Raw genomic sequence first — 137,128 nt, forward strand, 5'->3', positions numbered from 1 at the left:
AAAGTACCAAATAGTGCCAGAATTTACCACATAAAATACATACCTTTCAGAAATTTTACAAGCGAATGCCCGAAACAATCCAACTCCGATACCCGTTTCGGTCTCGCAGTCCGAAATCGCCTCTATATGCCAAACGGCTATTCAAATCTAGCTATCCCATTGAACTAACGTCGAACGGGTCGAGCTACGAAGGTACCCGAGTGGGAGACAGAAACCGAGATTTGATAGCTTAAAGCAAATGTACATAATGCCTCGACGGTCCCACAGACCGAATGCGAGTACTGGAGGGTTAAAGTTGAATCATCATAGATCAGGTAAGAACGGGTGGTTACAGATTACGTTATATTTTTTCTGAAATTTGATTTTTCCACAATCTGAGAGCTATACATGTGTTGCACTTAGGTTATTTAAATCAGTTTTTCCATTAGTAGAATAATCATTCTGAGCAATATACAGGGTGTTTCTAAATTCATGCGACATTAAATAAAGACTTTTCTCTTTCCCTTGATAGATGGTGATTGAAATTGAATTTTAAATTTTTTTTTCTAAAATTCCACTAAAGCTTTAAACTGTAATTTCACTGCAAAAGTGAAGAACTAACTACGGGTATTCTTTCAATATTCCAGTTACATTATAAGGGTGAAATTAGCAGCCCTTACTCTCAAGCATTTATGTTTAATCATTTTAAATATTACATATTCACTGCCTTCCACTCAATTTATTGAGAAAACAATACATTATTTTGATTATTTTTTATCTGTACTTCTGGATTTGGGAAAAGAATTCAATGATAAAAAAATGCTTAATAAAACAAGAATGTTAAGTTATAATTTTATTTCATAAAACTTCATCTTGAAAAAAATTTTTGTTATTAAATAAAGTGATAGTTGCTAATTTCACCTATGTATAATTAATATTGAAAAAATATCCGCAGCTAGTCCTAGTTAATCAAATTAACAAACTATGTAGGTATTTATACTAAATTCTTTTGTTTACCAAAAGTTCATGAATCTAAATTATCAGCTAGACCAATTGTAGCATCATTAAACAGTCCAATTGTACCTCTTACTATTTGAATTACTCTTCACAAAATCCTATAATTGTATAATAATAATTATCATATCAAAGTCTTTTTTAAAATGTATTCCACTTTTGATGTTTATGTTCTTCTTTGTTCCTTATTCGATTATATTATTTTTCATCCTTCTTATGGAATGTATTACTAATCATTTTCACATTTAATGCCGCTTCTGCTTTTTTAATAGCATCCAAATACAGGATCTGATAGTTGGATAGCTCTATCAACCAAACTGATGATTATTGATCTCTTCTTTGACATCGGCTGACATGAAATAAAGCTCAATACTTTGAGGATCAAGTTGGTTTTGTACATCATTCTGTTTTTATGTTATTGTTGATTTTATGTAATGTGACATAAAGAATATTAATAGCATTATTTCAATCTCGAATGCGAATTGAAGTTTTTTATGATTACAGTTGAATTTTTTCTTATATTTCTAATTCATTTACATAATATGGAGGCTACCATAGCACAACCATCAATTTGCTCATATAATTCATTCTCAAATTTGAAGTATGTTGTTCTTAAGTGTTAGTTCTACAGCCTCGATAAATTCGTTTTGCTGTATGTCTGTGTATTTTTTAAATTAGTCACATTTTCTCAAATCTTCCGTATCTGCAATAGTAATATTTGTATATAAAGAAACTACATTCAACGAAATACATACATATTCATCAAGAGTTTTAAAATTTTCAACTTATTCTTGGAATCTCATTCAATCTCGATACTTTAGTATGAAAGTTTCTAAAAAATCTTTTGCAAATAATGATGTGAGAAGAATTTGAATACTTGATACAATTGGTCGCAAAGGTATCACGTTTGTGCAGTTTTGGTCGACCATATATTTTAGAGGGTATGGAATTACGAACTTTTTCTTCCCATTATTGAATTAGATCATTATTTTGTTGTTGATAGTAATCGGTAGGATCCTGTTCACTTTTTTGTTAGTTGTTTTATTATTTTTTTATTATTTAATATATATATATACATATATATATATATATATATATATATATATATATTATATATATATATATATATATAATTTAATAATAATAATTAATAAATCATTTTATTATTATAATCTTCTGATTTCATAATAATAGTTTTATTAGATTTAACTGCTCTAAAAGTTTGATAAAAAATGTATATATTCAAATTGAAACGAAGTCTTTGCCAATATATATTTCTCACATTTTTGTTATTTGCTAGTTACTTACGTAATACATGAAAATTATCAATAATGTTACCAGGAACCTATTATTGTATGTAATGAGTGTACGGAAATAATATAATTTTTGCAAACTTATTTGTTCATTTATATGGTAGATTATATTAAATGACAAATAATTGCTTCTTTCCAAGGATGCAGTTTTTTTAAACTATTTTTGTTAACACTCCTCTATATTATCACTGCATGATTCATGCAATGTAGATCAACATTTGCTAAAATGTGAATTGAACTGAACAAAAATGTAATGATCAACATATAAAGGCTGAGAAGTACGTGCTAATCATGGAAGTATATTTTTTCTAAAAAATAAGTTTCACTTTGAAATGATAAGCTTGTAAAACGTAAAAAGGATATAAACAAGATGTATAATTTTTCTCATAATCAAAACAAATATCATTTTCATTTCTCATTATTTTCCTGACTAAGAAATAGAGGAGTTAATCTGATTAACGAATACAAGAAAGAAAGAGTGATAGATATGCCGATAATTAGTTAACTCCAATAATAGCTTAAATGTGAAACTTATTCTTTGTTTGAGTGGTTACTCTAATTGGAAGGAATTATCAAACTGTAAGACTCAGTATTCGTACATAGATATGGTGTGAACCCAAATGTTGCATTTCTGAATGCAATTACAGTATGCGAAAAATTCCTGAATATTGTATCAGATGAATAAGTGATGAAAGTTGTGGCCGTATCACTCATTGTTGGCAGTTGATAAAGGCATTAATCACATCTTTCAACGAAGCTTGAGAATCCTTGAAGTATGATCACGGTTATCCTTGTTAAGTGTAATTGTGAGTGTAGTGGTAGTGTACACAGTGTGTTCAGTACCTTATTCTTGTGGTTCAGATTTATGAGAAATCATTTTTGCATGAACAAAGCAATGGAAAAACTTATTTAAAAGCAAAGCTCGCTCTCATTGTGACTTCTATCTGGAAAAAATTCAGAAAACGAAAAATAAGAAGATATATGTTTTATAAAACCCACGTCATGGAAGTGATTACATTTGAAAATCTTTTTTATTGAAATTGAATTATAAATGATTCTGATAGATAAAAGTGTTCATAATGCATTCTGTTAAAATTTTAGTTATAATAAAGGCAAATGTCGTGAATATATCATCTTAAGTCAAAGATAAGCTTCACTTGGTTCAGAGTCCATGACGAAAGCTGGTAGAATGTTAGGTGTCCCACATAATATCCCAGATCTCAGATCAATTCAATATAATTCACTTCGCACTAATTGAGTTGATAGAATAGGAAGGTGTCAGAATGCCTCCCGTATGAGACAATCAAGGCATTGGAGAGGTAAAAAAAAGATAAATGAAGTACAGAAATTGAATATTAATATACAAGAAGTGGAAATCTATATTTATATATTTTCTTTTCTCATCGTTCTTCAACAGATTTCACAATTTTTCTTCACAGATAGTGACTTTGTATTTTTGCGCTCTCCAATATCCTAATATCCTTCAAAACTTCATCCAACCATTTTTCTCTCCCCCTGCTTCTTGTACCTTCAATTATTCTTCTTGCATTCTGCTAATATGCCCAACGATCTTACTCCTTGGGCTTTTATGTATCTTGTTAATGATGGCTATTTATACAAATCTTCCAATACTTCGTTAGTAGTACTTTCCTCAACATCTTCCCTTCCCATATAACCAGATTTGTCTCCTTTGTTAGAACCTATGTTTTACTCATGTAACTGTGGGTCGTATTGTTCTAGATAACTCCTTTGATTTCATCAATTTACTCAACAATCCCACGGCTTTATTTCCTTTGGCTATTATTTTTTATTTCTGCCCGTTTTTTATTTTTAATAGACAGTGCTGCTATGTGTTTGGACATAGAACGATAAGGAACTGGGGAACCCAAAAACAAATTCTTGACTCAATTCATATTCAAGCTCAGGAAGAGAAAGATTATACTTTTTCCAATGAAGATCGGTCCAATATATGATGTTTTTAAACTTGTAATGGATAGTATCAACGATAAAATTTACGAAATAAAAATATTGCACTGAAAAAAAATTCTTAAATGACAGAATATTTGTAAGAAGAAGGGAACAAAACAGACAATTTACTGGAAATGGGAACCAACAAATAAATTAATATAGAAATAAGAAGAGAATAGATCAAATATATTATGAAGACAAAAACGTTGAACAACACCAATTATGAAAATAGAAAAGCTTCAGATATTAATTGAAAATATAATGATTTGATACAAAATATCCTGAATCACTGAATCTCTTCAACTAAATAGCTATATCAGAAAATGTACAATTCAATTGGAAAGGAAGTATCTCAACATAAATTTTTAAAAAATGAGGTAGTAAATTGAAGAAACTATGGGTGCTAATCTTCTGTTCCCTACAAAACTGTGAGAAATTAGGAAAACAATAAATGGTAATCTTTGTTTGTCAATAACAGAAAGGATTTGAAAAACATCAGTTCGATAACAGATGCCATTTCTTTCCTCCGTAGAATAACCACTTCAGAAATAAAAATATAACTCTATGCTGATGATGTAGTAATATCAGACAAGACAAAAATAACCCGCTAATGCTTCTATAAGAGTCCCAATGGAAAATTTCAATGAAAATATTTGTAATTATCTAGCTATCTTACTTTAATTTTAGTGATAAATTTCAATCAGAAGCTAAACAAAAGATCCAATTTAAAGGTTCTTCACTGCAGAAGAAAAAAAATAAGAAAAGTGCCTGTATAAAAGAATTTTTACAGTAGCGTGATTGTTTTTAGGAAACAGGAAACACTCGATTTCAGGAACTAGAATTAAGATAGCGTGAATAGAGCATATTTTATTCGGAAATAGTTTTGGAAGTGTCAATAATTATAGGGATAAAAAATCTACTTTGTGTCTCAAATTGATCCCAGAAGAATAACACATATTTTTAGAGATGCAGAATAGAATACCTAACTACTACTAATGAATATTTTGAAAGACGTATATTCTCGTCTCATTTCTAACATATCCTTAAAATTGTAAATCCAAGTTAAATCAAGAAAATTTCCAGGAGAACCGAATTCTGTTGAATATCTCAATTAACTTCTGCAGAAAACTATATAACCAATTTGGCATAAAAAATTTGAGTTATTATGATACAAGCCTTCAATAGCTTTCCATCAATCATTAAAACAGTATTGCTTGCCTGTAAAATGCGGCTTAATTTAATTGGAACGAGCTCAATAAAAACAAAATTGTGGAAATACATCCATTCATTTGAAAACTTGAGTTTAATTTATGCGATCTCATAAGGTTTATTCATTAATATTAACGGTTTATGCTTCAAATATGTAAGGATGAAGTTAAATGTGAAATTTCGTCCCCATTAACATCAAAAGTTAAAGTAAAAAAGCATTCAAAATATATGAGTGTATGGAAAATTATTCATAAATATTAATTTTAAATGTAATCAGCCCTTTTTTTAATTGGAAAAATACGAATCTTCCATTAAATTACGGTGCCCATTTATAACATTTTCATTCAATTAGCGACTGTGTGAATGAGATGAATGATCTGAAAATAAGTTTTGATGTAAACTTCAAGGGATGGAATTATTAATGAAAAAACTCAAACTTTGGATAAATATACTCGTAAATTTTCACTCAATTTGTAATTGGTAATTGAAGGTATCTTTGTAATGGGTAGAATAAAACGAATAATGTTTCAATTGGAGCACTGACGCTTCAATATACATATATTGTTAAATTTGGTAGTTGAGAAGTTGATGCCTAGGAATAATTAGTTCACGTTAGTCAAATTGTTACTATTGACATTTTTGATAATGTGGAAAAAGAACAAACATATATAGTGTGATAGGAGCTACATTGAAAACTCTAACCTAAAAATTGAATATTTAGGAGTAGAAGATATAAGTTTGATAGATACTTTTTGAAGTTTCTGAATAAAATTCGTTACTAACCAGAATCATTTTTAGTCTTTCTATTATTTCTCTCTTATTATAGGACGTTTCCAGCTGGTACTTTTCCAATTCTCTTTTTAGTTCCGTCATTTCCAGGACACTTAGTCTCTTAGCCTTTACGTAACTATTTATCAATATAATCCCACTTCTGACACCAATGTAATGTTCTTATTTATTGTAAACAGTTTGGTTAATTATAAAACAGTGGCGTGAATTTATACACGGTGTATCGTACTCATATAATTTATCCATATATTAACACTAGATACACTAAACTATTCACTATCACTAAACTGTCCAATAACACTTTCTTATTCGAATATAGAGTTTGGCTCACTTTTCCCTATCCCGATTGTTCACTATGATATCAAATCGTTCACTGATTACTACGACTACTAGCGCTTCATTCAAATAATATTTTCACATCACAGAATTTTAAATGAAGTAGAAATAAAACATAATGTAAATAGGCAGACCTTCTAAAAAATACAAAAGAGAGTACCTGGTGCATCCGTTAAATTTTAGTTTATTTTAATATAAGAGGAAAGGACCATCTTCACGGTATGTATCAATGAGCGAGTTCATAGCATTACAAAGATATATCTCTTAAAAAAATTTAAAGTGAGAATTATCCCCACAACACCCAATTTTATGAACTAATAGTTCTATTTTCGAGTGAATTTTTTATGAAATATTGAACTAAAAATTATTCCCATACAATTACGACATATTTTGAATAATCTTCTATATGTACCTAGTGTGTAGTAACTGATTGAAATCAAATGTCTACAAACAGCTTGCTAGGACATTGAAAATTAATGCAGACATATTAGTATCATATCTGAGGTATCAGATTGTAAACTACGGACATGTATTCCTCATTAACTTGTAATCAGTTATCAAATGCAAAAAACGATCTGGAATATTTACTGTGCCCATAAAATAAACAAAAGTTATAACTGGGGCGAAAGAAGTATCTCGTATATGGTAGAAATGGGTGGAGAAAATGAAAAAAAAAGTTGGAAGATCACTGCCTCGTCTGACTCCAAAGTTGTTCATTGTTTTTTCAGTATCTACGGCCTTATTAAAGCACTGGTTTTCAGTGTGAGGTCGGGCTGGATTTGTTGGTTTTGCACCGCAACAACGTGCATTTGGCACTTATTGTGCAAGTGTTTTTAACAAAAAGCGCATTCTAACAATGTCGCGCTCACTCTATAGCATGATATATCCCTTGCAATTTTTTTCTCATTTTCGAATGTACTCCAAATCATAGCTCAGAAACAAGTGAACAAAAATCTTTAAATGTTTGTGTCATGTTAAAAGTGGATCCACATTTGTGAAGCAGAAAAATTACAAATTTTAGAAACCAAACAGTAACTGCGATTACAGCGGATGCTCAAAATGTTGTTCATTTACTTCAATACAACAAGTCATGCGATTTCTAAGACTTTGCAATACATTTTCCAACATCCCTAACTTCTCAATTCTTCTTAACTCTGTGGTAATCCTTGCTTTATAAACGATGTTTTTTAAGTGATCCCACGGGAAATAGTTTGAAGGATTCATGTAGGATGATCGTGAGAACCATTCGATAAAACCACGCCTTTCAAAAACACATTAGTAAGGTATTGTCTCACCACACACGCATAGTGAGGTGGGGCACCATCTTGTTGTAGCCAAATGTAGTTGAAAATATTAACTAGGATTTGAAAATATCCAAGCTAACCTAGGTATATTACTATTTTCCAATAAATCTAAATACGCCGGACCATTCAAGTTACCCTTAAGAAAAAGGGACCAACTATTTTGTCGCCTATTATCGCAGCCCATACATTCAGTCTTTCAGGATCTTGGGTGAGCGTTCACTCATCCAACGAGGATTGTTACGTGACCAGTATCTACAATTATGCCGATTTACCTTTTAATTAATACAAAAAGTAGCCTCATCGTCAAACATAACATTACTTAAAAAATTTGGATCTTTTTGATTGTAACATTTTTCCATCATTAGGAAACTTTTCCATCTTTTCCCCTTTCTAGTCTCAGATAAGAATACATGAAAATATAGAACTTGGCACTTTCCAGCCAATCTAGAGTCCTATTTATTGTTTCCTCATATGCTCTAAGTCTTCACACTATGCATCAAAATAGTAAGTCGAGTTTTTTATCGCGACAGACGAATCCTACTAAGACTACGCCAATCAAGGATTTTACTCCGGAAAAACTGTTTTCAAAATTCCATTCACATCATCAAACACATTAGAATTTTACAAATATTGAGTGAATTTAATTATTCTCTTTGATTTAATTAACAAAACTCATTGAACGTTGTCTGGATTTTTCTAGAGGTAACTAGCGAGTATGTAGATAAATAACTAAAATTACATAATGCTATGTCAATAAAAACATCATAATAGAAAATTGACAAGGTACCGCCAGACGGACAAAGTATTTTGAATATTGTTCAAAGACGAGTTGCAAAACGAGGGACATAAGAGTAAAGGACTAGGAGTAAGCGCTCGTCAAACAATAGCACTTGAAACAGAGCAGGCAAGGAATATAACATCAAGATACACTTAAAATATTCCTCTAACTTAATTCGTATCGGTACAATTTGAAAATGGAGAAGAATGTAGAAGTAGAAAACACATCAGTTCATATATGTTTCTTCGAAATGAGACAATGATTTGATGCGCAATCTAAACTTATGTAGAATATGGTTCATATTGAATCAATTTAGTCAACAAAGTTTCTACACAAAATACCTTTGCTTCATTGGTCTGTGGAATTGTACTAGTCCAAATTAGGACCTTACCTTGAAATGTCAGTGAAGCCATCGTAATAAAGTAGATGAGTATCAAGTAATACTGTCTAAATAAGCTTTCCTCTATAGATTTCTAGATAACTTATTAAACCTTGGTGAGGGAGATCCAGAATTAATGGAGGAGAAGTATCAGAGTAGTAAGTTATTCATATTTTGAACACAAATATTTTGATACATGAATGGAAGACAACTACCACCTGATAAAGGTAATCCTCTAGTTATCAATGAATTTCTACAATACGAGCTGCAATATTATGCAGTATCAGTACAATCTTCACCTGATATTCTTCTGCCTTCCTAGATCAAGAGTCATAAAGAATTTATCAACTGATTTTGATGTCTCACTATGTTTCACAATGTCTATTATTTTGATGAGGATAAAAAAATGAATGGTGATCACTTTCAACCCAATTTATGTATCATTGATTATTGTACAGACTGAAAAACTAAAAGCTGATGTTCTTTGTTACTAACACCCAAAAATAAAGAATTTTAAACGCGCTACACATTACACTTTCTGATTTATATTTTCAGGAGTAGTTATTAGCCATAGTAGTTTGGGTAGGCAAGTTAATAATTTAATAGTTTCTTAAACATGATGTACAGAAAATCTCCTAGCAAACTTATATTACAAATACTGATATCCATAATTCACCTCTAGCAAGTTTCAACTGAGTGAATACATCTCGAAAAACTGCTACCTACAAGTACATAGTGTACATATACAAATATTGTGAAATTGAAACAATATTTTTTTGAATGATTAAAAAATGTCGACACGTGGAAAACATATTTTTTATCGAAATCATGTAATTCATGAAGTTATCACGAACAAAATGCTCTTACCTCTACGTTATTATCTATATATGTGCTTATCAATAATTACTTTCCAGGTTTGTGATTTGAGATATTTCACTAAACTACGTACTTAGAATTTGGGTATCATTTTCCATACTTCGAGTTTCATAAGCACAACTCTTTTTTTCCAAATTTCGTGTTAATACGTTAATACAAAGTAACAGAAAAAATCTGGTATAACCCAAATTTGCAGAAATAATGACAATAATATTTATATACCTCTCAGAGTTATTCCCAAAGTCCAAATCAATGAAACCAAAACCAATAAATTATGTTATGCGGTTTAAAAGCATCATCAACCATGGTGGGGAACAGTTGTTCTGGTACGATCTTTCTACCATGAGGTAGGTCGCTGGTATCGTGTAGACCAGTTGCGTAAAGTATAGAATACCCGCGCTGTCTGTGAACTTTGGTAGTGATAAGTTTTGTAAACAGTGTATGAATAGAGTTTAAAAGAATTCAGATTTCTTAGATTAAAGTTAAATAGGGTGGAAAATTTTAACAAACAGACAGGTACCATTATTGTTTTCTATTTTTATTCGAACTAAGTGTATAAATCAATACAAAATATAATTTACTCATCAGAATCGGTTCACAGTTTTCCGATGTTTTGTTATTTCAACAGAAGAAAGAAATCTAATTTTTTCAAGAAAAATCATTCTTTTATTTCAATGTAGCGTCAATGTGGTTATGATATTAAGCTGTAATTATTTGTTCAAAGTTAAATATCTAATAATTTATTTTCTCATTGTGCATGCACACCAGTATTCAATGATTGTTATCGTCTGCGTTCTCGTAACCACAAAATTCTGTCTTTATGCATTAGTAGCGTTAAAAACTCAATTAGCACGGTCATTAAACAAACACACAAGATCTAAGAATAATCCATAAATATTTTTGAAATCAAATATACCTTGGAGAATTCTCTTGACTTGGAAGTATTCAATATATAAACAATATATACAAATATAATGTTCGATGAATTTAATTAATCTTACTTCTCAAACTAAAAAATGAGCACACAACAAACCTTCATATCAGCTGAATCGAAATGCTTCTTTTAAAAAATTATAGTCAATTTATCACAACCAATTTGAGAAGTACAGGATGATTAATAAGTACTCGTAATAACTAAGATCATGTTATTCGGTCTGTAATCTGGTGGATGAAAATAATGCAATGAGCAGATACCGGTCGTAACTTTTTTTGTTTATTTTCACTTACAATTCTTGTTGAAAATGACAATGTAATATGTTATTTTATGAAATGCTTCATGTTTTATTACGCGGTACAACATGCATGTTTCTTTATGATTAAGTGTCATTTTATTTGACTTTTTCGTAATACTTGTATGTTCACTTTAACTTGATAATTAATACTGGCTAAGCAAGGAAAGAGATGAAAAAGTTTTAATAGGCAATAAAGTTAAATTGGAATCAATTTGATACTATAAAGCAACTTTCAATGCTGTACCTAGTTTCGTTCGACTCTGACTCCGCATTTTCCAATTGTTATAATAAATCGATTAGCTCTAATCTGTTCCTGATTGACTTAGCACCATGATACATTTATCATACATTAAATAAGGACGTGCTACTGACCGCTGACTAGTTTCAGCAACATCAGATATATGTTTAATAAAAATTACGATTCACTAGTAGTATTTTTGTTATTCTTACCAAGGACAGTTTGGCGATTAGTTCTTGCTTTTCTCATATGCCTATATGACTCATAGTACTTACTTTGTGATATGCCTGACAAGTCGAGATATATTTTCCTTTTATGCTCGTACTCTATTTACATATCCAGTCATTTATTAATCTGAAATATTGTGTATTGCAGTTGAATAAACTATATAGAACTTAGTCCACGAAAAACTGATTTTGCGAATAATCGATATTTTCATACCACGAAATATTTAATGACTTCTTGAAAATCAAAACAATTCCATATTTTTATTGATATCAAGACATCTTATCTTATTTAAATCGCGATGGGAAATGATAATGAACGGGCCTGATCATCAAAAGAAATTGATATTATCTCTTATTAATGAAATCATCACATAGGATTTGTTTGTTAGTGAATGTTTACAGTTTAAGATATAGTTAACCTTCAATTGCTTCGACTAACAGTCTCCTTTAAAAAATGTACCGAATATACTCGTAGCTTGTTGATTTTTCACGAATTCTTCGCAAATTTGTACAACAAATTATGATAGGATTCCAAATTTTCACATATGACAGGAATCACCTGTTTATTTACAATGAATATTAGATAAAACTTGACGTTTCCCAAATTTTTATGAATAATAATTATTTTCATCCCGATTCTCGATTACTGAGAAAAAATAAAAATAATTACCTCGTTGCGTTTGACCTCCATAGATATTCAAATGGTTGGAGAAAACAGAAAAAACAAAACTCTATTGAAAAAGTATCATATTAATATGTTTTTAATGAAAGATATTCTATACTTCCATTTTTGCACCACGTTTCCGAGCTAGTCGTGAGTCACTACAATAAAAAACAGATATTTATAATTCGATATGGCTTAAGTTTTCCAAAATAGTCTCCATTGTATGCGATTGAACCAATTGTCGAAGAAGTTTTTCTATTTTGATTAGGGTACCTCCAAAACATGTGATTTGCAGGTATCAACCACTTCTTCAGGTGAGAAAAACGTTGATCATCTCTCAATTTATTTTTAATATGTGGGAATAAGAAGAAAATATAGGGTGTCACAAGAACTGTATGGTGAATGACATATCAATTCGATATTTGGAGTGTTTAAAAACTTGTTTTGTTTGCAATGATTTGTGAGAGCTCGCATTGGCATGGTGGAGAATGATCCGTCTTCTGCGATTAGTTACCCCGAATGGTGCTTAAAAGTGCTTCGTGAGCAAACACCTTTTGTTAGATATGGCTCGCCTTGGAAGTCCCATACAGTCGATTGTTGTTTATTGTTGGGTTCTTCTACATAGATCAATGATTCGTCGTCTGTCACGATCTTATAGTTCTTATATTCAAGTACCCTGATTGAGTTTATTCAGCATTTCTTTGCACCAATCGACATGAGCTTTTTTGAGCGATTTTCAAATTATGCGGTATCCAACAGCAGCAAATCTTTTCATTGTCATATGTTCATGCATTATTAAATGTATACGATTGAAATTAATATCCAATAAGAGGCATATATCTAATGGTATATCACATAAATATCTCACATAATTTTACACACAGCATCGATGTTTTCTGGCACAATAGCTGATTTTGAACGACCTTCACGAAATTTATCCTGTAATGGATTGCGACCACGATTGAATTCGTAAAACCAGCGAAATACGTTTTCTCGAGATAGTGCTTCATCACCAAAAGTCTAAGCGAGTAATTCGGCACACTACTGTTGGTTTAATCCAAATCGAAAGTCTTAGAAAAATCTTCGCACGAAATTGTTCGCGAATGAATTCCATGAATATTTCAAGTATGTCTGATTAACTCAAGTAGCATTTGTAGAACAGCACGTTCTGAGTAGGTTCACCATCAAAGTTCTCAAACTTTATGAGGGCAATGTCAGATTTGAGATATTTACATCAAGTTGTCACATCTCAAAACTTAAGTAGCAGCCCTCGTAGTTACATGTTAGCTTTAAAGGTATCAATTGATAACAGCATGGCACCACAGGAAATAATCGAAATATATCAAATCACTTGGCTATGAAGGCCAAAGGCCAAAGTTCATTCATTTCAAAATTTCGATTTCTGACGACCTCATTGTCTTCTTACAAGGGAAAAAACTAACTCTGTTCACTCGTTGCGTCCGTTAACTCATCTACTGAAATATTTTGGAAAAATTGATAGAACTTGTATAAACTGGTGTGGAAAGACATTTATAATTAAAATTAATTGGGATCCATTGGCAAAAATTGAATGCAACGAAAGGTGCTCCAATTTTACATAAAATTTATAATAAGTTGCAAGACAAAATCAAAATCATAAACTAATTAGATACCTAATAACTAATCTAGTACTAGAATTCAATAATTATTTGTTATTTTTCCAAGTAGTGGATTAAACCCTGCTCTGCAAATCAAGTACTGGTGCAGTGCAATCAAGCTTCCCTCCTTTCTAATTTTTCACTATGACCGAAGGAAACATAAGATTATGATAATAATGAAATACAAAAATTAAAAAAAAAAAATTGAGGATTGACTGCTATTACCTCACTAATTTTTCTTCTAACTTGAAAATGGATAGTCTTCCAGCTCTCACAACTACAATATAACGAACTTAATTTGAATTATCTGGCTTGGAAATGAATATTGGTTCATATAGTCTCAACAAAAAATGTAAATAATTTCTCGTATGATAATTATTCCGACCAAATCTTAAGAATGTTAATAATGTCTATCACTTTCAATCAGTATCGTTTTCTCTCTTTCGAACGTATATTTAATATTGAGCAATTATTAATATAATTAACGTCTTGTTACCTTGAACTGCCTTCAGTTTTTAATTTAGTTTATGTTAGAAATTGGTTTATATTAAATTCACATATAATGACGATATATATGCGTACCAAGAGACTTAAATTTTCTATTATTTCAGATAATAATAATTGATATAGTATAAAATAGTATAAAAATATTTAGAAGCCTAATAAATTTATTAGCGAATCCCTTAATATTCTCATTGAATATTTACCGGGATCCTTTTTGAAACAAAAGCTTGCTTTCGTTTTAAAACCAAAAACATCATGAAGTGTGAATGTCAACGAAAATAACATGATTTGAATTAAAAACGAACAAACATTTATAGTTTTTAAGTTTATTTCATGTAGAATCCATGTAAGCCGTAAAACATGTTAATAGGTTTCTTGTATCTGCGACGTTATGACATATTTGACAAATGGATTCCACAGATTATGTTTGACAAACTTGATGTCTTCTATGATAACCCCACAGAAATAGTCCAAGTGAATTGGATCAAGTGATAGAGAGGGTGAGCTACAGGCACATAGGCACTAATACATCCTATAGAGATTTGATCAAAATGCTTTTCAGCAATGTTTAAATCATTAGATGGAGCGTGTGGTTCAACATAATAAAAATCTAATAATTCATTCCACATATTTGTAACTCAAATGTATATAACTTTTGTTTAATGCTTCATCCACTATATAATACATTTAGAGATATTGCATATTTATGGTTATTTGTTATTAGATTTTTCTGCACATCACTGGAGATTTTGCGTTTTACATGAAATTCTGTGCAGTATACGATAATATGCTCAATGGTCACTATTATAGTGCACTCTCTGAATTTGGGATGGTTTTCTTTGGAAATTCTGTGAAGATGAGTCTGTTTTACATGATTATTTCTTTGATGAAATTGTCGATTTCTTGGTAAATATATATTGAGATCTTTCGATATCTAGTAGTTGCTTCGTGGGCAACTTTACCAGCTAACTGTTGCCTTCAATTCCTAGATTTTAGGAAACACAGATTTCACAAATTCAACGTCAATCGTGGTGTTATTTGATAAAAAAGGCTGCGATGTATTTTTATATGAAAAAACTGCAAACTTTGAGACACAATCGCACCATGATTTAAGGGCGATTAAGTCACTAGATATGGTCCTAAGAAGTACCGTGAGATCAGGGTTGCTCCAACAGAAGAAACAAAATAAGGCCTAGTACTGAGCTTTGGGGTACTCCACATTCTATTGGCTTGTAAGATAAGAAGACATCATTGTATCAATTGTTACAAGCTCACTTGGAAAGATATGAATTAATCCATGCGAGAGGTGTTCCCCTGAAACCGTAAGACTGCAATTTGTTGATTATAATATTATGATTACCACAATCGAAACCCTTAGAAAAATCACAAAAAGTTGTTGCAGTGCAGTGATGGCTGTTTAGGCTCGAGTGGACGTTATTTATAAACGAGAATATTAAATCATTTGTGCATGTGTTACTTAAAAACCCAAATTTATGGCTAGTAAGTATTTTGTATTTGAACAGAAATGATAGAAAAGAGCAATAATTCGGTGCTTGATTTTTATCTTCTTCTTTATGCAGATGTATAATTGCAGCAGTCTTAAGGAAATTGGGGAAAGTGCCATTTTGAAAGGAAACGTTAATTAAAGTGGTAAAATTCGAAAACAGATTAGTATTTATTTTTGATTTCATTAATTGTACTGCGAAGTTTTATTTCTTAGATTATTCACAATGGACCATGTTTCCTTAGAAACATTACAAGATTTGGCGAGTCTCCTATTATAATAAATATCTTTGATAGCTTTTATTTTCTTATGATGAATTTTTCTGTATAATTTCTCGAATATCTCGTTTAGTGAATACTCTATCCGAAAATCTCCTCAGGTGAGATAAAGATCGCATGTTCTTTGTAGATTTACGTAAACCTTTAGTGGACCAGGGTTTATTTTGCTTATTTTTATTACGCCTGAGAGGGAAAGAATTGGATGCCGGACTAGTTTATGTTTAATTGTTTCTAATTTTTCACGCATGATTCGAACTTTTGTTATAAATCTAAGTTGTTTCACAGATGGTTGTGAAAATATATGGAGCAAAATCATAGATTTGCACAAGGATGAACGAGAATCATTATTTAGTGATTTCACATATTGATTTATGTCCCTGTATGACTTTCGGTTAGCACATTCGTTATTTTATCAATGTTGTCTTCAATGAGATTAATTTATGGCCGATTTTTTTTATATGACTAGTGAAATTCAAATCAGCCTAGTTTGCTAATCTCAAATTCCACCTCCTCTAAATGTTAATTGATCGTTCCTATTATTTTCTGAGTGGAATGTTTATAAGAAGATGATCGCGTTCATATAAATGCTATTGGGTCCACCACACTTAGATTTAGTGAGATTTGATCATCATAATTAGTTGAATAAATAGATGACAATTCCCCTGTTAATGATTATATAATCTCTTGGCCACTCGTTTTATGAATACACATGCTCAGCATAAAATAATTTTTAAATCCTCTCACATTTGTTGGTGCTGAAGATACATTAGTAACGACTACTCTTATCTATACTTTATACAAATATGACTAATTTTCATACTATTCATACACTTACTCTAAGATATTATAGCAAATACTACCTTGAATTAAGGTGACAGAGGGTGTAATTTTAATTTAAAGTAACAGAGGATGTGATTTTAATTCTAGTTAATACTTTGTGATTTTACCTTCTGCAATACTGGATCTAATCTTATAACCTCAAAATGTTTGGGGAGGAATTTATCAACCATACAAAAGGTATAGACAGTTTTATACCTGCTAGAATCCCATATGTTAGCATTAACATAAACTTTTCTCGAAAGGCAATAGAATAATGTCAGCATTATACTGGATTAAACAATTGTTTTTAGCAGATAGATTGTATGGCAGTTCGTTTGTACCTTGTTCGAATTTATAATGAAAAAATGTTGATATGATAAAACTCCAGTCAACGAAATTCTATAAAATTGAATAATTACTCAATATATTATTTGGAACAAACATCAATTATACCTTTTTACTACGTATCAATTTTAAGAGAGCTAAATTAACATTTAATAGTTATTTATAAAAGGGTTATGATGCTAATAATTATTTATAGAAAGTATTATTATGAAATGTATAAATAATAATAATAATAAATAAACTATTATTTTTCAGCATTTGGAGTCGAACACTTCATGTAAAGTAACTGGACGTTGATCAGGGTAAAACATTTGAATAAATAATTACAAAATATTATGATTAACTTACTTTTAAATTTTAATTTCAAGATTTATATTCAAACAGTGACCATCGAAATAAGCTTCAATTTATTAATTATACTGAATTTTAATTAGAATATTTACAATCTCCTCAAGTTTGGTTGATTTGGTGAAGAATATGGTTTGAAAATAAGGATTATTGGGATAATGATAATATTACTTTAATTTAAATGTAGCAATTGAACTTTAGCTATAGTTCAATTTATTGCATCATCTGCTTTGATTTACCCCCTCCCACGATAGAATATTCTATTTCTATTTCTACCACAACTAATCTCATCAGTAAGGTGCAACTTGTTTTTGCTTGCATCCAAATACTTTTGGATCTAGCGGCGAAACTAATCTAATTCAATCTAATCTAATCTAAAACGATACTCTATCAAAAGTATGAATTCATTGAATATCTTTAAGAATAATGTAAAACTCAATTCAATGTTTCCGCGCCTGGATTTACAACAAATAGTCTATTTTTTTGAAATGTTGAGTTGGTTTCCTATTATAACACAACCAATGATTTCAAATGAGAGGTTATACCCAGCTTCATTGTATACTAAATAGCTGAGATTTATTTTTTTGAATGGAAATTTATGTTGATGATTCTCACTTATCTATTAATACTATTTGTAATGGTACCACGACTACATTTTCTAAAAAAACAAAAATGATGAAGATCGAAGAAACTGTAGTCAAACTTTGAGAATATATACCAAGTATATTCGAAAACAAACATCATAATACCTGGCATTCCATAAATATTTCCTATTTCAAACTAATCAAAAATTAACTCTTCGGCATTGTCGATAAGAAATTGTCGATGCGTATTTATATGAATTAATAGGTAAGGAGATTAGAACGCAAGAAATATATTCAACAATTCACAATGTATTTTACTGTAATACTAATAATCAAGTTCTTATATAAATACTCGGTTGTTCCTCATATTATTTAGTAATAATAGAGCTATTTAATGTAATTGTGATGAATAATAGTATTCCCTTCAAATCACTTTCGTATGAAATTCTCGAAATCTATTTTTGAACATTTTCCAAATATGTGGCAGATCAATTTTCTCCAATATTTGAAGGAAAGGTAGAAAAACCTATATAAAATAAAGACAATCCATTTAGTCTAACATATTGAAGTTATAGATACATAATCAATAACCCTTTATACCTTAAAGTATTGATCTGTAATAATTTATTCTTGTATCATTTTTTCTCATTATATCATGTTTTATATCATATTTTTAACTTTCTTCATACCTCACTTTTTATATTCTGGTTTTTTAATACGATATAAGACTTCTTTAGTATCCTTATCATTTTTTTAATATGATTTTGTTACCTTTTTCTTTTTATCAGTTTGTTGTTCTTATCTTTCATATGTAGTCAAATTATTCACGGACTCTTACGGCTGCTAGAGCCTCAATTGAGTAGTATTATCACATTTCAGAATTTTTTGTTACTGGAAATCTCTAGTTTGCCACAAAGAAACGGAAAAGGTGTTTTTAGAAATTGTCTATATGAAAACGGTCACAACATAATGTAAACAGGTTACAAAAACAATACTATGAAATAACCGCTTCATGAAAAAACATAATGTGAATAAGTAAAAAATAAGGACATTAGCCAAACTTTAGCATCGAGAAACATAATAGAACAGGACCGACTTCACGGTATATATTAGATACATGCTTGCTTATCCATCAATTAATTTCAATTTGATTTATTTTCGGTAATAACTTTTATTTCATTTATTTTCCACATACGACCTATTTATTATCAAAACTACTCAACCGCTTTATTTCAAGCACACTTCCTCTAGCTTATTTTGTTTGTCTGTCTGTCTCATATTTCTAATAAAATTTCTAATCACAAGGTGTTAGCTACTGACAAAATTACGATGAAAATCAACTTTAATAATGCCTCGAGTTGAATTTTTATTTACTCTTGAATATATGGATAATATTGTTTAACAATTTTAAACGTTAAAATGCTTTAACGGTCGTGTGATTAGGTTATCATATGTATAGGTAGGTATGTATAGGCAAAAATGTAATTGAAATAAGTCATATGGGAACTGATAATTTCTAATTAGCTGAAAAATCCAACAATGAGTTAAGTTAATAGTAATTTCCATATATATTAAGTGAAATATTCGAAAAATGGTTGAAATGTGGAGAAAAACTTGAAGACTAAATAAATATAGTAATATTATCTATTGTGGGGAGCATAAACTCTTCGAAAGGTCACTGTATACATCAAATTCCCACACTTTATGTTAATACTGTGTTCATCCACTATCTAACAGTTTTTCAAGCATTGCAATTATTTTTAATGGTAACTTCATCACATCATAGGTTATTATTAATTGATGAATGAATGAATATCAACTTAGCGGATTTTTCAGCAAATGTTTTATTTTTACTTCTTTAGTGCATTACATTGAAAAATTAGTTTTTTTTTATTTTGTAATTGCTCACATGAAGACGCCGAAATTGTAAATTTGTTTATATTTCAATTTGGTTTATTATAAACAACCACGTTTTATTTTGATGATACAATTTGCTCATTCACAACAACAGAAAATATTATGAATATCTCTAGTTTTTATAAAGCAGTTTATCAAACTGATAATAGCTACAATAACCTCCCATTAGTATGCGGTAGTGCTAATGAAGACGTAACAGTTAGTAATATAATGATTATTCGATTCCTGAAAGTTTCACTTCAATGTTTATAATTAAGGACACTCATCATTTTTTAACCGGTTGTAGAAAAACATCCTCAAGGCAAAAGCTATTTCTGATTAAAATCCTCATTTGTTCACATTTAATTGTAATAACAATTCAGAGTGTGAATTATTATAAATAACAACCATGTAAATACTCATCTCCTTTTAAAATAATTGACAATACAATACAATAATAACATACACGAGTTTTGGAAGTAGCATATCACTATGATCGGAACTATTCCAAGCATTGCATGATTTTGAGATGTATCTGCTCTTGTATATCTACTGTTCAAAATTTTTATAATTCGAAAATAACTACTTGTTGTATTGTTGTTGTGTATCATCAAAGGGGCTCAATATTAAAAGATTTTCCGGAAAATATAACCCAGATTCACGTACATCAACTATCAGATGATTGCGGGTCCTCCAGATATACAAGAACTTTCAATTTTCATCACATTTTTTATATAATTCTTCCATGACGTTCATTCAGTTATTTAATATAGATTGTATATATTTAATAATTGGTATCGAGCAGTTATCAACGATTTATCCGCCTTTACACGGATTTGCTTCAATATTCAATACTAATAAGCTATTTTTATGCCGAAAATTGTAAAAACCGTAAAACTCGCTAAGCTATCAATGACGCTATAGTTGCCGAAAAGTCCTTCTGTTGCTCAGAATCTCTAGAACAAACTGAATACATACCAGCCAGCTCTAGTATTTGGAATGTGACATTTTACATTGTCTAGCTGTTGTGTGACGCATAAATTATTAATAATTTTTACTCTCTTTGATTTTTTAAATTGGTTAATCTCATTTTAAACGTTTCATTATTTTTATAAGGATAAACTCTGGTTAACATATTATGAGTAAGAAATGCGATAAAAACGACATTTGATGGTTGCATAAAATCATGCTTGACAATAGTTTGATATTGTGAGATCCGTAAAAAAAAATTAAAAAATTGATATGCATTACAAAGCTCAATGCTAGTGTCGTAACTGAATAGGTTACAACTTCCAGTTTTTATTTTTCATAATTTTTGGCGTTGATGTAAACATGCAACTTCATAAACCGTAAATTCCACAAACCACAATTCTTCTTCTTCCTGCTGTGTATAGGCATCATTGCCTGTTTTTCTTCACGTCATTACCTCTGCTCAGTCACCTGGGAGGTTGTCAATCCATCTTTTCCTAGGTCTTCCAATGCTTCTTTGTCCTGCTGGTGATTTGTCCCTTGATATTTTCACAATTCGTTCTTCCGTCATGCGGTCAATGTGCTCATTCCATTTTATCTTTCTATCCAGTACCCAGTCATTGATATTATCTATCCCGCATGTTCGTCTTATGTTTTCACTCCTTTCTCTATCCAGTAGTGTTCTTCCCGCTATTCTTCGAACTATTTTCATTTCTGTAGTCTCCAATATCCGTTTCGTTTTAGAGGTCTCAGGTCGGGTCTCTGCTGCATAGGATAATATAGGTCTGATTGCGGTCTTGTAAATGCGGGCTTTTGCTTCAGTTCGAATGTATTTATTTCGCCAGATTGTGTCATTTAGGTATGCTGCTGCTCTTGAGGCTCTTGTAGCTTGGTTTCTTACTTCCGTCTCCACGTCCCCGTGTCCAGATATTTCGATTCCCAGATATTTAAATTTCATTTCCTGGTGTATTATTTTGTTATCCACCACAAGCTTACATCTGATCGGTGTCTTGGAAGTAACCATTGATTTTGTCTTTGCCGCTGATATTATCATATTGAATTTTTTTGCTGTTTTGTTAAATTGGTACAGTAGCCTTTGCATATCGTCCTCGTTCTCCGCCAACAGTACCGCATCGTCTGCATAGCACAGGATTTTGACTTCTTTATTTCCCATTTTGTATCCTCTTAGTTTGCGTACTTGTTTTATGATTTCATCCATCACTATGTTAAATAGGAGCGGACTGAGAGAGTCCCCTTGCCTAATGCCCCTATTTGCAGGTATCTGTTCAGTTAGGTCATCATTTGTTTTTGCTTGGATTGTATTTTTTGAGTATATATTTTCGATTATTTTAATGACATTATATGGTATCTGTCTATCATAAAGATGGTGTATTATGTCTTTTAATTGTATTCGATCGAACCACAATTCATTCTGGTAAAGTACTTTTTATCTGAATGGAAATATGATGACGTGTAAGTATAGTGAATATTTTGTCATGTATAGTGGGAAACCATATCGGTAGACATATTTTCATAAATACTTATTAAACTCATTCAAATGCTGCAAAGTGTAACGAATCCATATTTTCTAGAATAAAAGGGATGAATTATGTAAGACTGTGCTTATTCACATTATCACCGTACCAAAAGACGGCATTTGGATGAAAAATATCGTAGTAGATGCATTAAATGCCTATTTTTGAGGTAATGGTTAGCAACTGACTGTTGCGCCTCAGACAGTGTAATTGTGAGTGTTGGTTTATGAATATCACTCATGGAGTCAACTATGATAACACAAATGTATATAATGCTAAAGAAATGGCTGATAGTTTTCACCAACTTAATAATAATGACTTATGTTTTCCGAAACCCTTGAATTTACAAAACTCTTCATTAATGAGATCTAAACTAGCGAAAACAAAATTCAAATTAATACCAAACAATATTTTTTTGGCAGAAAAATTGTGCACACTTGTTAAAAAAAAATTCATTATCAATGTTGAGATGAAAATTGATAAAAAACGGTTTATCTTGATTTCCGGCAAAATTGCGAAAAAATTTGTAACGATCAAATTGTAGTTAGTAAAAAGATCTACAGTTTTTGTACTTTTTTCACATAATCTCGAAATTAGTATGAAAAGTTACAAAACGGTTTTTCACACTTCAAATGCAAACTGGTATAATTTGATTATCATTTCATTTTAATATCAAATATATGTGGATGTTATGGATGTCCGAAACAATACATTACTGTCATGGTTTTGTTTTTATTCTGAATTCTATGTTATTATATCGTAAATGATAGTGTCAGAAACAGACTAGAATTAAAGCCAAAAATCTGATCATAACTTCATTCCGAAATATTTTTGATTGTGTATTATTATGTGGAATAATAATTTTTTCACTTCAAAAAAAATCTTTTGCGCTAAATATTGATGAGAGAATGATTATATAACTTCAATATAAATTTCCACAGTATTTTCAAACATAATTTGTTTTGATTAAATATAAGCTTGAATCACGTCGTTAAAATCCTTTGTAAAAAATATAATTACAGGTCCAATGAATAACATTTTGTGGCTACATGTTTATATGTTCATTATATTAATCATAAAGTAAACTTAAACACATGTTTAAAAAAATTAAACACAATTATCAGAGATAGAAGATTATTATATGTTATTATGATTCAAGTCTTCTGATTTTTGCAAGCAGTTTTTATATTATTGGTTTGATTAAAGCTAACAAATACATAATACGTCTATAAAATGTTCGAAAGGTTAGTGTGAAACTTCGACGTGCTCAAAATTTCTCAATAAGCTTATAAACCAACTCTTATTGATACAGACGGGAAAAAAGATAGCTAATATCAGTATAACACTGAAAGAGAAAATATTATCTCTAATAGTACTGGTACCTCAAAGTTCAATGAGTGTCCCTTCGATATTTTGACAATTAGTCAATTATAAAGAAGTATTTGGATTAGATTAAACCTAGACTTCATTGAGAAAGTACTCATTGACTTCTGCTCCATGTTATAAAAATGATAAGTGAAATATATTATCCCATAGAAAGTTTGATAATTATTGATATTATTGAATGTATGGATATAATTAACATTTGTCGATGTTTAGAAATATCTTTATCGGAACACAACCTCAGGTGGCTTATATATGCAGTTCTGTAACGAAAAGGGGTAAGGTGACATTGGGGGTCTGGAGTCATTGAAGTATATCAATTAGAACATCATCTAATCGGAGCTACGATATTTGAGGTTTTAGCGGAGAGGCTAAAATATGTAATGGCTGTCAAGATGCTCTAATATTTTTAAAAATATTAACTACAGTTTATTATTAGAATTTGAACAATTAGTTTTCATTATATGAATCATATTTCTTTTCCGATAACTAATGAATTATTTTTTTGATGTTTGTTGCTTCCATTTGACATAATCTGAAACAGAAATAAAAACTTAAGTTTTTCGGTTACTTGGATAAGTTTCCCATGTTTAATCGAAAAATTTTTCTTAGAAATTGATGGGTTTCAGCATTTAATTCTTAATGTCATTGAAAACCAAAACATTTAATAATATATCAAGGTATTTGTGACAATACTGTCTCTAGCTCAAGAGCACACTCCAAGAATCTATGATTAGAAAGGGAATTAACAGTTTTTTAAATGTTTATGTAAAGAAAGATATAATACTATGATTCATTAAAAACAAAACAGATTCTAAATGTCAAAATGTAAGGCAATTTTCCTTACAGTATGTACATATGTACAAAAAGAACAATTTTCAAGCAATTTAATATTAGAATAAGTCATGGAGGGCATAATACATTATCAAAATATTTCATAAAACTAAAATTCCGATCACTAAAAATTGAATCAAGTGTTACTATATATGATATTTATACTTAATATTGTATAGGTATTTAATTACATAGGACAGACATCTCTGTATATAGAAAATAAATTCAAAATCCACCAATAAAAAAATAAAACTGCACCAACAAACCATTAAATATCACAGAAACATACATGTATAGATATCATTGATACAAGAAAGAAAAGATTTTTAGAAATGGTTAACTTACAAAAAAAAAGTAAGCTATAATTGAGCAATTTCAAACTTTATAATTAAACCTAATAACTTTCAATGTAAAAATCAATAATTTGAAGGGACGGTTGATTCTATTTTCTGTTAACTGAGGATTAACATTTTAAAAATATTATTCTAATATTTATGGTGATCTAGTGATATATTCTTTTATATCCGCATAAAAGTTGTTGATATTAGATTATATTTTGATGAAGACCAAAATTATTAAGTCAAAATTTCCGATTGATAGTAGTGTCTATGAAAGTTGCTTAAGTTTCTCCAGTTTGTGGCATTTCTGTATATTACATTATGATCCAAATCTCTACTTAAAAAGTCTTCCAACATAGCTGAATCAGTAATTTGTTTGGTCAATGTATAAAGCTCTAAAATATATGAATAAGCAATTATGAATATTCAGGCTGAGGAAAAAGTAGTTATCGATTTGTTGAATATTTCTATATAGATAGATATGCAAGCAATCTTTTGTATATATTGGACTTTTAATATTTTGTTTGTCAAACAGTATTTTTAGGAAGGGATTTAGTCAATAATGATTGATAAATAGTTTAAGTGTACGGAATGAACGAGATATTTCTGAGAATAATACTTCATGTGCACAAATCATCATCTTCTACCACAAATCACTATTTTTTTTACTACTATACTCTTCAATCCGATATAATTTTTGGCTCTCTTCCTTTTTGTAAAACAAAAATCTCGTAATGCTTCTATTATGTTTGTCACATTTTATGTAGTTTTTGATGTCAGCACTGCTTCCAATAGTATATCTGATTAAATTATCTTTTCGAAGATAACCTATAGATCATTAAGCTGTGGATTTGAACAGAATCATTTGGAATGCATAAGCGCTGTGCAGTCAGGAACACCCAACCAGAATGTATAATTCGAGAAATAATTATGTTTGAAGCAATAGGGAACATTTTTAAAATATAAGGCAATACCGCTCATTAGATCGTAGTGTATCTGATCTTCTCCTAAGGAAAAACGAAAATAGACACAAGAACAAACTAGGCACTGTTTCATACCGTGTGGAAAGCATTGGTTACTGTTAATGTATCTAGCAGATGAACACTTTTCTATACGATTTCAAGGTTTTTAGGGCTTTTAGTGTTTAAACGATAATTCCATACGTTAGCAGTGATCTGACAACTGTTGAGAGCAGTGACTTCCTTCTTTGCTTGAGTAGCTCAGCATCAGGCTTCAGCCGTGAAGTGTAGGTCCTTAGCGACCTATGCAAAATTGAATGGGTATGATATTGATTTTCGAAAAAAGACATTATTTTCAGAGATAGAACAATGAATAAGTATACAAGAAAAATATAGAGAATTCCTGGAATGATTGTTGGCTTCATCCTGTTATTTCCGAAATTTATCATAATGTATATGGTTTTTTGTTTGAATAATAGAATTGAATTTGTACCCAATTGGAATTGTCTACGTAATCTTAGTACGTATATTTAAAGGATATGATCAATGGAATCATACAGGTATACTTTATTTATGGATTCTCATTTGAAAGTTGCAGCTTGTAAGAAATGTAAATAGTTCAAATTATAATAAATATGAAAAATAATTGATAACTATACACACGTTCCCTTATTTACGAAACAAATTGCTTTCACTATTTATTACATAATTTCAATGTCACCGCAAAACAAATTATTTGAATAACAAAATACACGATAATAAAAACACATTGAGATTATTTTCACATAAAAGTGATAATATCCGAACCAATGCTATTACTATTTTTCAAGTATGCTGGCTCCAGATGGAATTAGATAAAAATTATTATCCGTGGATTATTGGAAGTAAAACTATAATCTCTTTCCATATATGTTTCAAATAGTAACTTCTGAATCAATCATTGATTAATGTGTTCAAATAATTCCTAGATATAGAATAAGAAAAATTGTGTTTGTATCGAGCTAAGAATGAAGTGTGATGAAATAAGAGCAGATTTCTTTAGAATTCAAATCATCCAAATAAAACATAGCAACAGATTTGAATACAATAAGTAGAGAGAGATAAACGCGTTATTGTCAGAAAGTTGTTTACAATTTGTAGACAAAAGCTTGTAAAAAACTAAGAAACAAACATACAATTAACTAAATCAAAACACAAAACATAAAATCTAAATACCTATAAAGTATACACAATAAAACTATATTTAACATATTGACACTGACAATATCATATTTTGATAAAGGCTTAGAAACAATTAGGAATATATATATATATATATATATATATATATATATATATATATATATATATATATATATATATATATATATATATATATATATATATATATATATATATATATACATTTATTAAATAGAAGAAAACCTAGTAGAGTATCATTGAGAACATAGTATTGAAATCAATGTATTCACTTTAAAATTTCAACACAACGATGTTGTACGAGGTAGATTGAAATACACTTAATCAATTCATAGTAAATTTGACTTACGTTTCTGGTTGCGAGAAAATTTTGCCGATGTTTAGTTTAACTTACTTGTTAGGAAAAAAATTGCAGTTAATTTACTAACTCGCTTGCTATTTTGCTGCTATTAGCTAGTAATTTCGACCTATATAATTTAGTCTTGATATAAGCTAACAGCAAATTTCAGATTTCAAACTGCTTCTCAGTATAATGCGAAAGAAAGATAAAAATATCGAATCAAAAAGACGAAGCAAAATAGGCAAAATCTGCTAAAAAAAACAGCAGCAATAATATGGAAGTTCCTACTGATGTAGACTATTATCACGAAGAACTGATCCAAAGCAAAATCGAAGTCCAGTGTAAGATGGGTAACTAGACTCTGAAAAAATCACCACAGACAGTGGAGGATTTCAATAAAATAAGTATGCTCCTGGGCGAAAGCAAATAGATTGAGTAGCATAAACACGCACTCAAAATAGCTCAAAACTAAAAAAGTATGGCAGCTCACGAACCGTATGCAGAGGAATGTAGACAATACATGAAAACTAACACCAACAATCATTGTAGTTATAAAGCCCTCACAGGAGACGTACTTATGCTTCACAAAAATAAGTGTGGTTGATCAATAAAGCATGAAGGACCTGTACAATGCTATAGGTGCCTAGGCTTTCCCCAAGCTCAGATTCATCAGGAGCATAATAATACCTATTATGTATGTATGCCTCATGGGGACAATTATGGAAAACCAAGAGAACAAAACACAACGCTGATACAAGAATTAAATGCTGAAACGAGGAACTATACGGGAAAGAAGACTGCAAAAACTATTGGACATTCATTTAGTAATGCAATATAAATAAAGCTATCCTCGATATCACGAGTCTGTCAATTGATAAGAATTGCTATAGATGATATGAAAAATTTTAGTAATAACAGATTTATTAAATAAGTAACTAATTCACAATAATTGTGTTTACATGAGAGTACAACAAATTCGAAGTGATTATGAATTGAAGACGACTCATATACACATGAAAACTGAAACTCATCTGAGAAAATACGGGTTAAATGCAGCCTTTGACAGTGATCTGAGTTGTACAGTTAATGAGTGGTGTAGCTGATGGGAGTTTTTTTCTCGCGTACTCCAATCTAGCAGCTGCAGATCAGAGACTATAGAGAATAATTTCACAAAAAATTAACTAAAACTTATATTGAATACACTGTTCACACCACCTCTACACCAACACTAAAAATTACACTGTCTGACACGCGTTTTCATAACCAAGTTATTTTCTTTAAAGACTGAAGGTGAACGCGTATCAGACAGTGTAATCGTGAGTGTAGGTGTAGTGGTGGTGTAAACAGTATGAATATCGCCAACGGTTCCAGAAATTCCAACTTACTAAAAGTTACGTCACTGGTGATCGTTGTTATCAATGCAGAGGACGAATTTAGTTAAGATTTTCGAATAGAGTAGTAGGTCGACATCAAGTTAATCTCTTTAAGATCTTCAAAGTGGCAAAGAGAAATAACCACAACTGCACGATAATTAATTAACGAAATTGGAAAAATATATAATTACAAACGAAACAGTTATTTTTTCTATTCAATTTGGTGAACTACATCTAGAATTCTAATTAGATTTCGTTTCAAGATTTATTCCAATCCTTATAATTAATACATGTTTATTTATTTTTCCATGGTTACTTGATACTGGTTAATTTTTCCTTGATGATTGAATAATTCAAAGAATAAATAAACAAATATAAACAATGAATAAATAAAATATCGCTAAACATTAACGTTTTTTTAACTATATGCATAAATCTCTCACCAATTATATTATTTTATATTTTAATTATATATTTGAAATGAGTGAAGTCATGAAATTTATGACTAAAAAAATTAATGGCATTTAATCAATAAAATGGAAAAAACAGAAATAGTAATATTATTTATGAACTTAAAATAATTGTGAATATTTTTAAGATATAATAGCAATATGTAAGAGACGTAACGAGGTAACAATATGATTTCATATTTGTACAATACTTATTTCTCTGCAAAATCACTATGACATTTGATTGAAGCTTTTGTTATGACTATAGATCAGCTTTCCTATACTATATGCAAAGGAATTAACCACACGTAAAACAGTGCTGAATCAGAACAGTGAAGTTGGTTATTCAAGACCTCTCACTTGAGTTTTTGGAAAAGTGTTTTATCACATTAACATGAGACCGATCAGAACCAAGCCATATTAGAGTTTGCCTTATCATTTGTATTGTATCGCTTTCCGAAGGCGACGTAGATTCTCACAGTAGACTTAATTTAATATTCCGAGAAATCAAGAAAAATGCTTTCGTCCCTCCCTCCCACCGTAGCCATTGTAATAGCTCCTCCAGAGAGGAAGAAAGAAAGTGCTCTATTTCCTACTTCTTAAACCTTTTTTTGTATGTTTTTTTTGGTAAATTGTGTTGATTTTGAGTCTGCTTTAAATGAAACTCCATTTACAACCAGATAAAATCAGTTTCCTAGTGGGAACGAGACAATGAAACACCAAAGTGGACTAACTAATATATTTTCCGAACTTTCGAATACTCATGTATTCATCGTATGCGATTGAAATTATGGTCAAATACACTACAAGAAATATCTACAACAATAATCAAATTTCACTTACAATAATTAATTAAGATTTTCGGTGGTTTTAAATTGTATTAATTCTTTTAAAAATTTTTAAATTCATAGGATTCAAAATTCAATATTCAAATTGACGTTGATAGAAATATTGATTAATTGAGATATTGATTCTGGTTACTATAGGAATTTTTATTTTTTATTAATTGGTTAGATAAGGATAAGTTGTAGTGAATGATGTTCAATATTGATTGGTTAATATATGGATAATATTAAATTTCGATAGGCCAAATCGTTATGAATAAAGCTGAATATTTATTGGTTCGAATATAAATGACAATAAATTTTATAGGTTAGGTCGTTGTAACTGAAGTTGAACTTTATATGTTAGGTGAGGTTAGTTGTTTGTTTATGGCATTGAATGTTTATAGAATTTGTTTTTTCAGAATCTACCACATATGCATAAATTACAATAAGGTTATTTAAATCAGTTTTCTTATTGATGCAATGACCATTTTGGGCAATTTACGTTGTTTCTAAAAATAGACGTTTTTTGTGGGTTTTTCTTGGCAAATTCATAATTCATATTGTGTCCTTCATGATGGACATGAGTCGCTAATGAACATCTATCAGGATATAATCTGCTATCGCTCTTGTGGCTAGTTATCCGATTGATAAGTGACCTGTTCGACTGACAATTGTACTTTTTGTCACAATTTAAACAAATTGTTTGGTGTTTTATCTTCTATTTTAGTAGAAATAGATTCAATATTGAGGATTTGACTGTACGCTATTTTAATATTTTGTTGTTCAAAGATTCCAGAAAGTTTATGGGTAACTGATTTTATTTATGGTAAAGGTGTATGAATGAGTGGAATAGAAATGTTAGAAATGAGTTTTTAAAATTCTGATTCCTTGTTCAAGTCAGTGTCAGATGTGTTATACAAAATGGTTTCAAAAGATATGGAGGATATGAGTTTTCATATGTTTCAAATAAGAGAACGCTTTATATATATATATATATATATATATATATATATATATATATATATATATTTGGATTGTTAGCACATTTTTTTAAGTACTATTTTAATTTTTAAGCTCGATGCAATTCCAAGAAGTAGGCTGATTTAGGTCTCAAATTAACCATACAGAAGTGATTCGTTACTTGAAGATGAAGAATTTCTAAAAATTTGCCTAGTTAATTTGTTCTATTAACTACTTGGCAATTTCAATATTCAATCTTTCTTTCTAATACTAATGTTTTCGTTATCGAAGATTGACCTTTTTTTCAATAAAGATCACGCTTTTCGGAGAAGATGTAATATTATGAAACAAAAGACTTGAAAGTCTGCTCAGTATTATTTACAGGATGACTTAATAACTGTGATAAAATTCATAGTAAGTGTCAAAAAATCATAAATAGAATGCCAAACATTGAAATTTAAATTTTTCTAAATTTTCCTGCACTTCATCCATAACCACCTCGTTCTGGAACATTTGATTAATCTCTAGAATATTTTATACAAACATTGTCAACACTTTTGTTGAAAATATAGAAATACGCAGGTCAGAGAAGCCAAGCGTGGCAGGAAGATGCGTTATCTAAAAGGAAAATTATATTTTTTGTGCAAAGTAACATAATTTTAACGAGGAAATTATATTGATTACTTTAATCAATTATTGTAGCAAACATGAGCTTTTTCAATAAAAGTGAAATATTATAAATCAAAAATAAGTGCGTAATCCAAGTTTTAACAGGATTTGAGTTATTTTTCAAAATTCAAGTCAAAGTTGTAAGCAAAATTGAGGATTTACTCACAAACAACAAAGCAAATTGAAAAAAGGGTGTAATAACCAGTTTTTCAAGTTTTTTTCTAATGTTATACTTCTTAACATCTCCAAAATATAGATTATATGTCAAATTAGTATGTAGAAACATGGAAATTATCGATTCAGTGTTTAGTAATAGTTGTTTTTTACTGGCAATTTGGTACGAGTGCAAATAAAGAGTAGCTTTTTGACTTTCATATCCAAAATAGGTGAAATATCAGTTAAGTTCTCAGAGGTTGCTTGTTCATCTTGTCTATTAGTTCACTTAAAACTTATGCACACTCACTAACTTTATTCTAAAGCACTAATCCCAAGGACCAAGCAAAATACGCAAATACAAACGGGTGATATGTGTGGAGGGTTTTACTTCTACTTATTTACCGAGCACCAATTAATAGTTCCAAAAATACACACATTTGCCAGTTAAAAGCCAATTAAGATACAAGAACAGTAAATACAACAATCTTCTAGACGAATAAGAATTTCTCACAGCAGTATCTTTATAATACGAAATAGTTTTTTTTTTTTTTAATTTGGTAAATGGACGACTGAACTACAATATAGTATCTGCTTCTTTCACGAATATATATTGCTACTAAATAATATAGTTGATATACAAAGTCTTATTTAAGTACATTGAATATTTCCGAGGCTCATTTTTATTGTATCCGATTTTATTCCCACAAAAATTTGAGTTCTGGAATTCAACGGAAAACTAAACATAATAAATAGGGAAAATTTTTCAAAGATTTAGAGTGCGAATTGTGTAGCACGATGGATAAAAACAACAAAATAATTATTGTTTCATCAGACTAACGCAAAGATAACAAAACCCTGGCATACTGTCAAACATAGAATAAATATTGAAAAAAACCTCAAATATCGCTATCGGAAAACTGACATGGTTAATATGAAAACGGCATATTTCGAATCCAAAAACAATAATGGTCCATAGCAGAGGGGGTACATGGGCACTGGAAATGATTTATCGGTAGATATTTGTAAATTATTGTAAGGTTTCTCGTATTTATTCACACTCTTTCTATTCATGGGGTGAATTAATGAAAACTGTCTCTTACTTTCCCAATTCATTTACACACAATATAAGTACTATTTATAATAATTCACATATAAATTTCACTTAAATAATTTATGCGATTACTTTAATTTGTTTTATTCACACGACTATTTACTTAAACCTAACTTACTGTGCTTACACAAATCATTTATATACATGAATAAATTTCTAAAAAGTTCTAGAACAAAAAGAAGCAGAAGAAACTAATCAATAAACTTTCCTAGGAATTATTTAGAAAAAATGTAGATGTAAATAAACCACCTACTACTACTAAAAAATTATATACAAATAAACATTAAACGAATTCCCTCATTTATAATAAATTTGAAAGACACCGGCCAAAAATTTTTAAAATTCCATAGTAGCTGGAGAGGGTCGGCCCAGGGAACCATTTTGCCTGTATCTTATATCTCATAGTATGATTAGTAGAGATAGTGAATTTTTATATAATTTCCGAATGTACCCCTCAAATTTCTATTCATGAAGACAGAAAAAATATTTGTTTTGAATTATTTTTTAATTTTGCTCACACTTCATTGATATACATGATGGTTCATTCCAGTACCACGAATTGATTGAACATTCGTTCAATATGTGTAATTGTCAAGTGCGATTAAATTTATTCAGATTCAATATAGTAGAGTAACTTGTTCAATTCTCACATTGTAAAGTATGAAAATGATAAGAGTATCGTCACGTTTTATATTTTTATATCGAACGTTACTTAACGAGGAGCCCCAATTTATCTTACAGATTTGAAGAAAATGTTCATATTTTGGGCTCACGATAAATTATCACATTCAAAATATTTCAAATTATACGAAATTACTTGGAAAAAAATTACTTTTTATCGTAGAAAACATATCCGGTTGGAATGTGTGTTGCCAAACGAAGTACTGAATTCTTCAGGAGATGTTAATGTTGCAGTGTAGATATTTCAAGTTGAATCTCGTTGATTTAGTGTTATGTTATTTTTAGACACCTCTTGCTTCGCATTTGAATTTATAATCGTGAATACTGAGCGACGTTCTGAATTTTTATACGCACATTTTATAATCTTGTCTTATCTCGGTTTTATCCTGTGAATGAATATATTACAAGTTTATATATATTTATATATATATATATATATATATATATATATATATATATATATAAATATATATATATAAATATATATATATATATTTTCTTCTCCACATTTTTCGAATTCTAAAAAGTGAGCAAATAAATAACAAGAACTTCCCTAATAATTAGATGGAAAAACAATGTAACCAAACTGCCTGATATGATAGAAATATATAAAAAGCCATGAGCAGCAGAGCTCTATCACGAAAGTCGAATTTTTCGTCGAATGAAGAATTTAACTAATACACAAACAAATCTTTCCATAAAATTAATGTCTTGGAAATGATATCAATTTCTCAATCTTATTTCTTTATATGGAAAATTTGCTATTCCTCAATAACTTTTCATTTCACAAGTTAACTCTCTCTCTCGAATGAAAATTCATAATTTCAATAGACCCGGTGGTCTCGAACCCTCTTGTTCAATTCCAATTAACAACAAAGAAAAAATTGTCACAATGACAAGAAAAATCGAAAATGGGAAATAAAAAAAATCACCCTAGCAACGATCATACTCGTATTATTCATTAAATAGAAGGCGGTCCAGTTCAACAATTACAACGATTTCGGGCGTTGTGTGCTAAAAGAACTGAAGAAGAAAACTTCTTCTTCAACATCACCCCTTCTTGCATGCGAAATTCGAACCCTCTAGTTAAACTTTTTCTGGCCAAAAAATAAGAAAATATAACCATAAAACCATGACCATAAAATGAAGAGGGGTCGAGATGGAAAGTTTCGACCTTAGACAGGAAATAATCTCGCAACTAATTGAACCTACATGTGAAATTTCATTTTTCAGTCGCTTTTCGTTTGACCTGCAGAGGTGAGCAAAGGTCAAAAACCACTTATTTTGCACTGTGATTCCTAGAAATATTCATTTGTTTTCAACCAAACTGTACTGTAATAACATCAATCCGCCGCCAAAAAAGCCATGTATGCTAATTTTGAACCAAATCGGACCAATAGTAATTGCTCGAGAGACGAAAATAAGAATTGTAGCTTAAACAGCTACAGACATTCGAAAAACCATCATAATCGTGTTCAGGAGGTCTCAAAACATGCGAAAAATGATGTGCCCCCCATTTTTCTTCTAGTTATGCCTACCGTAATAGTCTAATTTTTCCTTTAAAAATTCGACTAATAAAAACAAACTTCAAACGTATCCCGCGGTTTGTAGAAAGTATATCAAATGTGTCACGTCTTCGCCAAATCTTAGAATTCTATTATAACAGGACAGGATCGACTCACAACCTTTATCTTGGATTTGTTACCCCTTCCCTAGATGGAAATTTCTCATGGAACTAATAGATAGCTGGGACTGGATGCTTGAATTGGTAACTAGACTCATTGCTGTGTCCTGGAATATAATCTCTACCATCGGAGGCTTTATAGCATTTCTCACACATCGCGGTAGGTGGATTGATTTTAGAATTCACCAAACTTCTTTCGGACGACGATTGCTAATCAGCGTGCGCTCTTGATACGAGCAGTGAACAAATCTTGTTGTGGTTCTGTAGTAACTCCATCTAGCTTTGTCGGTACCTCTTTACAAATCCATAGTTTTGTCGAAGGCAGGGTCAGGCTCTTCTCGCAAATGGTTCACTCATTCCTGTAGGTCATGGTCTTCTTAGTCGGTTTTGTAGGAATACTTTCGGTTTTCCATTGGGCATCTTGCTTATGCGATAGACGACATTATTGATCCCTCACTTAATTAAGTATGGTCCAGATTTTGTAATTTTGAAGAAAACCCCTTTCTCCACGTTGGGTTGGACAGCCATATTTTATCCCTTTCTTTAGACTCGCCGTATGTGGCTTCCGCATCGTATCTTTTTTTCTTTTCCATTCTGTCAATGGCAACTTTAAGATTAGAGCGAACCAATCACAGAAGTTGTTAATCTTTCATGCTTTTCATAATAAACTGAACCCTTGTGATTTAACCACTTCATCATTCTTCACAAGTTTGTTTCTGTAAGTTGCCGAGTTTCAAGAACATGTTCATGGTATACTCTTGCTGATAGTTAGGCTTTCTTTATCGTATTCTCCACACAACTATCCACTAACTAACGAAGAAAGCTACTTCTTTGCTTCAGCCTTAATTTGTTATTTCCTGATTGAGTATGTTAAAATATCATTCTTCTTTCTGATTCCAAAGCCTTGTTCTGGAAAGGCTTAAAATCTTCCATTCGATAGCTTTCGTTTTCTATTCTATTTATTCTAAATGTATCTAAATTCTGAATTCTAATTCTAAATTTTTCTTTTCATAGTTATAAAAATATATGTTGCGATTTGGATTTTTTGGTAGAAAAGGGATTTTCAGATTTGCTATTTGCTCAATTTTCTATACCTCCTCTAAGTGAGATAATAATAAAAAAAAATTATTTATGTTCATCGCTTACCAAGCAGTAGAATATAAAAATATCAAAGTGGTAATATTAAGGAATAGGAGCTTGGAGATTTGGACAATGGTTTCCTCTGTGTGGTATTCACAGGTGAACGCAGGTATATGTAGGCAATAGATAACGATTTATTCATTACCTTTAAAGAAAATATCTAACAGCCACCACTAATGTTATTTGTCACTCAATATTGCACTTAAATAAGAATATATTTTATTAATGGCAGCATATCTTATCACATATATCTGGAAAAAACGTACATCAATTATTATAAATATATATTTGTATCCATAGATACTGTGCCAAATGAGACTAATGATATATAATATACAATATACTAATAACTGATAATGTTCTTATCAGTAGTAGATGGTCAATAACTTTCATTACAAGATTTTAAAAATAAAACTTTATCTTACAAATAGCCAGTTTCGGTCCTTTGTCCATATCTATACTCTATGTATCGAAGAAAAATAGTAAATCAAAACATATTCACGCATAGTGCACGTGATCAGACTTGAAATCGCCAAAACCAAGGATGTAACAAGACAGTATTTAAGAAATAATACGGTTTTATACAGCAGATGAATAATATTGATTAAAAATAATTATACACAATTATTATAACAAAAATAAACAATCTAAACGTAAATTTTGGAATAGATACGAAGTGAACGGCCAAAATATCGAAAATTCATTTGATATATGTGTATTGAAACATTGAAATAAAATTTTTCACCTCAATAAATACTTTTTATTATTCCTCATCAGATGACATTGAGCCCCTACTGTCATCAACATTTATAATAAGGAGCTCAACGTGCACATCAATGTTTATATTACACATTTGGGTTTCAACCTTCTCCTGAACATGCTGAATACACTTGTTCCCCTTTCAGGTGTGATTCTCTGAATAGCTTCGTAGGCTTCGTAAAAATGGGATTTTGAAAATTCTGATAACACGAAATGCGTCCATCTCCATTACACAGAAGACATTATCTACTTCCTATCAAAATTCCAAAAACAAACCATAACTAAATCTATAAATAGGTCTTCTACTCCAGTTGAAAGACTTCGACTTGGATTCGAAATGGATCACTCACTAACAATTTGCAAGATTCGTTGCCAACATTGCTACATGATATTCCATTATTACAAAAACAGATCACAACATTTTATGCTATTTTAACAAAATACTTCTTATTATTTTCTTCTTTGTCCATTTTGGTAGAATATTTTATTGGTTTTATTGTCTAATACTCGCTCACTTTTTGTTCAAAATTTATCCATAGATATTTATATATTCAACACTATATCATTTATGTGAATATATTATAAAAAAATTTGGTAAGATGATTTAAAATTTGAAAATTTGTCACTGCGTAATATACACACTTCCAAATTGTTCATATTCACGCCTAGAGCAGTTTTTGCAAGACCTACTCGACAGACAGACGTGGCTCATAGTCACCAAGTACTTACGCTCGCAGACGCCCACAAGTTTCAGTTTATCAGAACTTATTTTTTTGGAGAAGAGCAAGTCCACGGCATCAGGATACCAAGGCAAGTCTTTTCCGAGGACTACAACCTTTGGAAGTTCAAGATCAATATCTATAGACATCTCCACACAGTAGACACCACTTGAATAACTTGTGTAAGAGGATTTACACTCTGCTTGTTTTTCAAGTAAAAAATGCTTGCTCCGCTATAGACCAAAACTTGAATTCTATTTCAAACAAAACGAATCACAATCGAAACTTGCAATATCGAAGATAAGCTGCGAGAATGTTAAATATTCAATATAGGTAGATTGTGGATTTATGCTTTACCTAGATGTCGAATGTATCGGAGCGGCATTGCCTAGTTTCAATAAATTCACCAATTATCGGGCTAGAGCCTAGAGTTTAAGGCACTCACACATGCTAAACTAAGGAGACTAGGAAAAAAACTTCGAAGTATAATATATTGATATCAATATTAACAGTGATGTTATATAAGTTGTACATTCTATTATATAAAAGTGATTACTTCTTTATTTTTGGTTAGATTGAAACAAGTTCAATTAGTTCTCAAGTACTCATTGTATTTTCCTCATGATTAATTTATGTCGTTTATTGAAGTCTTCCTCTTATTCTCCATCCAATCACCCGACAATTGGAAAAGACAGGATGTATGGAACATAAAAAAACGTCCATTTATCTTCTATTAATTTCACATCTCTATCCCCAGACTTTAATATAGAATATTTTGGAAACTCACTAAATTTATCAAACATCAATGCTACATCAAAACTATAATGGATGTTTTTTAAGGCTAATAATATTTTAATCATTGCAATATTTGATCCGTTACATCAAAAAAATTTGCTTTATTTCAAAACGTCATCACTTCGATTTCACATGATGAATGTAATCTCAAACTATCCGACAAAATATAGTGAATTTAGTGCTTTTATAGGAAAAACAATTTATTCAAATTCCAAACTTATGTGGTGGCGATTGTTGTTATTAAGACAATCGTTTACTACTTCACAAAGTATCTTTTATATATAAATGATGAACCGGTTTCTTGATAGTGAAAATTCTCTTGAATTTGATTTGCATATTTTCAGCTACTTGCCTTAAACGAGAGATGCATCAAGGCCGGTCTTTGACTGCTGTTCGGGGGTGATTGAACTTTCTCAGGGTGGATACTCAAACTTTTAAGTCTCAAGCTAATATTTAAGAGATCACTGTAGAACCTCGAAGGTATTGTGGGATTTTAATACAACAGACAACTCGAATTATGGGCTGTGTAAAAATATGGTTGAAATTTTTCTATAATTGGGCAATAATCCAATTTCTATTGTAGAGATAGAGATTAGTTATGATTTCACTTCTGAAAGAGCCAATTTAATGATTAAAAAGTCACATGGTTACAATTAATAAATTTGTTTAGAATTACTGCCAAAATTTTCAGAGCAAATGGGAGAAAATAATGATATAAATTCTATTGAACTATACTTTATAAATCTATGAAGAGATGGCTTGTACTCAGAGGTTGAAAATCCATTAGTTCATGTTTATATTCAATATTTTTAGATAAGAATGTATGTACAGAAGTGCTGTAAAAACATAAATTCTATTCAGAAATTATTTACTATCACTAGGAATTGGAAATACTTTGTCATAGTATTGAGACATAAGACGAAAATTACATTGCAATTTTAGTTTTAAACAAATCGTTAAAAATCTGACAATTCTAATGCCATAAGAAAAAGTTCAAGAAGTATTTCTATTTAATAGAAGGAAAAATATCGATAACATATTTACAGTAAACGACATGAACTCAGAGGCCCATGTCTACGACCATCTCGTTTTCGAGATTTTAGTAGCATTGATTTTCTAATAAATCTTGGAAACTTTGGCTATTCAACCTCGGAGAGAAACAAAAGAGTGGACAGTGTGACGTTCTACTGTTTTCCATTATTCCCAAATTATTTGTATGTCTTTAAACACATAGATCAATCAGATCCTTTAGATAGCCAACTCGAGTTCTCATTTAGCACCATCTCTTAGTTCATTGATAATGCTGAACTTATATGAAAACAGCACTTTCCTTTCTGCTTTTGGTGGTATATTTCAAATTCAATTCTTCCGTCCAGTTATTTTTCGAAACAATTCAATGGAATTGCATAAAACCAAATGATCACAATCCATTAAATTGTTTTGGCTAAAAAAAGGTCAAAAGCTGGTCCTAAATATGATACGAATTTTCATATTTAATTATGGGAAGAAATAGACTTTAGAATCGAAAAAAAAATGGAACAAACACCTTTCCGCAGCTATTTCAGTTATCAAGTGTTTGATTAACTAAGATTAACTACGCATCCACTATTTTATGTCAATGCTGCTCTGTGATTGGCTGGATATCGTAACTCCCGGTATTATCTTTCCGTCAAATCTATAAAGGTATTACTTAGTTGTGCTATTAAACCAACAGAGTAGGTACGATACGGTTCATTCTCTATTCCCGTACTAGCGGGTAGATAAAAAAAGAAAGATAAAAAAGTTGAAAACCCAAAATAGAATAGAAGAATTTCATGATATGGAGAATAAAGAAGATGATATGACGTTTGTCCACATTGATGTACGTTTTTGAGAGCACTCGAGGAAATAATGTTTCAAGTATACATAAACAACTCGAATAGCACACGTCAGATTTGACATATTCACATCAGTGTTGTCATAACTCAAAACTAGCAACACTCGTAGAGTGAATTAAAAACTCTTTATAGAAATTTGGAGATTATTGTATGGGTTTCTTAGGTTTATAGGATGTCAAATACTCAAGTTGCAAGTTACTTACTTATTATTATGAAGGTAATGGTTAGAAATTCCCAGAAATTATTTTTGTAAAATGTCCGATTAAAAATTAATAATAGTTGAAATAAGTTGTGAAGTTGTATCTGAAATTTTTCAAAGGTTTACAGAAACCTAATTTCACCACTATCAAGTTAAATTAATTGAATAATATGAAATATCTCCACTGCAAACGAATAATGGTGACAAATCATGCCTGCCGAACAAAGGAAAAAAATTCCATTGGAGTAGATTTGTTATCATAGACTTATGAAACATCTCAATGATGACTCAATTATTTTGAAGAGACACATTTCAAATTTGAATAATAAAATATCTTCTTAAGGACCGAATTTGAAATTTATATTTCAATTTTTATCTTTACGCTAAAAAACTCAGAACGCTTCCAAATATAATACTATATTTTCCTATTTTACTCTTATAAAAAAGCACCGTAGCTGTGGAATATATATTAAATTTCTTAATAATTTTTAAAATGAAATACCATTGGTAACAAAAATAGTTTCATCAATATTTGATAAAAGTTTGGAATTGTATTTAAATTTAACCGAATCTAACTATTAATAAAATTAAATAGAAAACTAACAAATAATATATAAGAATTTTCTCTATCAGATAGAATTCATCTCTACCATCCTAGCAACTAGCTAGATGAATTTGTTACAGCTACGACAATTATTTCTGATTACAGTCCTCAGTTCTTAGATAGTAATTTTTGTTTATGCCAAATCTTTGCTAAACTTCCCGTGTAAATAGTCCTTTGTGGAATTCAAAAATTGTTGTATCTGGAAATATAGATATCCAATCTATCAACGGACTACAACGTCCTATTTATAAATGAAATTGAACAATTTTCTTCTTTAATCGTTGCTTAACAGCTCTGACTCCATACTGATCAACCATTTAACTTCAGCAGCTATAAACGCTCATTGAGTTGTATCTTATAAATATCAGCCTCAAATCTTCATTAAAAAACTGTTGTTTTATTCTCCTTTAAAAAAGAAAGGACCAACAATAATAGCGACAATTTTGGGGTGATACTACTTCATTTGAAATGAACGTAGCTCCTATTACCCCTTCTTCCTTTATCTACTCGAAAACTTTATTACTTTGTAATCTGTCGCATAATTGAGCTCCACCAAACACTTCCTTCATCTCCCTATAACTCTATCTTTTTTCGTAATTATATTTCTTCTTTTGTCTTTATATTCATCATATTTCCTTTTGCAATTGCTCTAGTACTGCATAGAATAATTATTGATTTTCACAATACTGAATCAATGTTCCCAACCACTTGAAATTTATCTGCTGAAATACATACCCGCCACTGTGGAATAGCGTCTGTTGTTCCCTATTAAAGGCATAGAAATGATCAATATTCATCGTGATATCTGCTGTATATACGAAAAAAATATGAAACATGGTTAGGGATTATTTTTTGTGGAAATATATTTACTAATATGCACAATAAGTATTGTAGTGACCACTCTTATGTTATTACTAAAAGTTTGTTGAAATTGGTCCAGAGTATCTAGAACAAGAGACGTTTTTTCATTTGTTGATTATCTCAACATTTTTTTTTCGGAGTCGAATGCAGATATATATGCACAAACTCAAGCGTTTGTTGTACAATGAAGAAGGCGATTATTCCTCAAGCCAGATCGTGACAGTGACAGAAAAGGAGTATTGTTGGTAGAGTACCCGTGGAGACACATAAATTCAATGACTTCTTGGTGCTATTTACAGAAAAAGAGTACTACATATTCTTTCTTTTGAAAACACTTTTTTTCGGGGAAGAAGATTACAGAACGGTTGAGACAAAGAGGTTACATGCAGCCAAATTTCCTGTAACCACAGCTAATTGCGAAATATGTCTTAAGATTGAAAATATAAATTATTTTGGAACGTAGATCTAGGTAGGTTATCTGCTTGTTTCTCGTTCAAAACGATACTGAGAAAACATGACTTTTGAATACTGTAAAGTGATCTAATCTCAAAATATTTCCACTAATTTCTCATGACTAATTTGAGTTGTCAATTGATTCACTTGTACATAAGGATTGCTATTTCGTAATGTATTGATTTTGATTACTTTCAGTTTTTTATTTTTCCAATAAAACTGTTATTGTGGTGATATTAACCATATATTTGTCCAAGCTCCCCAAAAAACTATAATACGATGCTTAGTTTCTGATCAAATATAACTGTTTCCCAAACAGCAAACATACAATTAATTCATAAAATTTAATATAACTAAGAAATCTGTCGAGAAACATCCATTTAGCATATGTTTTATTGGGTTCTCCTGTATTCATGATTCTATTATTTTCATTATTTTGCTTTCCAGTTGCTAATAGCGACTAAGCTCCGACACTGATTACTTACGGACCATCATCTCCGACTTTTTTCAATGCAACTTTTGTGTTCTTCAATACAAAGAAATACAGATTCATGCTGCATCTCGAAATAGACATCAACGAGGTTTAAAAATAACCCATGGACTTTTATGAAAACAAATGCAACCGGTTTTGTAAAATGTTCATTTCCTTTTATGCTTCTAATGGTTATCTTCACGATAATTTTGTGCTTCTTTGAGACAAGCAAGATATTTATATAGACCTATTGGTATTTTCTATTTATAAATTAAACTTACGAGTAGACTATGGCAAGTAAATTCAACTGTTTGATGAGAAACAAATTTGAACAACTTAAACTATTTTTATTTATTCTATTGAAATACTTTGTTTATTCAAGATAAATGGAAAGTTTCCCCATTTTATCACTAAAAATAACAAAATATTGAATGTAATAAAAATTTAGTCAATTTAGTCAATTATTGATAACATAACAACATTCATTTAATAACATGTTGTTGTTTGAAAGTATGATAGTATTTTGTACAAATAGCACTTCTGTAAAAATATCTTTTATTCAGTATTCGTGCCGTGAATGCTAATTCAATGAACGCTATGACTACATACAAGGGCTGCTACTTAAGGGATATGGCAACACAAATATGATAGAAGAGAAGATAATCAAACGAAAGAAACAAAGAAGTTATTAATAAATATTGGTTGATACATAATGTTCACGAGCAAATTGTATATAGTAGAAAATAGGGAATATTTCAGGTGGAATGTCATTTTGTCAATAGACAATGGTGTAGACATGAAAGAAAGTAGTGCAGGGATAAAAACACTTCCAGAAACTACTTCAAGTAATTAAAGTAGAAGAAACAACAAAAAGGTTGCGAATAGTCTGGTAAAAGTAGGAGCAGAAATTAAACTCATATGCATCATAAGCCTTAGAGTGTTTGGTCATGAAGTACTTCTTTGAAAATCTCTCAGAAAGTATTCACAGTTGAAACCAATAAATTTCATGTTTCTTGATCCATAAAAATAAACTACTATATCGAAAATATTAGAACAGGACTATACATTTTACATAGATAAGACAGAAAAATGTGAAAATTAGATGATAAATTCAGAAAATTTTGTTTCAATCAAAATTTTCAATCCACAATTGGAGGGTTGAATTTTTTTTGTTCTAATATATTGGAAATCTTACTTACTGATCATATTCTTATCAAATTGGAAACTGGAACAGTTTGGAAAAAAATTACCAGGTTCTCTTTTCGTAGTTATAAAGGTATTTTTAGTACTGCGTTTTGACGGGTCGATTAATGAATCTAGGTAGAACAATTTATTGTTGAAGCGGATACATGATCAAAGTTGATATATTCCCAATTTTTCTTATGTTTCTAAACCAATTATAAATTGATATTAACAACTTGCTGTACATTTCAATGATTCAATTAATTAGGTATTATATACTATATATTAAACAACGGTATAACTTGTGCTCCTAAACCATTCAATATTTAGTGTAGACTGTTAGAAATTTATTAGTTACTAAATTAGTCTTCAATTCTTCTTGCCACTTTTCCCTCTCCTCAGTTACTTTGCATTATTAATTAATATCGTAACGGCAAACCAAGGATGAAAATTGTCACTGCTGAGTTTGTTACAAAACATTTCTATTCAACTAATCTCACATATTCTGTTAATAATATATGCATATGGTCAGAAAAAATGTATCCATAGTTTTTTTGTTGTATAATAATGGACTTTTCAAGAAATTTTGAAAGTTAGAGACCGACCCTTATTATGACAACTACACTTCCTTGGCTTCAACTACTCAATTCAAAATTTTACTACAAATATAATTATTAATTATCTTTACCAATTCATTCTTTCTATGAATCTTTTCCAACCTTTCAGTCTCATCGAGTCGTCCACTTTTAACTTTGAGAATTTGTGTTGTGTTATTATTGGTCAACGGATCTTGGAGTTTTTTCATCAAAATTATAAGTACAGTGTAATATTTTTCAACTACTAAAAGATATGAAAAATGTTTTTTCGTTGATTTTTCTTGTCACTTATTATTTTTCACATAAAAAAGTTAATTTCAATAACGATGATATATAATAATCTTATGTATTCACAGATTTAAGTCGGATTTCTATATAACTAATCAAGCAGTATCTCAGTAGTACTAATCAATTATATTTTCCAAAAAAATATTCTCACTTGAAATGAAGGTGTTTCATATTTTGATCATAAAACTGGGATGAGGAAATACAAATATTTTGCATCTCTCTTTCGGAGAGAGTATTATTTTTGTTTTTAATTTTCAGTATATTTAGCTTAATATACGATTAAAAAATAAAGTAATTAACAATACAAACGATGTTTTTATAAAGAAAAAGATGATAAAAACATTCCATTATAAAACATTACGAAGTTCATTCAAAGCTTTAAATGCGTACAGAATTGATTTTTGATAATAGAGTATCCAACACAAAGAATTACTCATAGATTATTGGAAATTTAATCGTTTGAAATCAATTTGACGAGACTAAACTTCAAATTAGTACCCGGGATATAGAATGATAAAAAAATCATGACCTATGATGATGAAGTTCCAACCCATTAAAGAAGGTGAGTGTAGAATACATAATTAACGTAAATATACCGTAATATCACTAATTACACCTAAAAACCAAAAAACACAAAAGTTCTTGCGATTACATGGAGTTATATAGCATACTGTAGTAGGGTCAACATATCTATATCGATCTAGAAAATAGCTGTAACACGTTATATTGAAAAAACTACAGTTAAATGTTGAATATTTATATATAAAATTACTCTGGTAAAGGTTTTTAAACATTTGTATTTGTTTAATTTCTATCAAACTAAGGAAAAACAAAACTAAAATATCGTTGGTACTGACTTTTTATTGTTCTGATATATTGGCGGAGCATTTCACTCCTCTCGTCACTTCAAGCTCCCATATTTTCTAGAAACATGATAGAATAAATAAATTTATGATAACATTTTGCAGTAATGCGAATTATAGGAATTTATGAGTTCATTTGAGAGCTGTTCGTAGTTTGCATACCAATTCCAATTATTCTTACAAGCATCCATCGTTTGTCTATCATATTTACTATCTTGTCCGTTGCCTGTATTTTTTTTACTTGTAATATTTGCTAGAGTTTGCATTTGTGTTCCTTGCTTTTGGTTAATTACCTTTCGTATTATCCCATACCCACACCTAGTCTTTCAAACTTTTAAAATATTATTTCCACTTTCCTTTTATCGCTCTATTACGAATATCAATTTGTATTTATTTGTTTTTTCGAAACTACAATTAATATGCAAAATTAAAAAAAATTAGGAAGGCAGAAATAACTCGATTGAATACCGTTCGTTAGCGCAAATATGCATAAAAAATTAGAGCCATTGAAAAGAATAAGAATCTGTGAGGTCAGTATTTCATAAACTTTCAGAAATTTTGTATTCAAAATAGATACATGTCCAAAAATGTTGGTTTATAAGTTTGCATTTTCTCCGTCCGAGCAATTATGTGTAAAAAAAGCCATAATCAGAACTCATGTTACAACAAGTTATAAAATGATCAAAGATATATAAGAATTATTCAAAATTACCTGGGCAATTCCAATGATTGGACGTTTTATTTGTTGTTCGTCATTTATAGGTGGCATTTTTCATGAAACTATAGAAACAAAAAAATTACAAATATTCAACTTCTTTTTAGCCATATCAAACTTGCTTAGATTCAAATTCGTATTTGTCATTTATTCAATTCAAACAATTGCAAAATTAAGTTTAATTGTAATCACTCAATAAAATATATCAAAATGAATCATTTATTGAGATCTCTCTGTGGTAGAGCGTTGTTATAAAAACATATAAAGGCCAATACCATTATCAATTTTTCAAGATTTTCTACATCCCTGTTGTGAAATTTACGTATCTATTTCAATATATTCTTTATAATTTTGCCTCTTTGTCAACTCTTCATTTTCAAAAACTTTTTGAAAGTTGCCCTCATATACTATGCAGATTCTAAAGTATGATGAAATACAGGGCTTGACAGGTATATTTTATATGTTTAAGAACTTTTCAATATTTTATATGGCTGTCTAACCATGATTTTATAGAAATCTCTCACACGTTGTTACATTTTTTCTTATATTTAGTCATTATTATTGACGCGCAGGTTCTCTTGATTTTGGTTACAATTACCATCACAATACTACATTGTACCCTAGTTACTTCAGTCAAAGATTTAGTTTCAGGTATCAAATCCGAAATTCGTATACCAGGTAATCCAGATTTTCCATAGCCCAACACCGATATAGTCGTTGGTTGTTAAAATTTTGAAGAAAAAATCTAACAAAAATAACTACATAATCCTCTTGGAAATTTTCCTTGGAACAATTATAATCACTAAAGAGAAAACATATAAAATTTATTGATAAATGTGATAGAGAAAGTGATGAGTTAGTTGTGAAATCAACTGCTGAGTTCGCTAACTAAAACCTAGTTTAAAATCCTGGAATAGAATACAAATCGTCTTACCAAGTATTGTTAACAAAATGAAGAATAGGTTAAATTACATTATCACGTTCTCATGTTCATTCCAAGACTAAAATATGTGAGAGTACTAAATATGTCAGGTAAGTAACAGTGAAGAATTATTTTTTTGAGTCACAGATATAGAATTCACGATCAAAATCAAACTTAGTGCTTTATTAAAATTACGATAAAAATTTGTTTGATACATTACTTGATTTAATAAAAACTCCAGAAATAATCTTGGTTGCTACTAACCTACATGATTAATATAAGAGTTGAAAATGAAATTGAGAAAACATAATCATATTATTTGAAATTCTTAGGCACTTACTCATAATAAGTTATCATTATTCATTTTCTTGCAAAATGCTACCAATACAATGAAGAAATATATTCTGAAAAATATGTTTTATAACCAGAACTTCTCGTAAAATAAGCGTAAATTTGAGTAAAATTGAGCAAAAAGTAATTTATATTCCTAATCATAATTAATAGGTGCGACACACTCAAAGAAAAACTTCTGTAAAACTTTTGTACAAGTAATTAAACAGCTGAGTACTAAATTAAAAAAAATCAAATAATGTATCAAATATTATGATAATATTATTTATCCAGTCTTAAAACGTCATATGTTATCTACAAAGCATTCAAAGGGACTGTGTTTCCGACGTAATTAAAAACATTTGTCAGGAGAGATTATATGAAGCGTTGCCTGTCAAAGATCAGAATATTCTTCATATAATTTGGATTGGATTTTACAACTGGCATGAAACTCAAATAACTATTTCAAATAGGATTTTTTTCTTTAATTGAATTAATAAATTATATACCCCATATCCCAAGACAAAGCATTGTTCTGACAGGTACCTTCACTATGTTCTTGAATGAAAGATATAATCCATCCTCTACGAAATTACTAAAAAAATATATGGATAATTGCGAATGAATGCTATGGAAACCAATTAAGAAGAGATATTCATGTATTGAAATGAAATTCGCAAACAATTGAGATGAATCTCAATCTAAGATGAATTGGTTGATTGCATCACCTTTTTCCTGCTTATAATAGACAGTAATGAGATATATAATATCAACTATTTAAAATTAATTAACTTACCTATTGCTAGACCAAGTTAAACATATCATTCTAAGAGATGGTTCAATTTTTGGATTATTGTTTTCTACGTTTTCATCTCAGTTTACTCCTGATGAGATAATAGCTTTTTGTTCAATGCTTCATTTCTTCCTTTCCTTCCTAGTATTACCCTTCTTGATTCTATTCTTTGTCTCTTCATTCTTTCTACTAGATCTTGATCGCTCATGTCTCTTAGTATTTTATAGTTTATGCGTAACTTTTATTGGCCTCTCTATAATTTTATTTTTTTTATTCCATTATTCTCAGTTCCACTTTCTCTATCTTTAGCATCTATCTCTTCTCCATACATAATTTTTTTTTCTTATTAGCTTTCATTACTAATGAAATCATTTGAACTTTCACTGTTTCTAATAGTCCCCTATTTTCCATTTTCACACAGTTCTCTGTATCTCAATATTTTTACTCCACTGCTATTTATATTCAATTTTATTTTTCCACTTTTTGTTGTTGATTATTATAGCATGTGTTTCAAAATATTTTCTTGTATCTTTACTATCATTATATTATCTGCATATATGCGACTATTTCGCTTAATCTAAAAATAGAGTACCAAAAGTGCAACAGAATTTTGAGAGAAATTCCTATTCTAAGATTTATTTATTCAACCCAAAGAAAGATAAAAGGAGATATTGGAACTTAACTTCAACACCAACATATATAAATGAATTGATATTCGCAGATAATTTGGTTTTCTAAGCGAGACCGAAAGAAGGTCTAGGACATAATTCTAATAGTCACAAAATATGCACAAAAAACTACAATTTCATTCCTCATAGTGATATTGAGAATATGTTACATTCTTTTGAGGATCAAATTTAGTTCTATATTTTTGTTTTATATATACACTATTTAATTTGATTTCGAATATTTCCCAAATTAAAATGGACTGGAATTTAGTTTATATTGACATTTCTAGTTCCGTAGAATTATTTCCAATACACATCATCAACAACCAGTAAGCGCTAATATATAATTTTCCTAGCGGAGTCTTGTTTCCAGACTTTTAATCCAATTTATATTTATGTTTGAGACAAGTAATGTGTAAAGAAGTTTTAGTTTTGATTGTCAAAGTTTCATATAGGTATCGCATGACCTGGTAATGCTTTCCAACAGCAACTAATAATATTCGTTTAAAGTGCTAAATATGAGAATAATTTCATCAGCATAGCTTGAATTTTCGAATCAATTCAATAATTTTGATACATTGTGGTCGATCTCAATATTTTACGTTTTTGGATACCAATGTACGTTTGTTTGAATTTTTGATCAATACATTATCTTTAACGATGTAAAAAACTTTTTTGAAGTGAATAAAGACTCTGCAGAAGGTCACTCTATATTTAAATGAGTATTTAAATACTCATACATATAAAGCTGCCTGGAATATTATGGGAAGAGTAATAACAATAATAATTATAAATTTACTTAATCCTTCCTTAACTCAACCGAAAGCCAAAAATACTACATGTTATTAATAAAAGAAGCATATCATCCAATCAGTAATAACCCGTTGGGAACTTTTGTTTATTTAAATCCAACTTCTAAACTACTTGCCAAGGATTACTCCAAATTGCACTAGACATAATAAATAGTCCCATTTATTTGTTGAGAAAAGAATGTATTTGTGCGATTATTTCTACAGAATTAATTGTATTAACTTATAAGAAAGCAATGAAACTCTCTATGTCATTTTAAACAAATTATTTGTCTTTACGACAAGCTCCTGTTTCAGTTATTACTTTCTAATTTGATTTTTTTTTTGAAAAAATTCTTCTGGCGTGAAAGTGGTCGCCGAGAAACACTAAGTTCGATTCATTGAATTTTACTATATCTTTTTCCCGTCATGTAGCATGTTGAATTGCCTTAGTGAGAGAAAAATATATTCAACTGCATATGAAGAAGTTTCTTCGTTAAAAGTTACAGTTGTAGTCACTTGAATCGATTTCCTATCTCGAAATAGTTTGTGAACAATGTTTTGAAATGTTCTGAATAAATTTAAGCTTACAGAGGTCATAACTTTGACAATTATTGCATTTTTCTCCTTTAAAATGGCTTTCGCCAGCTACGAGAAATACTTCAATTTCGAGATTAAAATCGGAAAGCGTCGTGTAGTTATTTCTTAACCGTGGTCATATTTGTTGAGTGTGTTTTCGTTGTATTAGTATGAAAATAAACATTCTTAGTTTTATACTGTATTCGTGGTTAGTTAAGTAGATCTGTAGTTTAGTTTATTTACTTTGATGAAATTTTTATACAATGGAACACTGAGTATCACTCTTAGTGGGTGTATAGTAAGTAGAATCATGTAAGTGCAAATCAATTATTTTTTGCAAGGAATTTATATTCTTCCCGATGTCCTACATGAAACCATATCAGACGTTACATCTGTATTCGTACAAATATATTTGCTTATTTTTCTATCCTTACAGTCAACTTTCTTTTCAAAGTCTCAAGATTCCAAAACATATTTTTGACATTTTTCGTATAAATATCAGAACTTATTGAAAACGTTGTCTAAAGATTTTTGTTTTTTAGAAGCTAGTAATCAATGAATTCTTTCTCCTATGATATGTAATTAGATTTGATGATGAAATTTTAATTAACTGCTTTTATCTAAATGTTATTTACGAAAGAATGTGCATCGAGAGAAGAATCTGAGTTAATATACTAATCATGTTTATATCATTGCTAAAGGTGAATTGAGTTTGACACATTGAGGTTAATAGCAGTTCCTAAATATATTTCATGTGGAAAGCTTACCATTTAAACATGTACATACAGGTTTTTTTTTTAATTCATGCTCATATGAAATTAAGATGGGTTTTTGTTTTTTCTATAATTTTAGTAAATCAAAGAACTTAAAAGTCTGTACTTTTCGTGCACTCGCAAAGGACTAACTACAGGTATTTTTTCAATATTTTTGTTTCATTATACGGGGCTAAAACCCTTACTTTATTGCATATCAAAATTTTTTTTCAAGATGAAATTTTATTAAAAGAAATTATACCTTAAAATACTTGCTTTATTTAGAAATATTTTTATTCCTATATTTTGTTCCCAGTAGCTGCGGAGAACAAAAAAATAAGTAACATAATTTATAATTTGTTTGATCAATTGAGTGAAAAATAATGAAGATGTCAAATGTAATAAGATTCATAATAAATGCTGGAAATAACCACCTCTAGCCACAATACATGAACGTAGCCTACATGTCATAGATTTACGTTTAGAAACAAAATATACAATTTCAGTCATCACCTTCTAAAGGTAATATCTCGAAAAGGAGTGAGCTGAGGAAATTTTGTTATAGGAAGTACTCATCTTGAATTTTGTCGCATGAATTCAGAAACAACCTGTATATGTATATGTCGTTACCTCGGGACATATCTGGACAAAGCTCTGATAGAAGATTCATCGAATTATTCGTAAAATTTGAATGAAATTATCAAAAAATGATTTCGACTTTTGCATGTATTTCTCTTTTTTTTTTTCACCAAATTTCCTTTACTTAGGAGAAGTTGTTACGTGACCACGTTCAATTCTCTTCCTTTCTGCTGACGATCTGACGAACTGACCTTTTTTCAGTCATGTGACTAACTTTCCTATTTCTTTTTATTATAAAATCCATAGGTTTGACTATTATTTTCGCATCATGCCGAATGCCATCATTTACAAATTTCCATTTTGACTAAGACCGTCATTCTTATTTGCTTGAATCTCATTGTTCAGATAGTAGAATTATTCTTATTTCCTGTGTTACTTCACTTTCATCTAAATGACTACGCAGTAATCGAATATTTTGAATTGCAGCTTGTGCAAAAAAACTCCGCAATGGAATAAAACTGATAATGTGGAAATTATAAATTAAGTTTTTATAAATTGGAAATACTGGCTACATGGGAAAATACCCATTATCTAAGTCGCTTCTAGTAGTTTCAGCTGTATGTTTTTCTAGCCTCGATTTTACTCTTCTTTGAGTGATCTGTTTTAATTTAAGCATCGTCACCAAAGACTGATTGGGGAACCACATAAGCGCGCAGTCCAGGAATTAACAAAATCGGGATCGAAAAACAAATTATTGTTTATAAAAGCTAAGAAACATGCTTTTAGCATAGACAAATTAGAAAAGTGAGAAATAAGCTTGGTATATGAATGAAAGTACCGATGAGGAAATTAGTGTCATCCAAAAAAGACACCCACCAAGAAACACTTTCGTACATCTTACCGCAGAGAGCAATTTCGAGCTAATGAGGGAAAAGAATTATGGAAAGGAAAATCCTACCTATTGAACAATAATCTGAAAAATCATTAGGACAGCCGGACTGTGATTCAGATTCATATCTATTGCTTAAAAACCGCAAAGTTAGTTTAAAAATGTCATCGAAAGCACCCAGCGCTTTTATAATATAACATAATTTAACATAATTTTTAATTTGGAATTATTTAATGATTGGGAACAAACACCTCCTGCTACCGTAGTACACAGTATTTTCACGATAGTCAATGAGACGTTCTAGATAAGTCAGTGTAGTTCGAAATGACCGTCGGTGGGGTATTCCTACAATTGTTAGAATGTAAGAATTAATGAAGAATTTTTCCTGACAATTTTAAGATGTGAAAATTCCACATAGGTCACCTACGAGTATATTCTTGCGTGCTATCAATTAGATGATCATCATCATCATTAAGCCTTTCAATCCTTTGAATTATGGCTATCGTTTTAAGCGCTCTTGGATTAGGCATTTTGTCCAACAATTTTCTATATTAATGCTCTTATGCTCTCCTCTTTTTCATCTCTCCAAGTCTTTCTCGGCCCGCCTCTTTTCCTTAGCCAGAATGGGATCCATTGCGTTATTCTTTTGATCATTTCAGTTGGTTTTCTTCTCATTATATGACCAGCCCAATTGAGTCTGTGCTTTTATGCATCACTGTACTTTCCTTTGTCAGCTCTTTCTCTATTTCTTCGTTTTTCTTTGCTCTCCTTTTTCTCTCCTTTGTGATGTGTGGACCTGTTATAGTTCTCATTACCCTTTTCTTGGTTCTTTTAAGCGATCAACAAGAGCTGGAGTTTTTGAAGCAATGATGATTGTTATAATCAATATTTATGGGGTTACATACGTTCACTAGGCTCCTATAAAATTTTTCAATCAACATTACTACCTCCAAGCTATTGATGAAGAAAAAAGAACCCGAACAGTGGAAGAATAAGTACTGGGTCTTTACAAAGAAAATGCGCCAGCTCAAACAGTCATTGCTTATCAATAGGTTTCTGATCACTTGTTGAGTTTCCCAGTGTTAGTTTAACTGACTTATTAAGCATCTTGTTCTGAGCGATTTCTATGTTTCCTAAGATACGAACATTGAAATTTAACTGTGAAAAGAAAAGCACACGCGTCGTGAAAACATAAGAAGACTTCCAACACTAGTACAATCAATGGGTGGTACGGAGCATTCTGGGGTCAGGAGATAATATCTTCATTCAATATTCACACCTCCTGAGAGCGGCGTCATCTTAAACTATTCACAAAACAAAATTTTTTCCATAATCACAACTCATTTCTTATACATTCTAATTCTCCCCTTCCATACAAACTGATATTATTCATTATGTTTTTCGTTAGATACTACTTTCAGCAAAACTCACTCAAACAAATGTTGAATAGTAAATACCCGACTTAACTATTCATAATAGTAGATAGTCATAACAGCAATGTGCCCTCAATAATGAACACAACACCATTTTCTAATTACTTATAAATAACCATTATATAATATTCTATTAGTGTGAAGATATATTATTAGTAGATTCATTGGTATGAAACACTTCATGCTGAATGAATCTGAAACAAATCATAACAGACCAATGTGGATGACAAATTTAGTAAACTCCGATTGAATTGACAATAAAATGTAGCTGGGTGTGTATGTAGATAATCAGCTGTTTCCATAATTATTACAGAAATTCTTCTAATTAATATGCTAATAAACATATTTATTTAATATCATGAGTTATTTAATCGTTTATGATAGTAATGAACATTTGAAGAAATATTAAATTTTATCGCCACAATGTGAGTTACAAGGGGCACTGTTTATTCTTTTATTGAAACATTTTTTTCACCAAATGAAATATGTCATCGTCAACTCAAAGTTCAAAATTTCTGACAGTAAAGGTACGTTTTTGATTTTCATGCGCTCTTATCCAATAAATTGAATCAATCAACTCATCTAAGTTTTTTATAATTTAGTAATATAAAATAATACTTATATTTCTGGTATTCTAACCAACGTTAGCTTTCCAAAGAAGCTGAAGAAAGTTGTATAAAATTTGTTATTATTTCAAAAAACTGTACAAAAGTAATTAGTAATTAAAACACAAAACGGGATCTGGTCTCATGAGAGATTGAATCAATGATTTATGTGCCTCATAGTTCTGATAAAACACTTTAGTAGAGTAGGACACAGTAGTGGAAGTAGGTGTGTATTGAAGATACGTGTCGACCAAAACAAGTAATCAGAGCGATGAAAAAATATTTTAGTGAACTTTTAGAGTTATTACAGTGTTTGTAGTGTCATAATTAATGTAGTAAATGGTGTAGGTAACTAAGTTTTAAGTGTGAATTTTGTAAAATTGACTCTTTTATTTTTTAATTCACTTTTACTAAGTTTCCGACAGTTCTGGAAAATTTTATTAGAAAACCAGAAAAGATATCAAGTTTTCGATTCCACGGCCAATTAGGCATCCAAAGAGAAAGTAAATAACGAATTTTTGAGAAAATTGTATTTGGAAAATAGAAGAGATTCGAAGTTTTTGTCTACAGTGACGGGAAGTGATTAACGAGTTTTCGAAGAAATTTCAGAACGTGTTATTCATAAACTAGCATTTATACCAAATTTCCAACTGAACAACTAATTTTTGTAAGAATTCTAGAATATTTTCAGAAACTAGCACAGGTACCGAATTTTCGACTTATACCAATTACAAGAATAATTCGAGACCGAATAGATGATTTAATGAAAATGATGAAAGAACTGAAAGAGAAAACATAAGTCCAAGAAGAAATGAAGAAGGATCAAATGAAATGAGAAGGCATAAATAAGAAATAGAAGAACTAAAGGAAGAAATGGGAGATAAGCTGAATGATGAAGTTGCTACACAAGCGATTGCAATGGTAAAACAATAAAAAAGCTACTGATGTTTAATTGAAAAATGTGCTCTCTGTCGAAACTCGCAATGCCTTGAAAGCGTAGTAAATCGCATTGGTTTACATTCCTGAGACAATTCAACGTTGTACCGGAAGCGAATGGTTAGAACTCTGTGGAGAAGGCTACGTTTTTTCTCAAATTATTTATTAGATTAAAAGAAGAAATATGCTGTTTGGAAGACTATTTATTATGCTTTGATGTGAGTATAAATTAATCAACATGGTTTATCGTTTATATCCGTAGCAACCGGTAAACAAATGAAACATGTTTATGTGGTGTTTGTATCAAAAATAACAAATTTGACATAAAAATTAAAATCGAGTGTGTTAGTTCAATGCATACCATACCACAAAAAATCGCTTAAGTTATTGCTTTAATCTAAAATGGACTTGGTCAGCGAGCTGTTGCTAGATAATTAGAGATAACCTGCGCAGTGGTTCGAAGAGTGTGCCAGCGTTATGATGAAACTAGATTCTTCCATAGGTGATCAGGAACAAGTAGAAGGCGATTTACTACTGCTCGTGATGAGCAGTAGTAAAGTAAGGCGAAGACCGCAGGAAAATAATCTGACCCCTAAAACCTGCAATTAGTTCAAAACTTACTCGAGCTCATCTGTTCTCTGTTCTCTGTTCTCAGATGAGACGAGAATATGCCTCCATAGAAGCGACTGAAGAAGGAAGTGTACCAAAGGTCAAGGAAGCGATTTACAGATTGCTACTTTGAAGAGAGTGCTCCTGCATGATCTGGGGTGCAATTTCTATGGGAGCACGAGCCGACCCTGTATTCATTCCTAGGGGCGACCGTGTTCACGGAGGAAAACGTTTAACGGCTGATAGATATATCGAGGAGATTTTAACAATTCTTGTGGTACTTTACGTCAACTACATTAGAGACAAATTTTTCTATCTGCACCGTGCAAGATTACAATGCAGAATTCGGATTATTCAATGGCCAGCATACAGTCCTGACCTAAATCCGATAGAAAATTTAGAGCTTATTTGCTGTAGAAGGAGAATGGCTTAACATCCCACAAGAAACAATAGCTAACTTGATTAGATGTATGTCTAATAGTATGAGAGATGTTATTAGGGCAAGAGGTCATACCCATTATTAAAAAATTAAGTGTTGATTTTTCAATTGTCATTAACAAATAAAAAAAATATTTTCGATGCGCTAAGTAGTGGAAGCCTTCAAAAAGCATGTTTTATAGATTTCTTTCTGTAACGACACAGGTTACTTTGAACATTTTTTGAAAAAGTAGTTCTTATAGGCAAATATTTCGATAAGCAATCAAATGTTTTTCCATAAAATTCATTTTTACATGATTGTATTGAGCTTACCATTTGATTATTTGTTTCGGTCGAATACAGTAGTAAAAATTTTATACACTTCTTATTAACAAATTGTCCAATACTTGGTACAAACCTCCTTTTGAATAGATTATTCTATATTTTTCATCAACCAAATCAGATAATAATAATGTAGGTAATGCAGTTGACGCTAAAAAATAGAAAAAATAGAAAATATCTAAATTCGAGAGTTTTATTGAAAACGAATATATTAACGTTGTAAATAATTTATTAAGAGCTAACAAATAATTCAATAGGTGCTAAGTACCAATTATCAAATCACGCGAGTATAGGCAATTCATCAGGCAAAAAAATAAAATAGTTTAAATTTCTGTCATCAATCAACCGTTAATTAGTTCACTCACATTATGCCACAGGATTTTTTTTGTTTACCCTTGAGGAGAATTGTTCGATACTGTATATAACTATTATTCTTATAGTTAATAAAAACGATGTATCCAATTTTTTTTGTTTATTACATTATATTTCTTTTCTGTCGAAATAAGAATTTGATCACATCACATTATCTTAACCATTCATAATGTGCAGAAAGGTAGTCAAAATGGTGCCTTCCAGTTAATTGGTATTTATCAAGAAAAATAAGTTTCAACCAAATTATTGGTAAATACAATTATGCAGTATACAATATTGTTCAAAAAAGCAAATATCTTGAACCAGTTTTGATTGGTTTTTGAGAGGCTTTTTTCTTTCTAATATGTTTATAATTTGTATTCGAAGGACCGGTTTGTTAAATTGATAGACTTTATTTGGTTTATATTTTGTATATTAAAAGTAGTATTCTAATGATCGACTGATAATCATTACATATTCTTTTCTTCAGAATTAGCCTTACTGAGAGAGACCCTATCCTATGTCTAATGGTGGGGGCTGCAACTTCCACTTGTTTTATATTATACGAATTTTGTACAGTTTTCTTCCGCTTTTATGAATAGAACCAGAAGTTTCTTGAAATTAAAATGTTAGTATTTTTATGTATACATTGTTACCTCCTTTCCAGTATATTGTTTATCGAGGCCTCTTTAATTTATTTTTGGTACTTAAATATCATTATTGTAAAAATTTATCAGTGACAATTGTTTGCGAGGATTTATTGAAAAATTCTTAGCCTACTATAGAACCAATCAAAATTTCAATGACAAAATATTTTATTAGTCAACATATTCTCCTCTTAATTGGATACATTCATTAAAGCGAACCTGCAACGTCTCAAGACCTTCCAAAAAAATGTTTCTTCTTGCTCTGCAAACCAAACCTCTACAGCTTTTATTACCTCCTCCTTGGAAGAAAATTTACGACCTTTTAAACTTTTTTTCGGTGGAGAAAAGAGATGATAGTCGGACAAAGCCAAATCTGGTGAATAAGGAGGGTATTCTAGTAAATAAAACCCTAAATCACGAATTTTTTGCATGACAACATGAGATTTGTGCCGTTGTCCTGCAAAAACAACATACCTTTGGATAGCTTTCCGCGTCTTTTCTCGTAGAGTGGTGAGTAATGTCGAATAGTAATCTCCAGCTATTTTTCCACCCTTATACAAACAATCAATCATGATTACTTCATGGCAATCCCAAAACACTGAAGCAAGAACGTTTACAGCAGATTTTTGGACACGAAACATCGTAAGGTCTTGGAGAACCAGAGTGTCGCCATTCCATTGATTGTTTCTTTTTTTCTGGATCCTAGAAATGTACCCAAGTCTCATCCATAGTAACAATTTTGTTCAAGAAGTCTACATCGTGTTCAAATCGAGCACAGATCTAACGCTTTTGGTCAACATTCAAACATTTGGAGATCCATTTTGCAGCAATTTCTCTCATGTCCAAATTGACGTGAACTATATGATGAAAGCGTTCGTATAAAGTATTTAGTGCTTCAGATAACCGTTTTAGCCCAATTCGACAGTCTGATAAAATCATGTTATGAACTGCATCGATATTTTCGGGGACTGACTCAGAAACTGGCCTTCCCGATCAGTCATCATCTTCAATGGAAAATTTACATCTTTTGAAGGATGCAGTCTAATTTTTCACGATCGCATACGAAGGACATTGATCACAAAGGGTATTAAGCAAATCTTCGTAAATCTGCGTACCTCTTAACCCTTTTAAATGCAGATACTTGATGATGGCGTGATACTCCAACTTTTCGATTTTCACAATTTCGGTGGAAATCGTTTTTCTTTTAATTTATTGCATAACTCTGGTTCACTTTTTTTGACGTTAAACTTTACACTGACACTTCTAATAAGTTATTGTTCGTTGCTATGGTAACGCAATGTAATGGAACTGGTCTAGGCTAACTAGATATCAATACATCCTTGTACTTATGTACTTCATTTTACGTTAATCCTCTCAAACTCTTTTTTAGTCCCCTTTCGGAATCATTTTACTTTCGCAACATCTATATTTTATTGTTCTATAACTTTGTTTCTGCTGCTTAGTAAATATTCTAGTTAGAAGACTTATTTCCATTTGATATATTTTTGTTAAAATTTCCGATTTATTCTTCTGTTGTAACAATAAAATGAAGACCCAATCGTCCAATTACTAATCACTAGAGTATTTTTTTGAACCTTTTTTTGTGAGACACCGAAAGTAGCAAAAAACAAAGTTTGTGAGAAAGTAGCTAACAATACGTTTCTCGCATACCGCGACTCTGGTAGAATATACGGTGCATCAACTTACCTCGACTCGATAATAGATCATATGGTTCAATTTCCATACCGAGACTCGTTAATAGAATATATCGTTCAACGTATCGCTGAACGCGAAATAAAATTGATTGATTCCACCAACATAATTTGTAGTCCCTAATATAATATAAAGGCTGTTGATAATAAAAAAAATATTCACTAACTCCGCCGCTTTGGACAAGTACAAGAAATTTTACTTTGATCAATATTGACAATAGTTGAAAATTCGTCTAATTCTCATCAATAAATGATAAAGTTAAAATTGTGAAAGCAGATAACTTTTAAATAATCCTTAGCTCGAGAACATTCTGTGGCTACACTTTTTACCTGATACGTTAAGAGGCGTTAGTTTGATCATATCTTCAGCAAATTCAAAAGTATCTAATGTGTTAGTGAGAAAATGAAATCAGTTTTTGTTCGCGAATCATATCATGGTTACAAACTGGAAAATAATCTGAGAGATAAATAATCCTTCGATTATTTCAGGCAAAACCGCTACACTTCTTTTATTGAATAATCACTCCAAAATATGCGTGCATATGTTCATTCATTCCATACGGAAAACTTCCATAATCCATAAGGATTGTTGAATAATTTTTTTTTCAATGTATTCAACAAAAGCAGCTCTATAATCTCAATGCAAAAAATTTTTTTCCAAGGATATCTTCCCAACTTTATTCTTTTGTTAAAGCAGCTAAAATCGCTTCGAAACAATAAAAATGATACAGAAAATATAATATATGAATTTCAGTAATTAAATCCCGCACTAAGTAACTTTCATCTGAATGTGCAATGTGCAATCGCAATAAAAATAACTATTCCGCCCCCTTATAGCTTCGGCCATGCTGTCATTCCATGTTTTGTAAAATTCTGACCAAGTTCTTTATTTTATATCTATATTGTAGGAGCATTAGAAATAGCTAATACGCTGGTGAGCAGGAAATGTATACATATTCTATTTGCTACTTTTACTGGACCTCTTTATTCTAATAGTGTCTTATTTAGAGTGTATTAGCTCTTTACCTTTGGCAATACCTGCCGCAATTCGAGGCAAGTCGAAACTATGAGATCAGGGTCAACAGAAAAAAAATATTGAATATATTGAGAATTCCATCAGAATATTTGTACTATATGACATTGATCAAATTATCCCTTGTCATTTCTTCAATTGTTATTTAATGTGTTGTTATAAGTTTTTTTCATGGGGAAAGAATATGATATATATGTAATATAATTTTTTTTTCATTTATATAGAATTATAATTCTAATGCAAATATTCGGAGCTATAACTGACAGAGATTGGATTGATAAATCACTCATATTTATGGCGCTAAATCAAATCCAAAGGTCACCGAATCACCGACACGTTTTAAATACCACAACTTAACCGCTTGAATATGTTGTATGTAATATTTGGCAGCATAAAGCTCTACCGTTTCTCAAATCTGTTCTAACTAATGCAAAATATATTCACATTTTATAAGTACTAAAAGTTGTACGAGGATTGAATAAAAACAGTTCGGCTGATTTTTAAAAATGTTCAATTAGCTATAACGTCACTTGCATATATCGCATATACTAGTGAGTATAACAAGAACGAAATTTCGAAAATGAACTCATACAGCTCATTTTTTTTATATCAACATTTGCATTCGTGTTATACCATATGAAAAATGGTAATCAATCAATTTGTTCTTATTTTATTGATATCTGCTTTTCGATTTTATTGATATCTTCTTTTCGAGATGTGTTGTAGCTGGCATCGATTATAAAATTATTGGATAGATAATATTCGGTGCATGCCTGAATTTTAGGATATAATAATCGGTTTTGGAATAAGGATAATTCTGTTAAAAATTTCGAAATAGGATTTTTGTTTTAGAATGCCTATATTTCAATTGGGATTAATATACTGCTCATAATGAAGCGACATGATTTTTCCAGAAACACGACTCTCAGAAATTGAGAAAACATGAGTGTTTTCAAAATATACAGAAACAAATAATTTTTTTGAGATCAATGGATTTTCCAAAAGTTCAATCAACCGCAAATGTTTTTTAAATATCAATGTAAGTCGAGTGGTACGTAATTTGAAATGTAATTTGGATTTGCAATTACCGTATCAGTCACAATTCTCACAAAATTCTTGAAACGGAATACAAGAAAATCGGAATTTTTAGAAAAGCTTCACATTCAAAAGAGCGAAACAGCTATAAATGATAAAGATCTAAATAATTTAAGTAAAATTTATAGCTCTATTTTGTAAATTCTAATAAAACTACAAATAATGTAATTGATTACTGCTATGGATTTGAGATGTAGGGACCAAGGAAAAATAAAATTTTCTTATTAGAACAAAGTTCTAAGTTGATATCATCCTTATTTTGATATTCATGATGAAGTTGATCTATAAATCAATATAAGTAAGCAAATTGTCAGTGTCAATATCATATTTTGATAAAGATTCTTTTAAATTGTTTTAAAAATTATCAAAAAAACTAATTTTAACACATAAGAGACCTAAAATCAAGACCATTCAGATGAATTAATTCCTTTGAATGAATTTCAGTTATGTTTGAAGCTTTCAAGTTATACAACAAATAAAAGACGGACTGGATATTACTGAGAACTTTACATATTTTACCTGTTCTTCTACCATTACGGGAAGTGATGGTTCATTATTGAATTGAATTTTCCACAGTAGCGAAACTCTATAAATATAAGTTCTCAATCACTTTTCTCCTATGTTCAATAAAATTTTCTTCTGAAGTTCGATTGTCAGTATGGTAATATGAAATAAAAGTCGTCAAGGTTCTGAAGAATAAACGCAATAAAATGATAGGTTATCAATAGGCATATGAGACTGACCCACTTATTTTTGTAAATTAACACTTTCAGTACGAAATAGCTGTTAAATATCATAACAAATCATTATAAACAAATATCCATATCTATGTGAAGATTAACTTTACAAATACAACACATATTTATTATCCTACGAGATATCCTATTAACAAGCAATATTGATAATGAATAGTAACCTCAGCTCATTATTAAATTATAGTTTGTTTAATTTCTAATAGAATAAACTCGTAAACTAAGATACTCCTAATTAGATATATTGAGATAAATCTAAGCTAATCTCAACGTTATTGGAAATTTCAAAACCATTGTCCAAATATTCAAACAAAAATCCACAAATATCATTTGACAAGTTGCCTATATTATAAGACTACAACCAAATATGAGTAGTCAAAATCCCTCTCTCATAAAAGGCATTTGAAAGTGAATGGAGGTGACTTTAGATAGAGCTTAGTTAGCTAATTTCAAATAATATTTCAAATCGGTGACATACTGAAAGTGGAAGCTGAAATAGATATTGAGTATTCAATTCCCTTGACTCAGAATACAACTTTCTGATTGGAAAGTGACATAAATATTGAGTTTTTTGAATTTTTATATTTCATTTACTTTTTGGAATTGAGATACAAAATTTGAGAATATGTTTGGTAAAGTCTTTATGAATGAAATTGAATTTTTATGAAATATGCAAGGCTAGGACGTTATTCATCATCTTGAGTAATTTATGTTTCTTTTAAATACGCGTTTTTTATTTTCAGTTGTCAATACAATGGGAGATTCATAATCCTTCATCAAATGAATGTTCTTCCAGAGTGCATCTGTCAAGGTATAATTTGCTCTCACTTTGTGAACCTTAATAGACTGGTAGTTGATATTCCATCTTCAATTTAACGGAAAATAAGATTGGTTTAAGGTGTTGTCTGTTTGCTATCTTTATATAATGTTGTTTCATGATTCCGGAAATATTAGGGATCACTGATTCAATATATGGTGAAGATATAAAGATATCATTTTAGTCTGTCTCATAAGGATTAAATCCAAATATATAGATGATATGAGCTTCATTTAAAAGTTAATTCGTACAGTTCTCTATATGTCTCTCTAAATTCTCTAGCTCTATATGTCGTAAGCTTGACCAAGTTAATCATACGTTTTTCGTGGGTGATATGAATGTTAACTGATCAGAGTTCTAGAACATATTGGTTTGCTATACAAGGAGATTAAAATTTTCTTTTCTTTCAATCCAATAAATTTAGTTTCAATAAGTTATAATGATTACTCAACATTTCCTCTCTCTATTGAAATCATATGGACGGAATAAAATTATATCATCTACACACTTTTTCATGAATAATAGCTTGAATGGGGAAACAAAGTCCAAAATATAGTTCACGACATTATCTGCCGGAGTTATTGTTTATAGATTTTTTGTAAACAATTTTAAATTTGAAATTTCCACCGAAAATTGAGCACGATGTTGGAAACTGTGATCAAAATCTCGTTCTGAATCAGAATCCTCAATGAGCAATTAGGTAATCTTTTTGACCGGAATCATAGTTTGCACAAAGCCCTATGACTTGGTAAGCACTTTCTTCAATCAAGGTGATATTTCTAGAACTATCGGTGATATTCGTAATGAACAACATATTTTTCAATACCTTCACACCAACACTCACCATTACTCTGTTATATCATGATGTATTCGGAATAAATAATATGTTTCTAAGTTCTGAATAAATTGAGCTGTGGGCTACTTCACCCAATGGGTATGTTAATATAAAAGTTTAACATAGCTAACTGGTCTAAGAAATTCTAACATATCTCATTCATCACATAAAGAATGTTGATTAAACCATGCAGTTCTAGATAATCCTCAGCACGAGAGTAACCATTTAGCCTTGCATTAGTTGAAGAATATTTTCATCTTTTACACTAACGGTTCTACCTATCACTTTTATCAATAGTAAACTTTGAGGATTTGATCTACCAAAAGTTGAGATTTGAAAAATAACTGGTACATCTCTCGCCACATTCAATTCGGTTAGTACTCAATCAATATTAAGGTTACCCAAGAGATAACTGTAGACATCTCAACAACCCAAGGGTTAGTAGTCTACTTTGCTATTTAATGGCGAAAAAAGAAACAACTGCTAGCTTGATGGGAACGCCAAACCATCTGACCATTAAAGTTTATTTGTATTTGTTATTTCGAATAAAGTTTGGTGAAAAATACCGAACAACAAGATTGGAATATTAAATTAGCGCAAAATGCAGGCATTTAGAAATAAATTACAACTTTTTCTAATTTTTCATATATCAAACATGTTTACACACATATTTTCAAACCAAATATTTGATATTACGGTTGTTCCTTGCAGACATTCAGCAAATATAATGAAGTTGTCTTATCAGACAACTTCTGAAAACGTGATAGGTATTTTTACAATAACACGAGCAATTAAAATGATTCATTTACGTCCTCAATCATACATAATTATTTGAATAAACTTTATTTGCTAAGAATTATGTGATTATGTTGAATAGTGTGTGTTACAATGAGCGATTTTGATATGTTACAAATACTTCTTTGATAGAAGAAATGTTCATTTATCTTCAATAAAATAATAAATATATCAAATATTAGAAAACAACACTATATACACTGCTTAAAATAAAAATTATGGGATATGTTATAGATACTATAATAATCTAAGTATGTATATAATATGTAGTTGAATTTTTGTATTTATGAGTACAATTATCGCTACAATGGAAGGTGTTGGATTTCTTCATTGTACATTTTTTTTTTTGACAAAATGCTCTACGGAAAAGAGTTGAATAACAATGAATTGATTAAATTTGGAATCTCCAGCAATAAAATTAAACAGTTTTTTCTTCCATCTATTTTTTCATTTCATTCATTCATAACTTGTGAAATGAGAAACGAACCGTATGGAATATCTACTGAAATTTTCAGATATATGCTGTACCCATCCTCATTTATCTGTTCAACATATGCCATGGGATAATATCCATTATTGTTTATGCATTTTTTTTACTTTTCTACAGTATTTTAATGCAAACAAAACTCTCCTCACAATTCGCTTTCAACGTGTAGGAGAAGAAACATAATTGAGAGAATGAATGTTCAATTACTCGTTACATTATCAAATTTTTATCAAGTATACAACTTTTATAATAACAAAAATGATATATGCTGATAACTGCACGTAAAAGTTTCTTTAGATTCAGATTCTCGATTTTACTGATTTCGTAGATGTAAGAATAATAGAGGGAGGAATGCATAAAATTTAAATGAAATTTGTAAATCTTGGAATTAAGAACTCAGAAATTCACAAGATTAGTATACGAGAAATCAGAATTTGAAGATAAGTAATTAAATTATAGATGTTTCAAATCACAGGTATTACATGATGTTCAAGTAACTATATAATTAGAAACATTAGGGTTGAGTAATATTAGATGCACTTCGAGTGGATTTTTTTTATAGTTAGATTGGATTGTATTAACTGTCTTTCTGCTTAAAATTTTTGTGTTCGATATAAGTATGTGGAGTATCAAACCATTCATTGAAATTGAATAGTTTGAAGAAAAAAGAGCGAAGACGCTTAAGAAAGAGAACTTTGGAATATCCTATTGATATTTTATTGATGATTTGGCAGATTCACCCATTGTGAGACTATAAAAAAAATAGTAATTCCCTTCAATAATGTCAATTAGACTTAACTAGTAGTAGTGAAGATTATTCACAAATCATGTGAGGATTTGAAAACTTGCTATAAATTTAACACTGACAATGGAGGATAATGAAACCGATCCTGTGTGTTAGTGGTAGTGAACCGATTACATATCTAGTGCAGCACATGTTTAGGCATAAATGATACCAGTAGATACGCCACTTATCGGCACCTTTCCCTATACCATCTTTATGTTTTAGTATCTTCATTAACCATTATCATAACTTATGTTGTCTATAACTCCTCCATCCATTAATATGACCTAATTTTGGGTTTTTATCCGCAAATGTCTGTAACTCTTTTATCTTTGTAATTATTATCAGCTAACAAGTCACTTAAAGATTTAGATTTAGGAACCCTCATTGTTGTAATAATGGATGAACAATACCTTTGATTTCGGTTAAAACTTGTGCAAATCTAATTTTTAAGTAGTTGCTCAATTTTAACTTCATTATAGTGACATTTCCTCATTTTTATTTAATATGCTTCGAAATGTATAGATGTGGTATGTAGTCTGTTATTCAGTTATTTGTTCTAGAAATTTCTCGACTACTCGAAAAGTTCAAATGAGTAAATATTGACATTGCATAGCTGTGTTAACCAATTTCATTGTATGAATTGATTTCTGATGTAGTTCGACTCTGGACAAAAAAGTTGCTCTTTATTGGTTTCATAATTGTTTATAGCATTTGTTTTGTTTTTATTGTATTTGAATCATCTATGATGATTGTTTGTATCTGATATTAAGTTACATCTAGAAAAAAGACTATATTTTGTGAACACTTATTCATTATTAATTTGAATTTAATTGGAAGTTGTTGCGATGTACCAGTTGAATTAAGTTATTTGATTCAATCATTGAATTAAGTTAGTTCATACATATAATAAATGAAGTTTGTCCAAAATAGTTATTTTCCTAACAAGTGCGGAAAGTGATACTTTCCCGCACGCGACTGCAGTTGTCCCGAACGACGCGGAGCGGAGTTCGGGCAAGCGGTCAAGTGCGGGAAAGACACTTTACGCATGAGTTAGGAACATTATTTTTTCTACGACCGTATATACATAAAAGTATACCAACCCATTTTTCAAAAATTATTTTATTCCAACAAACATAATAATATACAAAATTTTAACTAAAAACTATTAATTATTATAAATATTAATATTGAAAACACAATTTGTATTCTGTAGACTAGTAAGAATTGCCGGCCCAGTGGAGTTATTTGGTTTCAACTGGAAGGTAGATGACGTCGATGAAGATGGCATCGGTTGCAGGTCGCATAAAGATGACGATGACGGTGACGGCAACGGTTTTAAGTCATTTGTAGTACAGAGAAACTTTTTACCATCGAATAGCGGGACCATAATGTATTAGATTTCAAAACCTTACTTAGGTCTGAAAAATACTCCAGAAATACCTCTTCTTTATAAGTTTTGGCCCCTTTCTCCTTACACCATGTAACAAAATGGTCGTATTGCTTCTCATACCTTAGTCTGGATTTGGCAGGTAACAGCTCGGAATTAGCTTCATTTGCAGGCTTCAAAACGGCTTCGGCAAGTTATTCGTCGGATGAATCCTTTAATATTATTGTATCGGATTCGGTTTAATGTGGTTTAATTTAAAAGAAGATTGTTCTTATTCGGTCACTTCCAAGGCGTTTTGAACAACTTTGACGTTTTAGTAACAATTATACGCTTGGGTTGTCATAGCAACTGATATCAAACCAGTTTTGATATTTGTTTCTCCTTTGAAGAATGTCACTTTCCCTCACTAGTGCGGGAAAGTGACACTTTCAAAACTAAAATGCGTGCGGGAAAGTGGGTTAAAACGCACGGTCGTAGAAAAATAATTTTTCCAGTGACATTTAGAAATATTGCCATATTTTTCCTAAGTAAACAACATCAAATCATCACAAAAAACTATTTCTTCTGACTTGGTATTCTACATTTTTATATTCAGGACCTGTTTTGTTTGTTAACAGTAGTTTACTCTCTCTTTAAACATGTTTTATCCATGGCTTTCAATTTCGTGATTCCAAAGTGATTTTATAATTTTTATAACGGAAAAAAAAAATGAAATTTCAATTGTGTTTTATTAAGAAAGAGCTCGGGTGCTACGGCGAATTTTGCATTTAACGTGTTTAGTAAAAAGGGATGTCGATAGGCTTTTTGACGATACAAACTGATGTTGATATGATGTTGTGCTATTATTAGAAAAACCTAATCAGTGGACCTTTTCAATTGATTATTTTATATATCTACTGATATTGGTAATACATGTTATTTTTTGTATTATCTTATATATTTGTTTTTTTTTGTTTTGGTTACTTCTAAGTTCCAAAAATATGTGGCCTAGTGTATATCCATGGAAATGACATATCTGAACCGTAAGATAAATATTTAATGATAATAGCTAGGATTTTATCAACAATAATTTTTAATAAAACATTTACTTTAATTATCCACTCATTATCTTCGAATTATTTAAATACAATTTGGGTGAAGAAAATGGCGTGTAGTTGAATATTGATATTTATCTTAAGTGTTTGATTATACCCGCGCTTATAAAAATAGTGGACAATTCACTCGAAGAGGTAAATTATTATAATTGATTTTTCCAGGGAATAATTTATTTACCGATTAAATTATAATTACGTACATTTTCTGAATAAGAAATAATGACCCTATTAAGAATTAGAAACCGAAATAATAAAAGTTAGCTGAGTGGGAAAGAATCAATACCTTCATAAATGAATGTGCATCAATGTTCAATATCAATATTCACAAATCATTTTGAAGTATGCAAATATCTTTGAATTTTAAATTATTTCCATCACTTTATGTGTTAACTAGGGCATCTTACTATGTTGATGGTGTTTAATTAATATTTTAATTTTGAAATATGCAATGTTTATAATGCAATACTCTCAACTTTGACATAGTTATCAGCTTTCTCATTATTCATTATAGAAAGTGATATTATTTGGAAAAGCACTCGATAAAATTCATTCATATTGAATATAATAACAGTAAGTCATTACTATTCAAGTTATAATTTGAAATTATGGAATAATGCGACAAATCAAAGAGTGAATGATATCAAATAATTTCCATATATCAATAATAGAATATTAATTTTAATATTATAATTATTATAATTAATAATTATAATATATTCTATTCCAAAATTCAAGGTATTTCCGATAATATCGTAATAGAGGCATTTATTCTATATAAATTCAGGTAAAATCTAGGTAAAAGATATTTTTCTAACCTAATGTTAGCTATTAAATTCTATTTAATCAACATAATCGTCCACAACATTCTAAGTCCTATTGATGTACCGCTTCGGTATAACATATTCAATATGATATGAGCATGATCTCGCGAGAACAGAAATTGTAGATTTTAATTTGAATCTCTCAATTAATCAATATTTCAACCTTTCAAAATACCTATAATTGTTTGAATGGAAATCAAGGAAATAGCTAAATTAAAAACTAAAATCATTTGATCATGTAATTGATCCATTTTTTTCATGTATTTATGTACTGACATATATATTTATATTTCAACATGATTGAAAAGTTACGGTCAAGATTACTTTAGAACATCCAGAAAAAAATATTACCACAAAGCATTATTATAAATCAGTAAACCTACCAAAGAAATTTAAAATATAGCAGTAAGTTGGAAAATATTTTCTCCTTCAATTTCTTACCTCGCTGATCTTTTTATGTGTTTATAAGTGTATTTTAGATGGGGATTAGTTTTTAAAATAGACAAAATTATTGTTGATACGACCTATATATAATTTGCCATTGAAGATTTGTGTAATTATATCAATCAATAGGTCACCTACAAAGGAATATAAAAATAAAGATCTCTCTTAACCTCAATGAATGTTTCTTCATACTTTGTTCATCCAGTAACAGGCTTCAATTAAATTACATAGCTACATAGAAATTAAAATATAAGATAGACATATAAATTTTCTTGAAATTTGTGACTTGAATTTGAAGTGACTTAATTCGTCATATCTTCAATATTGATTGAAACATCAGCTGTTGATTTATAAAAAAAAACTAGCAGATTTATTACAATTCAACTTATTTTCAGTCATACCTCGTCTACTCTTTTTGTTTGGATTTTAAGCTAGGTATATTAATGCTAGTAGTCCCACAAGTTTTGTCGGTTTTAATATGTGAAAATTCCTACGCCTCAATTCAAACTTGACCTATATGATGAGTACGATTGCTTTACATTCTTCTAATTATTATCACTTGAGTATAAATAACCTTGAGTACAATGCATAAGGAATTCTGTATTATTAAGATATTCAAAACAAAGGGACACAGTTAATGAGCAAACGGCTCAGTACCTTGCCCTGTTTTATTAGACGCATTGTTACTTGCGATGAGAAATGGATTCATCTAAGCAACCCGTGTTTGCAGAGCTATTCTAAGCCTGTTAGAGAATCATTGAGAATTCTCTTATACAATTTTACCCACCTTCATTGAAAAATCTAATCGATTGCTTCTTCTCATTTCTCTTCTCCTTGGACCAAATATTTTCTACAACTTATACTTCTCATAAAACGCATGAATCTTTTCCCTATTGGTTTCCCTCCAAGTGCGATGCGTGGCAGTCTACTCTCTTCCATTCTTCATACGTGGGCGTACCGGTATCTTTTTCTTTGTCTCCCCCAATTTATTTTCGCTATTTTTGAATTGTAAAGTTTGTCCCTGTTAAAGTTACGAATTGTCTACCATTGGGCATCAGCCCCTTGCCTTCAGATAGTAGTTTAGAATTACTTATTAATCCATTAAAAATTCAAAATGCTCGAATGTACAATTTATAAAATTAACTTAAATATGAGTTCTAATTTCGCAAATTTAAATGTCTATAACTCAGAGCCTATATTCGAATTTTTCTTGTATAAATTATGTATGTACAAAGGTATTAAAAAATTCGAACTGTTAGTGTTGAAAAAAATTGAAAAATTCGAATCTTCAGATTCTAGGTAAGACGACGATATTTTGTCGAATCACTCGATTTGCTTCAAAGGAAAAAATCGTCAGCATGAAGCAATCTAGCATAGCTGATTTCTTTACAAAAAAATAAATATATGTATTTTTTTTTTATTTTAAGATAAATAATCGGTCCTTTTTAGGACCAAAAATTCTTCAAACGTATACAAATTATTATTTTAAATAAATAAATAAATAAATAAACATGTTATATACCCATAACATATTTATTTATTTATAAAATGGAAAGATGCATCGAAATGCATACATATATGTATGTAAATGTGCACAACTCCGATAATTCGAACACCTCGATAATTCGAACTTTTGCTACGGTCCCTTGCAGTTCGAATTATTGGAGTTCGACTGTATATATATATATATATATATATATATATATATATATATATATATATATATATATATATATATATATATATATATATATATATCAAAAAATGGTATATTTTACTGTTCACACATTCATTGCATTCAAATCTAGAATCAATTGACAAATATTATCACAATAACATAAGTTCTTATATTTCCTTAATCTCCACACTACCTTCAAGGATTGACAACGTATAATAATTATTAAATTGCGACTCTATATTCTAGTTAATAACATGAATTACAGTCGTTTTATCCAACTTCATGGAAAATAATACGAGGTATTCACACCAAAAGAAACGGATTTTTTTTGTTGACACTAGACAACTAGACTATATTATGCTCGTATTACCTTTATAGAATAATCTCAAAAATGACAGAAAATAAAGAATTTGTGCACTCCCCATTAAAATTTTTGCCAAGCGAATTAGTTTGCAATTCATTTTAGCATGACAATAGAGTTTGTATTTCATCAATTGGAAAGATAATGATTCAGCCATTTTCGTTCTACCAAATAGATGAATATCAATTTAACGAAAAACTTTTGCTTCTATTCATTATTTCATTTCTTTGCAGATTTACATCATCAAATTGAATAAAAATCAAGAATGTCTAAGGATGCTAAGAGTCTGGTATGGGACTATCTAGTCTTCATCATTTTTGTCATAGCCAGTACGTTTGTAGCCCTATATTCAAAATGTTTTGGACCCAAAGTGAAAACGAAAGCAGATTATGTATTTGCAGCAGGCAAAGTTTCCATGGCTGCCATGATGTTGAGTATAGCTAGAGGGACACTAGGAGTGCGATCGTTTCTAGGTAAATACACAATTCTATATAGAAAATATCTATCACTCGTCCAACATCATCCTACATGTTTTCAGTGGTCTATTTGAAAAAAATTCGTAATACATTTCTTCAAATTAATACTGATTTTCAATGTTGCTAGTATAACAATTTTGTTAAGCATCAATTCGAATCTCATTACCGTTTAAGTTCTACTGGAAAGTGAAATGTATTTTTATCAAAGTAAACGTATACTATATGACAATATATGTTTGTTTGCTAAAATAGCCCAGGCACAATAATATAAGGAAGAATCTGACAGGAATTTTTACAAAAATTAGAGAAAAAATAAGCACGGAACAAATGGGACCAACACCGATAAACCGTAACTGTCGATTCATCTAGATTGAAAATGTACATGAACAATCGACAAAAATAACAATTTACCGCAATTTCTAGCTCGAGCCAACCCTGATCAGACAGTAGTGTTAAACGGAATTTGACTGTTATATGTAGTACGAGGATTCATCTTCTTTCCTATTTGATAAAATTTTAGCAAGATTGGACCGAAATAATAATTGATTTTGTGATGTGTTCTTACCCTTAACCTACTTCATAAGAATAAATAATGTCATATAAGGGATGTCTGGAAAGTTTTCGACCTCAACCTAGAGATGTCATCCATTTTGAACGCTTAGTTTTTGTTTAACAATCGTAGTAGTGAGTGGTTATCAAAATTTTTCTGAAAATGAGAAAAATTGAGTATCGAATGAACATTATATATTTGTTTTTTAAAGGCATTATGCCTTCGCAAATGAAAGAGGAGTTGGAAACTGTGTAAGAAGACTCTCAATCATCATCCATGACCGAAAAATTTTGGTCAGCGGAATTCAAACATGGCTGAAATCACTAACGACAGACGTTCGGTACAGCCCAAAAATTCGACATCATCGAAAAAGTTTACCAAATCATACTTAATGCCCGTTGGATTGAGGCTAGAAACAAAGAAGTGGCTATTGGCATATAAAAAGAATGCATTTGCCATATACTTAAGAATCATTCTTGTGTGAGCTACCCCGCGTTGGGTGCCGCGTTCGCCATTTTTGGACTGAAACAGGAGCCACCACTAAAACGAAACGAAAAGACCGCCCAGAGTTTTTTTTGTGATCCTCGATATATTTAAACTTTGAAAAAATATTTCGATCACCAATCTAATAAATATGCATGTATTTTAAGCTTATCGGTTTCCGGAACATAGCCGCTTACCTTGAATATTTGGCCACTCGGTCACATAATTTTATATCAGTTTGTATATAATATATGACCATGTTATAAACTATGTTCGAAATATCACATTTCAATAACCCACTAACCACTATCGCTATTTACCTGAAAACATGTTTTCCCTTAGGTTACCCTTCCGAACTATTCTACAGAGGAGCCACAATGTGGGAAACCCTTTACGGAATGGTCCTGGCCTATCCAATAGTTTGCTTCATATTCGTGCCGGTGTATTTCAGCCTTGGAATAACTTCTGTCTACCAATATTTAGACCTTCGGTTTAAATCACAATTCGTTAAACAACTGGCATCTGGAACTTATATTGTTAGGGCGCTTCTCAATCAGGGCGTGACAGTTTTCACTCCTTGTGTTGCTCTAAACACTGTTATTGGAATTCCTTATTGGGCGTCCATATCCGGAATATCGATAGTCAGCATTATTTTCAATATATTGGTAAGTAGACAAGTTTTCGTTTAAGAAGATTGACACTGTTCCCAACGTAGGAAAATAATTTTTTTCTTCTACTTGACTCTATATGCAGATAAATCAAGACATTTTCCACTTATTATTATTAATGTTGTCGCATAATTTTTTTTCCAATATTTTTTATGAAATACAGTTTGCAATATATGGAGATTTTGTTAATTATGGTTAATCACAATGTAAAAAGAAAGTATTGAAATGAAAAATTTGTTAAATGAATAAGAAAATATAGTTTTGGAACCGCAGTCATATAATTGTCTGGATATTTTGTTTTTTGATTATTAAGTCATCAAAACATTCTTGATACAGTACAATTCCCCAAAATTGGTGGATTATGAAAATATATATTATTCCACGTCAACCCACGGTTATGATCACATTTCCATTCGATTTTTGTTGTGTAAAATCATTAATTTAGAAATTTTGTTATTCCTCCAATAATAGTTTTTTTATACCCTGCTTCCAGCATTGTATATTTGTTCTATCAACATAATTTCAATTATACTATCAGTAAAACCTATGAGATCTGCAATCGCATCTTTGTTTTCCTTACTGAACAATTCTACAATAATTGAATTATCATCATCTATGAGGTAGTGAAGGAGCTGCTTCCTAGTTCCAAGTTTAATATTACGAAATTTTTTAATCGTGATTGACAAACCTTCCTTTTTATTCTGGAATACAAAGAAATTAAGAAACAATATAATATGTGAGTAAGTCACATTGTCCATTTGAATCGATATCGCAATTTAGTAGATAGATCATTTTAAGGCTCCGCATCAATGTATTGAGGAAAAAACTCACTAGAAACCATCTCAACCAATCATTCATATAAAAAAAAATACTGAAGCAATATTTATAATTCGAAATGCTCTTTTAAAACAACTTGTATACGTTTAAACTAGTAAGTAAACTAACTTAGTCATTGAATTGTAAAATATAACATTTCGAATATTCAAATTTTGGCCAGCGCGGGATAGGCGGAATATTTTAGAATATAAAATAAATGTGACGTCAGAAGCGTCACAATAGTGTAATTTAGCAACTACGACTTTCCGAACTAAACAAATTATGAATTAGAAATTTTACAGATAAATTTTTCAGTAATTCTGAATGTAGATAATTTACGGTTGTCCCTTTTCATGCTATACATATTCGTCGGACTTTAGTTCAGCTCACAAGTAACGTGAGATATTCATATTATCTGGAAAGGACCTAGACGCTTATCAAATTCCAATAGTTTAGTTTATATTTTGATCAAATTTTATTAAGTTGAATTTTTCATATTTCTGACTGGTCTATATTGTTTTCATCTTATATATGTATTAAAATATCTCATTTTGACTTTGAGAATAAAACCCAAATAAATGACTAATATACATAACTTTATAAATATTTATTGAAATCTGTAAAAATATACTGAAATGATAATTATCTTATATCATCATTAGAAACTATTTTATTCGATCATTAATAATATAAGCTCTCAAATGATAGGTTTTACTCAACAAAATATTTCAATTTACTGATATTAAATTTTTCTGTTAAGTAATGTTTTTAAATGTTTTTTACTCAATTATGTTAGCCTGTTACAGCCTGAACTTTTTCAAGTGGGGGTTATTCAGGTATTGGTATATAAAATGGAGGATTCACATATTACGTATTTTATGAGTGAGTTCACATTGTCTAAATTAACATCAAAAATTGATGTATTAGTTGCGCACACTCATAGTTTTATTCACAATATAGTAAGTCAACTCAAGAATCACTTTTACACAAAAAGATAAATCTTCAACCATTATTTGGAAAAACTAGAACATTCCTGGCAAAACTGCATGGAGTTCAAACGAGAATATGTTGAAAAATAAAAACTTTTCAGACGACTCGTATGCCTTATTAACGTTGTCTGAATTAAAAGAGTTTTTTTGTAATCCTGAATATATTCAAACTTCGAAAACATCTTTCAAAATTGATGTATTACTTACGCACACTCATAGTTTCATTTACAATATAATATGAATGATATAAGGTAGCATATTATGAAGAATACAACTTTAATTAACTTTAGAATCACTTTTAAACAAAAACAAGAATCATTGAGAAAAAACAGTTTATGTAGATAATAGTTAACAATTTTTGTTTACTCTCATCATAATTGTAACCGTTTGGCTAAATAACCTAAATCAAGCATTCTTGATAAAATTTGGCAAGAAACTTTTTACGTGAATAGGATCGATGAAAATTCCACAATTTCTTTATAATTCTATCAATAATGTTCAGCTCTTTGGTGATTAATACAAGTCCATCTTGACCGGTCAAATATATAGGTTCATTGAATTGTGAAAGGTGAAGTGTTAATACTATTGAAGAAATATGGAAACAATATTTTGTTTTACATCATCTGATTTGATGTTTTAATATGACTTTGGATAAGGTATCTACACGTTGAAACATATTTCGATTTCTTGATTAATACTAATAAAATATCCAGGTTTATGTCGAAATGTAACATATATTTGGATTTGGAAATTGTCTAAATTTTAGGGAGGTCTGAAAGCTGCCATTTGGGCAGATGTCATGCAAGGCGTTACAATGATTGTTGTCAGTATGGCTATTATGTTTCAAGGCTGTTTTGAAGCAGGAGGACCATTAAAAGTAATCGAAGTTAACAGAGAAGACGGAAGACTCAATTTTTTCAAGTGAGTAAAATTAAAACAATATTATTTTATTATGAAAATATTTGCATATTGTTTTGTGCTGAATATAATTTGTTCCTATTGAACTCAATTTAACTTGGGCAACGCTGTGATAAAATGCAAATCAACAGTTTTTCCCACGATATTTTGATAATTAATAAGAATTTAATGTTATTTATCATGAAAATCAATAGATATTGTGAATAAACAGTATTCATATTCATTAACCAGAAAAACGAGTTTGTGATTCAGCACTACGTGTCGTATCTACATAATTGAATAAAACCAAGTGAACTGAAGTAAAAACAATATTTAATGATCTTTCAATAATACAGTTCTAGGATCCTTATATACGATGTGTCCAAAATTATTATTCAGGTATATGTTAAGAGAATTTGTAGTTATGATGAAATGAATTGTAAATATACAAGGTATGTAGATACTGCTTTGAAACCATGATCTGCATCATGACTTTCCGCGAATAAGGGAAAAGAGTAACTGTTTTTGCAGTGCTTCTATGTTTTCTTTGTGATACGACGATACAAGCGATGGTTTTTTTATCCAAATAGTGGGAAGGATGGGACATAAATGGCCTATGTAGCACCAGTATTAACCAAAATTCTAGGGGTTGGGGTGATTCGATATAACTCAGGAAAATCAAGTTTAAACAAACATTCTTGTATGTGGAAGCATGATTATGATTAACGTCTATATACAGCTAGATTATTTGTAAACACCAGTAGCAAAATGTTTTGATGAAAGCACCAAAAATGTAATTTTGAATATTACCTAATATTGGTGAAATTTATATTGACAAGAAGATAACGATGATTTCTATAAATAAAATTACTGAGAAATCTCTTATTTTCTACTTCAAAATGGTTCATTCATATGAATATACCTATTTTAGGTTATAATTTCACAATTTCTTCAAAATATAACACAAAAACTACTCTACCTGAAATATTGAGGTTCGCTCACTTCAGTTAATGACACAACCAAGTCTTAATCAATGAATTTCATAAGTGCCATAATTTCTAAATCTTTTCGTATTTGTTCATTTGTTAATCTATAATTTTTTGTTACACCCCTCACACGCCTTAAATATTTCATCTCTGCTGCTTGCAATGCACTTTTTTGTCTACTATAGTGAGACTTCATGTTTCGAAGGTAGGTTAATATTGGTCGGTATATTGCTTTATAAAATTTTAGTTTTTTACGGTGTTCTTCCAAATGTCAAAGTTTTTTCATATATCTTGGATATTTTCCTCAATAAGGACTATGTAATTAGCATATGCTCCTTCAGATATTTTCACTGTTTGCAGGTTTTTGTATCCAACGCTCATTTTTTTTCATTTGGCTGTGCAGATATTTATTATATCATCCAAAAATATATTGAAAATAATGGACTCAATCCCCCACCTTACCTTACTCCTTCTGTGGTTAGGAAAGCCTCAGAAATTGGGTTTTTACTAATAACATAGTTCACATTGTTTTATAGTAGCTCATGATTGCATTACGTAAATCGACATCTATTTTTCTTCTTTCCGAACTTTCCCAGTTTTTCTTCCTCGATACTTGTAGAAAAAAGCTTACTATAGAAACAAACATTTTCAAAAATAATTTTATGCAAGCAAATTGGAAAAAAAACAATTTGCTAATCAGAAAGTCAAAGATTATCAATTTCACACATTATAATGTAACAGAAATGTTAAAAACATACGGTTAGTTAGACCTCCCATCATTATTTCATAAAGGCAATCACCTCCTAAATTTTGTCAAATGAAGTTAGAAACACCCGGTAAATTGGTATTTGTTACATTACACTGCATTCATCGACCATTTGAAAACCTTTTTTCTATTGAATGTATTAATTCATCGTTAATAATTTTAATTTGAAAAGTAATGCTTAAAAAATAAAAACAATTAACTATTAAACTGTAAGATGAAGATTCCCATATACTTATTTCTCTCTTGTAAAACATTCAATATATCCCTCTATTGCCAACGATCCTCCGATACTTAAGGCTGGAAACTTCTTTTTTAATAAACTTCCAACAGAAGTTCCACAGAAAACAAGGCAACGGGGAAATGATGTCCCAACTTTAATAAAGATCGAGATTTTAATAACAGATTTGAATATTATTTTAGCATAGCAGCTGGAAATATTTGTTACCAATAAATTGAGTCAGAATTATTCTGTCCTTCATGTGCTAATTCAATTTGCTGTACAGTAGCGTCCCCCTTAAAATTAGAAATTGTCGATTATTCACGTGCTTCAATCAAAGTTTAGTTAACGATAATATTTTCTTGGATTCCGTGGATCATAGTCAATTATTACCAGTTAAAAGAACATTGAATACTTAATGTAATATATTGATATACAAATATTCTAATCGAGGAATAACTTTGATTATGATCATTTTGCATGCTTCATGGGATCGCAGTCTAATTTTTTTATATGAATGAAATCAACTAGTATCTTCAATTATTTTTCTATTTCTCACCGGCTATATGAAAAATGTGTTGGTTCATGAATTTTATTTGAAATATATGTTTGTTCTTGTTTGTTTCAACTGCCTTCGGTCTCTGAAGAAAAATTGATTATCCAAACTAGCGAGTTGGTGTAGTCAGATGTGTGATGTGTGAACAATACCAATTGATTTTATGGAATAAAATCACGCCGCCTCTGTATTAACTAGGATTCAACTTCGCTGCAAGGAGATTTCTGAGAGCAAATCAAGTAGAGGCATTTCCATCAGAATTGCTCGATTATGAAATTCACTGTTGGAATTTCATTAATATCTGAATTTTCCGAAACATTCATTTCCTCATAGATGTCAGTTTCATTATGGTTGATTCCTGGAAAAATACAGAAAAATCAGAAACGGGAATTTACAGGATCGAACAAAAAGTTGGTTATCGAAACGCGTGTCAGTTAATTTGATTAAGGGAATTATTTTTTAGTTAACAATTGAACAACTTTTCCAACATTTTATGTTAAAAAATTATTTTATTTGATGGAGTACGTGTAGTATGACTCAATTTGAGCGACTTGAACTACAAAAGAGAGCTGTTATATATTTACACAGACGAAACAGCATGACTCACGGTCGGAATTTCTTTAAAAGAAATTGATTCTTACTCCCTTATTCATTTAATAGGAACGCGGAGTCCGATCTTTTTGTACCTACTCCACATTCAGAATTAGAAGTGCTCAATACTGTACAATGCAAAGAAATGCACAATCATTAGCCAATTGAAATAACATTTCGCAAGAATTTGTAGGAATATTTAGTGGAAACTGCATTCTACGCTATAAACGACGTATACTTTAATAATAGTATTATATTCGCAGCATACTACACACTGGTTCAATGTTGGTATTGATGTTTATTGCAAATTATTACATGTTTTAGTATTGCCGTATGGTTAGTTTTATTATCTGGTTCAGTTTTGACAATGTAATCATGTAATGTGTATTACATATAAAAATTTCCACATGTACTTTTGAAAAGGTAATATCGTTATTAGTATTTTATTTTTGAGTATACTTCATATTCAGACTTTATTTTATGTTTCTTCATTTACATATTTGTGTGTTTGTTTCTCAGTTTTTTACAAGCTTTTGTTTAAAAATTGTGCGGTAGCGCACGTATGCTGTAATAGCCGCGGGGAGCCCTATTTTAAACATCAAATTAAAATTATGAATAATCGAGATAGTGTTCAGTAACATCGAGCTTTTTTTACCGGAAATTTCTTCTTTCTTAACGACCTTTTCCTAAATTGCTAAAATATCAATATTTTTTGAGTTACTGTGGAAAAACTAAATACCATTTTTTTATCTCATTTGGTTAATAACAATTGTAATTTTTTACCTGTACCAAAATCACTCAAAAACATTCCTCTAGAGGTGATTCCAATGAGCTATAGCTCACATTTTTAGGACCGTTATCTCTTCACGTATTTGAACTTTTTGACTAGACTCTTTTCAAGGTCATATCTGTTTCGTTTGTTAATCATTTTTTCCTGAATACTTTTTATTTCTTGAACGTGATAAAAATATCCTTCTCTTTCTAGTCAAACAAATTATTTTCATATTGGAAATTTTATTATGTTTTGTTCTCTTTTTTGATTGATATATCTATGGAAATAAATATTTTCTTCAAATTTTAGCGAAATTATTTTGTTATTTACGAATAAGAATCAAAATAAATCTTTATAAAATACGTTTATGATAAATTGAATAATTTGTTTGATGAGTTATTTTCTGGTAATTTTCTCTTGAATTTGACACATGGTTATCAATTCTTAATATTTTCATTACGAATTTTTATCGTTAACGCTGAAAACACTACAGGAAATGTATATATTTCCTTCTCTACTACTACTACTACTACTATTTGAATACAAAAATGGATTGAGATAATGAAATACTTTTATGTCTTCCCTTCACTCATACAAGTTTTTTATTTCAGCTTTAGCATGGATCTCACAACCCGAGTAACAACGACATCTGCTATCATCGGTCAATTATTTATGTCGTTGTCAATTTTTGGATGTCAACAGAATTTTGTTCAAAGGTACTGCAGTATGAGATCACAAAAGGAAGTAACAAGGTGAGCATTGTGGGCAACGGAAAAAATAATTATACAAAAAATTTAATGGAAAAACCCATATGATGAGTAACATTTTTCATGAATATATAATAGAATATAATAACTTATATAATAATTTTCAAAGGTACCATAAATGAAATACGCAGTAAATTGAAACATTATCATCAATTATATAGTTAGTTATTTATTGAATTAATTAGATCCGTAAATTAATTTTACATGTGCATATAATTACGTGAATTGCTCAACTTTTTTTCAGAATTTATTTCTGCAAATTTACGATGTTGAGTATCTCATATTAAAACCAAGAAATGATATGACTCGAATTTATATCTAGTCATGATTAGATGATTAAATATTGGAAATTGAAATATTGTTATTCACAATGATGATAATATCTTAATGACAATTAAACATTGTTACTTATAAAAATGAAATTTTCATTAAATATTTAACGTGAAAGTATAAGTTTAGCTTTATCTATGGTATACAAGAGCCTTGTTATGAATGTTAATGATTTGTTGTAATTATATGTTGAGCGACAATCTATGGAGCCAATTGACAGTATTGTTTAAACACATCACGAATACGAGGATATATTGAAAAATTCCTATCCTACTATAGAACCAAATAAAATTTCAATGTCAAAATATTTTATTCTTCAACATATTCTCCCCTTAATTGGAGACATTTATTACAGCGAACCTGCAACGTCTCTAGACCTTTAAAAAAAATGTTTCTTCCTGCTCTGCAAACCAGACCTCCACAACTTTTATTACCTCCTCGTTGGAAGAAAATTTACGACCTTTTAAATTTTTTTTCAGTTGAGGAAAGATATGATAGTCGGACGGATCCAAATCTGTGAATAAGGGGGTGTGTTTTAGTAAAACCATAAATCACGAATTTTTTGCATGGCAACATGAGATTTGTGTGCAGGGGCGTTGTCCTGCAAAACCAAAACACCTTTGGATAGTTCTCCGCGTCTTTTCTCTTTAATTTTTTCCCGTAGAGTGGTGAGTAATATCGAATAGTAATCTCCAGTTATTTTTCTACTCTTATCCAAAAAATGAATCATGATTAGCCCATGGCAATCCCAAAAAACTGAAGCAAGAACGTTTACAGCAGATTTTTGGACACGAAACATCGTAAGGTCTTGGAGAACCAGAGTGTCGCTTCTACCCTTGCATGCTTTTGGTCAACATTCAAACATTTGAGGATCCATTTTGCAGAAATTTTTCTCATGTCCAAATTGACGTGAACTATATGATGAACGCGTTCGTTGAAATATTCAGTGCTTCAGATATCCGTTTAAGCCCAATTCGACAGTCTGATAAAATCATGTTATGAACTGCTTCGATATTTTCGGAGACTGATACAGAAACTGGCCTCCCCGATCGGTCATCATCTTCAATGGAAAATTTACCTCTTTTGAAGCTTTTAGTCCAATTTTTTACGGTCGCGTACGAAGGACATTCTTCACCATGGTATTAAGCATATCTTCGTTAATCTGCTTACCTGATGATGGCTCGATACTCCAATTTTTCGATTTTCTCAATTTCGGTGGACATCTTTTTTCTTTGCGTAACTCTGGTTCACTTTTTTCGACGTTAACTTTACACTGACACTTCTAATAAGTTATTGTTCGTTGCTATGGTAAAGCAATATTTTGTTTATGCATGGAACGGGTCTAGGCTAACTAGATATCAATTACCATCGATCGAGTGGTAGTCTCATTTTATAGTTCGAGGAGTCTCACTCCAATCTTTCTTTTCTAATTCTTCTTCAATATAGGTAATGTTAAGCTAGATATGTATTTCATGAGGTCAATGAAGAACTTGTGAAAATCGCTCAGTTATTCTACAGGTTAACTGTAAACCTCTTCAGATGGTTATCAATTAATAACCATGTCTAGAAGCTCGGGAGATTGAACTTGTACGATAGGATGACACGAAATAAATTGAACAAATTGAAATTGGTTAGACTAACCTAACCAAAGTCTGAGCCACTTGGAAGATGATTGAGAAAATCGGTCTATTTAACATATTCCAGTAATAATTTGGAATAACTAATCTTCTCGAGAGTGGTCAAGACAAACCTCAATAAGCAATTTTTTCCACTAATGTCGGTACTATAATCATATATTAATGAATGTTATGCAATTAAAGCAATCCCTTCACAACCTATCAACAATTGTAGTAGTACTAAAATCCAAAACCCAAACAAAAAAATACACGAAATTATAATAAGGCTGAATCGAGATTTCGAGGTTCTTTTGCCTTGTTGGATTGAGAATGTATCGATTGTCGCCTTCAATTGGGGGAAAAATTCAACGCTGAATTCAGCTAGTAGAGTATCCGAGCCGAAGACAGTCCATGGAAAGGAAGTGGTGAATACTAACAATTCAATAATAAAATTAACATTTGTCTTGGGGATTAATAAAAAATGGTCTGTGGAGTTCTTGGATCCAAGGAAATTTTCCTTATATATAATATACGCCCATGTACATCTTTGAATACTGCTTTTACGAATTTGGAATATGTAGAAAATAGTCTTGTTCAAATCCATTCCATGTGTTAGTAAAACGAATAATTGATTTCGTGGAAATATATATCTAAATGACATAAGTTTTATCTGATTTTTTATTGAAAGAATATTTCCAAGCTTTTTCATTGTACAGCAACACTGTGATTCCAATGTTATTTATAGAATGATATATTTTTATATATTTGGAAGATATCTCTATAACATATTAAAAAATGTTTTGGCTGAACCAAACAATGGAGATATATATACACAAATACGATCCCTAAGCTGACCTTTCATGTGATGAAAATAAATAATTTTTTTTTGCTTATATTTCATTCATATTTATGTGAGAGGCATGCGAGATCCAAAAGTTGTGGTGAAATGAAATAATGTTTTTATTTGCATATTCGAGCTCGATAAATCTAAAGCTATATATTGTGTTATCAAGGATGTGATTAATTTGAAGTTTTCTGATTAAGTTAATACTTGGTTGAGACGAGAGCTAATAAAATATAACATATTCTGCAGTTTTTCAATATTAAAATCGGAACTGATTAATGAGAATAACAAGTATGATGTAAAATGATGGAAAATTATAATATTATACTGGCTACTTTTTGTGGCTGAATATATGAACTGTTAAATTGGATTGATAACATAATTGAATTTGCTGTGTAAAATATTGTAATAGAATGGACAACCCTACTGTTAAAACTACTATCTGTTTTATCTAAATTGTACGAGGAACTAATAACAAAAATATTAAAAGCCATTAAAGGAGCTAAGGAACCAATTTGAGTACAAAAATAAACCAACTAGACAGGTCACATACTAACAGATGGTGTTCTCTACGATATTTCTAGGTATTGTACAAGCCTTTGACAATTTATGGCGGCTAGACTATGAAATAGAAAAAGAGCTGAAACGAATAATTGTGCTTGATTTTTATAAATAAGTCACTTATTGAATATCAATGATATTTTGAACAAAAAAAATATCTCGGTATTTCATGAGTGCTTCAATTTGGAAGAATTACCATTTCATGCCACATGATTTCTTATAAACCGTCGTGTGTATGTACCTCCACTAACAGCTGTTTCAGAAATCCAAAATTAGGATTAGAGCAGCAGTTGGTCATTTATAACTGTTTGTTCATAGTAAGAAAGACAAAAGTGCAATCATATACTATAGAGGTGCATTGTTCCTAAAATGAAAAATATCTCCCTTTTAAGGAAAGGTTAGTCGCGTTTTTGAAAATTACCTCGATTTGAAGTTGTGAGATTGAACGCTCACAAAGCGTTCAATCTGTTTATTTAGGGCACATATTAAAAAAATTATATATTATTGTTTTGCTTCCACTACCAAAAACGGTAGAAAAGCTGAATAAAACATATTAGTGATCCTTTTGTACTGACTTTGTTTCTCAGTTTCTGAAAATGGAGAAATATATTGCATCAAAGTTTGTGTATATAAAAAATAGACAAAACTTAACTGAAATATAAATCTTCTTATATAAAGTGACATCAATAATCAATATAATGCTATTGTAATTTTTCAGTTATAGATATTTTTTTATTCCATTGATTTGGTACGGTACTAAGAATAATTGAGATATTTGATTTACATAAAGTGTTGCTTCTAGATCTCTTACTTCAATTATTTTCATCATTACATTTATTATATACATTCTTGATATTTATATATATATATATATATATATATATATATATATATATATATATATATATATATATATAATCTTAATATTTATCATGTTTCCCAGGACTATGATGTGGAACATCCCTGTCATAACCGTATTATTCAGTTTATCTTGGTTAGTGGGGATGGTAGTATACGCTGTATATTCCAGCTGTGATCCTCTCTCGTCTGGATATATTCAGAAATATGACGAAATCCTGCCGTTTTTTGTTGAAGACCGATTCAGCTATTTGCCTGGCATACTAGGATTATTTATGGCAAGTCTTTTCAATGGAGCTCTCAGGTGAGTGAAATATAAGCAATTATGTTTTTGTTATACTATGTCATTTAAATAGCAATAACAGATGATTACTTAAAATTTTGTGTGAAGGTTGCTCTGTAAATAGGTAGCATAAATAAGAAAGATATACGAGGATTTGAGAATTAATCAAACAAAAAGAATTAAATGAACATTTTCGTGCGATGATTTTCTCTATGACTTTCGACGTGGAGTAAACCAACAACAAGAAAAGCTGTGTACCGATCAACTCAACTCGTTTCGCCATCTCGAGCCACCGTGTTCCGCTAGTGTTCCGAATTCAATCGTGGTCGCTCTTCGCCACAGGATGAATTTCATGAAGGTCGTCCAGAATCGGCTGTGGTGCAAGGAATCATCGATACTATGTGAAACTGATATTGCAATATCCGTCATGTGAAATACCGTGAGATTGTGAGGCACTTGGGCATCAGTTCCATTCGCATACTATTTGCTCCAGTTGGATACCGAATAATTTGGGAATCTCTGAAAAAAAGCTCGTGTCGATTAGGGCAAAGAAATGCTAGAGAAATTCAATCGCTGTCCTTCAAAAGACGTATATAACTAGATAAGTTTCCACCGTTCCATTGGATCAACGTAGAACCGTCAATTCTGAATGTTTCGTCAGCATTTTTTTGGTAGAATTGTTCGAAGAAATCAGGGAAGCTAATAGAAGAAGACGAATCACTCTCAACTACTCAATGGGAGTTCTCACACATCAGTTCAAACAAAAACGTTTTTGAATAGTCAAAACATCGAATTGTGGAGTCCTGTTTTGGCACCCAATGATTTTATAATATTTCCGCAAATCCAGAATAATTTGTGAGGTCAACGATTTTCTACACCTGAAGAAGTGGTTGGCATTAAAATCACATGTTTTGGGATAGAAAAAATTCTTCGACAATTGATTCACACGCATGCGAAAGTGTATTGATCTTAATTGAGAATATTTTGAAAAACAAAGAAGCCTTATTCAATTATAAATATTTGATTTTATTTGTCTTTTCAAAATTTAAGTTACAATCCACATATCATCAAATTTTTTGTGGGCATGTAATCAAGACCCGACTATGGAATCGCTGTTGTCAATTTGAGTATTTGACTAAATTTCTATTAAATAATAAGTTTAAAAAATATGTGCTAAATGGTTTCAGAATACTTTTCAAAATGTTTCTGTTCAATAAGAACTCCTTGAAGCTCAAAAACCTTTGATGTGGATTCTATGTTTTTCTATGGAAATAAATATTTCTGAAAACAATCTAGTGAAAACTCTAATTGGAGTCGTCATTAAATAATATTGAGTGTTTTAATAATAATATTCTTGTGAAAATATAAAATGTATAAAAAAACAGAAAATGTATTTACTTTAGCTTGTTTTCAATTGTTTTGTTCATTTTAGATAAATTGCCAATATGACCTTAGTCTTAGAAGTCTATATGGTCTTCTGAAGCAGATTATCATTCAGGTTTATTCATAGTTCATATACCTAATCTCTAAAAACCAAATTCGACCTACGCTTGTAGAGATTAGTTCTTATATATTTTACCGAATTCGTTTAAATGTTCTCTTTTATTGTTGGACATTGTGCTCACCCTCGACTTATCTTCCAGAATAAATTTTTCTGGTTCAATTCTATTCATTAATATAATGTTGAGTTTTTAGCAAAATTTGGAAAATATCTGAAAATTTTTACATTCACAAGGATCTGTTTGGTAAAATATAAATACCCGTTTGAATAGGACAATACTGCTTAAGTAAGCCATTATATAATTATAATTGGATTATAGATTATATAAATCTCATTAATAAAAGAAATAAATTAGATATTTTGATTTGTCTTTGACTTTATATGTGGTTAATGTCACTTTTAGAACTCTGATTAGTCCTTTCTGTTAAGGAATGGGGAAATTTTGGATACATACTCTGTAATTCACTATAAAAGTGTAAGTTAAGTTTCTAAAACTATTGGTGATTATATCTATCATTACCACTACATGATAACCCAATATTATACTAATTGGTGTGTTGATTTCATTTAGCAAGTTAACCTCCTCAGAGGCAGATGAAACTACCATGTTACCGGCAGGGAATAAAACCTAAATCTATTTGTCTCTGGATCAAAGCAATAGAAGAAAAAGCACAATATTGTAAAATTATTCTTAATATTTATTAATTTTGTTTTATTACTGATAACCCAGCAGTTGATATGAAAATGAACTTCAATAAAATAAGAAGTGCCTCAATTTATAGAGCACTTCATTTCGGATCAAATCAGTTGAAATTGTCATGGTTGATATTTTGATTTAATTCGATATACTGATACAATTTTTTGCTGATGAATAGCAGTTTCAATGTAATGATCAAAAAGTTTTGCAATAATCATTTGAGACTTCATTTACATTTGTCTCATTCTCTCTGTACAATTTTTTATCATTTTTATGTTAATATACTGATAACTAATGTATAACCTATTTTTAGTTTGAACGTTTCAAATCTAAACTCCTTGGCAACTGTTACTTTCGAAGATTTTGTGCGTCCTATTCCTATATTCAAAGACATGAAGGATTCCAAGCAACTATGGACAATTAAATTTATAGGAGTAGTCTACGGATTGGTCATCATGGGAATCAGCTTCGGAGTAGGACTTTTGGACGGCGTTATTGAATCTTCAATGTTGGTTACTTCAGCCACTTCTGGACCCCTACTAGGAGTATTCGTGATGGCTTTATTGATACCTTGCGCAAATTGGAAGGTAAAAAAAAAATTTTTAACAATCCAAAAATCAAATGGAGAGAACATTGATTAACGCTTATTTCCTGTTGATTTTCTAATATGAATATAATTATAGTAACAATACATTAATTGGGAAAAACTTGAAAATTTTGAATCAATAATAATTCGCAATTCTTACATTATTTAGAGTGTTTTCGCAGGCCACTATTTTGCAGTGTCTCAGCAGCATAATCGTCTTAACTAATCAATTCTCTCACTACAGAGAAACAGCCAGTGAGAGGTTCAGTTCAAGTTTCTTATTTCTTATCTTGCCAATATTTGTAAATTGTTCATTTTCGTTATGATGGCTACAACATTATCACGAATCAGAATTCTTTTTTTTTAGTTTCATTAAGAAGGTTAGGTTAGGTTAGCTTACTATTATATGACTTTTAAGAAAAAATAGTTTTCGATTGTTATACCCACTATCCACTAGATTCATTGAAGTGTTGATATTTCTAGTTTATTTTTATTCTGAACTTATTTGTTCTTGTTTTTTCTAGTTGCAGCTTTAGCTTTGTCATCAGCAAATATAGGGCAGTTTGTATATATAATTCCTTTTTTGCTTAAAATTTTGGGCTTTCGCAGTTCTTTGTACCTCAAATTGTGTTCCCACTACTGTTTATCTACATAATTCACTATTTCCAACAAACTTTTTTTACTATCACTACACTACAGCAAAGGTTCCCAGCAATTTTTTTTCATCGGACCCCTTCATCCATTTGTTATCCTGATACATTGTTGGTGCCTACCATAAAACAGTACCATGTGCCTGAAAAGAGCCAAATAAAGTTTTCATTTTCAATTGTTTCAGGAATTAAAGTTGTCATTTTGGGTGGAAGAAATTAGTAAACATCAATATTATGAAAGCATTTATTAAGGAAATGAAGAGTGCACACATGAGTACACAGTTATAACTTTCAGCTCTTATTGTGAGGAGTTGATTCTCATCTGAGTCCATTATTTTGGTTTTATAATGACATTTTCACTTTAAAATCCGTCCGCATTTCTACCTGAATCTTGTTTTTCATGAGACACATGGAGGAAAATGCTTGTTAACACCTTTAGGTACTTATAAATAGGAAAATTTCTTTCATTGCCATAATCTCCAAATTTCTTTGTAGTCCCACAGGGCTTTTGCCCAGAAATCTGTAATTGTTTACCATTAAAATTGTTTTTCATTTCACCACAGCTACACAAATTCACAGATTTTTTCACAGCTGAAAAAATTTTGAATCCAACTATCGTCAAGGTTAGGTCAGTTAATAATTCCCAAAAAGTGGTGGCTAGGCTGCATAGATGTTCGGCTATGCTGCCTCTAATCTTAGAATGCAAGCTATCCTCAGAAGACTCCAAGAGTTGTTTCAACGTAGAGAAATTGATAATTCACTTTTCTGGATTGCAGAGGTTCATCCTTTAATATAGTTTATGATTAGAACTACATCAATAAGTATCCTCTGCCATCTTTTGGCTACTTAGGTTTCACAGTGAGTACAATAATGTGTCCATTCTAGCTACAGGTTTGCTACTTTGATACAATCTCATTTCAACAGCCATTGATTTTGCTCCATTTGTAGACAAGCCCACTTATTTTGTCCAGTTGATATCATGTTTATCCCAAAACAATTTGATGTAGTGAACATTGTTTGCTGTTGTGTGAGGAAATTCGCTAGAAAAAAGAAACTCCTCAAATAGCTAATCATTCCATAGAATATTAATAAAATCAACATTATTCCTTTTTCTGAAATTTATGTGTTTTCATCCAAATTTTAGAGCATACATATCATGTCATGGCGAAGTCTGACTAGCAAAGTATCTTCAGTTCTATTTACATACACACCAAAGTGTTTAGCAATTTTTTACGAGATACATAATGCTCTAATAATCTATTATTTTTCATATCTAATGATTTAGTCCTGTGCTCTGGATGCTTCGTTTAAAAAAAACCGATGGAGTTATATAAGTTCTTCTGCAATTATATAGTTTCTTACACATTTAGGGACAAACTGAGATACCTCATATGTAACAAGAGTTGCATTTTCTATTTACATTCACACCAAAGTGTTCAGCAATGTTTTTACAAGATCTATTATGCTCTGCTAATTCATTTGTTTTTTTTTTGATCGAATGATTTACTTCTGGGTTCTTCATGATTAATTTCAAAATGCTGATGGAGTTTTGCTGGCTTCATACACTCATTCGAAAACTTCCGCAACAAATTACACATCGAGGCTTAGGCTGCAGTCCAGTGAAGGTGAAACCGGTTTCTAAGTAATTACGAGTTTTATTTTCCAATACTGAACCTTAATGACAACACGTTGGTCCAAGAGACACTGACAAATTTGGTTCGATAGTCTGATTTTAATTTTGATATCTAATGCATTTTCCTTTCCTCCATCTTTAGCCCTATCTCGTTATAAGGATGTAATTTTCAACTAACGATCCACTTTTAATTACAGTGTACGTACTGTAACTTTACGAAAAATGAAGCTCCACAAACACTAACTTCTTTATAATATATATATATATATATATATATATATATATATATATATATATATATATATATATATATATTTGCGCATTCGCTAAAGTGCTCAGAAAATAGGAAAAATTGAGGATCTATTACTGTGCCAATATACATTTGTATTCCAATTATTATATACTGCAGACCCCTTTGCCAAGGCTTGTGGATCTCCAGGGGTTCGTGGACCTCATGTTGGGAGTCACTGCACTACATGTAATGTATGTTTATGATAAGTATTGGCGAAAACCACGTGTTAACAGATAGCAAGGAACTTAGCTTCTATAGCGTTGAACAACAATACAATCTGTGAGGGTGTTTGATGATGTTTTGTTTTCAGTGATTTTGGTAGGATTTTCTCTATTTTTGTAATCTCTGTAAACAAAAAGATACGATTAAGAATTGGTTTAGAAATGACAAAAATTCAAGTAACCCTTTTTAACATCATGGAATATATTGGAGACAGAGGCAGACCACTAAAAGAAAGTGAAGCGGTTTTTAAGCAGCACATATACGAGTAGTATTATGTGGACTAAAAGTTTGTGTCTATAAACGTCAGGTCTAACTTCCCAGCGTCATGAGATTACTATTAATCTGATTGATGTTTTTCAAGATTGGAAATGCATTTGTTTATGTAAGTACGGGATGAAGAGACTTGAATATTTACAAGATACTACCAAAAAAGTACACAAGAATTTTATTGGCCACTATAATGGGATTTTAACAAGTAAATTTGTAACACTACAACTTGTACAACTTTTTTATTATTTTCGAACCTAATAAGTGCACCTTATATGCACCTGAGATAAAAACCACACATCCATAAGTGCTCCTTATGGATGTGTGGTTTTTATCTCAGAAGGAAAGTACTTTAAACAGGTATATTATTTCACTATTTGGATCGAAATTTCAAATAACACTCCAGTTTGTTCATGAAACAACAAAACGAATTCGTATTATGGCTGTGGCTATGGCTTCGTGGTTTTCGCGAATAGTTCCATACATTCCAAATGATCAGCGATCACCGCAATATTTTTCCACTTTGGAAAAAATTCTCTTCCATTCTATTGGAACGATAATTCCATAATTCATAAGAATATTGAGTTCCAGATTCTTGTTGAACGATCTAAGTAATTATGTAATTTCTAGAGCAAAAACAACTGCTTCGAATTTTTACTAGAAGATCCACCCGTTATATTTTATATATTTTTTGTATAGAACTTTGTGAATTGGTTTGTATAATTACTGTCTCGGTATGGTTTGTAGAATTAATTGAAGGTCTAAAGGCTTTGATAGAAGTGAAATTCTCTCCATAAGCGTTATTAGTACACACAATCAATCTCATTGGAAATTTACCAATCATATTACCGTTTTGGGATGAAATTGTATGTAATACCGAATTAATCAATTATGCATCCGCTACAATGAATTAGTGTGTTGAGCTATGGGAACTCTGGTCAAAAATGTTAAGTGTAGATGTTGGTTTAAAATTTCACGCGTACAATACACACGATGTGGTGTATAAAAATTGAACAGCAGTATAAATTATTGAAATTTGGAGTCTCATTCCTGTTCCTGTTTATCTAAGAGTATACAAAAGCAATATTTATTTTGCGAAATTGTGATATAAAGATATACTGATATCTAGTGTCATGTTCTTTCCAGCATAAACACTGTTTATATTTAAGGTTGTAATAAATTTAATCCCACTGTACATCTTTAAATTATTTACTCTTCACTTAACAATGACGCGAGTACGAGTACGTAATTGTTTCTTTTTGAATGTACCACTCACTAATTTATGTTCTCTGCTTGCGATTTGAGCTCTCGATTAATACGAAAATTCAAATTCTAGCCTTATACTAAATTTTTTGGGATATTTCCTGAAAAACTGGCACTCCTCATAACTCACACATTTAAAATGTTCTATTAGAGCATGTGATATTATAACAATACTAAATAGATATACGTAACTACTCAGAACTGTATCAACATTTATTTAAAATATCATCGCATACTAAACAATATGCACTTTCATCAAAATCGACAACAAAGGAATAGCTTGATTAGCTCATCAACATTCGAGATTTGAGATTCTCGTACCGTTTTCGTTAAATATCGTAATTTAATCCTATCTGAGAACAACTTATCATAAATTTTCCACTAATTCCAATGTGATTCTTCTAGACAAAGACGTATTATGCTCTTTGTGCTCAAATTCACGTTAATAGATTTAGTCAAAGCTCATATGGGTGATTCCATTATAACTGTGATATTCAATGTCCTGTATTGTTTTTTTGTACTAGTCATTAATTAATAATTAATTAATAAAAATTTTGTGTTAATTGAATAATTCTTAAGATATTTAAACATTATTTTTATACAATATAACTTGCCACTTAAAGAAAACTTATACTACATCACTTGAATGTCAGTACCGTGTCATGTCCATTCCTAGAATTTACCGATAAATTATTAATTTTTTTTGTCGTAACAAATGATTTAAACTAATTACCTTATAAATTCTAATGTTTATGATCAAACTGAGGAAAATTGATGCACTTGTTGTTTAATATCTTAAGTTACCATGTCAGTACCGTGGATAAATGAGTCAGTACCGTGGAACTCAAAATCCGACATTTGTGTCTTGCTCGTGATACTTTGAAGTTGTAGTAAATTCCTCTTAGAGTTTTATTTTTACAGTAAAATAGATGAATAATATGCATAAAAAAGTTAGAAAAGTTAAATTTTAAAATCTTGAAATTTTGAATACAAAAAATCACAGTTAGAACGGAATCACCCATATGACGATGAATACCAATTTTGAATAATTGGAAAATCTACATGTGTATGTAAGTATGTGTATATACTTAGATATATCATTGACGTTTATTAAAATGTATTCATATTTTAGAGTTATAACTAATTTAAGTTAGTAGTAAAGTAAAAGTAAGTAAAAGTCTTGTCCGTGAATTTTCAATTACATTTATATAAAAAACCGAGACATTTGATTCATTTATTTCTTAGAAACTGAAAAACTTTTTCATCAAACGTTGGTAGGAACAGTCATTAAAATATCAATTTAACGTTTTGAATACTTTGTGGTAAAATGGAGAAAGAATTGATATGTACGTTTCCGTCATAATAGCTAAACCTAGTATTGAAACATCAATTCCAGCGCATTACATGATTGTCAAATGTCAGCCTTTAAGAAAAACAGTCATTTTTTGTAGATATTTTTAGTTTTAAAGAGAGAAAAATTATCCAAACAATAACCTTCATAGAAAAAGTGCTCTGCCAAATGACATTTGTCGAGGTATTGTTTTCTGTTAGTTTTGTGAGAGATTATTCTATTGGTGAGTAACCCCTTAGACTGCAATATGTATTTTTTTACAATTTGAACAAGAAAGTTCATAAACAACGTTGGTCAATTTATTAGTTGTTATTGGGGATTTGACTGTTATTTGAAGATGCTAGAAAGTTTAGGAGTAACTGATTTTATAGATGGTATAAGTGTATAAATGTGTAATATAATATTATCAGAATCATTATTCTGTCGCCAGTTGCCAAAGTGACTATCAGGTGTAATATACAGCATTCGTTTTTAGGTTATTTTCTTATAATATTGGATAAGAAATTTTAAGAACTCTATTTTTTAACTGTTTTATAGAATTAATCTGAGGGTTACGGAGGTGATATGATATGATATTTGATAAATCGTCTAAAACTTGGTTTCCTATATCAATTGAAATTTTATTGTTTCCATTTCTCTGATAAATTTGGTGTCAAGAAAAGGTGATAGTTGTTAAGCATTCACTGTTTGGTAAATTATGGTATATAACGATCGAAACTATTTTAATTATATAATATAAATAAGTTAAATGGTAAATTATCAATTTCGTCATATGGTAGGAATGTAGTTGTCATTAATTCTTATGAGGTTCCTTTCTTAAGTTTGCAATTATATCTATACCTAATGTGGTAATTACCATATCATTAGAAGTTTCATTGTTTGTAAAGCAGTCTTCAATATAATATTCACTGTTATAGTTGAAATATTTTGTCAAAATTTCAGTTAATGAAACAGTAAGAGGTTCAATTGGAGTGTTTATTGATGTTAGTATTGGTCTAGCCGATAACGTACGTTGATGTATTTTGGTGAACCATAAATTTCTGCAGAAATATCGTTAAAGTTTATTAATCCCTTTTTAGGTTCTTGGTCAACTTCTTTTCTGAAAAAAACTATTTTCATTAATTTATTACAAATATTACTACTTTTTAAAGTAGTAAGTTCTTTATATCATTATCATTATTTCCCGCTAAAACAAATATCATCCACATCATCACGTAACATCAAGCTCAATTTAATCGTACAGATAAAATACAGAGTCGCTAGAATTTCAAATTCAATTTTTCATGTAATGAACCTAAAAATACTCTATAAACTTTTTTAGAAAAACTATTATTCTCCGTATCTTTTCGATATGAAATTGATATAATACGAGGCATATTTTTTAAGCAAGTACCGTTTTGGAAATAAAAAAGAAGTGCAAAGATATCGCAATAATTTTATTTTTACATGAAAGCCTGTACCTTAATCTGCTTTTCAACATAATTTCCATGAATATTGAGGCGGCACTTGTCATAACGTGGCACCATTTTTTGAATACCCTCCTCATAAAATTCTGCCGCCTGATTTGTTAACCACTATATCACAACTGTTTTGACTTCGTTATCGTCTTGGAGACGTGTAGGAACAAATGGTAGTAGCCGGACGCCAGATCACGGCTGTAGGGAGGATGATCTAGAGCTTCCCATTGAAAAGATTTGATAAGATCTTTGGTCCGATTAGCCACATGTGGACGGGCATTGTCATGCAGCAAAACGATACCCTTACTCAACTTTCCACATCTTTTGTTATGGATTGCACGACGCAGATTGTTTAATGTCTCACAATAAGACGCTGCATTGATTGTCTCATTACGAGGCTGAAACTCCACTAGCAATACTCCTTTTCTGTCCCAAAAAAAAACTGTGCACATGATTTTCCAGGCAGAAATTGTTTGCTTAAACTTCACTTTTTTGGGTGATGATGAATGTCGCCAATCCATTGATGGTTGCTTCGATTCTGGTGTGACTTAGGCCACGTTGAATATCGATCGGTTTTACGCCTTTAGTAATAAGAAATCGTATAACAGCCCGTACTTCACAATCGGCGGGTCTCACTATTGTCGGAGGCATCTTAAACACTCAGTAAACAACGTACACAATGAAGAATCAGACTGTAATAGGGTCACTGCATAGATAAGAGATGTAGGTAACCAACGCGCAAATGAAGAATGCCGACCTTGGGGTTGCGGCGGCGGAATCGCAAAACGGTGCTTATTTAAAAATTATGCCTCGTATCTACATATGGTAGTCACTTTCTAAACTTTCCCAAATCTTTACAAAATATCTAATAGTAGCCTTTGAATAAACATTGACACTTGAATGCGTATTTAGGAAAATATAATATAGAATACCAACCAATGCATTGCCTAACATAGTTTAATGAATTCTTTGTTTAAATTAAAATAAAAAATATATTGCTCAATCTAAGAAGTCACTCATTAATTTATTTAGTCATACCTTTGAATCTCCTACCCCCCGAAAATAGACAGTTCACTAGCATAAAAAGAAGCATAATAACATAATGATATGGACAAACTATGACAATTCTTGACTGTGATACAACTTTAATTAATCTTATTTGTATTCAGGGAGCATCAGTTGGAGTAATCTCAGGCCATATAGTCACTCTTTGGATTGCCATAGGGGGCTTAACAATTGAAAAACCGCCAGCAAGCTTTCTTCAAGTATACACGGACGGTTGCAGTAACACCTCTTTCAATGATCATATATTGAAACCCGAACACCGATACCCAAGCTGGACTCCTACAACTACTCCGTCTCCGTTCCATATCTATAACGACACTCACACTCTATTGAATACTACCAGAGCAGCTCCATCGTAAGTATTCAGAATTCAACAACCTTCCACCTTTCCATGTTAATACAAATAACAAATTATGAAAATTTCCGCTTGTAGTATTACATATATTGTTAGAACCTCAATGAATTGATTCAGTCAATAAGGTCTGCAAAGTAAAATCAAAGGAAATCATTTTTTATGAAATTATAAGTACTTCAGCTAACAAAAAAATGCTAGTGAACAAAGATATGTGTTAATTATTAGCTATTTTGTATAAAATTTAATGTTTGTATAACTCCACTGATATGATACAGAATATATTCTAGATTGACGTAATACTTGAGAACTTTTGTCAAAAATGAGTTAAATGAAAACCAAAGCCAAACCGAATCGTTTTGAGAATGTGAAAAGGTGAAAAATTAATGACTGAAATATTTTTTCATGTTTTATCCAATTTATCTAAATGTATCCATTGAAAATCCAACGCTGAATATATTTATACCATGTTATCATTTTGTCACTTACCTGTTTTAGTTAGCCAAAACGATACAGAAACTAGATTAATTATTCTTAAGACACAAAGATGAATTTTTCTACAACAAAATTTCTAAGTCATAAATAGTTATTAATTCATAGAGTTTTTCATTTTTCTATGTATAAGAAAGTTTGAAACATTTTTGATAGATGGTTGTAGCTACGCGGTTTGCATTAATACTTGAATCAACACCTCTTGTTTTTAAACAAACATCAGCAACATATCGATAGAAGAGGAAAAGATTTTTTTTCAATTAAAATTGAAATATTAATCGTATAATATCCTCAAACTCAAATCATGTCATCTTGTTGGTCAGGGATAGTTTGAACTGTAGCATTTATTTAGCGTAAAATGAATAAATAAATTGGAATAAGGTTAATAGGGGGCTATTGAGATACAGAAAAATTCGTTTAATGAGATGGTGAAGAAAAACATAAGAGGAAACACAATATGATTTGATAATGACAATAAAGAATCGTTGGGTATGTATGCAAAAACATGATGGTGAAAGTGCGCAAAAATCAGAGACTCAAAGACAATTCGTACATAATTTTTGATCAATAGGTTAGGATTAATAGGGTATAAGAATTCTAGTTATTACACTTATTATGTGAGATGGATAGGGGTCTGTGTACTCTTGGCAAAAGAAGCAACAGAAAAATGATATGGAGATGAGCTAAATGCTCTACAGGGTGTCCCACGACGAGTTAAAACTATCTGTACATGACAAAATACTTATAGTAAAGTCATGAAAATTTCTACATTTGGTTTTTGGATACTATCTTTTTAACAAAAATATTTTCAAAGACGGCCGACTTTCGGTGCTACCTGAAAATTTTTTTCAAAAAATGCATACTTTTTCAGTTTTTATGATTTCTTTTCTGTTGCTTTTAGCAAGGTCAGAAGTATTTGAATCTATGTTGAGAATTTTTTCATTTTATAGAGGGTGTGTTCAAAATTTAACCGCATGAATATCAAATTTCTCTATTTTTTAAGTAGAAATACCCGATTTTTTTCTATTTTAATGCATTCAGGGGTAAAAAATAAGGCAAATTCATGTATACTTTTCCATCCCTAAACCTTACCGTTATCCAGATATTAAATATTTTTAGAGATGCAGATGTAATCTAAATTTTTTGACCCGTTGATACAACCACTAAGAAATAAAAAAGTATTTTTCTTTATCTTGTCAAGGTCTGTAAAAAAAATCAAATGAAACTATTCCAAATTTTAGTAGTTTCCGAGATATTTGAAGCTTTCAATTATTATTGTATTTTTTAATAAGTTTTAATTTTTTATGTATACTTTTAGTAGGCTTTGTAATAAATGAATGACACTTATTTAACTTTCATTAGTCAATTAATAATACTTTTGAAAATCGTTAAAATGGCTCGTTCTCAATTTAATAAATATTATGTATGTATATAAGTAGGCATTGAAATATAAAAAACCGGGTGGTTCTATTTAAAAAAATTAAGAAATTAGATAATTATGAAATTAAACTTTGAACAGTTTTTATGCACACCCTCTATGAAATAAAAAATGTCTCAACATAGATTCAATTATGTCTGACTTTGCTAAAAGCAACCGAATAGAATCCATTTTCGTATCTTTGAGGGTATCCTCGTAAAAAAATAATTTATAAGGGTCTGCAACGGTCAAATTTTTTACAAAAAAATTAAACTCAAAAAGTATACATTTTTCGCGAAAAAAGTTTTTATACTAAGACTTTACATAGATTTGAAAAATGTATCAATATACAGGGTGTTCCATTTAAAATAACAAAGTTACAGTCGACTTCCGGTTATACCGGAAGTTGCCGCCATCTTTGAAAATATTTTAGTTAAAAAGATCTTATCAGAAAACCCAGTCGTAGAAATTTTCATGATTTTACTATAAGCATATATAGTCATATACAGATAGTTTTAACTCGTCGTGTGATACCCTGCATATAGGTCATAAAATGGTCATTTTGAACGTATAGAAATCTGGATAGATCAAATGTACAAATAAGTTTAAGAGATGATATCAATTTCAACAATAAATTAACTTTAAGGGATTATGACATATAGAACATGTTTTAATCAACTATAAATTCGACAATGGGTGGGTTTGTAATAACTCAATAGAAAATTTAGTAGAAAGACTTAAGTTAGAGATTATGTGCGAAAACGAAAAAATATAATTAAACCATATAGCAGAATTGGATTAATTTTTTCTTTGATTTCAGAGATCCACTTACTCAACTGTACTCAGTTACTTATATGTATTATTCATTAATCGGATGCTTCATCACAATTCTTTTTGGTTGGACTGTTTCCTATTTTACCGGCAGTGAAAGTGACAGATACGATGAGGAGTTAATACATCCAATTGCTAGAAAAATGGCGAAAATATTTCCTGGAAAAAAAAGAATTTATTCACAAAAAGTAATTTGCGAAGATGATATCCCAGAAAAATGTGAGAAAACTACAAAACTAGATTCAGTTATGCAGCCGTCAACAAGCTGCACTAACCCTCCGGGCACAAAAACGGGTACCCTCAATCCTACGTTTTCAGATTTGTCAGATGAATCAATAGATGGTATATATAGAACTAAATTGTGATTTTTGCTAGAGCACCGAAGAAAATGTAATGAAATGCCCATTACTTTTAGAAACTTCTGTGATCTCTATATGTTATATGAACTTTAATGTAATTCTTCTGTACGGTATTATTGTTAACAAAGACGTCAGATTCGTCGTTACACGAATATATTAAATTTTTAGTGACCCAGTTATCTTGGTGACCAAGACTTGAAAGTTATTAAGTATTTATTATGTGAGCTATTTTATTTCTATTTAAGCATTAGATATATCCATTTAGTAGTTATTTATCGTTATAAAGTAGACAACAATACTCAAATGTATAGAACTACCAACTGTTTAAATATTTGTTACTTATCAAAAGTTTCTTGTCATACCTGTCGAATTTATATGAAATATATATTTGGGAAATTTTCAGTCTGAGAAGGAATCCTTGATTCATGATTTAATTGATTATGGTGGTCACGTGTCCAGTGGCGTACCGATATAAATATAAGGAAGCTGAACCAACAATAATAATATTTTTCATTTTATAAGACTTTTGTATACACTTTTACTTGTAACAGTTTAATAATAAATCACTACGTGATGCAAGTGCTCACAAACTTCATAAACTCAATTGATTTTATTATGCTTCACTTTGAATTCGAGGTTTTTACTTGAAGTGCACAATTTTAATTATTAAAATTCCTTGGTTCAGATTTTCTGTTCAGCGAAAGTGTTAATAACATCATCAAAGTTCAAAATTTGGGCAATACAATTGTTGACCAACCTGCTTAACCTTTCTTACCCTATAGAATTTCTTGAATGAGTTTTTATCAATCTCAGTTTTGGAAATGACCGCTCAGCACTAGTCACAGTAGTCACAGAAAAAGTGAGAAATGCAATGCGCACTTCAAGAAAGCTCAAAGCTATAAAATGATTCTTCAAGTTCTCAAGTGAAGATGATATTTTTATTTCGTGCTTAAAAGAGAATCAAAAATTGAAAATTTCGACCACATTTGATTAATTTCTATGTTTCATACACGATAGATAAACAATCTCCCAGGATCTTGGAAACGTTGATCCTCACAAATTTCATCAAAATCACATTTCACTTCTCTCTGACCAGTTTAAGGAAATTCGGGGTTTAAAGATCATTTTAATTCAATATTATTTGTTTCCATTTTCAAATCTTCTAATCCATATCGTTATTTTTCAAGTTCTTCTCAACAGACTTACAAATGCTTTAAAGCCTTTGAAATGGATCCATGGATTTAAATTGATGTGAGTCTATGGTTTGTGAGACTTTACAATAGAAAACCAGCAACCGAATGAAATTGTAGTTTCCTACCTTATTCTTCAGAAAGGTAACTGTATATCTCTCATCTACTTTGGAATTCATTGAAATGAAATGTACATGAGCAAACTCAGCTTTTAAAACAAACATGACATAAAAACGTGCAGCCCCATTCAGTTGGATTAATTGTTTTAATGTTATTGAAGACTAATACAATACACAGAAAAATGTGAATTTACTGCACAGTATCCAATAATGTTTGTATTTCTATAACATCTTTCACTCCATCGGTTACCATGAAATTCAAATTATGAGCAGCATAATGCACGTATACCGCATTTGACTTTATATCTCCTATGAGTTTATGAACTCCGCCATAAGTAAGTTTCATGATATCAACTGCATTGTACACACTTGTCATGTCACTTATTCAGATATACTTTTGTGATTTATGAATTATCTGCTTATATATTGCTAAGGAAGTTTGATCCTCAAAATGACTCTTTCACTACGAGAGTGTTTAGACTTCCCAATTTCATCTTTCTATATTACACAGTAACGTAAAAGTTCATACAGCAATGACCTCATATTTTATTTTATCTGACCCTTAGGCGATTGATATTAAGGGTCTAGTGACTATCTATTTTTATTTTTCTTTGATAATGGACTCTTGTTTTTCATCTAGTATTTTATGCCACTGTCGATGTACAAAACATGAATGCAAATGTTTTTTCCGTGTCTCACGTCTTTCTATGATTTCCACAATATTTTACCAATCATCATAGCGTATCATCCAAATGTTTTGTATATTTTTAGATGCTCAACTTTTAATAACCAGCATGGTTCACAATTTTTGCTTAGAAGCAATAGGGAATAGGACAGCCATGTAATTTCTAACTTCACTCTAGATTTATAGAAACACTGTAATCAAATCTACCCAAGAAAAATATGTTGTTACTATCCCTCAAAAAGAGCCTTTTGGTTCATAATCTCTATTTTCGATCAATGACCTCTTCAAAATTATCTCCATCAGCGACTAACGGGGAAAATTTATTTTGTATATCCAAAACTGATTCATTTGAACATTTTCTGGTACCTGCTTTAGTTGTTCTGAATCTAAATATGTACTTTTATCGAGATCTGTCATATTTCCACTTACGACGACATCATTCTCTACACTTTTGGCGCACGGCGCTGTTCATTACATTTCATTATTATTTATTTTGTTTTTCAAACTCCTTCTTCTGTTTTCGTTTATCATTCATACTCTAATATTTCCTAGAACAAGAATGTTAAAAGTTTATAATGATAGTATAGTTTTTAACAAATGGAAAATTATGGATTAATAAGGAACGTCCAAAAAGCAGCCACAGAAATTTTTCTAAAGATTGTACCATATTTAATTCATTTCAACAATTTTGTCATTATTGGAATAACGATTAACATAGGTGAAAAGTTTTGGTGGTTAAACACGATGAGAATCATCATTTGAAATGATTATCTCCAAAGTAGACTAAAAATTGAAATGATTGCTATCTTATAACCTATATTATGATGAAATAATTACCGAATAGATATTGTGAACCTATTACTACAATTAACTTAACAAATACTCAGTTTCAACGAACAACCAATTCTTACATGTAATAAACTGGTAACCACAGAAAATACCCTAAGAAGAAATGCAAACTTAGTTGTTATACAGTGCAAATATCATGGCGGATTTTCAATGCCAGTGACCTCGATGGTAGGTGGTAGAACTAATCTTTTTTCCAGATATTTGAATTTACAACAAAGAATATCTACTGTATTCAGTATCATTCATTTCCATCCATTTGCAATATCGCAGTTTCCTGAATTCACGAATTCACACACCTTAGAACTAGGACACGTTTATATATAAAATAATATAAAAAGTCGATCTGTCCACCAACATATGTCAAAAATATACATAAAATATCACATCACTTTATTTTTAAAATGATTAAATTATATCAATTCATCACAGTTGAAATAAAAAGTTGTAGAGGAACTTTTACAAAAATATCACCGCACTTTGGTAGTATAACGATAAAGCGAATCAATTGTTCACAGTTTGAGTAAAAAGTAGTAGCACCGAAGTAAAGGATTTCTGGTGTTTTTTAAGAGTTGAGGAACATATCATACATATTGGGCTTTCATTTACAATGAAATAAAAAGGTGAAGTGTTATTTTCTTTTGATTTTTTCTCCAATTCATTCAACGCAGCTCTGTTTGTAGATCCCTGATCACAAACTACAGCAGCAACTTTCAAATTTATATTTTGCAGCTGCTGGATCACACGGAGAATAATTTGTTTCAAAGTAGAGGTCTGTATTGTATGTGATATAAAATAATAGGCAATGACTTCCTTCCAGCTTCTCCTTAAATAATAAATGGGTCTTTCATTACATTATTCAAACTCTCTTCTATACACTCAAATGTTCCAATTTCACACATCTTCTTCAATGTCTTCAACTGCTCTTTGTTATTCTTCAGACTGTTCTATAATTTTGGTATTTTAGTTGATAGTTGATAGATAACCATTTCCCTAGGTGTTAAATTGTTCTTACTAGTTCCAGCTACAGTCAAAAAATCCAATTTTTCTTTGTCAAAACCATGGAATCTGAAAATTCACCTGAAAACTCCATTGGCTCTTCTATAGGTAAATTGCCAAATGTTGAGGCTTGAACACATGAACTATCAACTTGATGCTGTTCGAAGATCATAACAGTCTGTACTATACCTGTTTTTATAGCATATGAATATTCTTCGTTCACTATACAGTCCTTAACTTTGGCGTAACTGTGATCTTAGATCTTCTAGACAATGAAGGCAGATGAAATGTAGGAATAGATGGAATAGTTTTATACTTCAAATTATTTCTATTGAAATTTGTAAAATAATTTTCTAGAAAATGATTCTCACACTAGCGAAAATTTGGTGTTTACCATTGAATTTCACAAAAATTTTCCCATTTAGAACTCATACCAGGAAAATATATATTTACTATTGCAACCTGGAAATTTATATCTCTACTTTACTCGGTCACATATCGTCAAGTCCATCCGGAAATATTTAATTTTTCATGTATTTCCAATGAGATCCTTCGTCGTCTAGGGCTATGCTCCCTTCCCGGCTCTGAAGCAAATTCTCATTTATATAAAATTACTGATTACTATTGCTTGACTGTATGCTTAGAAATATATATTCTCCATTCAAACCGATTTCAACAAGAAATCATAATTAGAACTTACATTTCTGATAATATAACCTATCTGTTTACCAAAATCTGAAGGAAATATGCCAGGAATTCAGAAATTGATGACGAAAGACATTATTATTGACATTGGCAGTAATGAAACATTTTTATAGAACTAGCGTCACGATTGGTAGGTGTGCTGCCGATATTTACATACAAGTTGATCTGGTGAGTGCTTGCGTAATGGAGTCGAGTGTTTCTTCACACAGACTCTAATCGGTGATTTCCCGAGCATCAACAACTATCTAACACATATAAATTTCAACCAATTTATAAATTTTCAATGCTTTATGTACATATATATATTTATCCACGTATATCTCCGAAATTAATAATTGAATTTTGATCATTCTTCCTTAATCTGAGTTACAACTTTTTTAAGAATGTATTGAAATTTTAATACAATTTTTATTTCTGTATACAACCAAGTAGGTAACGCGAATTAATTGGAGACAAACTACTTTTTTTACTGAATGTATAATAATAAATGTTGCGAGTTGGTATCCCTATATTTGAGGTCGGCCAAAACTTTTTTATATCGGATAAGAAATTTCATTTAAAAGACCATATTGTTTGATTATTACTGACAACTGATAGTATATACCAAGTAAACAGATTATCGAATATGTTGGCAAGAATGAGCAGCAAAGTTTTACAATAAGCCACACCACGCACAGAAACCTGTTATTTTACAGTAGTGTAGCCATATCTATATCAGCTCAACAGTTATCATTTATACATCTATAGTAACACATTCTATTTATTAATATGTAAGAACAAGTAGGCGTCAGATCGTGAAATATTAAGGATCTAAAACCACGATTAAATCATCTTTAACTCATTATATTCTCTCCAAACGTAAACATATGAAGATATATTTAAATTCGTTTAATTCCATCTTTCAGAATATAATGAAATGGAATCTGTACGTTCTTATAGAAAAAATATACGTGATATTGGATATTAGTGAAACATGTTCACAATAAAAGTTCAAACTCCCAGTAGCAGAATTTAAAATGTTGAAAGAGGTTTAGAATCCTAATTGAAAAAACTCATCTTTTTTATGCCTGCATATATCTGGAATAATCTGTGCGCCATAATTTACAGTCCCTAATGAATGAGATGTGTGTTGTTCGAATAATATGAATGTTGGAGGTATTTCTGACATTCATGGAACTGTTAAATACAATAAAATCATTAGGACAATTAGTGATCCATAGAGGTAGAATTTGTAAATTTTTTTTCAGTGTAATGTTAGAAAGGGTGGATGTCTTTGTTCTGCATTCATAAATCTGAGCAGTATTATTATTATGTTGTGAATTCATTGTGAATCTGGATATCATGAACAGAAATGAAAATATATTGAATCGGTACAAGTATTTTCAGTTGCACCGGAACAATTTGTTTTGTTCACTGTTCGTGACCAGCTCTTTGTTAATTAAAAAAATCATAGAGCTTCATAAGTAAGCCGCTTTCTTTTGATTACTTGGAATATATTTTTACATGAATTTATATCTCTAATTATTTCGTATTTCCGATGTCCAGAAGTTGCAAATACTTTCCTACAGCTGAATAATATCAAAAATATTTTGGTAATTGTATCAATAACTGTGATGCTTCACTTCACTTATTTCTATAAATTTCATCTCCAATTCTGTTTAAGCTATAGAAAAATAATAGGAATGAATATTATAAGCATTATTTCATTGATAAAATTATTTTTGAATTCAATTTATGCTTACTGCGATCGGCAAGATAAGCTTAGACTACTTGAAAAACCAATCAATGCCGGAGAAGTTTTCAGATTGACGGAGTTATTACTTTATATTACCAAGCACGTTATCAATTCTGAAAAAAAAAACAATGTTATTACAATAGTTTCACACTTATGAGCTATTTTGGACTGACAGTATATCATGTATACTTCTAAGCGACTTATTCTGATGACGGAAAAAATACAATGTTAATTTTTTGCAAACCTGAAATAACTTGAGATATTAGTTCATAGTATAGTAGGATTGTGAGCAGTCAAGGTCCCTTAGGCCTCCAGATAGATCCATCGTACCCCACGAGTGTTTGAACCTTCCACGTGTGCTGGTCACTCACCGATGACGTAGGGTAGTAGAGCAGTTCTACCTTGTTCGCAGAATATAATAGCAGCTTTTGTCTACCCCAAGAATAGATTTTGGGTATATTGGTGAATTAGCTCATACTTATCTGGCGAGCGAATCCTTACTTGTTTTCTAATTGACCATGTACCCAAAAGAACTTAACCCTGCCTCCAGCTTTCCTAGAACTTCCTCAAACAGCAGCACAAGTCCAGAACAAACCGTTTCTACCATTATGGCTACACTGATGTCTAAGAAATTTGAATTACTTTTTTTTCTATGACGTCGATTAAGTATCAGATTCCATAACAGCGAAAACATTGACTTATTTTGGAGTGTCCTCTGCAGAAGCTTTCTCCGGTTAAGCCATATATCCTGGATTCATTTGTGTAAAAACTGGCTCCATTATTTATTATAATGCGCTTGGAGTCATTAGAACACAATTTTCTATCAGTGGTGTGTACCTAGAAGCCCGCACCATTAACGGTCGTTGGTGTAATTGATGTTGGTATAGACTACAATTAGTTGAAGAAATTCAGCTTGTATGCTGTCCTTATGTCTTCAAATTGTATTGTTAGGTCCAAAGACGGAAGACCCATTATGACTTCAAGGGCCCTAGCTGGCTACACGCATGGACCCTGTAATACGCACTCTAGCGTATTACACCCGAAAGCCCGGTACGTGAGGAGAGGTCCAACCATTGAGGTATATATCTAGTGTAGGTTCTTAAGGGAAAGACCCCAAGTACAATATATATATATATATATATATATATATATATATATATATATATATATATATATATATATATATATATATGAGCGTCGAGGAACGCCTCTCAGTCAGCATTAGTTGTTGTAACAAGGACTAGGTATTTGGTACAGAGACTAGGAACTCCAAAGTTCAATTCATTCCTAGTTAAAATACAGCCACGCAGATTATCATAGGCTACACAGTGATTGAGGCCGATCTTCGTAAAGTAGATGTAAGAAATGTTTTTTCAGTACAATGATTATATTTATATCAACACCATGGTAACTTCTCACAATGTATAAATTGAATAGTGTAGAGCTCTTCCAATTTGTTTTTACGTAAGAGAAATCACACTTTCATGAATTCTACGCTGTGCTTACAATTGTTAGCTGTGATGTTCAGAAATTGTTTGTGTTCTATTTTTAAGAAGCTTCTACTGGAGGTATCTACCAACGTATGCTATTTTTTCACAGTATCCAGTCCCAAGTATTTCGGGACCTGAATATATTAATTTGTTTCGTCACTTAGTAAAACTCATAAGATTTTTGTTATATGAGTACAAATAGTTCATCTCTGCACTTGAACCATTATTTCGCCTTTCCATCAATAAAAAAAATACTGTGTTTTTTCTTATCTGATTATAACGAATATCAATAATGAGTTTCATGTGATACCTTGCTCTTGCCTGTAAAATTTTCATCCTGACGATTACATTGCTTTTGTCTTCTTTTGTGGAGACATCCAAGTGCAATGACTAGCACTGCCTATATCTGAAGCATTTGTATGTGATTATTATACGTCCAGACTAGAAGCTACCTCTTCTCCTACGTCATCCTTTTCAATCTTCTTCTTTAAGTACCATACACTTTGCTGCGAGTAGGTGTTCTCTTGTCCAAAACTTTTTCATAGTCTGGTTATATACAAACGTCCTAGCTAGATAGATTCTCTTTAGAATTATTATTGTCACCAGTATCTTTTTCTGATATATAATTTTTCTCTGTTGTCTCTGTAGATCTTTTCTGCTTTTTCATCCATTAAATCGCTCATAATATCTGCATCCATATTATATATGATTTATTTTCTCTTCTATCGCCTCTAACCAACTTTATTTTTTTTCTTAGAAATATATGTAATAAAGATCATGACTACCCACTAATGTGTATAGTTTCCACTAAATTAAATTATGCAGCTTTATACCCTCAACACTATAGTTTCCACTACATTAAGGTTCGACCTGTGCCGTCAAATGGAGTGTGGCTGTGTACCCGTTAAATTATTTTTAATTCCTTTTCAAAAGTACAAGTAATTAAATTTGCAGCAATGTCATATAAAAGTTTAGACTGCTCTTTAAAATGGAAACAAGGTTGATGTAAAACTTTTGATAAGCATGATAAGCTTTAATCATACGTGTATTTCTCATACTAAAAACAAAGGGAAAAGATACTCTCAACCATATTTGTTTTATTTTGGGAAATACAGTGATATAATAGCAAAACTATTTTTCTAATTATATTGGTGTTAAGATGTTTATTCCAAATTATCATAATCAAAACAATCAAAAAACAATTCAAAAAATGGCGAAAATATCTATTCCAATAAGTTTCAACGCCTAGCTGTACTCCAGGACTTACACCAATATCTTTCATGATTCTAATTCAGCTTTTGTATACCAAAAGGCAATTAAAAGTTAATTCTTTGTGAAATAAACATGATAAAATTATTTAAAAAGTACAAAAATTGATTTTCTTCTCTTCATCCTAATCAACTTTTAGAAACAGTGAAGATTCATGATTTTCAAAGGAATAGATTAGGAAATAAATATTTAAGGAGTGAATCTATCACATATCAAGGTGTGAGAGCTCTAGACACTCAATGAATAAATAAAACATCACTCAATAACATTTTTCATTAATCTAATTATACTAAATCACTTATGGTCGATCGACTCAAATTTTCCTATACCCCATGACGGCATATTAGGTATCAAACTTAACCCTCAAAGATATAAATTTCTTATAAACGAAGTCACGTTTCTGGAGCACAAAATTACCCTATTCCTCAAACAGTTAACGAAGTAAAACGATTTGTTGTCTTTTGCAATTATTACTGTTGATTCATACCAAATTTCGCAGCTATTACATAAAAAATTTGTTTGTTCAGAAGAATACCAAAATTAATTTCAAGTGTTAAGTAACTACTTGATCAGCCCACAAATTTGGAATATAGAGGCCTTTTAGAAAAATTTATTTTAGTGACTGATGCATCAAATATGTCATGTGGAGCAATACTGTGTCAAAAATTTCGGGAACAAGAACTTCCAATCGTATATGCTTCTCGTATTTTTACTAACGGTGAATCACATAAACCTAGAGAGAAAGATAAATGCTATAATGTCAAAAAATTGTTACAATTTGTAGACAAAAACTTGTTAAAACTGGAAAACGAACATAAAAATAATTAAATAAACATATTAATGAAATGAAATTCCAATATACAGAGGAAAACCACAATGGGTAAAAAAATTATTAAATTAAAATTAAAAATTAAAGTAATAGTTATAGGTAATAATTAGTAAAAAATCCATAGCAAAAATTGAAGCAGTATGAGAGATTCGATTGCAATTGGCAAGTGATTGTGCATTTTTTTGCGTTGCGAAATATTGATTAATTCCGAACTTGAAGTAGGTAGGTGAAGGTCGTGCTCCGCGTTCCTGTGGAGCACGAGTGGATAGCCATGCAACGATCTACGATCCTATACCCTTAAAGGAGTATGAGCCATCATTGGGCCTTAAAATACTTTCATTCTTATTTGTATGGGCAAACAGTCTTAGTTAAATTAGATCAAAGACCCTTTTTCATTCATTTTATATGAAAGAGTTCAAAACTCACCAGAATGAGGCATTGAAGAGTTCAATTCTGAACTAGAATATTTTAAAGGTGAAGATAACGACACTGCAGCTGATTTATCTAGACGAAGCATCGAAAGTGTAAAAAAAATAATAAAAACGCAAATTTCATTTTTGTCATGACACGTTCAAAAACTAAAATACTACAAAATAACGCTAAAGAAAAAACACCAGTTAAAGAAAATGAATCACTCACATCTAATCTCAAAGTGGTCGAAACTATAGATAACGGGAATGCCTTACTTTTATCACAATATGATATTTATCTCTCCTACATACAGATAAATATGAGTTACAAAAGAAAAAGCTTCCAATCATTAAAGATTAATCGTCTTAGAACAAATATTATTACTGCTAGAGAAATTGACTAGTGGTTGCAAGTTTTATAAGCCAAGATTGAATTTAAGTGATTGTATATTTAGTAAGCGCACTTCTGATGAATGTAGGAAATAAAACATGTATCAATTATATTTCGTAAATGCAAAGAGCTAATTATAAAGAGGGATGAAAAAGATTAGTCAATGGAAAAATTCCATAATAATCCTTTATTTGGTGGTCATTATAGCCAAAAACGGTTGCTTAAGAAACTTGAAGCATTTTATAGGTGGAAACACATGTAACCGGACGTTATTCTTCTGTAAAAAATGTCATGAATGTGAATTTAATAAATCAACCTCGAGATCTTTGGAGCTACTGGTAATTACACCTATGCAGCAACCTAAACAAATCCAAAAAAGGATGCAGTTACAGTCGCTAAAGCTATTGTCGAAAATTTTGTTCTTATATACGGACTCATGGAGGAAATCAGGACATATCTAGGCATCGAATAAACTATTATAAAACCTTGCCAAATCACTTGACATTTAGCAAAATACTTATACACCTTATCAAATTTAAAGTATTGGAAGATGTGAATGAAATCAGCGTGCTCTCAACAAATTCGCTAGAATGTACCAAACACATTCCGATTGAGACGTATAGACACATTATTTCGGTACCCCCAGTATATATTACAATTATACACCGTTTGAACTAATATATAGTAAAAAAGCATTGTTACCGATAATTTTAAGTGGTGCTTACTTTGATCCTATTTTTAATCTTGATTATAACATAAAAAGTAAGATAAAGACTACAGAAAGAGCATAAACGCAAATAGGTTTAAGTTAAAACAATTAATACTTAAAGGTCGTTAAAAACTTGATTCTTGGTTCAGTCCACAATCAGTCATCTCTGAAGATGATGATGAATTGCACGGTAAAAAATGACAGCATACAACAACCGTGTAGAATTGTATACAATATAAATAAACTTTCTAGACAGATCTGTCGATCTAATATATCTAAGTAAATATCAAATATTGAAGGGTGAATTCTTTTATGTTTATCATTATTATAATAATTATTTTCATGTTTCATTAAAATATAAAATTTTTTTCAGGTCATTCTATTCACTAGTTTTCTATGACAGTATAAAATACTATATAATGTATCTTAAGTATATAGTCATTTTTTCCCTCTTTCAGTGGTTTATTTTTGTTAATTAATAGTAGAGAAAGCCATTCACTAGTGGCCATAGTGAAGGTCTTTTTTTAGGAGTGGGAGGTGTAAAGGATAAATTGTATCACTCAGTATTCACTTTTTTATCGTATATATTATTGTTTATCTATTATATTTGGTAATCCAAATTAGGTCGTCCCACTTGTTAATAACTTAGACTATGATTACACAGCACCTTTGTTAATTGGTAATAAGGTACCTTATATTCAATTATTCAAGAAAGATTATTAAAATGTTACACATGATCAATTTGAAATTACAACGTTCAGTATACATTGCCCGATTTGTCTGATTTGCTTATCCATTAGTACAAAAGAATATAAAAGAATGTTTGGGCAACTGGGCATTAATTGAGAAGGGTTAAGGCAACCGCCTTGAAAAGAATGCCCATCCAAAACCATTGGTGGATACCTTGACTGCTACTGTTGAATATCCAGTAGTCTCGGATTCTTCTGGATATAACTAAGTTAGAATCATACAAGAAGAAGGTAGTGAGAACAAACTTAACCAGATCCTCAACTAGATGTAAGGTATGATTGACAAAATGTCGAACAAGGTCAGATACTGGAATTGTAACGAACTAGGACATATCCGCAGTTTGGGAATCTGCCCCATGACTACCGTAAACGAAAGACAAAACTCAAATCGTGAGTTGATTGCAGAAGAGTTCACGCATAGGTAATAGCTGATATTGAAGAAGACGTGATTCTGAGAATGGATCTACATGCTTCCCTGCTGAATGTTTAAAAGAGATATTCCTTCCCCAAAGAGGACAAGAAAATGAGCTGAGATACTGAGTGGAGCACTTTTACCAGTACCTCAATAAAAGGAAGTTGTCAATTCGAACTGATCGTGCAGCACTATAGTGGTTGATGTAGTTGAAGAATACCGAGGGCTAGATCGCTTCATAGATTGAACAATTCAATATCGAACATTGAATGTGAACCATCGAAATTCCGACTCAAGGTATTTAGGGTTCAGTGGTACTTCGTTATCCTGAATAGAGGGCATTTGGAAAGAGTCCTTGAAAACGATAATAAGGAAAAACAGCTAAGTATTCCGAGAATGACAGTAGCTGAGGCACTAAAAAGCTAGACAACCGTCTATTCCGAGTTTATCTGGAAGTGAAGAAAACCTCTCCAGCGAATCCGTGAGAGATTTTCTGATGATCAGCTTCGATACTGTGAAGGACTGGCGTAAGAAATGTACGACATCGCAAAAAAAGGCTTTTCGTACATTTTGATTCAGATATCGTAGGACCGTTTCCGACCACAAAAAGCGTTTGTTAATAGATACCCGAATTAGAAGGTCATTACTGTCGTGAAGGTATTGGTGAAAGGATTGATCAGCTGATTTGGTGTGTCTTTGGAAATCAAGAAAAAAAGTTGGAGAGAGGAAATCTGTAACAAGCTAGAAATAAAGAAGAACAGGTCCATTTGAAGATACGTATTTAAAATAGTTTCCAACCACCAGAGACATTGGGACTAGTATATATCCCTATTGGCAATGGTTTATCGATTTGCTATTGATGAGTCCACCATTGAAACACCTGAGAAAATAATCCCTTTTTTTCAGAAGGCTTCGTTGTGATTCAAAATTTGGCTGTTGATCTGGATTAAGAGTCAGATAATGTGATCCAAGTGAGGAGGAGAATGATATACGAGAGTATTTGCTCATAACTTCCAATTGCTAACACCAGAATTAAAGAACGTGTGGTAACTCATCCCGATGAGAAGAAAAAGTTTGTTTCCAAAATTATGAAAATCCTGGGGAGATCCGTATTTAATCGAAGAAAGGAGGTTGTCATCCATCGCATAAGCAAATCTTCTAATTGAAATCCTAAAACAAATCATCAAAATCGACTTGAGCTAGCTGTTAGAAAAAAACCATGAACGAGAGGAAGGAAATATCCGTAAAGATCCTGACTCTTCCTTCAAAGAATTTATATGTATCTATGGAGTCATTACAGAACAACGACAAAATTTGCTCGCTCTCTCGGAAAACTATTCGCTATCCTGCAACATCCCTGTCCGTATCAATAACGCACGCGAGTTGACAACCGTCTTCTAGAAATTAGAAGAACATTAATCTCAACTCAAACACAATTCGCGGCTCGACTTCCACCTGGAATTGAGAAAAAAGCAGCAGAGATCATATGTTGAAAACCAACGTAAAGAAACTGATTAGGACAGGGAGCAATCAGTGTGATTGGAGTATCATCGAGGAAACGGTCAAGGTTATATTCCAAGATACCGGTGTCATATTAATTTGCAACCACCGTCATCAATACCTAATAAATTCTTGTAATTTGATATAGACCGTAAAGCTGATCTTTTTCCTATACATTATGAAAACTTCATTTTGAATAAATTAGATAATAAGTAATAGTGAATGGTTTTGTGTTAAGTGTATGGGAAAATCTCATTGTATAAGTGCTAGATAATAGTTCATGTAAAAATTTATTATGTGAGTAAGATATAACGTGTATATGAATTTATCCCACCGTTTTGTGATTCAATACTGTTTGAGTATAACATGTGGCTTGGACAACAATCTTTGAGTGATGAGTTTTTTCTCATCATATCCATATTTCACAAAAATTTACAATTAATTTCTAAACAATTGCCCATAGAACTCACCATTAATTGATTCTAAGTGTTTTCCGTAGAAACTCCAATATGTCGATCAATTTCTTTAATCTCTAAATTAGAAACATAGCTATAGATCAAGACAGATACACATTATGACATATATGTCTTATGTTCAGAGTTTATACTCTGAGTTTTTTGAAATATGTTTTTTTTTGCTTGAAGTAGATAACGTGGTTATATTTGACTGCCAGCTTTGATATAATGTAAGTAGACTAATTACAACAACAGTATAACTACTGTAAAAAATACTGGCATGTTCAAATAAAAGTATCATTTCACCAAAATTTATCTTCATAAGTTATATTTTTGCATAACGTCGTTGAATACTTATTGCAAAATCTACCAAAAAACAAAACTGGTGTTTCATAAAGTAAATAATTTATTTTTTTCTCCTGATTCAATTTCTTTCTCATATAATATAATTATAGTTTGATATTGAACGTGACAAGCTGTGAACAGTTTGATTAGATCATATCTATCTCAGTTAGGTAATATTATATTCCAAGAGTCACGTACCAAGTGCCAAATTTTCTATGGAAATATTCAGCCACAAAGGTTCTTATTTGTTTGTTTTACTGTCATGCTCTAATATTTTTAATATTATACATACAATATCTTGTGAAACGTATTTTGTTGCAAATGAATTCAACATTTTTCCATAGTTTGTTTTTATTAGTAAACAATTAATATGAAATGAATTGAAATTTGATCTCTAATATTAATTAGGAGATACTAGGAGAAACTGAAATTCAAAGATAGTCAAAGGATCACATCAAGCCACGAGTATGGCCTGCTTAGTTAGAAAATAATTCATTATCATATTTATATTGTGTTATGATAATGATAATGTAAATAGTAATATTCAAGGCATTATCCAGTCAATGAAACATGTGTCCTAAAAAAACGAAGAGAGATTGTGGAAAGCTATATTATGATCCCGCATGGTAATGAAAATCAAATAGCAAATAACTATCAAAATAGTCATCAGTAGAACTTAAAGCAAAAAGTGACGTTACAAATTTGAGAACTATAATGATTGGGTAGAAAACGTAAGTATGACTTCCAAACGCGATTTAATTTGAATGATAAACGACTGTCGTACAAATCATTTTGGGTTAGGTACAATTATATTGTTGTTGTTAGTTTCAGTACTCATAGGTTATGAATAAATGACGGAGTCACAGATGAACCACATCGTATAGATAGCCACTCGAGTCCTCGTTTCAGCACCATCTCTTGGTTCATAAGCACTACTAAACGTACATGAAACAACAGTTTCCTTTCTGTTTTTGACGGCATACTTCGAATTTTGGATTTCAAATCTTCCGTCCACTTATTTTTCGAAACAGTTCAATGGATTTGTATCAACCAACTAACTATCACAATCATTTTGGTTGATAGAACTCCATTGAATTGTTTCCAAAAATAACTTGACGAAATTTGGTCTTGAATATACTTTAATTTTAAATTATGGGGAGAATGGGGCTTCAGTTTCAGAAATGAAACAAAAAAAGTGAGACAAACGACAGTTTTTTATTGCATGCAAAAAATACATAATAAATATATAAATAAATACATGTACGTACATATATATAAGAGTATCATATACTTGAACTTCTCTACGCAACAGAATCACATAATCATTATAAAACTACCACTGTAACGTTGTATTTTTTGTATTTCTTTGTATTTTTTGTTTGTAAGTTATTATAAACAAGAAATCACTATCTTTTAATCTTCCATCTACACGTTTCAAAAATCTATAAGGGTTTTCACATAATTGATACAATACTAATAAACACGTATGATAAATGAACAATAACAATACTGTACAAGGAACCTTTTCTGTTTGAACATTCATATTTAAAATCAGTCATCGATAGATGATTGAAATTATAAAGATCGTCGTCGTTAACTTTGATTTAATGAGGTGCGAAGCTCAAATTATTCGTTTAAGTTTTATAGGGTTCGTGTTTTATGTAAAAGTGATTATGTACTCCGAGGAGAAGGGATCACAACATTCTATGAACTTACAGAAGTTATTACCTTATCGAGGTTTAAGTTATCAAGGTTCTACTGTATATGTAAACAATGAACGGTTTTCACAGTTAGTCGAAGCACTGATCCCTGTGGTAGCCCACTTCTGACTTTTCTGATTGTGGATACTTCTTCACGTCAGTTTTTTTTCGGACTGTCTGCAGGATAGGATGCTAAAATTCTAATCAAGCTCTCCTCCGGAGTTCGTTGAGTCTAACGACGCACTACTGAAAACGTTCTTTTCGTTCAGTGTAATCATTCTAAATAATCTCCCATGTTGTGTGGATTAAGCGGCGGCTTCGATTGCAATTCTAACGACTTTGAAAGAAGTAATAATGTTTGCTCTTAGGTGGTAGAACTAATGTGTAATGTAATAATTTTATAGGAACTCTTCATTTGAGATTAAGATGTTGCCGTTATTCGTGATGATTCGTTTATCCACTTTGTTGAAATTTATAGATCTGTTTACTTTATGATTAAGGTATTGAATTTAAATATATTATAACGAATTTCTTTATACTTATATTACTACAATGTATCATGAAATTTTTGAAAAGAGAAAGAATATCTCATATTTTTTGCTCTGCCCTCAAACAATTTTAATCACTTTTTATGCAAGAATACAAAACATTTGGAGTTATGTAGCTGACTTAGAAGAGTTGTTATTTCCAAACCGGTACAGGTGCAAGTAGGTATTTCCATCTCTGACTACTTCAGTAACGAACTACTTATGAATAATTTTTATCTCCTAAAAATCGATTGGTTGGGTAACGCCTTTTAATGTGACGATAATGCGAGCAGACGCTATTGTTTCAAGCTCTATTTATTTTCTGGTATGCGTGGCATTGATTTTTCAGACATATACATATCAATGAGCAAAAAACTTTCATTCCATTAAAGTTACCCAAATGTTATTACATCAAAATTATAGTTTGTAACTAAGCTAATATTAAACTTAAACGAAAATGATTCGATACGAATGATTTTCCAAAATAATAATGCTATGAACAATAAAAACGTTTTAGCAACAAATAAATTTATGAAAGAAATAATACATTCGGATCAACTGCGCATCCAAAAGAGCACAACGAATAAAAAGCACTTATAAATTGGAAACAACTCAAATTTCTAAATAATGAAGATGAGACCGGGACTTATTTATGAAAATATGGGATGGTTTTGAACCCTCAACTCTTAGTTGTTTGAGTTAAATTTGTTTGTTTGGAATTCTCCGATTGAGTCCTTTGGGTATAGTCGAACTCTCAACATGGCAGCTGTAGAACTACAAAAAAAAAATAAAATGAGGAAGGAAACGAGAACACAGATGGAAATTATTCAAGAGTAGGTAGAAGAGATTTGAATAGAGGGGAGCTCATGCTCTAACAAATGATAAAACTGAATTCATATTTTTCTAAAATACATATACGTATATACGTATAACCAAACAGGAATATGTTCTTTTATTTTTGTTCTATTCCCCAAATAAATAGAAAATACAAATTTACACGGAAACTATTATACAAAATTTGCTTGAAACAGAAGAAAATTGATAAATATAACTGGGCCTCATATGGAAAGCAACTCTTAAAAGATATAAGAAAAACTTACTAGCGAATATAAAGAATAATATCACCACTAATCTCACTGAATTTGATTTGATTCAAACAATTTAGAGTGCAGATAGATAGTGCACGATTAAACAACGAATTCTTCGATTTGAGTGGAGTGTCGATAACAAATGAATTTCTTCAAAAACTTGAATGCTAGAATTAAAATAGGAGTGACTACTGAGCTACAATTCGTGAACAGAAGAATATTCGAAATGTTTGAAATAAAACGTAATAAGCCGAATCGTATGTTACAAACTGAATCCATTTACATGGAATGACGATTCCTAAACAGGTTCATTATATTAATTTAAACTACTAAGCATCAAGGAATTATTGAATTATATATATCGATAATGATATCCTTCAATTATTACAGGTGTATCATGTAAAGCGTCAATACATGTTTATACTTGATGTAAAGCAACGATATCAGCGTATCAGTGGTTCCTAAGAATTATTCTGTAGCGTTAAAAATAAATTAGGGACACAGTCGCAAAGTTGATTTCGCCCTATTATTAATGAACAAAGTGTGGTAGATATGACGGTCTATTTGCAGTGTGGAGTTCAAAACATAGAATAACGTATAATTTCTCTCAAACGCTATTGCGCATTATCAATTCCACGCCTTAACAAAATGGAAATTAATTTACCAAGTCACCAAAGTGTACTAGACAATATCAGATCTCAAGTTCAGTTGATAGACCAGGCATGACCAACGTGCGTCTCGCGGTATTTTATTTTTATATACGGAAAATGAAAAATTTTAAATTCAGATAAATGTGATTATACCACAAAGTTTATTAAGTGTGCATTAATTCCAAATATTATTCATAGAAAAAGTTATTAGATTAATATCCTAATCTATTACTTTAAAGGGAAAAGTAAAAGTACCAAAGACTTATTTTTCATTATTATGTAACGAACACCAGAAATATAACATCCAAATAAGTTTCAAACTTGAAGAGGCTCCTTTCTGTACTAGACGTAATAGTTCCATCTAAACAATATTCAATGCGATTGTTATAAGCATCCTCCATTAGCTCGACTCGTCATCTATGGTTTTCCCTAGCTTATTTAGGGACTCGTCTAAAAACATCTACCGTGGTTATACTGAAAATTCGCAAGTTTAAAAATCATATCAATGTGATGTGGTATAGAGTAAGCTCAGATCAGTACGCAGCACGAGGTTATCAGAGAAGTTCCATCTATCAAATCAAATTATAATTAAATAAATATTGGATGGATACGTATTCCAAAGGATCTCTGAAGAGTATATTATCACTATTTTTGATAGGAAAAAGTTGTAAACTTATAATTTAAATATTCTTTGAAGCGTGAAATGTGAATCTCTTTATGCATTATCAAATATTGAAGAAAATAATGTGCAAATAAAAGTTATTCTGGTATTCCGCTTTGTTGCACAGACATCCTTCCTCAAATTAATGATCTCATATTCGATATTTCACCCATAATTACTTCAGTTTTGGTTCATACTGTTTCCTGTTAATAAACTTTTTATTTATTGCAGAAATGTGATCATTGAACGGTGAAATTAATTATGGCAGTCATCAATAACTTCACTTTTTTATCTTTAAATTTTTTAAACTATCATAAACAGTTGTAGTACGTGCTCATATAATTCATAAAACTCGTTTTCACTTTGTATGATCTTTTGAAAATGATTTCACACTTTTTCTATTTGATATCTCTTTTTTTTTCATAATCCTAGCATATCAAATTGTATTGTTGTTCAATAATGTAATTCATTGACAAGAAATCCCTCTATCTTCAGAGGTCAACATCCGAATGAAATGATCAGAATTATTATTGTCAATTAGAATGAATATGAGATAGATGAACAACGAGAATAGATAAATCATTGGTTGTCGTCATCACCAAATAGGAAATTATGATCGTGAATAAATTCTTTAAATAACTTTCAGAAACTCAATAAAGGATTATTTCTTAATCATAACAATTTCTAGCATAGAAACAATTACATTAATAATAAAACGGCCGTTCCTATAATCAGAAACAATCTGAAAAACATGAGAAAACAGATAACATATCTAGATTCGTATAAGATACAAAAATGAGAGATTAAGAAGGGAATAATAATGAAAGTGAGAAGGGAAGGAAAAGAAGAAATATTAAGTTGAAATACATAATAATACATATCATTTTAATTGACTTAAGATGAATGTATTGATCTGATGTTGAGAAAAATGTAAGAATGTATGTGTCTTTGCTAATAGAAGATGAAATTTGGAACATGGTCAAAAAGTTAATAAAGACTCATGACGGTGGATGTGGAAGGAAGTGAAGAAAAAGAAAAAATGACTATAACAATATGTTATTGAACAAAATAGAATTCAAGAAAACGAAGTCTACTAATTCGAGATTTTGAACAAAATAGATATAGCAAAAGAAAATTATGAAACTCGAGCAAACGCATATAGTGATGCCTAGCTAAAACTAGATGCAAACGGAAAAATGAAAATGGACGCTTAGAGAAAATGAAAAACATATATATTGCCAAAAAAAAAGGAATATATAAAATAATCCTTCGATATTGATAAACACTTGAATCAAGCACAGACTTTTCCTAATTAATTCCAAATAACAAATAAATGTGAATATATCTATGGAAAAAATTTAGGAGAAGAGAGGAAGGGAGCAAATTAAAAAAAACTGTTGTGTAGGAATAAAAAAACTGTAGAGAAATAATGTTTGTGAAGAAAAGTAGAAGAGAAATGGTAAAACTGTATAATCGTAATTTTAGACGTAGCGAAAAGTAATTTGAGTATAACCCAATAAACATTTTCTGTAACTTATGGTGATTCCTAGTTATATAAAGACTATATAAAGGTAATGAAATTATATAAAAAGGTTACGAAGTTTTGTAAGATCACCTTTTAGTAACACAGTTATATTACGGTTTTATAAAATGTCTATAACTTGTGGGTATATAAAGAAGTGGTATAACTGTTTCCATCACCATTTAATAAAACATGTAGTAACTGTTACCAATGTGTTTATAACAAATTTATATAAGGTTTTCCGTTACCTAAATTATATAACTATATAGGCTCTGAGTTATATAATAGTGTTTCTAACACAATTAAAAAAATTGGGCATTAATAATGTTTGTATATCCTATTAAAAAACTTTTGGTAACCAAGTTAGGGACAACTATTTCTTTTATATACATCGGTTACCTTAAGTAAAATCAATTGCCCTTATATATATATATATATATATATATATATATATATATATATATATATATATATAAACAAAATGGTTGCCGGTGTCGATTGTCGAATAAGAATATATTATTAAGATATTATTATTAAGATAAAGTTAATACTAACAGTACTAACACCAGTTGTTTGTGAGCAGTGAGCAGCAGCAGTGTAATAAACATTAATTTATTATTGTAAAATATCGCTATGTTACGAAATTGGAAAAAATAAAGCACAGCTCTGCGTTTCGGCGGAAAGTGACAAAAAATTTTAAACGAATCGTAGATTGTGTACCGGTTACTGCTACTGTTAGACAGATAAATAATGAATTTTTTCCGCCACCAGATATTCCTCAAATTACAGAACAAAATGATAGCAGTCCAACGCCAACGACGGCAGAAAATGATCTTACTACTACTACTACATTTATGCTGCTCCTCAACTATTACTTTTAGATCATTATTATTTTCATTTCTTTGCTGTGTTTGTTGACAAAAAACTGCCTCTGTGGCCTTCTGTAAAAATATTGGTATATATTAAGCACTAAGTGTAGATAAATTGTTTTAGTAAACATCTAAGAAACTTAAATATTTGGTAGGTTTAGAGATCCGCACATGCAAGTAACCACTTTTAAGTAGAGTAAAGCTCTGATGTACACCCTCTTACATCTTAATTTTTAACACCGAAAAGCACTGATTGTTTTTAATATGCAGTGGGATTAGGTTTGGATAAAAGCCTGCATAATACATAAGACATTTGAATGTCTTTTTAAATATTTAAAACTTATACTTAATACTCTTAATAGCAAACGTTTTATTTTTAGTTAAATTAAGGTTATGTTTTATGTCAAACATGTGTTAAACCATTGTCAAACTTGAAATGTTCTTTAAAACTCAGCTGCTCGCACGTCAGTTGCCTAACTTTAAGTATATAACAACACTTCCAGTAACGTATGTTACTTTTAATTATATACGAGATCCTTGGAGGCTTTAAGTTTTATTTTAACACTACTAGTAACTCTAAACACTACTATATAACCCACAAAGTTATATATCATTACTATCGGTTATATAAGATCACAACAAGTGATTTTTAGGTTTCCATTATTTGTAAAATTACTATACAATGATTTCGCCATGATTGTTTACTCAAATGAAAAGGGACGATTCATTATGCCTTCAAAAAACGAAAATTAAACTTATTTGAACAACATGGAATCCAAAATTAATATCACCCTGTTAATTACAGGTTATACGAATATCTTTGGCCACATTATTTAGCGTCTATGTTAAAAATAAAATAAAAAATAATTTTTTTTATGAAATAAAATTATTTATTGTTGGATATTTGAAAGGGCCGTGCGTTTTTCAAGGCATCTTATCCATGTTAGCAGTAAAAACCGTTTCCCTCATGAAATTTAAGTTACTGCAATGCTAAAAACGCCTAATTAAGATAAATGTTATACGGCATTATAGGTAACGTGTATATAATATATATTTATCTGCCATCTTATAAATTTTTATTTTGCTGATAATAATCGAACATAACCCAATAAGAAAAAGAGCGATGTAATAAAGTTAACAACGAAAATGTATGTCCAAGTGAGAGAAAACATATATTTGACAGGGAGAAGAGTAACAGAAATTGGTAACAGAAATATTATCAAAACCATTATAGGCAATGTTTATAAGGGTAACAGTTTATATAGCGTTACTAACCTAAGTTTTCCGTAACCTTTATATACTCCCCATTTAAGCTCTTTAAGGGGTTTATACGAGTAACAGAAATATTACGGTTACTTATCATATATACATTTAAGTTATTTAATGAGGTGATATAATATTTACGGCAACTGTTATATAACAAAAAATGTTTATTGGGAACAGACAGGACTTGACAAAGTCAAAAAGAATGAAAGAAGATGAAAAGTTCACTGAGATAATCGAAAATTATTTTTGTTAGAAGCTGTGACAACCCAGGATGACACATAAAAGATAAAAATGGATACCTTATAAGTAACAAGAAGAAAACAGATTAAAGAAAACTATGAAGGCACTGAGATATGACAAAATAATTGCGGATTAGTTAATCGTCATTTTAAAAAACTAAGGAGCTAATTAACAGAGTTTATGAATGCAGTGCTTGAAGGATAAGCAAAGTAAGCCATGGAAGAAAAAAATTGAAAATAATATGATGAGAAAATACAACATACAAAGAAACTTGTAAGTTTCGAAAAATAGAAGAGATAACAAATGAAAGTAGGAAGAATAGTTATTTGAAATCCAAAATAAGAACAAGAATAGGACGCTAAGAGGATGTGAAGCGGGAAGCGAGTAAGAAACTCTTAAAAGGCTGATGCAGGAAACAATGAGTGAAGAGAGAGCTATAAAGAAATGTCAATGTACTCAACCCTTACCACACAATTCTCTTCTGTGAGAGTACACTGTAAAAGGATTAAGTATGTGATTGAAGAAAATATCTATCTAACTAGACTTTAGGAAAAAGAAATAACAATAGTTCTCTCAAGGAACTCAAACTTGAATAAAAGTTCAGGAAGGACTTAGATTGATTTTAATATTTATTAACTTCATGATAGAATTTGTGCAGTTAATATCAATCATTGTGAAATATATTTGAATACCATACATATTTCTCTTAGCTATGTATTTATACAGTTAACGAATTATCATTTATATTTGGTATTAATGCGCTAATACTCGAACGAACCGTTTTATTTAACCAATAAAAATGTCATAAAGCGACCTAATATATAACCTAAAGCGTAAAATGATTAAATATTCACGATAAACACACTACAATAAAAATACCTTGACAATATAGGTGTGTCCAGGGCTACATAAAGGATCGCGGGTACCAGTCAATGATAACAAGTTATTTCAACAAAAAAATGTGGCTTCTTATTAACATCCTGAATAGTGAATCGTTTAATATAAATGAGAATGGTAAATCGGACTTGTTCTTCAATTCTGCTAGGAGTATTTAGACCGTTCAAACATTATTTAAACTGACAACTTACTATCCTCAATTTGTGAAGATTTTATCTATTGGGATAGAAAATATATTTGATAGATGAAAAATAGTTGTTCGCAATTTCAAAAATATTATGCCAAAGAGGAACTTCATTAACGAACCATTGAATATCGAAAAATATAAATCCAATTATAAAGATTCAAAAATTCTTGAAACGGAATATCGGAATCTAATACTCAAAAAAGAGAATTTTTAGAAATAATTCACATGCATAAGAACTAAAAAGCTATAAATGATCATGCTGCCACTTCTGACAAATTATTCATATAATTATGAAGTGAAAAAATATTTTACACTTATTTTACTTAGACAGGAATTTTATCTCATTACAAGGCTTTGCTTTTCAATTGGTGTAATTTATAACTGAAATGTTGGAAATATATATATATATATATATATATATATATATATATATATATATATATATATATAGTACAGTGCTTTTCAGATAAAAGTATCCACCTTTAATAACTTTTGTAATACTGGTATTTAGAAAAAATCCAAAAACACGTCAATTTATGTTGGAAGGGGCAAGCATTATGGCTTATTTAAACTTACTGGAAAAGCCACCCCCTCACCCCTAGCAGCATCCCCTTTATTTTTTTAAATTACTTTTCATATTTTTTATGTAAAATTTGGATACTCCTCTTTGAGCTGATTTCAAAAATGTATAATACTTGTAGGTTAAAGTGGTTAGTTTATGAGATAAACAATTTTTCTTTTAAGAGCACAAATTTTACTTATTATTTACTTTCACCTTATTTGCCTGTACTAAAATGGGTTGTACAACAGTTCAAACTCTTTAATCTTTTTAACTGTGCTATTTATTCTACTTAAAAAATCCAAACAACAAAAAACTCTACTTTTTATTAAAGTTTGACATTGTCAACTATAATTTGTAGTCACTATTGATAGTGTAATTTGATACATTATTTATTTTGTTTCTCTGAAATGGTTTACTCTTTGCAAGAAAGAATTGAAATTGTAGGTTTATACTACCAAAATAATAATTGTGCAAGAGCTGCTGCTAGAATATTTAACGAATTACATGACGGAAGACATGCAACTCATAAGTATGTAATTCAACTGATGGAGAAATTTACCAAAACAGGGTCTGTTTGCAATAAAGTGCATAAGCGAGAGGGACTCGTAAATAACGAAGCAATCCAAGTGGCAATTTTAGGGCAAGTCAGCTTAGAGGCTCAACAACCCCAATCGTTGTCAACAATAAGTAGAGCGATCGGTGTTTCATCTTCTACAGTTTTCCGAGTTCTACATAAATTCAAGTACCACCCATACAAAGTTAAGTTGGTGCACGAGTTGAATGAAGATGATTTTGATCGTCTTCTAGAGTTTTGCGAATCAATGACGCAAATTATCAATAACAATCCACAATTGTTAAACAATATTTGCTTTTCTGATGAATGCTCATGGTCATTAAATGGCTTAGTAAGTAGGCATAATTGTAGATATTGGGCTGAAAGTGATCCACATATTATGCGTGAATTCCATACACAACATCCCCAAAAGTTAAACGTTTGGTGTGGTATCCTAGGTGACCACATTGTCGGACCTTTCTTCATCAACGGAAATTTAAATGGTGAATCATATCTTGAGTTACTCAGGGAAGGGGTTGACCCACGTATTACAACAATAATAGAAAATGATGATAACCTTTCCGAAGATTTACTGGTATTTCAACAAGACGGAGCTCCCCCACACTATGCTATGCCTGTCCGACAATTTTTAAACGAAACATTCCCCGCTCGTTGGATAGGTAGAAGGGGGCAGATGATGGAGTGGCTACCTAGGTCACCGGATTTAACACCCCTAGACTTCTTTTTATGGGGGTATTTAAAAACAAAAGTTTATGCTACCCAACCAGAATCTCTGGATGATTTACGAGAGAGGATAGAAAATGAATGTCGACAATTAAATCCAGCCGTATTAAGCAATGTCAGAGAGGCATTTCAAAATAGATTATACCATTGTATGGAAGTGAATGGTACTCATTTTGAACACTCATTGTAACTTCATAATAAATAGCACAGTTAAAAAGATTAAAGAGTTTGAACTGTTGTACAACCCATTTTAGTACAGGCAAATAAGGTGAAAGTAAATAATAAGTAAAATTTGTGCTCTTAAAAGAAAAATTGTTTATCTCATAAACTAACCACTTTAACCTACAAGTATTATACATTTTTGAAATCAGCTCAAAGAGGAGTATCCAAATTTTACATAAAAAATATGAAAAGTAATTTAAAAAAATAAAGGGGATGCTGCTAGGGGTGAGGGGGTGGCTTTTCCAGTAAGTTTAAATAAGCCATAATGCTTGCCCCTTCCAACATAAATTGACGTGTTTTTGGATTTTTTCTAAATACCAGTATTACAAAAGTTATTAAAGGTGGATACTTTTATCTGAAAAGCACTGTATATATTCCAGTCAACTTGTAGAAACATCAAAGTTTCAATGTACTCGTTTGACGACAAACAGAAAATATTGCAATTGATAATAAAGAAAATAGAGAGATTAATTTGTAACTAATTTTTTTATTCATAATTACCATTTTATGAGAACGCCAAAAGTTTAAATCAAAATTTTATTGTGAACAATTCAATTGGATGTAATCATTTTTCTATATGACTTATTTTGTATACAAAATCGAGTTCAACATGTATGTTATTTAAATTGGCTGCTATTGATGTTCTGTTGGACATTTATATTTTCCCTATTATTCAATAAATATATCCATCCTTTATATAACTAGAGTAGATCCGAAACTGAAAAATGAAAAAATAATTACCAAGGTTATAATCAAATCGTTGTTTAAGAAATCAAACCTACCTTGCTGAAAAAACTGCTACCATTGTCATTTATCAAATTCTATTCTAATTATCAACCTTGCAAGCACCTACGAGTCGGGGTGTAACCATTAGAACACAATGAGAGATTCTGTTAGCATTAAATTCAAATTAATAAATGTTATTGACAGAGACATTTACCATCTCAAATCTAAACACCTACTAGCTAAAGAATACTAAATACTTAGAGGCTACAATTTAATAAAAACTATTTAACTATGTCATGATGTATATATTAATCGGTTCCGCCCCTAAGTTTTCCTTATCTACCGTTAATAGATTAATTTATTCAGGAGCACCTCGAAAACCGTACATCAAAAAAAATATTAATTGTAGAGCTTTTGTCGCTACTAGAGAACTGCATAAGAATGATGAGAAGTTTTGTCATTTTTATAGAATTTCAAAATCATATCATTATCTGATGCAGTTGTTAATTCCGCATAATTACAATAAAAGTACAGTAATGAGAGAATAGAGCTTTCATAATACAATGTTATTTGTGAATTGTCTAATGACGACGATGTATTAGGCGTTTCTTTCAAAATATCATCTATTAATTGCATTACACCTGGTTTAAATTTTCTCATTTGTCTGTCGGACATAGGTTCTAGATCGGGCAATAAGCTCAGCAAAAACATTTCTTTTGGATTTTGTACATGATGTTTAGATGTTTCTGCCCTAACTTTTTAGCCTTAAAATAATCAAGAATGCCTTCAATCATGGAGTTTTATTGTTTTGCGGGTTTTTTCTTCATTGAAAGGTGATGGCGTTGGTAATGGTCGAGATTGTGGAGATAGCGTTGTCATTGATAGTGAAGACGAATGCGGCGATGGCGTTGGTAATGGTCTATGTTCTATACTTATCTGGGTATTAAATTTATGACAAAAATTGTTCAGTACTGATTGGGATCGATCTTATTCATTGGTTAACTCATCAGTGTCAGGTTGATTGATTTCGTCGATAGTGGTGTTTCTAGGTTCCCAAAAATAGACGCTGTTGATAATTTAATAAATGGTAACCTGAATTGCATCACCTCATTTAGGTAATATGGTTTATTTTTTTGCTCCAGCTCCACTTTTGCCGGGTTTCATATTTCGAATTATTGCATTACGGACATTTCGCCATTTTTCTTTACACTCGGCACCTGTAATTAAAGATTTAATTATGGTTTTGGTTTTAGGAATTAAGGTGAAGGATGTACATTTACAAGCTTTGCTACATATATCGTGAGAGGGGGCAGTATAATATCTATAATTCTTGCCCAAACTGCAATTATTATTTGCGATATACTAAGTCAAACTTATATGCAAATACAAAACAGGACTGATTGGAAAAATATTTCCGAATGTTTCTATTATGGAATTCACCTGTTTAGGTTCTTTGAATGGCAAGCATATAAGGATAGAGAAGTTACCTAACACTGGTTCAAACAATTTTAATTATAAGTCTTATCACTCTATTGTGCTAATGGCTTGAAGTGGGGCCGATAGTCTTTTCACATTTACCGAAACAAATTATGCGGGAAGAAACACTGATGGGGGTATATTAAAAGCATCAGTAATCAAATACTGGATAGAGCAGTCCAGTCTGAACATACTGTCACCTTCCGTTTTACCAAATGATGTAAATGAAAATATGACACACAAATTGCTTGACAGTCGCTGAGTAAGAGAAGGTCCTAATCCATACCAAATCTAAGGAGCAATTTGATATATATAACGAATTTATATCGATGAAAACAAAAAGTTGAACTCATTTTCAAAAAATGTGATTCTTGTTTATTCTACAGAAATCTCAGAAACTTGCATACCATTTACTTCATAAAATATATGATCCATGTTAAATACAATGTTTAATATGCACAATATCACAAAATCCCAGTCGTCTAAAAACCCGAGTGAGCAGTTATCGACCAAACATTTATTTAACAAGCCATTTTTATTTTAAGGATATTCGATGCTCTGAGGATGAGTGAATGAAAACTGGAAATCATGCACGTTATATATATACATATATATATATATATATATATATATATATATATATATATATATATATATATATATATATACGATTATCCTCTCATTTCTGTTATCTGAAAAGAATACTTTAATATAGTGGAAAACTATATCAATCCGATGCCTATAGATTTTATTAATCTATCTAAATTGATTAATAATTATCTTAATGGAAAATGTTGTCTTCAAGTTATTGGGAAAAATAAAAAAATAAAAAAATGCCAAATACGTTCACGAAACCCCGTCATTGTTTCCGACGAACTGGTGCTAGGTTACTAGTTGATTCGAGAGCTACTATAAATGCAGTTAAACATCTTTAAGGATAGCGCTCAAGTAGATTGCGGACAGATACATAGAAAATTAATAATCGCTACTGCATAGAGGAAATTATCTATTGTTAAGCCTGTTGCTCAATCTGTTTAATATGTCACTATAGTCCATAGTCAAGTTATTCCTGACAATACTGAAAAATGATATAAAACAGGTTCAGCATTCCAGAAAAATGAACCAAAATCTAAATTGAGTGGTTATCATATCACATCACGCTAACGACGACGATATCTACTTCAAGAAAATATAAAACATAAAAAGTCATTGACAAATATCTCAGTACTACAATCGCGCTTAGAAAATCATGATAAATAATTTTAAGTGCAATCCACCATAAGAAGTTGATAATTTGCAAAAATATAATGATCCTTAGAGTTGTTTTTTTATATATTTACAAAGTGGTTTCTGTGTTGAATTTTTGCAAAAAATATTCAGAAGGTAATTGAATATAATTTCAATTTATTAGAAAAATGGAACAAAATTGGAGCAATTATTCAGTGAGGGCTCCCTCAATCTCCGTTTGTTTGGAAATTTGAATCATTTTCTCATTTTAATGGAATAAAAATTATTCAATACATTCATGACATTGGTATGTTTTTTTTGCGCGACTAAAACAGTAATACCACCTTCTGCTCATTCACTCGAATCTCCTGCAGAGAAATTAGCTCATGATTGAAACAAAAAGATTGACGTATCTATCACCTGGTCCTCATTAGGAACCATTCAAGATATTGTATATATATATATATATATATATATATATATATATAAAATAATTTTTCCCCTATTTCTTCCTTTATCAAAATACGGCTCGTTATTGATAACTTGCAAATTGTATAAATCAATACACTAGCAACAACAAGAATATCGAAATAAAAATAAAATAAGTCACGAACCGCGTACTTAATTAATGAATTATTAGAGTGGATATATTAAGCATATCCTGAACGGGCATACCGAAGCACAGTTACCAACAACAAATTGAAGTTACTACCGTTAGCACATACTTAAATGCAAATACTGCTATAATTTTTCATATTTGTTATTTGTGGAATTTATATGGCTTTATTATTTATGTAAGCTATGCCGTGGAAGTCGTGTCTTTTCATAGGTAGGCAAAAAAATTCACGCGGTAAGTTAATTGGTTCAGATTGACGCTTTAAAAGGACATCAAGTTTTTGCTATCTTAACAGCGTTATAAATATATGAATAAATGCGAAATGTTTTTGTATTCTATAATATGATAAATAACAAATATTCATAATAATAAATTTCGAGACTCTTCACAAAAAGTTCATCAATATTGAAGAGGTTTAGAGGCTGTAGAAAAAGGCCCCCCATCCCAGCCCGCAAAATTATTGCAAAGAAAAAAAAAATATCCGCCGATAGATTTTCAATTGCCCAACCCATTAATATTATCTAATTAATTTGCCCAGTGTTATCTTTCGCAAAAAAAAATAATAATGATGGTCATTTTTTTTGATGATTCTAACTTCTCTGCCTCCTTTATTTAGCGGTAATTGTAAGTTATCGAAGTTGTAAACAATTGCCCCCGAGCTCAACTAATTTGCCCCATTCACTAATATCATAAAAATTCATGGGTTTTTTTTAATCATCAAAAAACATAGCAAACAAGTCAATTAACTCTGTGCTCTCCGCAGTTCGCGTACTGCGCATGCGCAGCAAAATAAAGGAGCTATTACAATGTAAATATTGTTGTCTCTACGTAAACAGTTAAAGATGCAAATGAAAATGTGATTGAACAATTCAAAGGATACTATATTTTCATGTAAGTTAAATATCGCAAAATATTTCTGAACTCTTAATAATTTCTGTCATTTTGTTACAGAGAAGATTTAAACGATTAAACAAATTATATTAGGTAATTTCTATATGCTGGACAATTAAACCATTAAGTTTGAAGATGGGTGGAAGAAAAGCTGCCGTTTCTCCAGGAACTATAAAATCAAATTTACTGCAAGTGGATATTTTTAGAGAAGGACTTACTTTAAAAAATAGGAACGATAAAGTATGGTTAACTGTTTGTGAAAATTTAAAAAATGCTATAAAGCCATTGAATTTGTTCAAAATGGTAGAGCAAAATAGACATGGCATTTTGAGTTACTATCTAGAACAAAAAGGTATTGCGAATTATGCTGGTGTTCAAAAAGGAGAAAAAGAAGAAGAACAGAGAAAAAAAGAAAAAGAGGAGAAAAACGAAGATGATGAAGAAGATGAAAATCTTGATTTTTGTTTGAGTGACGTAAGCATAGATAACAGACAAATTTTTGATGATGTGAAAAATGACTTTGTTTTTCAAAAATGTATTAGTGTTAAGGGGAAGCAGCTAGTGTTTACAATTAGTGTTAGTTCAGATCAAGGGTTTAAGATTAGTCCTAAGGAAAAAGTTTACAAGAGCGGAAAGACAGGGAAGCAGTTACAAGAGGGTTGGACTGATGTTATTAGAAAGTCAATTTGGGACAGCCAAAAGTTACCTTGTGCTTATAGTTTTGATAGACACTTCATTGATGATAAAATGTGCTATATAAAAATAGTAGGACATTGTACTGAAACTGAGTGTAAAGCCAAATTGCAGATAGTTTGTTTGGAAGAGCCAAAAAACAATAGTCCTATAGTGTTTACAGTAGTCACTGCCGATTCCAGACATCTTCAAACTTAATGATTTAATTGTCCAGCATATAGAAATTACCTAATATAATTTGTTTAATCGTTTAAATCTTCTCTGTAACAAAATGACAGAAATTATTAAGAGTTCAGAAATATTTTGCGATATTTAACTTACATGAAAATATAGTATCATTTGAATTGTTCAATCACATTTTCATTTGCATCTTTAACTGTTTACGTAGAGACAATTTTAATAATATTGACTACCATAAACCTAATACTGCACCATTATGAATTCAATATTTACATTGTGATAGCTCCTTTATTTTGCTGCGCATGCGCAGTACGCGAACTGCGGAGAGCACAGAGTTAATTGACTTGTTTGCTATGTTTTTTGATGATTAAAAAAAAACCCATGAATTTGTATGATATTAGTGAATGGGGCAAATTAGTTGAGCTCGGGGGCAATTGTTTACAACTTCGATAACTTACAATTACCGCTAAATAAAGGAGGCAGAGAAGTTAGAATCATCAAAAAAAAATGACCATCATTATTATTTTTTTTTGCGAAAGATAACACTGGGCAAATTAATTAGATAATATAAATGGGTTGGGCAATTGAAAATCTATCGGCGGATATTTTTTTTTTCTTTGCAATAATTTTGCGGGCTGGGACGGGGGGCCTTGTAGAAAGTCTCGATAGTAGAAAATTATTTTTTGGTTTCCACAATAATTTTGTTCATAAAGAGTATGGAAAGTATGGAATACTAGCTTTGGAATTCAAATCAAGTCCTGTCTATACAAGTTTTGTTTTTTATTGATTAAACGTATATTTTGAAAAAGAAGTTGTCATCTTCTGTATTACTAAGTGGAATATCGTACAGGATAATAATCATTTACCGTTCGATATTATATTGTTACGAACTTATCCACGACATGAGCCGTGAACCAGTCCTCTGCGGTTATAATGGAACTCTAAAATTTTGGTGGATATGCCGTATAGTTTGATGTTTGTCGGCGCCTTTGATGTATGTTTTTTATGAACAACGGCGTTTTGCTTCTGTTATTTTTTTAGAACTTATTTCTAGGAAGGCCATTTTATTCATTAGTTTACTTTTCAGAACTCTAGAAATGTCCATTATGATATGTATTCGAGCTTTTTTAACAGCGAGAGTTAGTTTATATAAAAAAGTCATAGTGAACGGAACGAAATAGAAAAGTAATCAGTAAATTTGAATGAATTAGAAAAGTAGTTATAAAGTAGCGAATATTTGATTATACATGGAATGAAAAGTTGATTATTATATAAGTTAGTTAGGTCTAGTAGGTATTTAAACAAATTAGGCAAATAAAAGACAGTGTGCATAAATTTACCCTACCGTTAAATACAGTTTAAATAAATTGGAAGAAATTAGAAGAACATTACAATATTCAGGGTTGTCAAACTGGCTGCCCGCTAAATTATTTTTGTATAGAATTTGTTGAGAGGTGATGATACGAGTGCTATTGATAAAAGAAAAATAGACCTCGAGAATCCAGAATTTCAAGGTAGTTTATTTATTTATTCTACACAAGAATGGTGCACCACAATGTTTGAAATGTTTGCAAATTATAGCTGTGTGTGAAGAATATGGCACTTGAGGTGCCATGGTATTTCCATGCATGGAAAAAAGTATCATTCCTACATACGAGACATCAAAAAACAACTAGTGAAGAAAATGAAAAAGCAGTTGGATCATCAAATGGATTATTTTAATCAAGAACCAGAATTTGCAAAAGTAGCTGTAGCTACATCGTTTGAAGTTAATTCAGAAATACTAAAGGCAAAGAAGCCATTGTTGAATGTGCCATAAAAATGGCTCAAGCATTTAATGACAACAGAATAGTGATAAAATTTCGAATCACTTTCTCACCAGACTATAAGTCGATGTGTCTACGAGATTACCATGCATGTCACTAAAAAATTAGAAAACCTAATCAATAGTTACTGCTATTTTTCCGTAGCATTGTATGAAAGCACAGTCATTTCTGATACAAGTCAAATGCTTATCTTTATAAGAACTGTAAAGGAAAACTATAATTATTCAGAAGAACTTTCAAAAATACAATCATTACAAGGAACAAAAAAAGATATTTACAAACAATTAACATGTGCAGTAGAGCAGTATGGTGGATTTGACAAGTGCACTGCTATTGTAACCAAAGTTGCTAAAACTAAGACGGGCAAAAGATTGGACTCGAGGGACTTTTGCAAAAAGAAGGAAGGAACATGTTGTATGTTAAACTGTTTTATCCATCAGGAGGCATTATGTGGTTTATCCCTACAACTAAAAGACAAGGTTTGCAAAATTAGTAATTTAATCCGCGGGAAAATTAGTAATTTTAGTAATTTAATCCGCGGCGGAAATCGCTATCTTACACACCGAAAATTTGAGCACATATTTGGATAAATTGGGATGAAATGGATATCTGCTTTTACATTTAAAGTTCGTTGGTTAAGTGCTGAAAAGTGCTTGAGAGGATTCTTTAAACTTCGAAAAGAAGTTCATCTTTTTCCCACAGAAATTGCTCTCGATAAAAATTTCACAGCAAATGTTGATAAAAATTTCATTTGTTTACTTGCTTTCCTAACGGACATTAAAAATTATTTAAATATTTTGACAAATTCTTGCAAGGACAAGATCAAAAAGTATGTTGCCTTTATAAATCTGTTTTTCGATTTATGAACAAATTAAAATTGTTAAGGTTTAATTTGGAGCAAAATAATTTGATTTATTTTGAATCTTGCAACGCAATATCAATATTGATATAAAATCCGTTGCTCTCAAATCTCAAATAAAATTATGCGACCTGCAGGCTGTGGCATCTTGTGGAGTAACTGGAATAGAAATATTGAAATTTTTCGATGAAGAGAAATATCCAAATTTGAGAGATTTTGGACTTTAAAAATTGCTTCAATGTCGGAAATACATATATTTGTGAGCGTGGTTACTCAGATTTGAAATATATGAAATCAAAATATAGAAACACTTTGAAAGATTCCACTCTTGAAGATATAATTAGACTTGCCACAACATTGATGTGGACATAAAAGATATTGTTCTCAAACAATTACGACCACAATGTTCTCATCAATATATTAAGAAGTTTTCTTTTTAATATAAATATTTTTTTTAATTACATAACTATCTTTTCATTTGTCACCTTCTTGGCCCCCGAAGGGTTTGGTGGAGAAAATATGGCCCTCGGGCTATAAGTTGGAGATTGCTGTAAGTCTTAATAGACGCTATTTTTGATCTTCTTAAAGAAGTTTACACTAAGGGTTAATGGCAGTCCTCCAGATAACGTAGGTATTATACATCTATCAGACTAGTTACAAGTGCACATATTCAAGCATTTGTTGAAATTATTTCTAT

General features: G+C 30.6%; 1 protein-coding gene across 7 annotated transcripts; it reads left to right on the top strand.

Moving 5' to 3' along the window:
• Window positions 1–10,259: 10,259 nt before the first annotated feature.
• LOC130891045 (sodium-coupled monocarboxylate transporter 1) lies at window positions 10,260–102,010 on the top strand. 7 transcript variants are annotated; one of them, XM_057795543.1, is made up of 10 exons: window positions 10,260–10,461; window positions 17,649–17,695; window positions 73,184–73,423; window positions 74,802–75,124; window positions 77,699–77,853; window positions 82,329–82,469; window positions 86,779–86,997; window positions 89,488–89,761; window positions 98,065–98,315; window positions 101,042–102,010. In XM_057795543.1, exons 3-10 carry the CDS (start codon window positions 73,216–73,218, stop codon window positions 101,415–101,417), a joined length of 1,947 nt encoding a protein of 648 aa, XP_057651526.1. In that variant the 5' UTR covers window positions 10,260–10,461; window positions 17,649–17,695; window positions 73,184–73,215; the 3' UTR covers window positions 101,418–102,010. The 7 variants fall into 7 exon arrangements, with proteins under 7 accessions (XP_057651526.1, XP_057651525.1, XP_057651523.1 ...); XM_057795540.1 differs by lacking the exon at window positions 17,649–17,695 and adding an exon at window positions 64,188–64,255 and having other exon boundaries at window positions 10,299–10,461; XM_057795542.1 differs by lacking the exon at window positions 17,649–17,695.
• The last annotated feature ends 35,118 nt before the right edge of the window (window positions 102,011–137,128 follow it).

Source organism: Diorhabda carinulata, chromosome 3, assembly GCF_026250575.1.
Source record: "Diorhabda carinulata isolate Delta chromosome 3, icDioCari1.1, whole genome shotgun sequence".
In the NCBI taxonomy this organism is placed as follows: Eukaryota; Metazoa; Arthropoda; class Insecta; order Coleoptera; family Chrysomelidae; genus Diorhabda; species Diorhabda carinulata.

Excerpts from the sequence above, each read along its gene's own strand:
- LOC130891045 (XM_057795543.1), top strand. The coding sequence starts at position 73,216 with ATGTCTAAGGATGCTAAGAGTCTGGTATGGGACTATCTAGTCTTCATC. Across the intron at positions 75,125-77,698 it reads GCATTATTTTCAATATATTG|GGAGGTCTGAAAGCTGCCAT; the intron begins GTAAGTAGACAA and ends TCTAAATTTTAG. Across the intron at positions 98,316-101,041 it reads ACTACCAGAGCAGCTCCATC|AGATCCACTTACTCAACTGT; the intron begins GTAAGTATTCAG and ends CTTTGATTTCAG.